Here is a 144,179-nt window from a genome sequence, read left to right on the forward strand (position 1 = left end):
TAGTTCTTAGTCGCTTAATAAATTTCTTAATAAATATTTCACTCACTTCATTAACAAATGCATTCTCCAAATGACTTCACAAGGTGGTATTAGATTAAAAAATAGCTTAGAAGTGCAGATTAACACTTTGAAGTTAATTCTAGTGTAAAATGTGGCTTTCACAAACTCTGAAGAAGAGCTTAATGTTAACTTTGCATGGAACAATACTTGAAGAATTTAATTTGAGAAAAAGTTGAAGAATTTAATTTGGGAAAAGGTTGAAGTGTACATTTCATTTATTAGTACCGACATGTATGTATAGAATATAAAAAGTATAAAAGGATAAAATGACAAAGGTTGTCAAATTGTGAAAGAATAACTATCCATTTGCATCGGTGTGTATATTTTGTATCTGACCTCTTTGTTTCCATCATCGCATTCTACTATTGATTACTTTAATGGTTGCCCTGAATCCCTGGTGGGATGTAATAGAGTTCTTGTAATTGCTCCTCACATTGCAAAACCATAGTGTCGTTTTCTACCAGATTAGATCATCATGAGCCACCAATCTAGGGTCATGCAGGAGATCCACACGGATATAATCTCCAGTTGCACCATAGTTTACATTTATGCAAAATCACTCAATCACAGTTAATGTCCACCAAACATTAAAATTAAAGGAAAATACTCACGAATAGTTAATGGTCATCAAGCATTCAAATTAAACATCAGAGTTTTTTTTTTTTTTTTTTTTTTTTTTTTTTGGGCCTATAAACCTATATACAAACCCTGCGAGTTGCAAAGGGCCATGGCTGTAGTATTGCTGTCTGGATGCGCATCGATACAATGTTCAAGAAATCTGATATTAAACATTCTCCAGGAATATGGCATGTATAATGTGGCGAACAACAAAAATTATCAGGGTGTGTTGTATCATGCTTCCAGGGATGTAATTTGGGAATAGCTTTCAAATTTCAACTGTCCTTTTGACATTTTCACGGTTAACTTGAAACGTATCTCATATGGAGAGTTAATGTTTCTGGCATGGTTATTTAATTTTGAATGGGAATTGCCCACCTGGTTATATCTGCAACATTAAATAAATAAAACTTTTATACTCCTTAAATAATTAAATACTTATATTCTGAAGTGCACCACCATGGAAGTATGTATGGATTCATTAAATACGATAGGGAACTTGGAAGCTCTTTTCCTACACGAAGAGGAAATCAGAGTTTTTAATATTAAAATTATAGGTATTTATATATAAATTTATTTTAGTTTATATATTTATTTATTTAAAATAAAATCAATAAAATAAATAAAATTCAATTACATGAATATTTTAATTTTTTTACAATGTTTTTAATATTAAAATTATAGTTATTTAGGTATAAATTTATTTTAATTTAAAACACTGCAAGTTTTTGATGAAGTGAGACAATTCAATATTGAAAAATAACCTTTTTCCACTTTTTCGGAATAGAGTTAAAAATCCTTTTGTGTTTATTTATAGGCCTCTACCTGGTCAAATACATAACCAAGTCTCGCATAATATCATGCTAAATAAAGGAAAGCTCGTGGTTCTACCATAGGGGTTCACCATGGTACCTCTCAATAGCGAATTAAAGTTTCTATGTCAACTAAAATAATTATTTAATCAATGCTCAACAAAAGATCCACTTCTCTAAGATTCATTTATTTGAAAGGATTGGACCTAGGCATTCAACCTACTCAATATCATGATATACTAAATAATCAAGACTCCTTAATTAATGGTCAACAAAATATCCACTTCTCTAATATCATATGTCATGATTCTTCTCATTTTATGCCTTACTGCGTTTCCTTTGCAACATTTAGTGCAAATGCTAGTATTATTTTTAGTTCGCTTCTTCCTTGGTTGAAAGTTCATACCAATTTTTTTTTGGGCTATTCTTGCCTAGATATATTAACTCTTCTTACCTTGTTTATATGAACTCATATTTTTTCCTTTTTAAAATCTGCTTATATAAATTTACTTTTCTCGCCTTGTTTATATGAACTCATATTTTTTCCATTTTAAAATCTACTTCTCTAATATCATATGTCATGATTCTTCTCATTTTATGCCTTACTGCGTTTCCTTTGCAACATTTAGTGCAAATGCTAGTATTATTTTTAGTTCGCTTCTTCCTTGGTTGAAAGTTCATACCAATTTTTTTTTGGGCTATTCTTGCCTAGATATATTAACTCTTCTTACCTTGTTTATATGAACTCATATTTTTTCCTTTTTAAAATCTGCTTATATAAATTTACTTTTCTCGCCTTGTTTATATGAACTCATATTTTTTCCATTTTAAAATCTGCTTATATAAATTTACATTCATCTGCTCATCATTCATCTACTCATCGTAGGTCCAAAATTTATAACCAAAAATGTGTCGTCCTTAAACTACTCTATAATTATTTATAGCATTATTTTACCAAAAAGAATGGACTTATCGAATTCCACACATAAGCCCCCGAATCGTATAATTTACGGAATACCCCCAATATTTACATACCGACGGTGACGTGAAAATTCCGGCAAATTCAGCTCTTGTCCAGCATTTTTAGCGAAGTTCTCTTCCAAATTGAACAGCAACAGGCCATCCATTATACCGCTGCGAATTCCCAATTTTATCTTCTCTGCCAATTTTTGTTCAGGGTAAATGGATTTTGTAGGGTCGAAGGCCAGGATTTGCTGAGTTTTTGGTGGGCGATCTTAAGATGAATACGAACGCGAAGGCGGGGCCTCCTACCTTCAAACTTGTGCTCTTGGGCGACGGTATGTATGAATGTTTCTTGATTTGGCTGTTGAAATTCATGCTATTAACCTTCAAAAATATTTAAAATTGTTCGTTTCAATGCAAAATTATGAAGGAAATCAGAATTGAATGGCTGTACCCTTTGGGCTTCAAACTCGTACTGAACAGGGTGAATTATAGCCAAACTATCTTCCTTTTGAAGAAAATCAAGCCAGAATGACTGGATCCTGTGAATTTTATGACGCCCATTACTTTCAACACCTGAATTTAATTCAAAATTCAAAGAGAACTAGTCTACAATGGCCACGTTCTTTTAAGATTAGGATACCCGTTATGGAACTATATTCGGACGAGTTTCCAAAGCTGGTTATTTTAACTGAAATCTCGGACATATTGGTCACATGGCCGATTTTAAGCCAAACTTAAAAAAATCTGTCTAGAATGGCTAAACCCTTTGAATTTTAGGAATCATGTTCTTTCTGTCACAACCTGAAATCCCAATAGCAGAGGATTGCACAAGCACATCTCAAATAGTTGGTGGGGATTAAGAGAATTCATTTCTTTGTTTTCCCGGGATATCTAGCTACGGTGTCAATTACCGGAGACCGCTACGTATTGCTCAAATTGCGAGTTTAACACTGCTCTTCGAGGAAACTGAGCCAAGTCATTTCTTCGGAATATGAGCTTGCAAGTCAAATGGTTAGATTGACTTGGCGAGTCAGGCTATTTTTTCTGTCTTAAAAAGTAGAAAAATACAAACCCACCGATGTTGCTTTTATCTTACACAATTTCATCGCAGACAACCATCAGATCTAACGACTGTCTACAACACATCGCATATTTTTCTATGTTGTATCAATTATATACTTTAAAACAAGTTATTATTGAAAATTTGCATTGTATGGACATTGTAAACTTTCATAATACCCATGGCAATGTTTTTTTAACATAAACTGGTAAATGTCATTGATAGAAAAGACTGGCAAATGCGCACAAGTGAGGTATATAGATAGATATTTCCTGAAAGACCAGGGTGCTTTAGAAGCTCATTCACCGGCATACATCCCTTAAGAAAACACCTTAATGACTTGTTGGAAGAAGGCAGACTGTCAGGAGATGCTTCCATAGCTGCTTTAGGCTGAAGTTTCATTAAAAAAGGAGTTTCCACTCCAAAACCAGAGAGTATTGAACCCACGCATAGGGAGGGCTGCGAAGCAGGCTGAACCGATTTGATATGCTTGTTGACCAACTGTTCAATGGAATCACTAGGGCACTTCAGGTGAAGGAGAATCTTCTTTAAAACCTCCATTCCAGAGCTTGAATTGGCCTTAAGCACAGAAAAACGATGTGTGACCACATCCAATTCCTTGCACAGGTCCATGATTGTCAATTCATGATGGTGGAATGAGTTGTGATATGCTCATAGTTCCCCATAATCCATGTTAATCACATCCACGCCTCTGATAAACAGAGCACCTGAGATTGTCTCCTCTGAATCCTGCAGAAAGAAATGAATCCTCTTTTCCAAGCCTTCTGACCGAAACAGTTCCAAATGAACACCCGCTGCACTAGAATCTAAATTCTCCAATGTAGGATAGGCCACGAACATGGGCTGATCCCATAAGCTCTGCATGAGAAGGGACCCAGGGGGAGGGGTTATTGCCTAGGGTGCCAATGATACAGTCCATAATGGTGATAGGTGGTAACTGGTAACTGAATGTCTTTACAGCCGTCTTTGTCTGGAGTTATAGCTGTTGGAGTACCCTTGTGGTTCCACAGTGACGTGATGCTTGGAGGATGATTAATGTTATGGGATGGGTTGGTTGACAAATAATCCATTCATTGAATACACCCCTTTTTTTCCTGGTTGGATGGCCAAATTTGCTTGTGAATTAGCCAATATATTATTCAGCCTTCTCACATGAAACCATTCTACCTTGGACTCCATGTTTTCCACCAGAGCTCGAATTCTGCTAAGTATTGCTTCGAGCCTGAGGTCTTTAGCCCTTGTTCCGTAATGCATGTGTCTCAAAATGACTAGGAAGTCCCCTAGGATGAGAAGGTGTCTTAGATGATAAGATCATGCAAAGATAATGCCTTGCAATAGAGCATATTCCATTGCTAGATTGTTGGAAAGTACTCCTAGTTTCCAGGCAAGCTGTCCTGCTATTGTTCCTCCAGGGTGAAAGACTGCATGTCACCCCCTGTATCTGCCTCCCCTGATACCCATGGCATTTTTGCTATGTTCTTGAAACAAGGTATTATTGAAAATTTGCATTATAGGGACATTGTAAACTTTCACACTGATGAACAATATATGTTTTCTTGAAACTAAGGTTTTTCTAAAACTTTTCCTAACTCATCTCCTGAGTTTTCTCCAAGTTTGATTCAACTACTCTTTGGCCTCTCTGAGTCATACAACAAGTCAAGCTAGTAATTTTGGAGAAAGGTCTAATTTGAACTACGTGCGGCAGAAGAACATTCATCTCACTAGCAGAAAATTGGGAGGGCACGTTGATAGCTTTGGGGGGTGGGAAATGCATTTTTGCAAATGATAGATTGATGCAGGAGCATCTTACCCCAGGTTAACAGCTAAATCAGGCCTCTTGAAAGCCTTGGATATTTTGCAAAGCACATGTTTTCTTTTCCTGGTTATTTTAATTTTAATTAATGTAAATAAAGATAGGGATTTGATTTCCTGAGTCTAAATAGAGATTTAATGAAGAAATAATTTCCTCATTGACATGTAATATAATATTTTAGGAGAATTGTTGAGGAGTTAGAGGTTTTAGGCTTAGATTTGATGAGTAGATCCATCCTTAGTGGATCTCAGTTTAGGATCTGAAACCAATTTTGGTTCAGAACCTCATGAAGTAGGAAGCCATAGTATAGAATCTAGACATTTGAATATCACGAAATTGATTCCTTAAAGCCATCTTCTGACCAATGTTGTTGACTGCATAACTCTACTAGGGCATCATATATTTTCTTTGAAGTCTTCAACTCATAAACAAATGGAATCAAATGATCCTTGATGGATTCTACAAGAATCCTCTTAGCCTTAGTTTCCATCTTCTTGTGCTTGGCATTTTCCTTATCATCCTCGGGTTCAGTAATCTTGTCTTCAACATATTCCATGACATCTTTCTCTTCAAGAATGAGAGCCATTCTAGTCCTCCAAGCCCTAAAATTTGTTGCACCTTCCAACGTATCCTCAGGTTTGATAGAGGGAGCCATCTGGTTAAAGATCAGATTGCAAAATAGGTATCATCAAGGGGTGATCTCAATGGCCTTTCTTCACCAAAGCTTTGATATCGTGTTGATTTTCGAGTGCTAATACGACAAGCACAATTTTCTGCAACTGATAATCACTTCCAGTGATATATGATATTACTTTAGCACATCCTAGACTATCAGTAAGCACTAACACCTAGAAAAATTCACGATCCGATGAAGACTCTAGCCTGCCAATCTGAAGTCCATCACATGAAGCCATCTTGATCAACCTGATCTCGTCCAAGCCAAAGAAACCTTCAAGCTGTCCCAACCATCCATGACAAATCAACAGAAGTCTATGATCAACAATCTTCCCTACAACAAACTGTTGTTCACCAGGTTGACCACCAATCCACTAGAACTCCCAGCCAATCTCGCTGCTAAGCCAGTGAAGACCACATTGCCATGTCTTTAGCTGAACCCTCTGCTCCATGATCTAGACACCCACAAATCCCTCTGAGTTGCTTCCCTGTGCACACTCTGATTCACTGACTTCCAAAGTAGCTCAAACCTCGCTCCGATACCATGTTGAATCACAACGATACTACTTTGCATAGTAGAATATAAACAATAGTAAATCTACTAGTTCACAAAATATGGACAACTTTTTACAATTTTCAACCCAACTTCGTTATAGTAATCAACATATAATGCAACAGTTTAGGGCTCCCGTACCAGGGATAATGGCCCTCATACATCCACTAGTGCAAGATACAAAACTGGGGCTTGGTGTCGGCCCATCGACAACCAATCTACCCTCAACAAGATACTCTGACCATCTGGTTGATGTAGTTGAATCTCTCAGCTCCCCTCGGTCGTACCCTATACTTGCCTAGTCCTTTGGCTCCTGATCTACAACTCCTGCCTCTATCAATGATCCAAGTCCATTTGACCATTGAACATCAGCTGTCAATATGCTCACTAGTTATGCCTTAGTCCATCAAGGGCACAACACATCGAGACTCCTGTCGAGTTGTTCACAACTCCACTTATGAACAACTCTTAACTGCCCACTGCTGCTCCTCAGCTACTCAGGGACTTTAGCCCACTATGGTCTTCCTGCGCTGCTCCAATGAAGACCAACATAGGGCATGGAGGTCTACCACCTATCACTGCAAGATGTCCATCTCCCACAATGAACACGGGCTAGGAGGACTGCCCATCATCTGTTGTAGAAGTCCACACACAAGTTTAGGGTTACACAAACCCATGAGCTCAAGATCCATGAGCTCAACAACTACCACTTTAGCAACCGCCTAAGTCCATGAAGATGGTGCACATCGGGCTCCAACTTGGGCACTATCACGCTATCCTCCAACAGACCATAAATGCCCAATCCACATCCACACTTGGTCCACTCTCACGCTGCCCTCCAACAGACCACGAGTGACCAATCCTCGCTGTAGAATTTGCGCCTAGTTAGGGCATCCAACCACCTAGTAAGCCCTTCCACATGGCTGCTCACAGACTTCTCCAATTATTCCTCTTCTAGGACACCTATTACTCCACTGCAAGATCTGCTCCTAGTTGGGGTTTCTTAACACCCAAGACAACCCCAACACATGGCTCCCACAGGCTGCAATATAACTCCCATCCAAACTGATCCAAAACACGGATCCAACACAAGGCAAACTTCACTCCAAGTCTGTTATCACGCTGCTGTCATTTACTGTTCTTGGTTAGGGCATTTGCATGCTGCAACAACCCTTATAACACCACCCAAATAGACCTAAAACAACTGCGACCTTCCCTTGGAAGACTCCTCACCTTCTTTGCTGCTATTCTACCTGCCCTACACACTTCTGTTATAGGTTGGTAAGGGCTGCGACTTACCCATAGTAGCCTTCTCAACGCTGCGACTACCTCTTCCAAGGGTTCTCCACCCACAAACGCCTTCAATACAGACCTGCATCTCTCCTCCTCATACTCGACTCTCCTGCAAGCATAAAACAGTCCCTCAACAGTCACAAGAAGCCTCCTACGCAGCCTCTTCTCCTTGCTGAGATAACCTTCTACCTGCAGCCCAAAAATAGAGGTCTCTCTCTCCTTGAACGAGCTAATCCACTCCTTCGCTGCCTTTGTTGCACCTTTGGATGTCTTCAAATGATCCTCACTGACCTCATATTTATACACAAACATGAGGGCTACATGTGGTGTCAACAAGTCTAATTTGGACACAAGCTGACTTGTTCTTTTCTCCCAAAATTCAAATCAATCCACAACCGCATATATTAACTTCAAAAATTCGTAACTCCATTTCTACAACTCGGAATCGGATGATCTTCATTGTGTCGGATTCGTCTCGATGAGAGCTATCATCCTCATCCATCACATGTCAAAATGTGCTCATGGTTTTGACCCAAATCATGATGGGTGCAAAACCCCAAGCTTGGGTTTCAAGCCCACAAGGCCATTTGTGGAACTCCTTCCTCCAAACCCTCGATCCACAAGGCTTAGAGTACCTCCCAAGTTACAAAAATCAACAATTACCTGGCTATAGGGGCCCACAATATTTGGTAGTAGGATGGATTAGTGGCAGTTGATGCAGTTAGTATCAGAGTGACAGTTGCAGACTAGTAGCAGTCAAATGCTAAGGAGCACAGTGCAGTGTTGACAACAAAGCAGGCGGCTCAGTGTAGAGTTAGTAGCAATGCAAATTCTTCAATGACAGTGCAAAGGCTAGTAGTAGTCAGGATTTAGGAGATAGATGCATCATACTGAACACAATTGATTCAATATTTAGGATGCTTCTCAGTTGCTGTTGTTGTAATTGCAACAACAACGGATAAGAGGGAGTTGCAGTGCAGAAGCAATGTTGGCAGCAGTATGGCAGTGTCAACAGCAGCACAGATGCAACATCATAGTTGCACAGTGGTTGGTGGGCAGTATGGCTAGACATCAACAACATGACAGGAGATGATGAAGAGATAGTGTTGTGACAGGGTGTGCAACACTAGAACACAATCCGGTTTTTGTAGCATCGGATGTGTTCTACCCATGAAATTTGGTGGAGAGGCTAGAATGCATGAGATCTCCAAAACCCATAAATCGTTTTTGGAAATTCCACCTAGAGATGACTTAATAAAATTATTAACTTATATTTTTAATGTTTCTTAAGTCTAAACTTAGGAAAACTGGTTAATTAATTAGAATTAATTAAGTCAAGTTGAGAATAGTCTAGAAACTCACACAGATCGACTTCAAGATGATCCTAGCCTTTGATTAAGTTTTAATCTTGGCCGTTGGTGCTCCAACAGAGGATTATAAGAAGAAGTCGATGGGCACTTGGAGAATACACCAGAGACACTTGAGCAGTTCGATTTCCTTGGCAGATTGATTTCCAGAGAGCAACAACAGTTGCCAGAGAGCCAGAGATCGAAGCAGAGACAGTGAGGGGCATGGACAGTGATCCAGATGAAGCTTTCTAGATCCAGAGAGGCAGCGATAAGTGACAGAAATGAACCACGCAGGAGCAACGCAGGGACTGCGCAGTAGCTGAAGTAAAGCAGTTCGATTTAGCTGGGGAGGAAGTCGATTCAGTTTCCAGAGGCCGAGAAAGTCTTCCAGAGGGCCGAAGAGTCACTTCCAGCAGCAGAGACAGGCTAGACGGCTTGCTCAGAGGCAAATTTGAGCCACATGTGTGAGAGGCAACACAAGGACTGCGTAGAGAGCCTATGTTGGGGTTTAGACGACCAATTTTTTTGAAGGAGTCAGTGCCGGGATTGCTTGTGGGGTAAGAGAATTTTTCTCTCTAATTATTTCTGTCAGATACTTGTTGATTGGATTGCCAGTTGGGCATCCATAGATTGTACTCAGAATTTCACTGCTGCATAATAATAATAACCCTCACTGCTACACCGGTTTTCCCACATTGGGTTTTTCCAGGGACATTTGTCCAAAAATAATGGTGTCATTTTTGTGTGTGTGCTAGAATTTTCTCAGTTTCTAGTGCTATTTTCTTCCGCAGTATTTGTTTGTGAAAATCACAGTGTGAATTATTTGGTATTTGCCATAGCAAATTGCAAATAAATTGTTAAATAATTTAACAATTAGGAAAATAATTTCCAGTTGCTGTGATAATTGAAATTTCATAGCTCATTGTCTTTTGATATTGTCATATCTTATTTGAGCATCTTTTTGAAGTAGACGTACAATTCCATTTACTTTGCAAGTTATATTTTTCTGCTCATATTTCAATATTGTATCATTTCTTGGTTTTTTGTATTAACACTTTTCTTGTAGCAATTGCTTATCATTATGTTATGAATATAATTTATATAAAATAAAATAAATACAAATAAATGTAAATAATAAATAATCAAAGTAATGATTATTTTAATAGTCATTAGTTAAATGAAAAGGCATGTCTAAATGACATGCCCAATCATGAAGAGGCACCTGCTTAGGTATATACGCGGGCCCTCATTGTAACATTCAACATCCTTGTACATTCATTTTACTAATAAAAAATACTATTTACAATACAATTGTGTATTTACATTTTAAAGTACAAGAAGCTACAATTTTGCCGCTATAGTGCTAGCAGAGCCACTCGACCCTGTGGATGTTATCCGTTGCATAATCTACCATTAAGCTTAGGCCTTGAAATCATGGAAATAAACGAATATCATAAATCTAAATTTGAATTGTTAAGTGAGATTGGAGAATTAGCAAATAAAAAGATCAGTTGCAAAATCAATGAAGTGTTTTGAAGCATATTCAACATCTATAATGGAAGAGGACATTAACATGAAAGAGACTAACAATAAAGAATGCTCTAACTGAGAAAATGATGTTGAACATGTTGAGTTAGGATCTCCTCAGGGTAACTTAAATAAGGCTGATAATCAAAGTGGATATATGACAATTGAAGATGAAGAAGCTAAAAATCAGTTTGCTGGCAAGAATATTGTTGAAAAAGATGATGTCTCGAGCTTACAAGTTTGTAATGTGAAACAATGAAAATTTGAACCTATAGAAAAAGGGGATGTAGAACAAAATGATGAAAAGGAAGTTGATGCAACAACCTCTCTTGCTGATTCAAGAGGAAGCAAAATAAAGGAAGCAACGTCTATGGATATACCCATATTGACTACAACTTTGACAAATTCAAGAGGAAAACAAGATAAAAAGACAAATAAAGCAACTACAATAGAAAAGGACTTTGAAATTTCTATTTGGGAAGAAGAAGACAAGTTGCATACTGATGATCTAGACATTGATGTTGTGATTACTCCACCTAAATGGTAGAATCTGCTAGAAAACGGTAGAATGTTGTGTAGATGGCCATGAAAATATTGAAGAGCCACACACAAGTATAGTCAACTCTACGCCAAATGACTTGTCAACGTTAAATGATGGTGAAATTCAATCTGCATTTACAATAGTTGATAAAGATTAAGAACGCGAAATTGCAGTATTGAAAAAAGTGAAGTATAGTCATACCTTGATTTGCGAAATGGAAGAGGTGAATGAGAGCCAATTGCTTGTTGCAGTTGCTGAGATGGTGAATGCATCCCCTGAGGGTTTGCAAATGGAAATCTTGGCGTGGCTGCCGATAGAATACGTGCACAAATATAGCATTTTCTACGAGCACTGGAAGACCATATTTTCATCCAACTACTTCATAACTAGAATGTGGGGTGAGACGCCTGTTAACAAGGGACCATTGCTTGTTCTGTGCGGTCAAAACCCCTAGGGGGAACCCTAGTATCACTTACTGCTTCTACACACGCTCCTAGAAACCCTACTTCTCCCTCTCTTTCATTACGGAGTATTCACTTTCATCAGGGCATCAAGTTGGCGGGGATGTCTTTTGGTTGGCGGGGATGTCTTTTGTAGGGTTTCGGCAGTGAGACTTTCGCTGCTAGATTTCCCTATCATGTCGATGAATCTGATGATGATGATGGTGATGGAGTCGTGTCAGTGAGTGTGTGCAATCCTTATACACGAACCATTGTCAGACGTCCCAAAATGTCAAGGATAACTACCTTCGTCGATGGATGCATCGTGGTGGACAAGCATGACGTCATTAACAAAAGTGTTCAACCGTCGTCTTACAAAGTGCTGGTGTTTGGATGGGGCTATGAGGGTAGAGTTATTGGTTATGTGGAAATTTATGATTCTAGTCGAAGAAGATGTAGGACAGCGGGATTCCTTCCCAACATGAGTGTAATTGAAATGACACAGGGAATCCTTCCCAACATGAGTGTAATTGAAATGACACAGGGATTCCTTCACAATATGGTTTACTGTGATGGTTTAACTCTGAAAGAAGTGCCTCATTCACAATATTTATGGACAAACCACTTCCTATTTTCCGCTGTAACGAATCATTGTATTTGCTCCTACCAAGCTGCCGTAAACTGACGCCTCAATTCCAGTCAGGTTGCGACTTTTTATGACCCGATCCACTTTAAATCGACACTGCTGTAACTTGTTCCTTGGCTGTCGTTACCCATACATACAAAAGGAATAGATCTTATAACTTAGGAATAAGTTTATAATATAGCTTATAATATAGTATAGTTAAAAAATTTATTAAAAATATCTATATATATATATATATATATATATATATCAAAAGAAGGCTAAAAAAGAAATATAAAAAAATTATAAAAAATATAGTACCACCGATGAATTCGACATACCGGCATGCCATAACAATGTAATGCAACATGGAGAAAATTATCAACAATAAAGCTTTGAGGACAAAGGTTTTTTTTTTGTTAAGCTTGGTAGATCCTTCTTTTTCATTATAATATATGCAAGCAGGTTACAACCACTTAGCTTGGTTAGGTGATCTCAACCTGCCTGTTGGGAAACCAGGTCTGTTGACCACCTAACCGCATTATACACCATCTAGTAGCAAAAAATAGTTAGTCTATCTATCCAAGCTATATATACTTGATTATCATGTCCACAACCATGAACTGTCTTTCTATATATATAAACTATTGCAAACTGAAAAGTAAATGCTATCCGCATATAAACTTAAGCAAAAAGAATATGACTTCATCCTTCTAGTTCTCATGATTAGTCGAGGTACCCGGGGCCGGGTCTTTCGCATTGGATTCGGGTAGCTTGGTCAGTAAGAACACACTGGAGAAGTTTTCCTCAATTCGGCCCAAACGACCATCCTATTTCTACAGCTGAGCTTGGATCTTTTGAAAGTCCTGCTTGTAGTCTAGAATGTCCTTAACAACGATCATCCAGATTTGTTCCATCGCCTTCCCTAGGAGGCATTTCAACAACCAGTACAAGTGTAGAGTTTGTTTATATTGTGTTTCTTTGCCACGAGTGTGTCCCAGATCAGGAACCAGGACCTTCCACTCTTCCACGTCCACTGCCCCCTTGTTCTCAAATCTGTTGATGTCCTCCTCCCACTCTGCGATGAGTCGTTGAATCTCCTCTCTAGTGCCACCCACATATGTAGCCACCGCTTCTTGGATCAGTCTGTCCACTGGTTTCCTTCCACGACGTTTTCCAACATTGGTCTCTTGTCTTTGCCCTTACCTTTCCCTTCTCGAGCCATTGTTGTGCTGTCCCGTGTCCTTCTAGCCTGTTGCTGACGATGGCCCGGAACTAGCTTCAACGCTTTCTTCCTCCAAGGGGAGTTACTTGCTTCGGGAATAAGCAACCAAGAATTCCAAACCATTATTTTCATAATTTTCGACAACCACTGGTTCTGTTCATCCAACATTTCTCCCCCCCATGTAACCTGTTCAAAGCCCCCAGCGCGCAAGACCCCCACCTAAGACGCCCCATACACCCTTGCATACCCCCTTTCCCGTGCCAATAATTTCCACGATTTTAGGGACAAATTGCATGGTCGCCCACAGGCTTAGAGACCCAGGAGCCCGGTCGAAAGGAGCCTTGCCCCTTCACCCCAGTGCCCCTTGTTCGTTGACCTCGTCCCTTGTCCCCCTGACTATGTCTTTGCCATTCTTTCCCCTTGACTATGTCTTTGCCATTCTTTCCTTTGCTCACCCTAACCTCTCGTCTTCTGAGCCCCTTCCTCGACCAAGTATCCCTCCCCTATTTTACGAACCATCCCCCGCTCCCACCGCCAGCCGAGGCCAGCGTGGCCGACTTTCCCAGCATACCAATTCCCTAGTTCCAGAGGACTCCTATCACAGACACCCTCCCCCTGCTGACTCCCCTCAGGGCCTTGTTGTCCGCCCCCATGGCCCCTGACGTCCACCGAGCCCTAGCCTTCGCGCCTCATTCTAGGACCCAGACTGAAATTACCTCTACAACAATTGCCGCTACCTTACCCTTTCCCCTTAGGTTTGCGAAGCAAACGAGCAGACAAGTTTCCTTCGGCCAACATCCTTCCCTCTTCGACCCTATGGTCCCCGTGCGCGAGAGGAGAATGCCAAAGCGGAGCAAAACCCCATGCACGAGAATGCGTTGCCTAAGTCGAGGAATATCCCTGCAGAGCTTCTGCAGCTACGATGAATCCTGTCACCCTTCACCTCCCATCTATTCCCACCACCCCAATTGCTCTCTCTCCCCAGCCCCTTGCCCTCATGCAATCCCAATTCAACAAACCAGACGTTGGGGAGCATAATGAAGTGCAGGCAAAGAACATACCTGTTAACCAGTGCTTGGGGTCGTTGTGTTTCTTCGCCTTTCGGAAAATGCTGCCACCTTCGCTGATGTCTCCTCTTCGTTATCTCCCTCCTTCCTGTTAACCCTCTTTGCTATCAACCCCCTCTTATGCATGCGTATGCCACCTTCCTTCTTCCGTCTTATCATAATCATGCTGATCGCCACCGTGCCCTGCGCTTTGAGCGTGTGGGAGGCGGTGGCATTACCTTTGTCCGTACTTGTCATAATAACCCCCTTAATGGATCTGTCATCCCAAGGACAAAGCTTTTGAAGAAAGGGGCAATGTTTCGAATATAATTTATATAAAATAAAATAAATACAAATAAATGTAAATAATAAAAAATCAAAGTAGTGATAATATTAATAGTCATTAGTTAAATGAAAAGACATGTCTAAAAGACATGCCCAGTCATGAAGAGGCACTTGCTTAGGTATATAGGTGGGCCCTCATTGTAACATTCAACATACTTGTACATTCATCTTACTAATAAAAATACTATTTACAATACAATTATTTATTTACATTTTAAAAGTACAACGAGCTACGGTTCTGCCGCTCACATTATGACTTGAAGCATCGCTCAATTTTGCAATTGTCACATCTTTATTGAGCATCAAGACATTGGTTTATCATTGTTATCTTGTTATTGTCATATAAATCTTAATCGAATTTATCTCTTACATTGCTCATTAATAATCTTCACACTTGTTATTCAATCTCTAAATCAAGTTACCTTGAGAAGTAATTGCCTTGCCCTTAGTCTCTTGTTGTTTTCAACAAGTTTTTCCTTTCTAATCATCCTTAGGGACTACCCCCGTTAGCTTGCCTAATAGAGAGCTTAAACAGAGTGAATAGGGAGTAGGTGACAACCACTGCTTTGAGCGTTGCGCCATAAAGATTATACCTTGTGGGGTTGGAAACTCTTCCCACACCTAGGTGTACATCTTAGGCGACAACAAGACGTAAAGGACTAGTACATTCAATGCCGAAGACGAATACAATTTCAAAATAATGGTAACTTACAGTGATTTTTTTTTGTAAGTTCACTTACCTTTTTTTGAAATTGAGTTGAATTTGCATTGTAAACAAGTTCATTTTCATTTGAAGCCAACACCCTTTATTTGCTAAGTTTGATTTGTTGACAAAATATCTCGAATTGTTGAGTTATTAGAGTTACTGAAGACTCTAATAGTCTTTACTATTGGCGATACTATCAAAATTGGAAAATCCACTCTCTCCAACATTCTAACCTGTTTACAAGATGCACATGACAAGATCGAGTTTCTTCAACTCGAGTCACAAATCCAACGAGATGAATTACAACAAAGAGTCAACATTTAGAACTACTTTTTGTTAAGAATAACTCTCTTTTTGAGTTTGAGAAAGAATACTGTCAGCAACCAACACATGATCAAACTTCAAGAGTAGATTCACATGAAGATGCAGAGATTCCACTTGCACTTCCCAAGCCCATCATTAGACCTCGGGAAGAAGTTATCAACAACAAGCACAAAACTGGTCTTGGATGTGAAAATGAAGTGACCTTTCACATTCTGGACTATTCCAAATGTGTCCGGTTTCAAAGTGTTGGGTTTCTTTAGGACAATTCATAATCACCTGCTCCACCTCCACACTAGATTATCAAATGCCAACATTGTGATCAAATTGGCCACATGAAAAATCAATGTTTTGATCTTTACTGTTGTGAGCATTGTGGAATACATGCTCATCATTCAAACAAATGTTCTAGACATAAGACTTCTGCAAGAGCAAACATTCATCTTGGATGGATTGCTTCTTGGCAATGGTCTTCAACAACCAAGAGGATATATCGGTCATACCGTAGAGTTCAGTTTGGAGTATGGACATATCTTGTAGTGGAGAGATTTTTATCTTCTCACCTTGTATCTAAGAAGGGGCGAATTGATGGTTAGCTAATAGTTTCAAAGTCATATCAAGCAAGCCTAAGCCTCAGCCAAAACTAGAGCTTGTGGCAAGAGCCTAGAGCTAGAGTCAGAGTTGTACCCGAAGGCAAACTCATGTTCCATGAGCACAATTTGGTTGGTGGCCGGACTTAAGCCACCACTAGTGGAAGACTTCGGCTTTTGCTACCCATTTCATCAATTTGTGGTTACCTTTAAACCATCATCAGGGAGCACTTCTATTTCGCAGAAGACTTAAGCTTCTAACCAGATTTAGAAATGTTCTATGAACTGGTTTGAGCGAAGTTCTAGAGTTGGTGGTTAGCCTTAAACCACCACCAGTATAAGACTTCGGTTTCTGATAACTCATTTGGTTTGTAGTCTTCCTTAAACCACCCGATTCAGAGAGCATATCCAACCATAGGCTGCTATATACCTCTCTATTTCAGCTCTCTTCTTGGACTCACATACACCTCTTCAGATTAAGTGGGGAATGTTGGAAACATAATCCTCTTGGGTTATGTAAATTTGGCTTATTCACTTGAAATGAAGGCAAAAAGCCTCAAGTGAACACCAACAGTCATGAGAATTGCAAGAGACCTCTTGGAATATCAAAACCAAGAGTCAATTTTTTTTTTGTATTTATATGTATATTGTGTTAGCAATATGAATCTTACGTTCATCTAATTACTGTGTTCCATTTATGTGAGTTAAACACATCCAAAACAGGCTTTATAGCCGTTTAAAAAATAACTAAAATAACTGTTTATAAAGACAGTTTTAGCTTTCAAGTAATCCTCTTCAGTATTCTGGATTGCCTCCTTGGAGCTACATGTCTTTTAGAAAATGGATGAACTGTCTTCTGAGAGAGATTCGTATTTCTGTCTCAAGTTTCAACTGTAACTACTGTGTGTTCCTGAAGGAGTACTACTTCCATTGAAAATTTATCCATTGATTCATTGAGTTCTCTCCAAACATGATCAAATGCTGTACTTTCAGAAGAACTTCTCTTTTCATTGATCTTCTCCATCACTGGAAGTAACAATGAATTTTGCAGGTTCATCTTGCCATTTGTGCAGTCAATGACGATTTCACTGTCTCCACTAACTGAATGTTTGCTGCTCCCATGTCAGCTGCCAATTTTAGTGGGATTCACAAAGCACACAATTCTGATTCATTGTTGGTTGCTTGAATCAAAGATGCTTTAAGGGCAATGGAATGATATTTAGACAGAGATAAGGTACCACCTGAGCCACATGCACCTGAGGAGATTTGGCTAGCACCATTGAAGAATCCTGAGGGTTTGGAAAAATCAATATCAGGCTGTTTGATCATTCTTTTGGTCTTCGCTTTCATGCAAACCCAAATACCACCATATGCATATTGTTGATTTTGTGTAGCATCGGGAGGTATTCCTGCCTTGCTAAAGGAAATCTCCAAGTCGGCCTAAGAGAAATTAAATAAAAAATATTATTTTTTATTTTGGAGCATCATGTAGGCTTAAAAGGACAAGTTGGCCCCACCATGAAAGGGTGTGTCCCTTGAGCAAATTCAGACCCATTCGATCAGTATATATACATGATGTGACACTTCATTTTGCTCAATTCATTCAACATCTTCTCTCTCTTAGAGCAGCTGCACGTGTGACAGAAAGAGGCCAAGTTGACTGGAGTTTGACCGAGTTGCAGGAGGGAAGTTTGACTGAGCTGCAGGAAGTCTGTTTTGGGCCGAGTTTGACGGCAGTTTACCAAGTTGCAGGAGGTCAAATTTGACTGCAGTCAACCACAGTTGACCGCAGTACTGCAGATCCGAGTTTGACCAGGCTGGTTTGACTGCAGATTTTGGGCAGTTTTAACAGTGTTGACTTCTGACGATTTTGGACAGTTTGACCAGATTTGTCTGGTATTTTGACTTGGGTATTGGCACAGATTTCTAGACAAATTATTGATTTGTAAACCTTGCTGAAGAATAATTTCTCCTAAGAAAAGTTGTTGGGTTTTCTCCCAAGTTTGGGTTTCCCAGGGTAAAAATACTGTCTCTATTGTGCATGGTTGTCTCTTTATGATCTTTACTGTTTCTGCTGCATTTACTGTTGAGATTTTCTGTGTATAATTGCTCAATGATATTAGTGGCATGAGATAAATTGTTTAAAGATCATTAAGTAGTAATTATCAGATTAGAATATTGGTTTCTACTTTGCATCTTGTAGAAAATTTCAACACATATCTTATCTGGAAGCAAACCTGAATGGGAATGATGTATTTACCTTGGAAAGTCATATCATTTCTAGCGATCCATATTGCCCAGGGTGCTGTACAGGCAACTGCTCTGTGCTCTATGACTATTCTCACACCAGCTCTTGAAGCATTCTAAGGTAGATTTTCCTTCCCATTACCCATCTTCATTGGCTAGCTTCAAAGCTTCTTTCCAAACTTCTCTTGAAAATGGATAGTGACTAACAAAAGGTCAACAGATAACTTCATTGTTTTTGCAAGGAATGCATCTGCTTGGGCTCTCACAGGATCTTTTTTTGCGGTTGTCCCATGCAAGGGATTTGTTGGAGATAGCTAACAGAGGAATCATATACATCTGTAGACTTTGGGTGCAAATGGGTATAATAATCTTATATTTATGCTTTTTACTTAGTCATTTCTTATGGAGGACCAATTTTTAGCTTAACTACTATTTTCTTACACAAGTGGTTGAAGAAATTTCAACCCCCACTCCGGTTATCAGTTTTCCTTATCACTCCATGCATTTAGTTTTAAATCCAAGCATGATAACAAATTCTAAACTCTAGAAATGACAATAGTTTCTGAAAACACAAATTTAGAGATATCACAACTGCTGAAATTGCAGAAATAAAACACAGCAAAATTATGACAGCCACACACAGAAAATAACCCTACAACTCTTAGGGAATTCTTTATTTCTGAAAATGCTTTCATAGAGAAACTGAAATACACAGTAAAAATTTCAGCAACCACAAATTACAACTTATCTCGATTTCCGTGCTTGAACTCCACCTCAAAAATCATGCCAATCAGCAAACAACCAAAACAGAAATTTTCCAGCAATAAAACAACATTAAATGCTGTATGGCCTGCCTCGAAAAACATGCCCAAAACTTGTTGTATGGACTGTATGGACCGTACGGATTTTAACAGTATGATTGCCTCAAAATTCGTGCCCAAATTTGCCTTGAAATTCATGCCCTTGTTGTTGCCCCTCTTTTTCAATTTCTGTGTTGTCCCTCTTCCTCGATATTTGTGCCTTTCTCCTGCTGTACTGTTTTGCCTTGGGATGCGTGCCAATAAACGCTGCTGCCCAGAGTTGCTGAAATGTCTTTTTGCTGCTCTCTTTCACTTCCTCACTGCTCAGAAATTTTCTCTTTGCTCTCTTTTCTCTTTCTCTCAAATGCTCATGAAAGAATGAATTTGATCTTTCTCTCCTCTTCTCCTTTTACTCTCTAAATGACCTTTTGGGTTACCCTAAGATCTAATGGCTGAGATTCATTTAGATCTAGGGATGAGAATAAATGTGCATTTAATTCTCATTTTTTATTTTTTAACTCACCCACTTAAATAAAGACCCACTTAGCCTTTTATTTCCATAGTCACTTTTTTACTTTCTAATTCTTCATTGACTTTAATAAAGTCACCTTTAAATTAGAATGTAACTTTACTACTTATAAAGTCACTTTAAGAGAAAAGTACAAATAAATTTGGACACTTTTCCCTAGGCCAAAGATCAAAGCCTTAGGGAACCACTTTTCCTCTGGTACCCAAATTTTAACACTCCCTCCTACCGAGGAAAGTGTTCCTCACCACTCCCATCTTGTCTCTGAAGTAGAGATGCTTGCCCCGTGGTAAGGCTTTAGTGAAAATGTCTGCTACCTGCTCATTTGTGGAAATGTACACAAGCTTGACAACTCCCTTTTGGACATAGTCTCTAATGAAGTGATACTTGATTTCAATATGCTTTGACCTGCCATGAAAAACTGGATTCTCCGTGAGTTTTATGCAACTTTGATTATCACAGTAAATTACTGAAGGTCTCAATTCCTGACCAAATAGACCAAACAACATCTTGCGAAACCATATGGCCTCACAACTAGCCAAACTAGCAGCCATATACTCTGCGTCAGTTGAGCTCAATGCAATTGACTGTTGTTTCCGGCTGATCAACGACACAACTGCCGAACCCAGCCCAACCCCAATCTGAATCCGTGTACCATGTCAGTCTCACTCCATCACCCTGTCTATAATCTAGACCAAAATCCACGGTCCTCTGCAAGTAACGAAGAATGTGTTTTCCAGCCACCCAGTGCATTCTCCTGGGCTCACACATGAACTGACTCATAGTGTTAACTACAAAACATATATCTGGTCGAGTGTTGACCAAATACATCAAACAACCAATCAGCTGTCTGTATAGAGTAGGATCCACCAACTCGGAATCAGAAGCGTGAAGCTTCTTCCAGTTAGTGATCATAGGTGTAGACATGGGTTTGCAATTCTCCATGTGAAATCTGCTAAGAATATCCATAATGTACTTCCCTTGTCCTAAGAAGAAATGCCCCTCCTCTTGCCACACCTCCAATCCCAGAAAATAATGCATCAAGCCGATATCCTTCATCTCAAACTCTGAAGCAAGATCTCTCTTGCAGCCCTCAATGAGTCTCTCTGCACCAGTGATGATCAAGTCATCAACATACAACACCAGAATGAGAGGCTCCTCACCCACCACAATGAAGTATAGGTTCGGATCAGCGTCACTCTTTGTGAAACCCAACTGCTGCAAGTATGTATCAATCCTCGAGTACCAAGCTCTAGGAGCTTGCTTCAGGCCATAGAGTGCCTTTTTCAATCTGCATACATGGGACTCCTTCCCATGCACCTCAAAGCCCTGCGATTGCTCAATTTAAACCTTCTCCTGAATGAAGCCATTGAGAAATGTGATATTCACATCCATCTGGTGGATCTTCCAACCCATCTTTGCTGCAATCGATATAATGGAGCGAATAGATGTATATTGAGCTACGGGAGCGAAGGTCTCCTCATAGTCAACTCCCTCTACCTGTGAGAACCCTCTCACCACAAATCGAGCTTTGAACTTCTCGATGCTACCATCTGCAACATGCTTTATCTTGTAGAGCCATCTGGAAGTAACAACTGATTTACCTTCAGGCTTCGGCACTACCTCCCAAACATCGGTCTTCATAATAGAAGAATACTCCTCCACCATGGCCTCTCTCTAGGCCTGCTGGTTGGCAGCCTCCTCATAACTAGAAGGCTTGGAGTCAACAATGCTTGTTACCAATGCCATGTAACTATAGAATCACTCAGGTGGTTTACTCCAATGTTGCACGAAGCAGGGACGAAGCAGGGATGTTTTTTGGAAGTGGGGACCCGGAAGCGTCATTTTCCAAAAATCTAGGAGACGAAGCGTCCACGGAAGCGTTTGCTATATATATATATATTTTTTTTTTTGCATTTATACTCAAAACAAACATCCCAAATACCAAATTAATTGTAGAAGACATGAAAACTTGCATATTTTTGCATAAATCAAGATAGATATGGCATCCATGATTCCATTGTAGTTACTAGTATGTACAACAATCATCTATATTCTAGCTATTACAAACATACATCAAATTTTTAAGCATATTATAAAACATTAAACATTTAAGCATATTATAAAACATAAAACATAGAGCATATTATGATTTATCTAGCAAGTGAGCAACTGTCAACATTTGTCATGTCCAAAATTCAAATAATAGTGTTAACTACAAAACATATATCTGGTCGAGTGTTGACCAAATACATCAAACAACCAATGAGCTGTCTGTATAGAGTAGGATCCACCAACTCGGAATCAGAAGCTTGAAGCTTCTTCCAGTTAGTGATCATAGGTGTAGACATGGGTTTGCAATTCTCCATGTGAAATCTGCTAAGAATATCCATAATGTACTTCACTTGTCCTAGGAAGAAATGCCCCTCCTCTTGCGACACCTCCAATCCCAGAAAATAATGCATCAAGCCGATATCCTTCATCTCAAACTCTGAAGCAAGATCTCTCTTGCAGCCCTCAATGAGTCTCTCTGCACCAGTGATGATCAAGTCATCAACATACAACACCAGAATGAGAGGCTCCTCACCCACCACAATGAAGTATAGGTTCGGATCAGCGTCACTCTTTGTGAAACCCAACTGCTGCAAGTATGTATCAATCCTCGAGTACCAAGCTCTAAGAGCTTGCTTCAGGCCATAGAGTGCTTTTTTCACTCTGCATACATGGGACTCCTTCCCATGCACCTCAAAGCCCTGCGATTGTTCAATTTAAACCTTCTCCTGAATGAAGCCATTGAGAAATGCGGTCTTCACATCCATCTGGTGGATCTTCCAACCCATCTTTGCTGCAATCGATATAATGGAGCGAATAGATGTATACTGAGCTACGGGAGCGAAGGTCTCCTCATAGTCAACTCCCTCTACCTGTGAGAACCCTCTCACCACAAATCGAGCTTTGAACTTCTCGATGCTACCATCTGCAACATGCTTTATCTTGTAGAGCCATCTGGAAGTAACAACTGATTTACCTTCAGGCCTCGGCACTACCTCCCAAACATCGTTCTTCATAATAGAAGAATACTCCTCCACCATGGCCTCTCTCTAGACCTGCTGGCTGGCAGCCTCCTCATAACTAGAAGGCTTGGAGTCAACAATGCTTGTTACCAATGCCATGTAACTATAGAATCACTCAGGTGGTTTACTCCAATGTTGCACGAAGCAGGGACGAAGCGGGGATGTTTTTTGGAAGTGGGGACGCGGAAGCGTCATTTTCCAAAAATCTAGGAGGCTAAGCGTCCACGGAAGCGTTTGCTATATATATATATATATATATATATATTTTTTTTTTTTTTTGCATTTATACTCAAAACAAACATCCCAAATACCAAATTAATTGTAGAAGACATGAAAACTTGCATATTTTTGCATAAATCAAGATAGATATGGCATCCATGATTCCATTGTAGTTACTAGTATGTACAACAATCATCTATATTCTAGCTATTACAAACATACATCAAATTTTTAAGCATATTATAAAACATTAAACATTTAAGCATATTATAAAACATAAAACATAGAGCATATTATGATTTATCTAGCAAGTGAGCAACTGTCAACATTTGTCATGTCCAAAATTCAAATAATAATGTTTACAAAATATGTCACTTGGTCACCGCCAAGCCAAAAAGGTTCAAAATTCAAATTCACAAGTCTACAAGTCTAATGAGTAATCTATGACAAAAAGAAGTAGATTGTGAATATATCTACTAATCTCTCCTCCTTCCACCACGAATAGAACGTGATGGCGGGCCTCCACGTGGTGGCAATGAAGAAGATGGTCCCTGTGTAAGTCGTGGCACTGGAACTGATGAAGAAGAACCCCCTGCCGTTGGTGTTGAACCATGGAACCTAGAAACCAAGGGACCAGATGGGGGTGGGGGTGGTGGCATATCAACACCCGTGTCATCATCCTAGAATCGCTCAAAAAATTCATGCAAAAAAAAAACACTAGTTAACAAAAAAATTAAAAACATGAATTAGAGAAATGCTTTATAAGGGAAAATTGGAAAATTCATACCACAATGGACATACCTGGATAAGAGAATCCTCTAATTGCTCTAGTCGCAACACTCCATCCTCCAAATTGGGCTCCTCTGGATTCTTGTCCCAAGTCAACAAGTCTTTATTAGACTTTGCATCTTCACAGTAATGGGACAACAATCGCAAGTTGTAATGAACATAAACCAAGCTCTCTGCCCGGTCTAAATTCAACCTGTTCCTTTTAACACTGTGGATGAAAGAATAAGAGCTCCAACACCTCTCTGCAGAAGAAGTGTTTACCATTTCGTGCCAATAGGGAGAGCGAAGCACATTGAATGGTACACCGCAAGCACAAAGAAAACAGACTATCTTTCCATCCACATCATCCCTCCCAGCAACATTAAGGAAATCCCCTATTGTTCTTCTACCTCCAGAGCTTGCAGAAGTACCATGAGGAGATGAACAGCTACCAAATTTAGAGGTTGCACTTGATTCAGAATGAGTTTTTTGTTTCTTGTTTTTTTGTTGTGCAGCCTCCTCTATTTGGATGTATTTTCTTCTTTCTTCAGTTGAAATGTTTGGGCAAATTTGTACCCCCATAGGACCCTTTTTTCCATCACTGTCCAACACCCCACAAAGATGCCTCCTCACACGGGTATATGAACCACAATATGGTTTTCCTCCATGACAACCATGAGGGCACACAAATTTGTAAGTTCCACCACCTTTTCCCCCTTCAAGTTTGGTCACATAGTTCCACAAGGGTGTTAATGCAACTTTCCCATCTAGTGTTTCAGTTTCCCCTTCAGGTTCATCCCCTTCCTCTTCAAACTCTTCCTCCTCATCATACATTGGGTCACTCATATTGGGACCACTGTCCTCTTGTGTTTCTTCGTTTCTATTCCTATTCCCCTTGGCCATCATTAAAACCAAGAGTGGAATGATACATAGAAGCCAAAAGAACATCATCTTGGAATATGGATATAGATGGTGGACAACCTGTAAGTAAAGGAGCAAGTAGAAACAATGGGAAAGAGTAGGAGAGGGAGGAGAAAAATACAAAAAAAATGTCAAAAAAATAAGGGAGTTTGGGGTTTGAACTTACTTCTTTAACTCTTGTAGATGAAGTCCTCCAAGCTCTTGCTCCAAGCTCCTCCTCCTTCACTCCTCTAAGCTCTCCTCTCTTCTCCTCTCCTTTCCTCTCTTCTCTTTTCCTCTCCTCTCTTCTCTTCTCCAACTCTCATAAACTCAAAGTGAGAAAATGAGGAATGAATGGGGGCTTTATTCCCTTCATTCCTCACCTTAACCTCACCCTAACCCACCCCCTTTATGCTAAGTCAACATAAATTAAAAAAAAATAAAAATAAAAACGAATTTTTGCCTTGTGCGCGGCCTTTTCCGGAAGCGTATGCTTCCTCCTCCAAAGTGCCGTACGAAGCGTGCTTCGGAGGCCTGGAAGTGGCGATTCCGACCCACGCTTCCGAAAAGTCCAGGAAGCGGCAAAAAAAATCGGAAGCGCGCTTCCGGCGAAGCTTCCTAGGCGCTTTTGCATGGGACGCGCTTCCGGGCTTGGAACCACCGGGGGGGGGGGGAAGCGCTTCGTGCAACATTGGTTTACTCTCTCTAACCTGTCCCTTTGGCCCAACAACTGTCTTGAAGCCACTTGGGCTTCCTCTTCCTTGAGCATACTTCTGCCACTGGAGTGAAAGAATCCTCATCATCATCAAAAGCCTAAACTCCTGAAGGCCTGCTAACTGACCTCATGCCTGAATCTGTGCCTGTAGATGTTGAAGTACCGTGCGAACTGTCCATTAGTGGACTACCCTGTGAACTGCTTTGCGGACTGCCCTACATGCTGCTCGAAGAACCACCCACCTGACTTTGAGAGCCACTGCTCATTGATGGACCTGACACTGTAATCGATGTACCTCCTGATCCCTAACCACTGGATCCCTGTGACTGACTCAACTGCTCTTGAGGGTCTAGTGACTCTGGATACTGTAACTCCCATGACCTCCTGAAAGTTCTCTCCTCCTCGAACTTCACATCCTGCCTGACAACCACTTTCCTCTGCGTAGGAATATAAATCCGATAAGATTTCGAGGTCTCGCTATAACCCACAAAGATGTCCTTGTCTGCAGTGGGCTCTAGCTTGGTCCTGTTCTCCTTGGGGACATAGGAATATGTAAGGCACCCAAAGATACGAAAGTGCCCAACATCAGGCTTCTTCCTAGAAAAAGCCTCCTTCGGAGTCACATTCCCCAAGGCACAATGTGGACTCCTGTTCTGCAAGTACACAACAGTGTTGCAGGCCTCTGCCCACAAAAATAAAGGTAACCCCTGATCATGAAGCATGGCTTTGGCAGCCTCTGCAATGGATCTGTTCTTCCTCTTTGCAACCCCATTTTGCTGGGGGTTGTAAGGAACTGTGAACTCCCTTCTAATGCCTGCCTCAGCACAAAAATCAACAAACTCACCAAGGGTATACTCCCCTCCATTGTCCGACTTGAGGACCTTGATCTTCCTACCTGTCTGGGTCTCCATAAGAGCTTTGAACTCTTGAGACCGCGTGAAGACCTCACTCTTGGTCTTCAAGAAATAAATCTAGGTCTTCCTGGAGTGGTCATCAATGAATAAAACATAGTACTCATAGCCACTCAAGGATACATGAGACATCCGACCACTCACATTGGTATGAATCAAGTCAAGGATCCCGGTTGCGCTGCTGTGAGTGCTGGGAAAAGGGGATTTGGCAAACTTCCCCATAGCACATCCTCTGCATAGATCAAGGTGATCAGAACTGAAATCTGACACACTAGTGGTGATCTCTCGCAATGTACTCAAGGCCCCATGATACATGTGCCCCATCCTGCGGTGCCAAATCTCACACAACTTTGAACTGCTAGATCTGCGGTCGGTCCTGTCTTGGGTGCCGCTACTCAATGCCATCAGGGGTTGGAATGAGAACTTGTACACCTTGGCATGGCGCACACTAATCTCTCTAGCTGAAGAAGCTGGAGTTCCCCTAGGATATATAAGCACCAACCCTCTCCTGAACAACACATCATACCCTTTGTCCTCAAGTGCTGAGACGGATATCAGGTTCTTTTTCATTCCAGGCACATATAGAACATCTGACACTTTCAAGGGAGGTTTGGGTCCCCTATCAAATGTCAATGTCCCCACACTGACTGCTCTAACAATGCCATCAACACCAAGTACTACCTCCATATCAGCGTCACCCTCTGAAAGCTCTGAGAAGTACTCTTTGACTCTTGTCATGTGGCGGGAAGCACCACTGTCAACATACCAAATGCTAGAAGATGCTCTGCTAGTAGCGGGGAATGCACACTCCCTCTGAACCTGTATGGTAGGTGATCCTGCACTAGTGGTCTCACAAGCAATGAACCCAAACTCCCGACCAAAGCTCTAAGCTCTCTATCTCTGCAAAAGCTGCCATGGGTTTGTCTTTCCCTTTCTTGTTCTTCTTCTCCGGACACACAACAACATAGTGTCCCAACTTTTGACAATTCCAACATTTGACTTTGGAATAGTCCTTCTCCTTGTTCTACTGCTTGCCTTTACCTTTGCCTTTGCCTCCACTGTTGGAAGCTTGCTTCTTTGCTCTGCCCTTCTTGCCTCTTGCTAACAATGCCACATTGTCATCCTCCTCCACCTGTTTGGCTGCCCCAAGATGGTTCTTTTTGATCTCATTTTGAATGCAATCATCCCACAACCTCTCCCAATCGGGAAGGTTTTCTCGTGCAACAATGCCATTCACAAAATTCTCCTAAGTCTTGGGAAGACCATTCAAAGCAATCCTCACCAACTCAGTGGGTGCAATGATCTCACCTACGGCTGCCAACTCATCTCACTGAAGTGATCTTTGTGAGGTATGCTGTAGCACTGTCAGTCGTATCCATTTTAATGGCCTTCAGTTTCTCCTTTAAGACCATTTTTCTGTTTTCATTTGAGCTCAGGTAAAGATTGGTCAAGGCTGTCCACATCTCATGTGCACAGGTCTTTCCTCTCACATGAGGAATGACATGATTTTTGATTTCTTCCAGAATCAATCTTTTTGTCTTAGCATTCTTTTTGTTAAACTCTACCAACTGTACAGGGTCAACAGGTACTGCTATTGGGTTCTGTGTGGTATTTACCATAATGCCCCAGACTTCTGTTTCCTCAAAGATGCTCTGGATTCTCTCCTTCCATGCACTGTAGTTGTTCTGCCCATCCAACTTGTCTTCAACTCTCAAACCCAAAGACATGTTTCACTGTCCTACCAAACTGAAATTTTCAAATCTGTGGTAAAGGTTTCTGTTTTCTATGTAAAAATCAGCTTGTTGTAATTTTCACTTTGCTGTCCCAAACTACACTTTTCAGCCAACCAAGCTCTGATACCATGAAGAAATTTCAACCCCCACTCTGGTTATCAGTTTTCCTTATCACTCCATGCATTTAGTTTTAAATCCAAGCATGATAAAAATTCTAAAATCTGGAAATGACAATATTTTCTGAAAACACAAATTTAGAGATTTCACAACTGCTGAAATTGCAGAAATAAAACACAACAAAATTATGACAGCCACACAGAGAAAATAACACAGTGATTTTTGGTCAATGTGACCCTGGAAAAACCCCTTACAACTCTTGGGGAAAACCAGTTTGAGAGCTCTTCTTTATTTCTGAAAATGCTTTTACAGAGAAATTGAAATACATAGTAAAAATTCCAGCAACCACAAATTACAACTTATCTCAATTTCCGTGCTTGAACTCCACCTCGAAAATTGTGTCAATCAGCAAATAGCCAAAACATAAATTTTCTAGCAATAAAACAACATTAAATGCTGTACGTCCTGCCTCGAGAAACGTGCCCAAAACTTCCTGTACGGATTGTATGGATTTCAACAGTACGATTGCCTTGAAATTCATGCCCTTGTTGCTGTCCCTCTTCCTCGATTTCTGTGCTGTCCCTCTTCATCGATATTTGTGCCTTTCTCCTGCTGTACGGTTTTGCCTTGGGATGCGTGCCAATAAATACTGCTGCCCAGATTTGCTGAAATGTCTTCTTGCTGCTTTCCTTCACTTCTTCACTGCTCAAAAATTTTCTCCTTGCTTTCTTTTCTCTTCTCCTTTTACTCTTTAAATGACCTTTTGGGTTACCCTAAGATCTAATGGTTGAGATTCATTTAGATCTAGGGATGAGAATAAATGTGCATTTAATTCTCACTTTCTATTTTTTAACTCACCCACTTAAATAAAGACCCACTTAGCTTTTTATTTCCATAGTCACTTTTTCACTTTCTAATTCTTCATTGACTCTAATAAAGTCACCTTTAAATTAGAATGTAACTTTACCACTTATAAAGTCACTTTTAAATTAGAATATAACTTTCCCACTTATAAAGTCACTTTTACCACTTATAAAGTCACTTTAGGAGAAAAGTACAAATAAATTTGGACACTTTTCCCTAGGCCAAAGATCAAAGCCTTAGGGAACCACCTGTCCTCTGGTACCCAAATTTTAACAGTGGTCTCTTACATTCACTTGAGTGATTACACCCTTCTTCCTGCCCTTTTTTAAATATAAAGATGTATGGGACGCTTAACCCAAAATCAATATGGCTTACTCATTGGTAGGCTTGTAAAGCCCAAAGACACCTTCAATTCCTCCAATGCTTCATTTTGTGCTGAGTCTCTGGCTCACAACTGGAAGATTGTTTGCAGTTATGAAAGTTTATAAGCTTGGTCAAATTGTAGCGAACAATTTTCTGATGACTAATACCTTTCTCTGTGTGACTTGAGCTGATGTTGAGCTGAGGAGGGTTTTCTGTCTTAACTCAGCAATCAAGCACTTTGAGGTTTTCATCGCTTATATATTATCTATGGGCACATGTGACATTGCTCTTTATAGCTGGTTCTCTTCTATACATAGGGTTTTCTTTTTGTTCTTCTAGCTCTAGGTTTTCTTTTGTATTCTGGAGAGATGACTTTTGCACTCCCCGATATCACCCATTTTGGTATGTTGTACTTTCAAGTCTCATTGAACTGCTTCAGTCATTATTGGACATGAATATAATTTCATTTCTTTTCTGCTTGACTTTCTTATTTTATTTAACAGATCTATACCTGCATCAAATCTTGGAGTGAATTTTTCTTGTTTTTTCATTTGTTCTATAACCTATACAGTCTTGGAGTTTTTCAGTTTTCAAGCTAGCATTCTCCATTTTATATTTGTGCTCTCTTTTCTTCATCTTCATGTTGGCTCTGATTTTTCAACTTCATCGGTTCTGGATATTTGTTTCCTTCATCTTAATTTCTTAGCAATTGCATACTCACTTCTATCTTTTATGTCTTCTTGAAATTTTCTTGCTTTCACGTAAGTATTTTTGGCATTTTTGTGTATTGCAGATATTCAATGGCCCGGATATATGGCTGTGTCCATTATACTGATTTCTTTCAGTTTGAATTGCTTTTAGCCTCTCACTGTCATTTCTAACTATTTGTATTCTTTTCCCAACCTCAAAGTGCCATTTTGTCACTGTTGCATTTGAGACATGTGAAAATGGTCATTTAGTTAGTAGTTCTATGGTGTATGCTTTTGGTACAAGTTGTTTAATAACGAGCTAAAAATCATGTTTTGCAGGTAGAGTTGGAAAAACGTCCCTTGTGTTGCGATATGTAAATAATGTCTTCTCTGACTCACAAACAGCAACAGTTCAAGCTTCCTACCTGACCAAGCGCCTCAATATCAATGGAGTAATAGTGACACTTGCCATTTGGGTGAGCTTTTGAAATACAAAATGAAAAACTTTGTGGCCTTGTTTGGTTGATTCTTGGTAAATGAAACTTGTACTGTAGTTTATACAGTCATTCTAGTTTTTTTCTGTGGGCATCTTTTCTAGACTGGATGAACAGTACACAAAAGTTACATAGTATGCACTTAAAATAGATAAGCACATCTGGCTATTGAAGATGGGATAATCACGGTTGAGTGATCAGGTTTAGGAACCCAGAACTTATGTTTAATTTTTTATGATATAAGTGTTCTTCAGTGTTGATTAGTCGTACTTAATACAATGGAACATGCATTTGGATCTTTCAGGACAGAAGTGGTTAAAAATTTGTTCTAAGAATTGTGTTTCTTATTCTTATATAGGATACAGCAGGACAAGAACGATTTCATGCTCTAGGCCCAATCTATTATCGAGATGCAGATGGTTTGTGTTTGTTCCCTGTTTTCTGTATCTGGGGTCTACTTATTTTGATATTATTTACAATTTATGAGTTAGGAAAAACTAGCAGAATGGTCCTGTTTTGTACATGATCTTGATTGATGATTTCTTTATTGTCTTCTCATTGTGGCACTTTATCCTTTGATCTGATCTATGCCATTTGCTTCATTATTACTTTTTATGATGGCAAGTGCAGCAGCATTATTGGTATACGATATCATGGACAAAGATAGCTTCACTCGAGTTAGGAATTGGGTGAAGGAACTTCGTCAAATGGCCTCTAAGGATATAGTATTAGCAATTGCTGCAAACAAGAGTGACTTGGTAAGGTCACAAAAGATTGATCTACAAGAGGCAGAAAGGTAATATGGCTGTACTTCTTTAGTCTCTTTTAGTTTCAAAGAAAAAAGTTAAAATGCTTGTATAAAAATTATGTTTTAGATAAAAACGCTGATGCAGTAACTTGGATCTGATGCACTGAATGTAAAAGAGAAATCCATGTTAGCTAATCTTAGTTTTTTCTAAGTCAAGGGGCAGAGTAGGGATCAAGAATAATATATAATTTTAGCAAGATTCTTTTCCTAATGGATTTATAGAAGCCAGTCTTTGGCCAATGGTTAAGTACAGCTTGAGTGGGTCTAATGGTTAAGAACACGTGTTTCTTCGTAAGAGGTCACTGGTTCAAATCCAGAGTGGAGTATGTACCCCTTGATATACTTTAACAATTAAATTACTGTGTGGAGTTGGGTCCCTTGTTTCACAAACAAGGGGGTCTCATACACCAATTTGGTGTCTGGCTTGGCAGTGAACTTAAAATTAGATGATTATTGTTAGTATTATGAAAAAACTAACTACAGAGACTGCATATCATCTCATCTGCATGTCCGTTTAGAGAGAAATGCGATTCTTAAAAGAAATCTCCTCATGCTATCTAAAAGAAGTCTCTTGTTGGAGCATCAGGATCAAGTAGGTTTTAGCATCTGAAGTTCTTGGTAATACAAGTTTCAACTGATGTGTATTGTTAATTATCAGGTATGTGAGCTTTATGCGGACCTTAATTTTCTGTTTTTGTATAGATTCAATAAGATTGTTCTGAGCTTTGTTGGGGACCATAGTTTATGCAGATTATACTTGGTCATGTGAAAAATCGGCGACCTGATTCCCTACTACAACAACTGATTAAATTTCTCCTACTTGTTAATTTCTGAATCTAGTTATTTACAGTGTTACACAGTAAACATCGAAATAAAATCTACTGCAGCCATCACAACATAAAATACTGCGGAAACAAAACACTGCATTGGAGAGAAATAAACACACACACAAATACACCGTTGTTTTTGGACCAATGTCCCCGGAAAAGCCCAACTTGGAAAACCGGTGCAGCAGTTGAGGGTTTTCTTATTATGCGCTAGTAATTTGAGTACAAATCATTGCATGCCCAGCTGGCCATCCGATACAAAGAATACACTAGCAAAGAGGTAGTGAGAAATATTCTCACACTGTCACCGGCGATTTGAATCTGATCCAGGCTCTAGATGGCTAGCCCCACGTAGCCTCTACGTCAACCTACTGGGAACTGTGTCACCCTTCTTGTTGATCATTTTGCTGACTGGAACTCTACTCTCTGGCTCTCCGGTCTCATGCCCCAGCTTCCGGCACTAGATCTGGACTGCTCCTAGCAAAATTACAGACTCCCTATGAAGCATTGCGCTGCCTCTGCGTGGCACTACGCTGCCTCTCTGAACCTCTTGTTGCCTTCTTTGTCTTGCACTCTCTGGAACTGGAAAAATCCCCTCCGGTCTACTATCTCTGCCCCTCACTGCAAGAAGATCACTCGATCTCTCTCCGGCAACTCAGCGCTGCTACTCTTGAGAAATTCGATCTCTAGATCTCACTATCTCGGTGTGTTCTCCAAGTGCCCATCAAGCTCCTTATAATCTCTCGTTGGAGCACCAACGACCAAGATTAAAACATAATCAAGGGCTAAGATTAACTGGGAGTTGATCTTTGTCTTCTTCTAGAAGATTCACACCAGATTTAATTAATACCCTTTAATTAATCACATTTCCTATGTTTAGACTTAGGAATACAGTGAAAATGATTAATTATATTCATTAAACCATCTCTAGGTGGAATTTTCCCAAACGATTTTTGGGTATTGGAGAATGCATGTGTCTTAGCCTCTCTGCAAAATATCGATGCTAGAGCACATTCGATAATACAAAAATCAACGTGTGGGCAATCCAACATAGATAGCATACTTGGAACATGAAAAATCAAAATCAATCCTTGTTCAGAAACATTTAATGGACCAATAGGAATTTTATGTGACTAATTTTTTTCTTCCCTCTTTTGGTGACTAGAGGAATCTGTCTCCCAAGAGAGACATTGCTTTGTAATAGATCCAAGTGCTCAAGAACGATCAACAAAATAGCCACTTCAAGCAAACAGGTTTTCCCTGTTGGGTTTCCTGAGAAAAATGTGTCAATTTGTGCATGTGTTTTTATTCCATTGCTTATAAGTTGTTAAGAAGCTTTGTATCTTGGTGAAAGTTAATTAGTTTCAATTATTCATCTAAGTAGTTCTAGAGTTTCATGGAAATTTAACATGGTATCAGAGCAGAGATCAGTATAAAGACCAACACCAGATTGACTAGTTAGTAGACAACGCAAATCAAGCAGAAGGCTTGCGCTAGAGTTTGAAGAGTAGAGCAGTTCCTTTGATAACAATATGGCGTTCTTAGGACTAAGGTTAGATCACAATTTAGAGGGAGCCTCGAATTTCTGTGCATGGAAGGAGCGAATATCAGTGGTGTTCAAAGATATTGGGGTGCTAGAGTTTGTGAAACAACAAATAGTGCCACCTATAGATGCCCAACAGTTGGCTTAACATGACAAGAATGACACCAAGGCGAGGGGGATTATTCTTGAGCGGATTAGAGACCGTATTATCCCTCATATCCATGAGTTGCTGCTACTAAGCTCCCTGACTTCTATTTGTGCTCTGATACCATGTCAAAATTCGGTGACCTTGAAACCTACTGCAACAACTGATAATGTTTCTTCTATTTGTTAAATTAATCAAACAAATTATTTGTAGTTTCCTACGACAAATATTGAAACATATACACTGCAGCCTTCACAAAATAAATATTGCGGAAGAAATAAAAACACTAGAAGAATAGATGCACACACACAATAATATACAATTATTTTTGGACCAATGTCCTCGAAAAAACCCAACTTGGGAAAACCGGTGCAACAACTAAGGGTTTTATTATTATGCAGTAGTAAATTTGAGTACAAATCTATGGAAGCTCAAATCTAGCTTTCCATACAGAGAAAATGACTGACAAAAGTCTAGTGAGAAAAATCTCACTTCCACTGGTGATCTGACACTGACCTTGGCTATAGATGACCTGCTACTTGCTGTCTCTGGGTGTGAAAATTCCTAGATCTAACAATCTCAGGAATCCTACTGCAACCAACTGAATCTACTTCACCTAGGTTGAAAATTACGTTACAAGCTTATTTCAAATTTCTTCTTGAAACATTGAAGTACTGAAGCAACCTACATCAAAATATGATTACGAAGCATAAAATTTGAGCAAGGAAAATAGAAACACATAGGACCCGTTATTTTTGGACAATAGTCCCCGGAAAAACCCAATGCGGGAAAACCGGTGCAGCAGCTCTGAGGGTTTATTATTATTAAGCAATAGCAAATTCTGAATACATCACTGAATACCTCACAGGGTTATTCAGTTACAAAGATAAATACTGACAGAAGCTTTGTGAGTTTTGCCTCACACAATCACTGAGAAAAAGTCTTGGTTGTTTCAGCTACTGGATGAGGTGCCCCTGGCAAGCCCTGCTCTAGCTCTGCGCTGCCTCTACGCTATCCAGTGTCAATCCTTGCAGGCACTGCTCATCCACCAAGGGATGTTCTAGCGTCAACCCTTGCAGGTACTGCGTCATCCGCCCAGGGATGTTCTAGCGTCAACCCTTGCAGGCACTGCGTCAGCCTGGGGTGGATAAGAGTGCATCCCTCTCAGCACTAACAACTTCCTACCTATCTGGGCCTGTAAACTCCATCTCAAGCTTTTAGTGCTGAGAGGGATGCACTCTTATCCACCCCTGGCAGTTTTCGCTTACAAGATGGAGGCAAATCTACGACATGGGGACATAGAGTGGACGATGGAGCTTAGGATTTCAGAGACAGGGGCTCTGACACGACTTGTGCATCCAGACATACTAGCCTTGTTGGAGAGGCACCAGGGGGTTTTTGGGGAGATCCCACCAGGCAGACCACCAGATCGTGGGTTTGAGCACACTATTGAGTTGGAGGAGGGGGTGCATGCGGTCATCACTACTTCGTATAGGCACCCCAAAGCCTATCGGGATGAGATAGAGAGGGCCATACAGGAGCTGCTGAGATTGGGGCACATCAGGCCTAGTTCGAGTCCCTTTGCTTCTTCCATGGTGCTGGTGAAGAAGAAGGATGGGACACTCCACATGTGCATTGACTACAAGGCCCTCAATAAGAAGACATTGAAGAACAGATACCCTATCCCGCACATTGATGAGTTGATGGACGAGCTTAGAGGAGTGAGATACTTCTCTAAGATAGATTTGCGCTCGGGGTATCACCAAATCCAGGTGAGGGAGCAGGACATCCCTAAGACTGCCTTTCGTTGCCACTATGGACACTTTGAGTTCTTGGTGATGCCCTTCGGGCTAACCAATGCTCCGACTACATTCCAGTCTTGTATGAACCACATGTTTCGTGGGCAGTTGCGACGCTTTGTCCTTGTCTTCTTTGACGACATACTCATCTATAGCCGGACTTGGGAGGAGCACCTTCAACACTTGGAGGTAGTACTTCACATATTAGAGGAGCAACAACTGTATGTGAAGATGTCCAAATGTGAGTTTGGACTGACAGAGATGTTGTACCTTGGGCATGTGATTGGGGAGGACAGAGTGAAGGTACACCAAGAGAAGATTAGGGCCATCTTGGATTGGCCAACACCCAGGAATGTGACTAAGTTGAGAGGGTTCCTGGGCATTTTCACTTACTACAGGAGGTTCGTGAGGGGATTCTCACAGCTTGCAGCACCCCTCACCGATTTGACAAAAAAGGGGGCTTTTGAGTGGACGTAGGTGGCACAGGAGGCCTTTGAGCGCCTCAAGAAGGTCATGAGCAACTGTCCTGTTTTGGCATTGTCGGATTTCACACGGCCATTTGTACTGGAGTGTGATGCTTCTGGTGAGGGAGTTGGGGCTGTGTTGACACAGGGAGGCCATCCTATTGCATTCGAGAGCAGAAAACTGCTACCCCACGAGCGGTTGTACTTTGTCTATGACAAAGAGATGTTGGCTGTGATGCATGCGCTAGCCAAGTTCAGGCAGTATCTGGTGGGCAACCGGTTCAAGGTGAAGACTGACCACAACAGTCTTCGATTTTTCTTAGAGCAACAGTCATTGCAGGAGAGGCAGCAAAAGTGGGTGAGTAAGCTCCAGGCTTATGATTTCGAGATTGAATATGTTAAGGGCAAGCACAACATAGTAGCAGATGCACTTTCCTGGAGGCCTGCAGTACTATCTTTTTTGGACGTTACTCACGATTGGAAGGCTCAACTTTTGGTTGAGTACTCCAAGGACAGGCAGACTTGTGAGATATTGGATGGCACACACAGGGATGGCAGGTTTAGGGTGATGGATGATGTAATATACTACAAGGACTGGATATACTTAGTGCCCAGATCTTAGCTCAAGGTAAAGATTATTCAGGCCGCTCATGACTCCCCTCTAGCAGGGCACTCAGGGTTCCTTGAGACATATCGTGCCATCCGAGAGCGGTTCTCTTGGTAGGGACTCAAAGGGGACGTATTGAGGCATGTGCAGGAGTGCGTTGTCTGTCAGAGGAACAAGGTAGAGTTATCGCACCCCGCAAGTTTACTAAAGTCGCTCCCCATTCTGGAGAGAAAGTGGGAGAGTGTGTCCATGGACTTCATCACAGAGCTCCCGATTGCGACTACACAGAGGCGAGATTGTATCTACGTGGTGGTCGACCGGTTGACCAAGTTTGTTCATTTCTTTGCCATCCCATCGAGATCTTTAGCCTCTCAGGTGGCCGAGTTGTTCTTTTGGGAGGTGTTCCGGCTACATTGTTGAAATTTCTAAGTCTGACACGTTAGAAATCCTATTGCATTATCTGGTTTATTTCACCTACTTGTTTATTCCTTAACAAGTTATTTAACCATATAAATACTGAAAATAAACACAAATGTAGTCTCAACTCACATATAGATCATTAACTGAAATAATAGACAAACACACAAGGGACACCGTTATTTTTGGACAATCATCCCCGCAAAACCCAATGCGGGAAAACCGATGCAGCAGTTTTGAGGGTTTTATTATTAAGCAGCTTTCTTGAGTACAACTAGGGTGCCAAACTGGCTCACCCAACAGAGATTTCTACACGGCAGTAATACCTCTTCTCGGAAGTAGATATTCAGCTTCTCAGCACTAGTCTGCCCCATGAAAATCCTTCCGACGCTTCTCCAAGGCTCTGCGTCAGCCCTGCTAGCCTCTGCGTAGCTCTGGAACCCCCTGCGTTAGCCCTCTGCCTCTCTGCGTCAGCTCTCTGGCCTTCTGTGTCACCCATGCAGGCCCCTCAGCCTCTGCGCAGTCTCTAGCTGCCTCTGCGTAGCCTCCTCAATCACTGCGCTGGCCCTCTGGCACTATCTCTGCCTCTTTGCTATGTACTCACTGCCAGTGTTTTAAAAATTGACCGGTTTTGTCCTAAACCGACCGGTTTATTGCTAGGGCAACTATAACGCCCACAAAATGCATTTTTGTGACTTTTGAAGTTGGTTTGAGGGAAATTTGGGGTTGTTTTCCTCCAAAAATAGTCCTTCCAAGAAAAACATGCCTACCCTCTCATTTCCCTGACACATCTCAACCCTAACAATGTTGGCAATTAATGGTAATGTTAAATTTTTAAAGTAAAAGTGACATTTCCTTTAATTTTCATTTTCATCCTTTTACTTAAATTTTTAACATTACCATGAAATGACTCAGGATGTTTGAGAGTGGTATCGACCTCGTTGGATTTCATATGCAGAAACTAGAATTTAGATTTCACTCAAAATTCAGCAGACTTAATGGCTTTAAGGATTTCATGGTTTGGGGGTTTGCAATGTTTCCATTTGATTCTATCATGTGTGAGGGTATGAAATTGGTATTGGATCAAGAGCATGAAGCCCTTTAAGAACCTTGATCGTGGTGGCATTGATTGTTGAACTTTGTTGATGTTGGTGGTACTGATTGTTGAACTCCTCTACCATGGCCTTAACAAGAATGCACCCTTCACCCAAAGGAAAACAAATGGTTAGGCATGCTAATATTTTTCTACCACATTATAAGGTTGAGGAGATGAACCCTTCACTCAAACCTTGGTTAGGCATGTTAAACCTTTTCAATTTCTATCATGTTATAAGGTTGAGCAATCCAAGTCTGAAGACCTTGAGCTAGATGATGTTCATGTATCTCTTGTTGATGATGTTTATGTATTTATAGTAGCGTTGAATCAATGATGAGTTTCATGAGTGACCATGTTGATCAGTGATTTGTAGTTTTGATGTCTATTTTTGCTACTACTAAAGTTGTAGAGGAGTTTTAGGAGTCCTCAAACTCGGAGGCATATTATTTATGTAGCTCATGTTGATGATCTCTTGTCTAGTAGTGGTGATGAGTTTGATCATGATAAGGAGTGATCATGTTGTTGATCACTGATATGTAGACTTGTAGTAGTTCAGTGACCCCATAGCTTAGAGCATTGTTTTCGGACTCTAGAGGCCATTTAGAGCCTCATTGATTATGTATTTTGTTGCGGATATGTATTGCACTCGATGCCATTTTGATATATTCACCTTTACATGGTATATAGATGAGCAAACCTTGCATATTTTGTTTCTATTGGCTTGGAATCATGGTTTTAAATGTTAAAAATAGTTTTTTTCATTAAAAATTAATTATTTAATGTATTTTTATAATCGGTTCGTTAGACTTGACCAGTCTCGGTTTGAAACCCAGTTCATTAGGTGGACCGGTCCGGTCACCGATTTCGGTTTTTAAAACATTGTTCACTGCCCCTCGCTGCAACTCAGATCACTTGTTCGAATTTTCTCAGCGAACCCCGCTCCAGAAAATCGAACTGACTGATCAATCTTGGTGTATCTCCAACTGACCCTTAAGCCTCCTCTTATACTTTTCCTGTTGAGTCTTCAACGATCGAGATTACGTCCCTAATCAATGACTAAAATTAGATTTGATTTGATCCATGTCATTTAGAACATTCTCATCCAGTTTTATATTAATACCCATTAATAATTTAATTTTCCTAAGTTTAGACTTAGGAACCCCATTAAAAATGTTAATTATTTTATTATCTCTCCAACTAGGTGGAATTCCCCCAAACCATTTATGGGTCTTGGAGATCTCATGTGCTTTAGCCTCTCCACCAATTTTCATGGCTAGAGCACATCCTATGCTACCACAAATCAGCAGTGGAATTCCAAAGAACATAGTCAGTGACAGGGATAGCAGGTTCATGGGGGCTTTCTGGCAGGAGGTTTTCCAGTTGATAGAGATTGAGCTCACATCCAGCCCCAGCTATCACGCATAGGCATATGAGCAAACTAAGAGTGTGAACTAGTGGCTATAGGGGTACCTACGCAACTATGTGACGGGACAACAGAGAGCATGGGTGAAGTGGCTTCATCTAAGGGAGTTCTGCTACAACACCACTTATCACATGTCGATTGGTATGCCCCCTTTCCGAGCACTCTATGGATATGATGCACTTTCTTTTTCTGACATGACATTTTGAGATAGCAGGGTCCCATGGAGAAGGATTGGGTTAAAGAGAGCCAGGAGATTCTTCGAACTCTCTAGAACAACTTGCAGTTAGCCCAAAATCAACAAAAGATGTATGCTGATAGGCAGAGGGTGGAGAGATAGTTTGAGGTGGGGGACATGGTCTACCTACACTTGCAGCCTTATCGACAATCTTCACTCAAGCAGAAGGGGGCAAAGAAGCTCAAACTACACTTCTATGGGCCATACAGGGTGACCAGGAGAGTCGGGGAGGTAGCTTACACGCTGGAGCTACCCACAAAGAGTCGAATTCACAATGTATTTCATGTCTCATGCTTGAGACATGAAACAACCATTGGGAGAGTGAGTAGATTTTACAACATCCAACTTTGTAGTTGCTTGGGGACAAGCAACATTTGGGAGTGGAGGACTGTAATGTCCCTTCCTAAATATTTTTGCTAGAAAAAGCACAATACTATCATTTTTGTCAATTTTGTTCCTAAGGCAGTTTTGGAGGAAAGCACTTAGGACAAGGGGGTCAAAATTATTCTCTTAGTGGAATGTGGGGGCCACTTCTCCATGAAATACACACCCCCTTGTTGGAGAAATTCGTATGGCTAAGGAAGGAGTTCGAATTGCCTAGTGAAGGGGCCCACATGAAGGAGGGGAGCGACAATTATAAATAGGAGGAAGGCAACATCATTTGCGGCTTTTCAATCATTTGACATTCTCATTGTTGCTCTAGTTGTTTAGTAGAGTTACAAGTGCTGTTGAGTACAAGAGTTTCCTAAGGAGGAAACTCATCCTTTTTTCAGTGGACTTCGAGTGCCACCCTAGGAAGTCATAACCATTGACTTGTGGAGGCAGGGAGAAGCATAGCACAGGGGCCACAAATTTCCTTAGCTCAACTTGGATGTAGAACCAGAGCCACGCAGTTCCTTGGAGAGTTGGTGTCAGGAATTAGGAGCCATACAAATTTGCTGGACATTCCTTATCCAATTTGTTGGAGGAGAGAAGGAAATTACAGGAGCAGAAAGAGCCAATCTCACTTGTAAGGATTTCTCTTGCAGGGCCTACGCAACACTGTGTTAGTCTTGCGTAGTTTTTGGGTGGCGCTGTTGTGGGCGGTCTTGGTTGAAGGGATTTGGAGCTGGTTTGTTGTGTGGAGGCTGGAAGGGTGCCTAGAGGGGATTTTCCACTATTTTGGAGGGTTGTAAAGACAAAATTTCCGGCAGGTCGAAAGTTTATGGCAGTGGAGAAGTGCTGGGAATTTGGGGTCAAATTTGGAGCGTCAAAACTAGAGGAAACCCTTTCTAGGTTTTTCTGGGTTTTTGGTGGGGAGCTCAGAATTAATTTGGCAGAATTTTTTGGGCAGATTTTGAAGGCCAAACAGTGGTTCCAAGTCAGCCAGCAGTGTAGAATTTCTAGGGCCAGCGCAATACCTTTTAGGAGGGGTCAAATTCCTTGTTTCCGGGCAGCATTTCATCACCTGGGATTGTCTAGCTTGCTTTGGCGAGCACAGGTGCACTTGTTCTAACTTCTTACATTGTACTCTCTCAATGAATTAATAAAAATGCTTGGTTTTCGAGCATTTCTGGCGTAATTCTTATGGATGTCTAATGGTTGTTTGAAATTTTCTGCATGCACTTGTATTTGCTTAATATCACTGTAAAATTTCCCATTAGGAATATTACAAAATTCCACATAACAAGCACGACGGTGTACAACGTAGAACACCTTCCTTACTAAGAGGGAGTGTTGGTTGATGTAGCTCGGACAAGTGTTCTAGCCTCAGGTGGTGTCAGTGAGGCTAGGAACACAAGAGTGGAAAATATCTCCAAGCCCAAGTTATTCTTTTGAATGTAAATGTCTTAATTAAATTAATTAATCAGTTTTAATTATTTTCCTAAGTTTTAACTTAGGGAAATAGATTAATTAATTAGTAATAATTGAGACATGGTTGATTTTCCTCTAGAGACTTCTAGAAAAGTTTCTAAGTGATCTTAGCCATTGATTAAATCATTTTAGATCTAGATCTTGGCTGTTGATCTCTCAACCAGAGATTATAAAGGAAATTGATGGGCACCCTTGGAGATCATGATAATGATCATTGGGATTTGACACCAGTGAGGGTTTCAACCACAGTTGAAGCAATGGATATTATCCAGGGTTTTCTTTCATTAGTATTCTTCCAGTTTCCGAGATTTGGAGGAGGAATTCTCCCAGAGTTCTTCTGCAGATTGGGAGGGTGAGTTAAGGAGGCCTTGAGGATTCCAGGAGGGTCGTACGAGTTGCCTGGAGGGCCGAAAGGCTGATTTTGTCCAGGTCGTGAACATCAGAGGGTCTAGGAGCTGCACGTGTGAGGCTGTTCTGGCTGTATTTGCTAGTGTGAGGTCGTGTCAGCTTGTAGAAGTGGGCCGTGAGCCTTCCAATGCTTAGATCGACTTGTGGAGGTGAAGAAATATTTTGCCGGAGCTTTGCCAGAGTTTGACAACCAGTATTGTAATATTCACCAATTGCAGAATTTGCTGAAGATTAATAAAACTCTCAGATTTGAAGAATTGGTTTTCTCTTCAGCTATATCACAAGGTTCGTCGAACTTCAGCCTCGAGGTTCGAATTTTGGTGAACCTTAAAATTTTTTTGAGGTTCGACGAACCTCATCGAACCTCATAGCTGTTGACCAAGTCGATAGATCAAAACTCATAACCTCATGTCACAACTCATGCTTATATCCTATCCTTGCAAAATTTCCCTGTTTGTGATAGCATTTTTATGTATATTGATGTTGATATCTTATTATTTTATTCTATATTTCATTTTAAAGTTAATATATGTATATATATTGAAAATGTATATAGATGAACCTAATGGTGAACCTCATCCTAACATCATCAAAAAATTCGAACTCGAACTGAACCTAATCATTGTCGAACTCGAACCCGAACCATGTGACTTAGCCCTTCAGGGTTTTTCTAGGGACGTGTTTGTCCAAAAATATTGTGTCCATTTTATGATTGGTTTTCTATCAAGTTTCCACAGTTTATTATTGTGAATATTGCAATCATGTTTTTATTTAGTATTTGCAGTATATTAATTTTGCTCAGAATTAAATACATTGGATAATTATCGGTTGATTGCAATAAACAATATTTTTATCCATTTTTTACACCATATGGCTCTAAATTTTAATGGTTGGCTTGTGTTATCATCCACAATATCCCAAGGCTGAGAAGGGAGATTGAAGGAGGTAACCTCAAACCACTAAGGGTTCAACAGCTAGCGCTGCTAAACTAGAGAGGGATCTCTCTATGAATTCACAACCAATGATGACTGGAATGGAAAAAGATGTTAGGCTAGATATTCTAGGCTCAGGTAGGTTTTGATTTGATTTTGATGCTGGATTTGGAATGAAAACCAGGTAGCTAGGTCAAAGGATCAAAGGGTTACAACAACAAATATATAGAGGAGCAAGGTAGCAATACTTTTGTGATGGCTTTAGGGTTTTGTCAGTCTAGTGTAGTGTTTGAAATAAAAAAAGGTCTTAATGAGCATGTCCACCATGAATTCATTAAGTAAGAAGGAAAATTACACAAAATGATATTCCCATCAAAACAGAGCTTTAATGAAAAGAATTCTGCTTATAACCTTTAAGGAAAATCACTGAAGAAATAAGATATGGAAAGGAGAGATGTATATCATTCATAAAAAACTATAACAGAGAAAATACATCATCACAAACTCACTGCACATGAATTCCTAGATAATAGCTGCAACTGCTCCTTTGATTTCCTGAATAAAGAGTTGAAGTACAAGCTACAAGTGTTCCCACCTCTGATGTCCAACCTGTTCTATGACTGAAAAATACATACATATAGACTAAAAACCATCTTCCCCTCTCTCAGGGTCGAATCCTTCAGTTTAGGAACTGATTACATGAGGTGTTCAACAAAACCCTAATGTCTAGGGAGGTTAAAACAAATCCTCCATTTAAACTTTGACTGAATTGCCCTCATAAATGAGGCCTAAATTTACATAAAAACAATTCTAACCATCTTATTTACCCTTCATTACATCATAATTACATTAAGGACAATTAATTACATCATAAAAACTCAAATCTAGCTGATAAAAGTGAGAAAAAGTAATTACAGGCAAAAGCGCAGCGAATTTGGGAGAATTGATTTTTGGAGGCCTTCCCGAGGTCCAAATCAGGATCTTGATGGCTCATTGGAAAGTTGTGGATGTCTGCTACATGATGGAATCTTCAAGAACTGAAAAAGGTTGCTCCTAGCCCTCCAAAACTTCATTCTCCCAGAGGTACTCCCAAAAGCACAACATGCTCTTCAAAAAGAGGGCAGAGAGGTGTTTTTTGAGTAGTTTTCAGCCTTTTCCACCTACCAGAACCTGCTGAAATTTTGCTCCCAAGGGCTAGAAGTGATGTACAAGTGATAAGGAATCCAAATATGCAAACCAAATGTCATTTGGAGCTCCCCATCAAAAGCGCAGCGTGGGGCACGCTGCATTTTTGACCTAGTGACTGTTTCAAAAATTGCCAAAAATTCTGGGTTTTCTGCAAAAATAGGTCTCAAAGATGGAGCCATATCTCTCTAACCATAAAACGTTTTACAAAACTGAGAGAGGTTTTTGTTCTTTGGTATGTTATGAACAAAAACCTCCTCCCATTTTCAAAAATACTTTCCCATTTGTTCAGAATCCAAGTTTGAAGTTGGTCACTCAAAAATTGCAGAAGCGCAGCGTGCTATCAGCAAAAATGCAACGAAAAGTTTGGAGAGTGATTTGGAGGCCTTCCCAGAGGAGTTTTGGGCTACAAGTGGTATGGTTGGAAAGCTAGGGATGTCTGCTACACAATAGAGTCATCAAGCACTGCAAACACCTGCTCCAAGACACCTAAAAATTCAATCTCCCAAGACTACTCCAGAAGTGCAGCAACTCTCTTGTAGCAACTGTATTTTGGGAATTTCTCCCCAATCATAATACCTGTGCATAAACTGAAGGAGGTTTTTGTTCCTTGGCCTATCATTGACAAAAACCTCTTTCACTTTTGTAAAATTCATCTCCATTTGGTCAGAAACATATTTTGAAGCAAAACTGTCCCTATGTGCAACAAATGATTTGTCAATGTCCCTTTGACCTAGTGGAGGAGATGGCTCACTCTCTTGCTCTTTCTGCCTCTTGAGACCTCTTGTCCTTGGCCTCCTTTATGCTTCCTCTGCTCAGTAGTCTCATAATCCATAGCAAACCCTAGCTCAATGGGAAGGGAAATTAGGGTTTGGTGTAGGGAAAAATAGGGGATTTGGGCAGTTTCTGAAATTGAGGGAGATGAAGGGGTTTTAGGGTCTCTAAATTCTTGGGAAAATTATTGGGGGTAGGGATAGATGTTAGGGAGTGTAGGGAGGTGAAATTTTAGGGAATGGGTGAGGGGAAAGGGTGCAAAAGTGGAAAAAACAGTCCTAGCCTAGGAAAGTGTCAAAAGTGTAGCAATAGGCTAGGGTTTGTGGGAAAGTAAAGGAAATGAGGGGAATGGGCATGGGAAAAGCTTAGGGGAGGATTTAGGAGGTAGTTAGATGTGTTGGGAGGCTTGATTTGATAGGTGACATCAAATGTACTTGATTAGAGTAACTTGTAACTGAAAAGTACTTGCAGCAATCTTACTTGAAGTGGAAAGTAAGATCTCAATGTGAACCGTTGCACTTTAACACTTTATTCCCTAAATTCACTAACTCCCATGATAGTGACAAGAATGATGACATGACTCTCATTGGATATGGATGACACAAGCAAATGATGAGACTAGGTGTACTCTTAACTACTTTATGAAACTTTGGACTTTTCAACCATACATGATTTCAAGACCACAATGATGACCTAGACCAACATTTAGACTTATGATAATAAATAATGACATGACCATGCTTAGGGTGGTGACTTTGCAGACCAAGGGAGTAGTGATGACCTAGACCAACACCAACCAGTGACCAAATTTTTATTTGAGGACTGACTTGAAAATATAAAAATTTGACCTAAGACTTTGTAAGAGCATTTTTGATCACTGGTGACTGGCAGGACTGACAGACACTAACAGCTCGTATGACCAATCTGTACAGTTGTGTACAATTCATTGGCAGCTGTGAATTCCTTTTTGTACAATGGTATAGTCGATTTGTACACTCATACGACTATTGCTGGTTGAAATTGGTGGCCCAATTCCTTGTGTACTTTCAGTGGCTCCAAGTCTTTCCTCTTCCTTTCTTCTCTTTCAGAACTTTAATCTGTAGGCTTTCGATTAGAAAAAATTGAACAATACTTGGTTTCAATTAATCGGAAATCCTTTTGGCTCATTGATGTATCTGCTGATGATCCCTCGATCTGTTTCTGTTTGCAGTAGTCCCTATGTCTTCGCGCTCACCCAGACTTTGTGGCACCTAGACTGTTGAAGTCATGAGGGTGGAAACCTTGTCTTTTAAAGGCTTGAGACTCTAGATACGATATCAAGAATGTTGGGTTTGATACCATATAATGATTAAATGGACACATAAATGAAACCAAGATTGCATTAATAATGAGAAAGTGAAAGCTGTCTTACATAGGGTTACAACTTACAAGCTAGTTGAGTCAATCCACTTTATGAATGTTGGATAGACTGAGAAACACACGAAAGTGCAATAAAGCCTCAAATAACCTAAATTCAAAGTGACTTTACTAATGCCTGTCTAATATCTAATTAACAATTAGAATCAGATATTTCCTTTAACAGCGCTTGGCCACTTCCTACCTCTCAAACAAGGTTGAACAAGGTAATGGTAGAGGACATTTCTAGACAATAAATTCAGAATCCAGATATCTGGATTTCCCCTCCCAGAGAACTCAGTCCTAAGATGCCTTTTGGTTTAGAGTTTGTTCATACTGGCATTTAGCTGAGAGTGACCACCACATCCTGAGATGAAAGAGGTTTTGTAGGGTTTGTCTCCTGTAGGAAATTGAGTTGGAGGACCACCTTATCTTTTGCTGTTGGTATATTTTGAGCTTAGAGGGAGGTTCTTTGCTTGTATAGGGATTCTGGAGGTTTCCTTACCCTTCACTACTTCCTTTAGGTACCTAGAATGGAAGTGCCTAGTTCTATCCTTGAGAGAGGTATTGGATTCAGGAGATAGATTTTATAGGGTCTTCTCAAAACTAACCTTGTTAGGTTGATTACCTCATTTACCCCCTTGATCTTGACAATAGTGGACCATAAGCAACCTGTAGGACCTAATACAAACCAACTTCTAGATCAATAAAACCCTGTACCTCATCTAGATCAACTCCTCGTAAATGAATTGCCAGTAGAGTTTCGTCTAGGCTTGTCGCATGACACAATTCTCAGACCAGATCCCACTAGGCCACCATTCCTAGTTCTATGAGATTGCAAGTCCAAACTCGTCCAATACAGAGTACTGCCCATCAGAATTCCATCACACTTTCTTTCAGATGACTGAGTTTTGGTTGATATTGAGGATCCACCAAAGATTCTGTCCCTTTTAAGTTTTCAATGATTGAGGGCGATAGAGGTTCCCCTGCCTTTGCCCCTCCATGTATCTCCATCTATATATGAACATTGAGTTATTCCTTGTTGTTATATCTATTATCTAGCCCTTGCTCATTCTTTTTCTTCCTTCTGACATCGCTTGATCTTGCTTTTCCATAATCTCCTCATGTATTAGTTAATTTATCTCATTTTATGCTTTCAGAGAAGCCTGAGGCAATCCCGCAAGTGTTTTCGTTGGTTGTATTTCTTTCTCCAGTCCCATTGACCAACCATTTTAGTCATTCCTTGGACAATATAATTTCCTTTTCTTATCTTTATATCATGGCATTTCTCTCATCTGACTGCAGCATATAAGAGGTGTTGGTGGCCAGTGAGTTGATCTCTGATCTATCTGACTGTCAGTCCTTTCATGTCAGAGTTAGGCTGTTGTAGTTGTGCTTGATAGATCAACAAGGTCACTGCTAGTGCACATTTCGCCGTCCAGCAGGAATTTCCACAGTGATAGTACTAGGGGTGGCCGTATCTGCAGGTTGCACTTTATACAATGTCTCTGTTCTTTATTTCCGAAGGCTTGTTTGGTGATACTCTATGAGGGAAACATGAGCAGATACGTTGAGCAAATAAACAGCAGAAGCATTTAGGAAAGTGATTATTATACTCCTAGAGATGAACCTGAAGAAGAAAAACTAGATGTTTAATATATATTAAGTGATTGAAACATGCGATCAGTGTAATGTTTATAATGTGTTTGTTTACTAATCACTGTTGTTAACCCAGGTCACTGCGTAATTAGTAACTAGCTCAATGGTAAAGTCAGTAACAGTGTAGATTTCAGAAAAGGTCAGTTCTCAATGCACTAAACAAAGCAATAATTAAAGCATCATGAATGTTGTATACTATTTCTAGTGTAATTAAAAGAATATACATATATATTTGCTCAAATGGAATAGGCACAGAACATGCAGGCTATGGATTTTTTATGTATAGTCAGCTGCAACTTAATAGGGGCATAGTGGTAAAACATTGTAGTTTTATCGCGTTTATATCTGTTTTCATAATTATATTGTTTTTCTGTATATTTTAAAATTTCCAGTTAATTTGAATGTTTTTGCCATTACACCTACACATTTTCATTTTTTTTTATATTAATTTAACAAATCTTGCATTATCACTGTTGTGAAACTGTATTGGAGCACTGCTTTATCATTTGTGTGATAATCTCATTGAAGGAGCACTTCTAAGTCTGGGGAGGCATGGACCATAAATGCAGGTATGCAACTTCAATTGGAGCGAAGCATTTTGTCACATCAGCAAAATTAAATACAGGAATTGAGCAAGTGTTTCTTGACATTACCAATAGTAAGTTCTGTTACTTTTGTTACCAAGCATTGTTTCCATAAAACACGAACTCTGAAAATATTTTTAAACATGCATTTTTGTGACTGAAAATTACTGAAATCCTTTTACTTACATTAGCCCCTAAGCATATGTGCATGCAGAGAAATGTTTTTGTTACATTGGAAAGTATTCACATACAATACGGTGAGATAGGTATCATAGAAATCATTGCCCATGTATGGTATCCAATCAATATCTATGACGGTAATTTACCAAGCAGAGAGGACAGCATATGGTTACTTGAGGCCTGTTACTGCTCAAACTAGCAGGGTTGCTAAGTTTCAACCAAGCTTGCTAAACAGTAAGCACTTTTAGGAATACACTCACTGTCGCCTCAGCGTATTCTTCTCACTTTAGTCCAACTCCTACAAAACATCAAGGGCGGTATCCTTACAAATAACACTCAATCAAAGTATAAATAGACCAGTGCCTAAGTAAAAGTATATGGAAGAGATAGGAGTTAATTTGATAATAAAATATGATCTGATTAAAGATATAACAACAGAGTTATATTAGAGATATTAGAGATCAGCAAATGAAGGTACTCGATATGTCAAGGAAATAAGCTTGAAAATGCTGCAAACTGGGTACTAGAACTTCTTACCACAATAGAAGATGAATTGGAGCTATTGTACCCATTCTACATGGTTGTAAGAAGGAAAGGGACTTGCTGTTCAGACGTGTAACTTTTGTATTTCTGAAGAGTGTACCAGGCTAACAAGCAGAAGGCCACTTTAGAGACCTGAAAATGACTTTTAGTGGACCTGAAACTAAAAGGACTTAATTGGATATGTTAATGCTGCAAAAGACCTTTCCAATGAGTGCAAGAGCACTAAATTTGGATAAGCACTTTGGGAGATGTTCAATTTGCTACTAACTACCCAGAAAATACACCACAATCATGAGGGCCGAAAATTGACTTAGCCCAAAAAGATGGTTATACCTGCAAATCGTTTTGGATAGCCAATATATGATCTAAAAATAATGAATAATCAATAAAATACCTCTTTTGATCAATTATAATGGATACAAGAGAATCAAGCTTGAATTTAATGTATCCCAAAGCAAGGGTATGCCTCTAATTACTTCCAATTGCTGTAAATAATTTCTGGAAACTGTAATCGACCTTAAAACACTTGGAAACAATGTTAGCATAGCAATATAGAGCAAAATAAAGAGGGACGTACAGCCTTAGGGCTTTTAGGGCTTCCCCAAAGTAGAATTTGTGGTGATTTATCCAATGAAATACTCAATAAATGCAATTTAAACCACAAGTTAGTGAAGAAATTTACTTTCGAAACAATTTTTGGATTTTTTTATAATATGTAATTTTAGATTTTTTGAAACATATAATTTCTAAAGGGTTTTTTGTATTTAGTGCTAAATAAAATAAATTTTGAGAGATAAATCTTGGAGAAAAATTGATTGTAAATTGTTGGAACAAGGATATGATCTTTCTTGCACAAGAGTCATGGATAGGGAATGATGTTCACTCTTGATTTGATATCTCAATGTTTGAGGTTTTCTAATGCTCGGTGGAACGCCAAGAATATGACACTAGCATCAAAAGTTAAAATAAGACAAGTAATAGAACCAAAATCCTACTAGGAGGGATTTCCAAGGAGCGAATACTCCAACCAAGAATTCGACAATTATATAAAATAATGTTATTTACCTCTAGAGGGGAGAGCAAATCACGTCCCAAAAGAGAACAATAATACTTTGTATGAATTAAGAGAAAGTGAGAGATAAACCCTAGACCTCATCTTCCAAGTCTTCTTGGATCAATTTGCTTAACCTTCTAGTAACTTTGTGCTGCTTCAAAATTTTTCTTTGAAATAAATTTGATGAACCAAGAAAAGAAAAGAGAATCACATGTAAACCCTTTTGTCTTGTGAAAAAAATCACATTGTATTAGATAGCTCAACAAGTTCACAATGATTTGCGAAGGAAGAGAAGGCCAATATTTATAGATGAGACTCTTCAAAATTTCCCCCTTGGTCTCCTACAAAATAAGTAACTTGCCATCCACAAAACACTTGAAGGCCAATTTTTTTTTTTTGGTTCTTTTTTTTCTTATAAATTTACATTGTGTAAACCCAAATAGAGGCAAAATACTACACAAATGTGGCCAAGAGGGGCCATTTTGATTTTAGATGACAAAACGTCCCACTTGTGATTGCATGGCAATGTTCCTTGAAATTTTTCCTTCTTTTGGTGCTCCAACAACTTGATTTGACCATGGATTGACCCTCCAATGACTAGGAGAAAGGTGGACAACTCCTCAAAAAATAGCTCCAATAAAGGCTCAAACAATGCTTATTATCCTTCAAAATATATGCCTTAAATGAAGGCCCATGCCTATACTATAAGTCAAGGCACTTCCATGAGGCATGGGAATGACTTTTCAAGCTCAAAAATTGGTCATAAAAGCCTCAATAAATAAAGTGACGACAAACACTGAAGAAATAAATTTGCCTTGAGGATGCAACATTCCTTGGATTCTGTCTTGATTTGGCTTGGAAATATTTGAAATAGCCCTTGGGGGTTCTCTTTCATGCATAAGTCTCTCTTTAAGTCTACTTGAAAAAAAGGCTTAATTCATAATTGTTAATTTTAGGCAACAATGGTATGTTCTATGCTTAAGAGCAATTTTACTTCAATTTCTTTATTAGCCTCGTATTAATACTCAGATTAGCAATCACATCAACATGATAGTAAAATGAAAATAGAACATAAACATAAATAGTAGAAGACAAGCCAAGACAAGAGGACACAAGATGTGGCACCAGCCAGGGACAAACCCCAATGTGGGGAAACCCTTGATACAATTTACAAATCTAACAATTTATAACATCAACAAAAGAGCCCTAACCAGAAAAGTCAACGCTGGTCAACACGGTAGATTTGACCCTGAGCAAATTGGTCAACTTCATTCAACTTCAGCCTCCAAACAACAAGATAAAACAACCCTCAAAACAATCAAATTTAGCTCAGTTGAAGTCTGGTTAAACAACCCACCTGCGGTCAGCCCTAGTTGCAGTCAATGCTAGTCAACAGTCAACGTTTAGCCTCGATTTATGTGCCCAGAAATGCGGCCTGCCCAAACAGAGATAGCCCTCACAAAAATGCAGTCAAAGGAGGTCAATGCATGTTGGTCAACGCTTGGTCAAACTGTCCAGAAATTCGGTCTCCTGAAATTTCGACCTCCTGAAATTTTGGCCTCCTGAAATTTCAGCGTCTTGAAATTTCGCTCTCCTGAAATTTCGGGCGTGTGGAGAGAGAAGCCCATAAATATGTACCCAATCAATGAGGAGAGAAAGAGAGAGGTGTGAAGATGAGTGTGTCCAAATGAGGCTAAGTTACCTTCTATTTATATGCAACGTTGAGGATGAATAGACGTGACTGTTGTGCTTTTGAGCCTACATAAGTTTGTTGGCCGACCTTGACAATTTGATCATAATCAAAATAAATTCATAACTTCATTTGTACATGTCAGAATCGGATGATCTTTAGATCAATCCTACACCTCTCGGAGAGAGGAATCCAAGAAAAATATCAGTTGTCATCTAAGTCACCTAACATGGGGATTCGTAGGATTTGGGATCCGTGGTGTCGGATTCGGACACGTTGACCCCCCGGAACAGGACACGTAGGATTCATTATATATTATTTTATTAAATATATATATATATATATATATATTTAAAATATATATATATATATATATATATATATATATATATATATATATATTAAAATTAGATATTTCTTACACAAATTTTAATTAATGATACAAATTTATTGATTTCAAATATAGATCTTCATCTATAGCTATTAGCATGCATAGTACATACAAAATTCAAATACATGTCAATCTATTATCTATTTCTTATTCTTGGCCCTCTTGCCACCACGAGAAATGTCTAATTTTTTAGTCTTGTTGGAAAATCAGGATCTTTGTCATTAATATCACCCTCTAAGCATTAATATCCAGAGGTATCTTTGTCATTACCTCTGTATCTGTATAGGGATCTTTGTCATTAATATCACCCTTTAAGCATTAACATAAGATAGAACAAGCATAACATGTCAAGTCAAGATTTTGTTTGAGTGATGCGTACATTTTTAGGAGGGTCATGATATAACATCAAGGTACATAGAGGGATTGGTGCTCTTGATTAAATACGAGTTCCATACCCTAATACATGACAACATTCAATGGAAACATTGCAATTCCCCAATCCTAAAATCCTGAAAAACTGATAAGTCTGCTGGATTTTGAATGAAATCTAAATTCTACTTTCTGCATATGAAATCCAATGAGGCCGAAACCACTCTCAAACATCCTGAGTCATTTCATGGTAATGTTAAAAATTTAAGTAAAAGTGACATTCTCCTTAATCTTCATTTTCATCCTTTTAAAGTGACATTCTCCTTAATCTTCATTTTCATCCTTTTACTTTAAGAATTTAACATTACCATGAATAGCATATCAATACTAGGGCCTAGACTTGATCATTAAGCTGCCAAAACGCTTGCCAAATGAAAATATGCGTGGCTGTAATGACCAAATGCGGCCTTTTCATACCCGTGCAGGTCACTTTTGCCGCCTAACGAGTCCTGGAAAACAGGACACGCTGCCAAAATCGTGACATGCAGTCGGATTCGACGTGTCAAAATAGGACACGACGTGTCATGGTTTTTGGACACGAATCTCGAGAGAATTGTGTCGGACACGATGGATTCGAGATTCGTGGGGCCTATAGGACGAATCCAGTTATCTAGGTTGTCATAAATAAGATGACCCATGTGGAGTTTGGCCCTAGTTGCCAATTTTAACACTCCCTCTCAACTAGGGAGAATTCCATCTGCTAATCCATCTGCCAATCTGTACTCTCTATCCCATCAATGCATTGCTCTGCGTTGCTGTGCTCTGCTCTGCTAAACTATGAAGAAGAAGAAGTGATCGAGAATGTATCATACCATTCTCTACTGGCCTGAAGTCAGTCCCAGATAAAAGAGAGTGTCTCATACCACTCTTACTGACCCGAAGTCAGTTCCAATCAAAAGAGAGTGTCTCATACCACTATTACTGACCCTCAACAAATCGGTCAACTTCAGTCTCCAAACAACAAGATAAAACAACCCTCAAAACAACCAAATTCAGCCCAGTCAAAGTCTGGTCAAACAACCCACCTGCGGTCAGCCCTAGCTGCAATCAATGCTGGTCAATAGTAACTGTTTAGCCTCGATTTTTGTGCCCAGAAATGCGGCCTGCCCAAACATAGATAGCCCTCACAAAAAGGCAGTTAAAGGAGGTCAACGCATGCTGGTCAGCGCATGGTCAAACTATCGATAAATTCAGTCTCCTGAAATTTCGGCCTCCTGAAATTTCAGATGTGTGGAGAGAGAGAAGCCCAGAAATCTGTACCCAATCAATGAGGAGAGAGAAAGAGAAGTGTGAAGACGTGTGGAGAGAGAGAGGCCCAAAAATCCGTACCCAATCAATGAGGAGAGAGAAAGAGAAGTGTGAAGATGAGTGTGTCCAAATGAGGCTAAGTCACCTTCTATTTATATGCAACGTTGAGGATGAATAGACGTGATTGTTGGGCTTCTAAGCCTACATAATTTTGTTGGCCGACCTTGACAGTTTGACCATAATCAAAATAAATTTATAACTTCATTTGTACATGTCAGAATTAAAGATCATCCGACACCTCTCGGAGAGAGGAATCCAAGAAAAATATCAATTGTCATAAATAAGATGACCTATGGAGTTTGGTCCTAGTTTCCAATTTTAACATTAATCTAGCGTAAGGACTGCTCGACCTCCTTCCTTGGTCCTCAATTTCCCAACGATCACCTTTCTTGAAATAAAACACTTGGTTTTAACTCTTAATTTGACATTACTTTGCTTGATTTAGCCCATGGGGCTAACTTCTTCACTTTATGCCTCTACTTCTACCTTGGAGGGGCTTCTTTTGCTTGCTTGAAGAATTCAACCTCGCTTTCTTCCTTGGAAGGCTTGCCGCTAGCGACTAGCTTGACTTGAAGCTTTTTGATCCTTTCTTAGAGTAATTTGGAGTTGATACTTCAATAATTAGCCCTTGAAGTTTGGGGGCTCTAATATGCACAATTAAGCTTCAACGTTTCATCATTTGTCCTCATATTTCTTCTTTACTCCATCCAATAGCCCCAAAGATGATGATGTCATGCCCACATGTGGAGTAAATGCTTGCAGAGCTTGACTTGATGTCACTTTGCTTGAGCATTGAGCTGATTTGGCTTGTAGATGATACTTGCTTGTCCTATCTTCTTTGTCCACTTCATCATTTTCCTTTAAATCTTGTTGCTTGCAATGCCACATGGAAAGCCCTCTTGCCCCAAAAGTGGGTCCACTGCTGTAACTAGAGATCTATGAGGGTGTTTTGACTGCTTCGAAAGACAAGTGGTTCATCTTGGCATAGAGAATCAAATGAACACCTTTTCCTCAAAATATGTAGGATGCCTTGGAAGACGCATATGCATTGGGAATTGTGAGTTTATTAGGATGCAAGGCTAAGGCCAAAGGGGAGTGAAAAATACACAAGACACATGGGACATGTGGGGTAGGGGGTTGCATCAAGATTAGAAGGGACAATGTCAGGGAAAAGTACATATGGTGATCACCCTTACAAGGTTTTATTGATGCAAGTGCTCCCTTAAACCATGAGTCCTAGTAATGCCTACTCCATGATACTCACACGCCATACCAGGGTATAATAATACCCATCAAGTGAGGGAGTTACCGCCCACCAGGTGGAAGTCAACAATGCCACAGAGGAATACATATCATCAAGCAAACAATACCGGGAGTAGCCATGGCCTTCCACACCAATGGAGATCTAAGAGTCACTTTCACCATTGAAGCTGTAACTAGTGTTGGTGTTCATAATGTAATGGAAAGCAATTATTTATGTATTTATTATATTCATTATTATATTTATTTTTCGGTCAAAGCATGTTCTTCATGCTTATAGAGTCAAAAAGACTCAATTTTTTATTATTATGAGTCAAAGAAAAATGTACTTGAGTCATGTCCCATTTGGACATTTGTAAGAAAAGGATTTTGATTTTTATGTTGAGTCTATAAGTCTACAAAATGTCAAGTCAGCTCTTGTTGGAACAAGTTAGCTTGGGCCTCCAAGAGCCACCTATTTGACCCTCCTGGACGACTATATATAAGAAGTAGTTCAACTCATCTGGGAGATCATACAATCACACAACAAGAAGCATGCCTGGACCTAATGAAGGAGAAGAGAAGGATGAATAAAAAGGAGATAGAAAGTCAAGCTAAAAAGACAAGAAAATTAATCCTTTTGTTGACCGAATACCTGATGTGACAGCTCACATGTGTGAACAAAATTTTGTGAAAAGGCCGAATTTTTCTATGCTATTACAGGCTCAAAATTTCAGGGGCTGAAATTGCAGGACCAAAATTCAGGAGTTAACTAGATTTGGGACAGTTTGACCATCGTTGACTTTGACATTGGAGGTAACTTGGAGGAGGGTTTTACTTGGCATTTTTGGTGGCAGTTGTGGGTCTTGGTCTTGGTCTTGGATATCTCATTTTGATCTGATTCTATAAGAGAAGGGTTGTTGGGTTTTACCCCTTGTGAGGTTTTGCCTTGGCTTGGAGCCTAATTTTTGTGTCTCGTCTCTTTACTTTTCTTGAAGACTGAACATTTGTATAATTGTTTGATGAAGAACACTTAAGAAGTAATAAGAAGACATTAAACATTCACAAGTAATTATCAAGACAGAGAAATCAAGCCCAACTCTACTACACTTGGTTTCTCAACATAGTATCAAAGCTATGGTTAAGACATGAGCACTAATGAAAAATGCCCTAAGCATCACTAAGTTAGATGTGTAAGAGGATCTAAGAAGCTAAGATCATTGCATGAAGGCTGCTGAGATCAATTTCTTAGTATCTCCTCATCTCTAAAGTCTGAACAAATTCTAAAAGCCTAAGGTCATGACAAAATGAATGAAGACCAAAGTATAAAAAAGGAGAAATTCATATGCTCTCGCTCCATCTAGAAAGAGAAGATTAAAAGAATAGTTCAAGCCTCTGTGACAATTCTCTATTGCATTCAAACTTACTATGGTAACATTTCTCTGAGGCACTGAGCTTACTGTAGCTTCATACCTCTGAAATCTCAATCGAATTCTGTGGCACTTCTCTAAGGATCACAACACTTAGTTAAAAAATCTGAAGCAATTCATATTATATCCAAGACAATGAAGAATAACGAAGAAGGACTATTGAAGGATGAAAAACATAAGTTATATTTGATCTCTGCTAGTCCTCGCTCAAGTCGATAAGAAGGCCGAAGTTTGCACTTGATATTCTCTGAGGTTCATACGAATCTTTTGTGACACCATATGCAAAGTATACAAAAAGACATCGTGGATTGTACTGTATCATATATCCTTATGGTTCTGAGGTATCCAAATCCGAAGTCTAAAATAAAAACCATATTAGGCCTCGTCTTTGTCCTAATGACATTCGATTTTAAAAGGAATTAGTCTGAGCATGGAAAGTAACAAGTTCGAGATCTTTGTGAAAAAGGAAAGCACCCAAATTTCTTGACAAACAACTTTAGAAGTAAGCTTTATTTTTTTGGAACTGTACGTAAGGGCATTCGCTTATGGAGAAAGATTATTTACTGTACACTTGCATTTCTCAATTGGAGCTCTACTCACCCAAGTAAATTTGAGATGCTAATTAAAATATAGGTTTGAGAGTGAAAATTATGAAGTCTGAAGGTAAAATCTATAAATCTTCTCTCTGTGAAGAATCTATGGAAAAGGACGAAATTACAAAAGTTAACATCTGATCACAAGAATCGTATCTTCTAAAGGAGAAGTTTAGTTATCAATATAATGTCAAGCCTAAAGATCTAGTGTTATAACTCCTTGTAGGAAGGATTGCGATATGAAGATATGTAAGGTTCACCTCTGTGACACAAATGTATGAGGCAACCATGCTATACATGAAAGAAGGATTAACTACAAATCCGACCATTCTGAAATAATGAAGGACTATGATAAGATATTTGAAAATTATGGAAAGACTAAAGCATTTTTTATAGACGATGCATGTGTTGAAAATTGGGGCAGCTATGGGATGAATTCCCCATGAAAAACCCTTCTGCCCCAAAGGAAAGCCCATCTTGCTCCAAGAAGGATGCAAATAAGACAAAAATGAAAATTCGAAATTGGTTAAGGGAATTTTTATTATTGTTGATATTTGATAGGACAAATTTATTTGGGCAAATAATTAGTTGGAAAATATATTTATGTCAAAAAGAAGTTAAAAGAGGTTTTTATTAAGTTGGTTTTTCAAATTATCAAAGGGTCGAATGAGTCAAATTCAGGTCGGCTCCTCAAATGAGTAAACCCATTTGGTTTACTTAAATGTCTATATATATAGCCAATTATGGTGGCTCAAGCATCTCGCATTTGTAAGGCTCATCATCTCTCTGGTTTGGATGACTCTGAGGCTCGTTACAGGGGCTCACATCTATTCTGTGATGGCTTGAATTATATTCAACAATGGTTCGTATGACTTGCATTTCATTTTTGTAACTCGCTCAATTCTAAGGCCCGCTTTGTTTATGTGTGACTCGCATTTGTATACACATGGCTCGTTCTATCGATTCACATTGTTACAATGGCTCGTTTTATTGATTCACATTGTTACAGTGGCTCGTTTTATTGGCTCACATATAATTAAAATGGGCCGTTCAATTAGTTCACACTAAAGTGGCCCACATCTGGAGTAGCTTGCTATTATTATACAATGGTTCACATTATCCCCTCTATGGCTCGTATTTTGTCACCACAACTTGTATTATCTCATAGTAGTACGCATTGACATGGCTCGCATTCTATCACATAGGTACACACTGATATGGCTCACATTCTATTCCATAGGTATGCATTGATATGGCTCACATTCTTTCACATAGTGACATCGCTCTTGGCATCATTGCACAATGGCATCATTATACTCTGTAGCATCGTATTGTAATGGCATGGCTCACATAACTGTACAATGGCTTGCAATATTTTGGTGGCCTGCATCTTTGGTTAGCACTATGGCTCGCTTAGGCTGTATCTTGATAACAATGTTTGATACTCTTGACAACAATAATGCATATGTATATGGCTGTGAAATATGGTAGTAGTAAGGCAATATTTTGACAATGATCTATAACAATGATCTTCATGGACAATGATCTATATGACAGTGCACTTGGCATAACTGAGACCTTGATGACAGTGACCTTGCTCTTATATGATGGTAGTGACCTTGCTCTTATATGATGGTAGTGACCTTGCTTTTATATTGTGACAATGGCCTTGCTCTTATATTGTGACAATGACCTTGCTCTTATATGGTGACAATGACCATGTTTATGCTACATGATGACAATGACCTTTGATGGCAGTATATCATTGATGATGACACTTGACAATGATGGCACCGGTTCTTATGACTCTTGACAGAGATGATTCTTGATAACAATTGATGACATTTGACAATTTTGATTCATGACAGTGATGATGTCCCTAGACAGTGATGGCCTCTAATAGTGATGACACTTATTCCTATGACATGGATGTTATGGCAGTAGCTCTCTTGAGATTAGATCGTTCAGTTTGCAAACATAGTTGTAAATTGACTTGGATTGGCCTGGGAGGCCTGATGTATTGAATGTTGAAAGATGTGTCTCATTCTTATTGTACTCTGTATCCCAACTGAACTATTGATGAATATCTAATAGAAGAAGACTCTGGTTGGGTTTTCCCCCTTGTGGGGTTTTACCTTGGCCTCTGACCTAAATCTTGGTGTCTCTATTGTGTATGCTTTTTTTTTGTTGTTCCTTATTGTTCTGCTGCATTGTTGATGTTTATTGTTCTGTCTACCTAATTGCTAATGATGAAATGATGTTATGGGGTGAATGTTATATGAAAATGTTGAAAAAGTTTGAAAAATGTATTTATCTATAGCAGAGAACAATCTAGCCCTAAAAATTAACAGTATGTAGAACAATGGTTAGCATCCTAGTTTGATAATTGAAGGTTTGAAGGAAAATGATACATGTCAATTGAAGAAAAAGTCAAAGGATCAAATATTTGCAAGGATGGATAAGGTAAGATTGAAAGAGGTATGTATATGTGAGTTTCTGTAGCATCAGATGTGTTCTAGCCAAGAAATTTGGTGGAGAGGCTAGAATATATGAGATCTCCAAAACCCAGAAATTGTTTCTGGAAATTCCACTTAGAGATGACTTAATCAAATAATTAACCAATTTTTTAATGTTTCCTAAGTCTAAACTTAGGAAAACTGGTTAATTAATAAGAATTAATTAAGGTGAGAATTCTCTAGAAACTCACACGGATCGATTTAGAAATGATCTGAGCCATCGATTAAGATTTAATCTTGGCTGTTGGAGTCCCAACAAGAAGATATAAGAAGGGATCGATGTGGTGATGGAGAACACACTAGAGACATTTGGAGAATTCAATTTTTCAGAGTAGCAGTAGTCAATTGCCGGAGAGTTTGAGCTTCAGCGAGGAAACAGAGACACTGAGGGGCAAAGACAGTGATCCGAGGGAAGTTTTCTAGATCTGGAGAGGCAACAACAAGGAGGCCGAGTTATTCCCAGTGAGGCAGCGCAAAGGACTGCGCATTTGCTTTAGAAAAGCAATTCGATTTAGTTGGAGGAAAAATTGATTAAGCTTCCAAAGGCCGGGAAAGTCTTCCAGAGGGCCAGAGAATCAGTTTCCTCAGCAGAGATAGGCATAACGACTTCATCAAAGACAGTTATGGGCTTAAACGTCTAAGGGTTTGCACAAGTATTGCGCAAAGGCTGACGCAAAGGGTTCAGGAGGGCGAGTTTTTTTGAAGGAAAGTTGCACTAGGGTTGCTTGTGGAAGAAGGGTAATTCCCTTAAATAATTTTGGCCAGATTTTCTTGCAGTTTGGATTGCTAGTTGGGCATTGATAGATTGTACTTAGATTTCACTGCTGCATAATAAAACTATCATCTGTTGCACCGGTTTTCCCAAGTTGTGTTTTTTCGGGGACATTTGTCCAAAAATAATGGTGTCATTTTTATGTGTGTGTGTGCTAGTATTTTCTCAGATTCCAGAGCTATTTATTTTCTGCAATATTTATTTGTGAAAATCACAATGTGAATTATTTGGTATTTGTCGTAGCAAACTTCAAATATATTATTAAATAAATTCACAATTAGGAAAATAATTTCCAGTTGTTGTGATAGATTGAAATTTTCACAGTGTAATCTTTGTTTAATTACAAATAATGATCTCTATCAATTATAATGCATATAATACTAAGATGATTATCTAATGCTCTCTTGGAAGAAAGTAATGCATCATAAAAAGGGTCTATGTAGATATACTTTAGAGATCATTGATATGTTAGCATTTGAAATCTCTTCTTACATGCAAAAACCAGGTTTCTGAAATCAAGGAATGAAATGAATCCCATCTCACATATAGAGAGCTTGCTAATGACATTTCTAGGGTTTTTCAACTAATTAAGTATGCATGTAGAATTTGCGATTCTTAAATGGTAGGTCTTGAAGACTTTAAAGAATTTACGGTTTATAAATCCTAGCAAAGGTTTGAATTAGAAAACCCTAGGAACAAAACCCTAACTAATCATTTCCATTTTAAGATCTAGCTCTTGAAGATGACAAAAATGACATCATGCTAATGTGGGAACAAGGTTAGTGAACAGGTCCAATATTAAGAGAGAGCTAACCTTCCTCAAAAGATAAGTACTCTACATCTCCTTTCTTTGACTAATATTGTTGTTATTTTTTCTATACACTTTGCCTTTTTTTCTTTATTAGTCTTCTAATAAAGTTTGCAGGCCAAAACAAGAACCATCTAAGCTTTATTAGCAGATGGAAGAATTGAAAGAACGTAGCAAAGCATGAAGATTTTTCTGAATCTTAATAGACGTAAATGGAGAATGAGAAAGTAGTTTGAAGTATGCATCAAAGAAGTCAATTAGAAGGCAACATGAAAGCAAGACTTATTAAAAGAAGTTCACTTACCTCAGATAGAAAGAAAGAGGTGCAAGATCTTAGATGGATACAACACTATTTGAAGTTTGGAAGAGAAGCTTGTGATAAAAAAGGATAGATCAAAAGGGATAGTATTGATGTTGATAAAGGTACTACTAATGGTTGTGAACTGGTATGATTTCTTGGAAGAGCATGAAGCATAATCTTGTTGCAATGTGAAGGAAGAAGATGTGAAGGCTTGTTGGATTTGATTATGGTATTGATCAAAGTTGCATGAAGATTGTTAGAGAACCAGGAAGGTCAAAGTGCTTCATGATTCGAGAGTATGATGCAGATAGGAGCTGAGAATATAACGAATCTCCACAAAAGAACAAGTAGTCGATGCATTGAGGGGGAGTGAGGGTGGACACCTTGTTCTCCATGTGTCACGTACTATGGCCAAGACTAACAACCGTAAGCCTAGTGCATGAACACTGGTAGGGAGAATGGTGGATTGGATAAGCATCAGGGATTGATATTCTTTGTAGATTTGTACTGTGACTAGGACTAGCCGTCGTAAGTCAAGTACATTGCTTTAAGATAAGAATAGTCACGAGGATCGACATTTCCTTGTGTCAAGTATTGTGACAATGAATTAGGAAATGGTCTTGTGAGGAGATACCTTGGTGAACACCTAGGTGGGGTATGTGCCTTGGAGAGGCGATGGTGTCCAAATTTATGCCTCCCAGCATTGTGCTTTGATCTAGTGGAGAGATAGAGCTTACTTGTCAAGGCCTTGCTAGTTTGACAATGTTAGCTATGATGTTGTAATCATCATTGATGCTGATCAATCTGAATCCTTTTTTATATGAATATTTCAGCTTGAGAATATCTTGTTGAGTCATTATGAATACCTCCCTAGTTAAGAGGGAGTGTTGAAGTTGTAACTAGTGTCGGTCTTCATAATGTAATGTAAAACAATCATTGATGTATTTATTATATTTATTTTTTGGTCGAAGCATGTTTATCATGCTTAGAGAGTAAAAAAGAATAAAAAAGAATTTATTGAGTCAAAGAAAAATGTACTTGAGTCATGTCCCATTTGGACATTTGTAAGAAAAGAATTTTGTTTTTTATGTTGAGTCTATAAGCCCACAAAATGTCAAGTCGGCCCTCCTTGGAAGAAGTCGGCTTGGGCCTTCAAGAGCCACCTATTCGACCCTGCTGGACAACTATATATAGGAGGTAGTTCGACTCATCTGAGAGATCATCCAATTACACAACAAGAAGCATGTTTGAACCTAAGGAAGGAGAAGAGAAGAATGAGTAGGAATTCTAGTGATGTACTGACTATAGCTTTTCACAATTGATAACTACTCCTATTGATATGAATTGTTCCTTCTTTATACTTAAGTCAACAAGTAGTTAACTATACATGAAAAACTTCAACCATTAATTCTTTAACAAGAACAGTAAATAGAGATCACAGTAGACAATGAACAATAGAAAATAAGCAAGAGATAAGAGACACCAAGATTAGGCTCACAACCAGGGCAAAACCCACAAGGGGAAAACCCAAAATTCTTTCCTTATGAGAGAGAGATTTTTTCCATCAATAGTACATTAGAATGTTCCAACAAATCCAAATTAGTCATCAATCAAAGTTTGCTCATAGAAGGAGAGATAAACCACTTTTGTCTAATAAATAAGGTTTGCATAAAGAGGTCGAAACTTAGGCATGTAGCTATTGTGATAGAAGGCTGAAATTCTCATTATAGTTAACACAAAAGATGCCAATGAAATGTCCAAAAATTCAGCCCAAGATTACTATCAAAACCCTCGGTCAACTTCAGGTAAGTTTCACATCAAAAGAGCGAGCTACCAATCAGATTCTTCCGTAGATTTCGACCTCAAAAGATGAATAGAACAGATACCAAAAGATGTTGAAATTTCCCAAGTCAAGAGTAGTCAACAAAAGGAGTCAATGCAACTGAAATCAAAATCCCTTATTTGACATTCGCATGTGTAGACAAGTTCTGAGACTGCAGACCGGATTGTTGTGATTGGTGGTGGACCATATGAGGATCAACGAGCTCTAATATATAGGTTGTGAGGGCTAATTAGCCCTAATGGAGCCGACATGTAAACCTTCTTGGAACCGACTTGTGGGGCTTAGTTGAGTCGACTTGTAGGTGTCAAAAACTCATTTCTTCTCCATGCTTACAATGAAAATTCCAACCATAGCGACATTATTTTTTAACACTCCCTCTTAGCTAGGGAGGTAGTTTTTCATTCTCTCTCAAGGTCAATCTTCCCGACCAATCCATAGGTCTCATGGCCTACAGCCTAAGGAACAAAACACAATCCATGTTTCTCTTTCTCAAACTCATCATAAGGAAAGATACATAGCATCCATCTCAAAGCATCTCCCCAACCACGAGGTCTCATGGCACACAACTTAAGGGAGGAACCAACAAAGCATCTCCCGGACCACAAGGTCTCACGACACACAACCTACAGGAGGAATCATCAATACATCTCCTAGACAACAATGTATCATGGCACACAACCTACAGGAGGAATCATTAATACATCTCCCGGACAACAATGTCTCACGGCACACAGCCTACGAGAGGAATCATCAGTACATCTTCTGGACAACAATGCCTAACGACACACAACCTACGGCAGGAATCATCAATACATCTCCCAGACAACAATGTCTCACGACACACAACCTATAGGAGTAATCATCAACACATCTCTCGTAAAAGAATGTCTCACTACACACAACCTACGAGAGGAATCATCAATACATATCTTGGACAACAATGCTTCACGGCACACAACCTACGGGAGGAATCATCAATACATCTCCTGGACAACATGTTGGAAATACTGAGAGGGGGGGTGAATCAGTATTTCTTTTTCAACTATTATTTTACCAGTTAAAAACATATATATTCAGAACACAAGATGAACAACAAGTATCAATGCTTTTATTAATATAATCTTTGCAATGAAATAGATACAATATATAAATGGTTGCAATCAGTTGCCAAGCACCAACTTGGACTTTTGTGAGGTTCCAACCTCTAGAGCTCCAACTCTGTTTCGCCAAGGTAACAATATTGGACTTAGGAGCACCAACTCCCAAGGACTTCAATCCTTCTTACTTTTGAGGCATCAACCCCAAAGACTCCAATTCTTCTTACTTCTGAGGTACCAACCCCAAGGGTACTGACCCAATCTTGTCAAGGCATGTATGATAGAAATGTTCTGCTCTTAGAACTCTTCTTTACTGAGTTCTGTCTGTTTATAGCTTCACTGTAGTCTCCATGCTACAGCATCAATGACAACCAGTCTTCTTATGAAGGAGTCTTTGCAGCGCTTCATACTGTCCACACAGAGTCTCCAATAGCCTTCATGATCTCTGATAATGTCTCCACATAGCTCTTAGTGAGTCTACTATTAGCTGCACTAAGCTCTGCATAAGAACCAGATTTCTGTTCAAGCATATGTTCTTACTGTCATAGTGAATACTTCAACATGACTGCTTCCCAGCTGATTACTTCTGCCCTTCGACTATTTCCTGTCATGTCCTTCGGCCCTTTTTCTGTTCTGCTAGATCTTACCGCTGCCTTTGTTTCCTCCAGCCCTTTCAACAACGTTCAACCCTCCTTGTTCTCTGTTTTTCTTGTTTTATACATTCATGATGCCTCTGACTGTTAGTTTCCTCTTTTTCGCTGGCTCTTTGGCTTCCTCCTCGGTCTCTGTAGTTTCCTCTGCCTCGCTTGATCCTTCGGCTTCCCTCCTTGGTCGCTGTGGCTTCCTCTGTCTCTTCGTGCTCACCAACACTCCTGGGACACGTTGATTCAACGGTGAGGACCAAATACACAGAGAAAAACTGCTGCATATTAAAACTGTAACAGAGCCCCCTTTTTCAATGATAATAGGCATACACAGAGAGACTGTACCAATCAGGACGGCCCCTGCCTGCCACGTCACCATCGCAATCGCACTCGGCATCGTTCAGGCCTCCTGAACTATTGGGAGCGTTTCTTAATGCATTTTTGCCTTCAAACCCCGTGCAATGCAAATATTCAAATACACAAGAATATACGAGAAAAACCGGCCGAAACGCTAAAGGGCGGACTTCAAAAACATTACACCCGCATCTATTCCTGTATCGGGTCCGCTACATATATCGCAATCGGCAGTCGCAGCTTCCCGATGGCTGATGGCTGACTCACCTGCGGATGCGATATGATATTAAAACAAAACGCAATGTTGCATCGGGTCTGCAACATACATCGCAATCGGCGCTTGGAGGAGTGACAAGGCTTTACAATATATGCGATACATGACTCCCGATATGACGGACGCGATATTATTATAGGTTGTTTTTAATGCCTCCGTCGGGTCCATACATATATATCGCAATCGGTGATTCGGGGGTGACAACCCTTTATACATTGCGATATGAGAGTCCTGATAGGCAGACGCGATGTTATATAGGGTTGTTGCTATAACCCGTTCGGGTCTGTGTATATACTCCTCCGCTCTTTGACTTAACCCATAACTTGATTTCCGCCAATATTATGTGACATCACATTGTAATGGTCCGTGGGTCCATATATATATATATCGCAATCAGGGGTTTTGGGTAGTGGCACATAACCGAACCCGCGATTATACTGTCGCCAATCAATATATATATATATATATATATATGCCGCCTCTATACTCCAATATATACATATTTCTCCGCTCCGATAGTGTATTTAGATACAACTATGATTTCCGCCTCTGATAGTGTAAATGCATATATATATGAGTCTTCTGCCTCCGATAGTGTATTTGCATACTTATATGAGTTTTCTGCCTCCGATAGTGTATTTGCATACTTATATGAGTTTTCTACCTCCGATAGTGTAAATGCATATATATATATATATATATATATATATATATATATATATGAGTCTGCGCCTCCGATAGTGTATTTGCATGTATATACACTATATTGTTCCTGATATCTCCCGATAGTGTATTCTTTGGCATTCTTTGCCATACTTAGCTCCGATAGTGTATTTCGCATATACATATATTATATATAGCTCCGCTCCCTTTAACTCTTCCACTCTTCTTTATGCTCCGCTCCTTTAACTCTTCCGCATATATGTATTTCGCTCTTCTTTCGCTGGCATACATTATTCCCGATAAGACTCTTTGGCATGTATTACTCCCGATAAGACTCCTCCTGAGCTCTGATAGCTCTGTTTTCTCCTCTGATGGCTCTGTCTGCTCTTTGCTCCTCCGATATGTTCTTCTTTGGCATATATATATGACATATATATATGGCTCATCCTGTAGCTCCGATAGCTCTGTTTGCTCCTCTCTTTTGCTCTGTTTTGCCTCCTCTGGCTTGGCAGTGTCTTTCAAAGACCTCCTTTGATACCTTCATACTTTGATGGCTTCGGCCTTTTCCGATATGCCTCTCTTGCTCTGATATTTTGCAATATGCTTTGATATGCCTCCTTTGTTAACTCCTCCATTAACAGACTCTTGCGTATGGCTTGGCTATCCTGATGGCCATGCTCCTGTCTCTTTATGGATCTGCTCTGCTTCCCCTTGGCTTCATATCATCATCTAGTATCTAGAATATTGCCATATTGACATCAATGACAACCTAGGTCAACACAACAATGTCTAATGGCACACAGCCTACAGGCGATGGTCCATAATATGATGATATGTAATCAATGTTCCCTCTTTAAGGGGATTCTTAGTCATTCCAGTTTCTTCCAATAAACATTCGCAACCAGTTCAACATCAAAAATGTAGCCGTGGTGGATCTCAAACACAACAACATTCAATTGTTCATTCATCTTCAACCAGGACTTCTCTCATAAGTAGGCATCAACAACTATCAACAGACAATAGTAGACCTTAGCAGTGGCTTCTCATAGAAGCAATCATTGGAAAACATAGTATAGTGCAATAGACAATAAGCGGCTTCTCACAGAAGCAAGCGTCAATAGCCATAGTAGAATCCAACATACCATAATCAAATCCAACAGATAAAAATAGACTTCAGCAAATAAATCAACGAACCGATTAGTGAATCAACCAAGTCAACATCAGAGTCTTGCAACTTCTTCAAATCATTCATCAGATGTAGTACATTGTGCCAAAGATATCATTAGGCTCATGCCTCAAAAGCAATTCCCTATTACACAAAAGTCTTCTACTTAGAAAAATCACGGGCTTATCTTTATCATATTTAGATCAACATCAATCTTCAATACTTCTAGCCATCTTCATGGAAACATGCTTCAATCAGGTTGATCTTGTCTACTCCCTCTGAGTACAGAGCCTATCACGAGTCTTCTTGTCACATTGTTCTTCTGTCATTTCCAACGATTGCCACATCTTGGTAGTCTCCATTATGTACTTGAAATCCTCACTTGGAGGCTATCGAAGAACAAGAACAACCAAGCAAGCCAAGAGACTCATAGTGAAATAATCAATAGAAATAAGCAAGATAATACTTATCTTTTGAGAGTGTGTTAGCTCCCTCTTGATCTTAGCCTCTTCAGATCGAGTCAATTTCATCACATCGTCATCATCAAAGAGTTCACATCATTAAGGAGTCCACATTATCAAGGAGTCCAAGTTATCAAGGAATCCACATCATCATCAAAGAGTTCACATCATCATTAAGGAGTTCTCATCATCAACAAAGAGTTCACAGAGTCCAAGTCATCAAGGAGTCCATATCATCATCATAATCATCAAGGAGTATACATCAACAATGAGTCTACATCATCATCATCATCAAGGAGTCTACATTATCATCGAGTCCATATCTTCATCATCATCAAGTAGTCTACATTTTTAAGGAACCATCATCAAGTAATCTACTTTGTTAAGGAATCATCATCATCATATCATCACGAAATCCATGTCATTATCTAGAAGTTGACCATATCATCACCATTTCATCATCAATAAGTTCATTGTCAAGGAGTTCATGATATCAAGGAGTCCACATCATCAACGAGTCAACATCATCAATGAGTCAACATCATCAACGAGTCCACATTATCAACAAGGAGTTCGCATCATTATCAAGGAGTCCATATCATGAACAAGTCCAGACTCCACACCAAGGAGTCTACATTATCATCGAGTCTATATCTAGTCCAATTCATCATCAATGAGTTCATGTCATTAACTATTCCATGTCATTAACAGGTCCATATCATCAACGGTTCCATGTGTTAATTGTAGGTAACAATAGTATGTTCTATGCTTAAAAGCAATTTACATCAATTTCTTTATTAGCCCAATATCAATATCCAGTTTAGCAATCACATCAACATGATAGTAAAATGCAGATAGAACATAAACATAAACAGTGGAAGACAAGCCAAGACAAGAGGACACAAGATGTGGCACCAGCCAGAGACAAAACCCTAATGTGGGGAAACCCTTGATCAATTCTTCTTATAGTTTTCAATAGTTCAGCAGAGAGTACAATTTACAAATCTGATAATTTATGACAACAGCAAAAAGCCCTAACCATAAAAGTCAACACTGGTCAAACAGGATAGAATTCTTCCTCTAATCAGCTCGGTCAAACCCAGTCAACTTCGACCTCCAATAGCAAACCTAATCAACCCAAAATAGTCCGAAAAAGTCTAGTCAAAAAGTGGTCAATGCTTGAGGTCAACGCAATCAAATAACAATCCTGCAACTCGGTCAATGCTGGTCAATGCAGTCAACAAAATTTGTCCTTCTTCCTTCGCACATGTGAGAGACAGCTGCCCAGATTTGCGTACCCCAATCACAAGAGGAGAGAGAGAGATGATGCAATGAGATGATGATAAAATGACTTGAGGTCTGTCTCTTTTTATATGCAACGTTGAGGATGAGTTGGGGGTTTGAATGCCTGTTTTGCTTGGTGGCCGACCTTGACAATTTGTCCATAATATAAACAATGTTCCACGGGGACGCGTCCCCAGGGTCGGGTGCGCGCACCCCTCGCACCCCACGCACCTAGGACGGGGGGATGTCTGGGGAAACGTTTCCCCACGTCCCCCTTTTGGGGAGACACGGGAGACGCAAGGGGGGACGTTTCCCTAGTGTGGGGGACGCGACTCCCCAAAAAGGGGATGCCTGGGCGTCCCCCCTCAAAATGGGCTATGCATCCCCCCTTAAATTTGGTTTTAAACAATGATTTATGACAGGGAAAACATAGTATTTGACTATATTTCCCTACTAATGCTATGCTATTCATGGTAATGTTAAATTCTTAAAGTAAAAGGATGAAAATGAAAGATAAATTCTCCTTTATCTTTCATTTTCATCCTTTTACTTAAATTTTTAACATTACCATGAAATGACTCAGGATGTTTGAGAGTGGTTCTGACCTCATTGGATTTCATATGGAGAAAGTAGAATTTTAGATCTCACTCAAAATCTAGCGGACTTAACAGTTTTTCAGGAATTCAGGATTCGATGGAGTGCAATGTTTCCATTGCATTTTGTCATGTACAAGGGTATGGAATTAGTATTTAATCAAGAGCACCAAGCCCTCTATGTACTTTAGAGTGACTTTTAAACTCATCACTCCATTGTTTTTGAGTTTTAGTTATATCAATTTACTATTCCTGTCTTTAGATCAGTTTTTCAGGAATTCATGATTCGATGGACTGCAATGTTTCCATTGCATTTTGTCATGTACAAGAGTATGGAATTAGTATTTAATCAAGAGCACCAAGCCCTCTGTATACTTTAGAGTGACTTTTTGACTCATCACTCCATTGTTTTTGAGTTTTAGTTATATCAATTTACTATTCCAGTCTTTAGATTTCAGTATCTATTATAGTCTATTTTTTTTAGTACTAATTAGATTCTAGAATGATAAATGATGAATTTTAATTTTAAATCAATTTAGAATCTAGAATGATGAATGATGAATTTAATTTTTAAATCAATGTAGATTCGAGAATGGTGAATAATGAATACTGAATATGGATCAGAGTATTTCATTATTGAATCTCGTGGTTTATGGATGAATCATGTATGTATTAGTAAGGATGATGAGTATGGATCAATGTAATTCATTATTTAATTCAATTATGCATGTATCATTCTATTTATGCTTTCATTATTGAATATGAATTTGAAATATCTATATATATATATATATATTAAAAAGGAAAAAAAATTATATACCCACACATCCCCCCGTCCCCCCTAAATTTCCCTAAAATTTGAGGGTACTCCCACACATCCCCCTTGTGCGTCTCCCCGTACCCGCGTATCCCCGTCTCGAAGTCTTGGTGGAACATTGAATATAAATAAATTCATATCTTCATTTGTACATGTCAGAATCGGATGATCTTTAGATCAATCCTACACCTCTCGGAGAGAGGAATCCAAGAAAAATATCAGCTTTCATAAATAAGAGGACCCATGTGGAGTTTGGCCCTAGTTGCCAATTTTAACACTCCCTCTCAACTTGGGAAACTCCATCTGCCAATCTGTACTATCTATGCCATCAATGCACTGCTTTGCACTATTGTGCTCTGCTCTGCTGAACTATGAAGAAGAAGAAGTGATTGAGAATGCATCATACCATTCTCTACTGACCTGTAGTCAGTCCCAGATAAAAGAGAGTGTCTCATACCACTCTTACTGACTCGAAGTCAGTTCCAATCAAAAGAGAGTGTCTCATACCACTCTTACTGACCCGAAGTCAGTTCCAATTGATCCCAGATCAATATCGGTCATCCTAGCATAGGGAGTATGGTAGTACACGATGTATCCATTGGTAGTACTATGGTCCCTGTTCTCATTTTCCTACCCATTAGCCAGATGAGAGGTACTTCCCATGAGTCCCAGACTGCATGGGTAGGATGTCTCAGCAGGAGAAGGATGAACCACTCATCCTGCCTACATGTTGCCATGGGGTATCATAGGGGAAGGTTGAACCACTCACCCTGTACACAACAAACCACTAGGGGAAGGCTGAACCACTCACCCTATGGTTGCTCATCGCTCCAAGAAGTACCCCAAGCCCCTCAGAGCTCCCAGAGCTCAATGTCCATATCATATAGGACCCTCATAAGAGGGTCTCTCCACGACTCCAAGTCGTTCTCGGAAGGCCAAGAACTTGACCTTCCCTAGGGGATTTGTCAGAATATCTACGATCTGCTCATTAGTACCAATGTGATGGAGCCTTATAGCTCCTCGTTGTACCATATCCCGGATAAAGTGGTACCTGATATCTATATGCTTGGAGCGATCATGAAACAATGTATTCTCTGATAATTGGATCCCACTCTGGTGTCATAGAGGATCACGGTGTTATCAAGCACATGTCCAAACAACTCACTGAAGAGCTTCCTCAACCAGACATCTTTAGAGGAGGCCATACTAGCAGCTATGTATGCGGCCTCGACAGTGCTCAAGGAAATAGATTTCTGCTTCTTGCTCATCCAAGATAGCGAAGCAGAACCTAAAGAAAAACAACATCCACGGACCAGAAGTGCTCTTGTGGTCCACCACACTGCCAGCCCAATTAGCATCAGAATAACCATGCAGCCTCACATCTCCGATAGTGTATCTCAGTTCATGAGTGATTGTGCCCCGAAGATATCTCAGAAGATTCTTAGCACCGATCCAATGTATACGATGAGGCTCAACCATATATTGGCTCAGCGTGTTAACTGCATAACATATGTCTGAACGGGATTTCACCAAGAACATCAGTTCTCCTATGAGTTGACGATACTCAGAAGCATTTCCCAATTCAGGTCCGACAGCACTACCACACATCTTCTTAAAGTTAAGTTCCATCGGGGAAGTCACAGGCTTGCAGTCTACCATCCCAAATCTTTCCAATATCTTCATTACGTATTTTCCTTGAGATAGGAAAATTTCACCTGGATTTTGCCAAACCTCTAACCCTAGGAAGTAGTGCATCAATCCTAGGTCCTTCATCTCAAATTTAGAGGCTAACTCCCTCTTACATTTGTGAATGAGAGGGTCTGCACCTGTCAGAAAGAGGTCGTCCACATAAAATACCAGTATGAGAGGTTTATCATTTTCAACCTTAAAGTAAAGGTTCGGATCGACTTCACTTCTAGTGAATCTCAGCTTCATCAAATAGCTATCAATCCTCTCATACCAAGCCCGGGGTGCTTGCTTCAAGCCATAGAGAGCTTTCTTCAACTTGCATACATGAGATTCCTGGTCATGAACCTCAAACCCCTCGGGTTGTTCCACATAGACTTCCTCTTTGATCGAACCATGCAAGAAAGCAGTCTTGACATCCATCTGATGTAGGTTCCATCCTTGCGAGGCAGCAAGGGCTATGATTGAGTGGATGGTGGTGTATCAAGCAACAGGTGCAAATATCTCATCGTAATCTACACCTTCCTTTTGAAAGAAGCCTCAAGCAACAAAGCGAGCCTTGAACTTTTCCGCACTTCCATCAGCTCCATGCATGATTTTGTAAAGCCGTTTAGAGGTGACAACTGATTTGTCCTGGGGTCTAGGAACCACATCCCAGACATCATTCTTCATGATTAACTCGTATTTTTCATTCATACCATCCTTCCATACTTGATACAAAGTGTCAACCCTGAACCCAAGAGTAAAAGCATCTTTAAAATTTCTTTTCCAAACATGTACCTTTCCATCGATGAATGCCACCTTGTAGCCTTTGTCTTCCATTGCCGAAATCGACACCAAGTTCTTCTTGAGATCAGGTACATATAATACTTCTTGTAAATGAATAGTGTTACCTTGATTCAATTGAAGGGTAACATTCCCTACTCCCTTCATGGGATAGGTGGCATCGTCTCCAAGGATAATCTCCAAGTTTGTCTCCTTCTCTATTAGATTAGAGAGAGCTTCCTTGTATCCGGTGAAGTGCCTTGAGGCACCACTATCAATTAGCCAATTCCCCAAAGTGTCTGGAGGAGAGGTAGTGGAGAGGGCCGATATAAGATAGTACTCCTTTTGCTTATTGTTAACAACATTTGATTCTTCATACCTGGAGTTCCTTGCTTTCTTGGAGGGTTGACCATTTCCTTGGTGTCCTGCATTCCTTTTTCCTTTGCAATTTGTTAAATTGGAAACTAGGGACAAACTCCATGTGGGTCATCTTATTTATGGCAGCTGATATTTTTCTTGGATCCCTCTCATCGAGAGGTGTAGGATTGATCTAAAGATCATCCGATTCCGATAAGTATTCATGGAGATATGAATTTATTTGTGTTATAAGACAATTCGTCAAGGTCGGCCAGCAACCAAATAAACCCCACAAGTGCTCAACGTTTTAGTATAAAAGGAGATGACTTGAGACTCATTTCACACACACACTTCTATCTTGATTTCTCTCCACTTGTCTTGGGTTTTAGTGGAAGGGAAATCTAGGAGTGGAAGCCCTAGACGTTGGAGGAAAGAAGACTAAGGGAGCTGCCCTAGAGGAGATGCCCTAGCCCTAGACGCTGTCAAAGAAGAAGTCAAAAACGCTGTCAAGGAAGCATGCCCTAGCCACAGTCTTGGAGGAATCTTATCACAGCTAAGAGAGGCCCTAATGCTGTCCAAAAGGTAGCCCTAGATGCAGTCTAAGAGAGGCCCTAACATTGTCCAAAAGGTAGCCCTAGATGTAGTCTAAGAGCAGCCCTAAACGCTGTCCAAAATGCAGCCCTAGAAGCAGTCTAAGAGCAGCCCTAAATGCAGTCTAAAGGGCAGTCCTAAACGCAGTCTAAAGGCAACCCTAACGCAGTCTAAAGGGAGCCCTAACGCTAACCTACGGTGCCCTAGATGCAAGCCTAATACGGCTGAAAAGGTGGGTTGTAGGTGACCCTCAAAACAGGGACAACATGAGAGTTTGAGGACTCAAACATGCCCAGGACAACAATGCTAATAATTGGGACAGTAGCAAGACATGGTGCTGCACTAGCAATTGGGATAGTAATGACAGTGATGGGACAACAACATACTATGATGGGACAACAATGACATAATTAGGACAGCAACAAGACATGGTGCTGCAATAGCAATTGGGACAGTAATGACAGTGATGGGACAACAACATACTATGATGGGACAACAACATACTATGATGGGACAACAACAAAAACAATGGAATAAGAAGCTAACATGGAATGGCTATGTCACTAATAGTGGGACAACAATATGCAACATAGGACAATAGTGGCTAGCATGGTGCAACAATGGCACATGGGACAACAGTGCAACATAAGGTGCAGCAGTATGATGTGTACAACATGGTCATGAGGTCCAGCATTGTGATGATGGGTGCAGCATGGTGCAACACGGTGAGGTGCAGCATGATGACGAGATGCAACACAATGATAGGTGAAGGAGTCACCTTGGAGAATCAGTTGAAGCAGCATGTCTTCAACTGATCTCATGTATCATCTTCTTAGAGATGATCTATGTTCTTATCTAGATAAGTCAAATTTAGAGAGGCCCTGGAGATTGAGAAAAGGCCGAACAATCTTAATAGGGATGATGGCTGGAAGATTAGCAGTTGCTGGGTCCCAGCCTTGTCTTCCTAGCCTCCTCATTCCTTTTTTAGGTCTTAGGGTTTCTGTTTTCCCCCTCCTTTATTTTTTCTTTTGGCAGATTTGTCCTATTATTATGGGGTGTTTGGGTCTTTAATAAGTTATGTATTGGTTTCGGGCTAATTATTGTATCAACCTTACCTGTTTATGACACTATTGGGCATATGATAATTAGATTTGATTTTCTCCATAATTTCATTATTTATACATTTATAAATTTTTTTCTATATTAACCTTAGAATTAAGTTTCCCTTTATCTAATGTCTAAAAAAAGACCCGTTTTAAACCTTATAAATAATAATGGCATAGTTAACTTTAATATTTTTGGAATAAATAAATATTGAATAAATATTGATTATTATTAGAAATTTGACCATTGAGTTTAAAGGATAAATTATGGTATATCAACCCTAAATTATGATATTCATCTTGTAAGTATTAATATATTTACCTAAGGTCTTAGTTACCTTTAATAATTTATTGGAATAAAAAAATATTGGTCTAATATTGATTATTTGACCTTAGGTTTAAAGGAGTAGTTATGATATTAGTTATACTATTATTAATAGACCTAGCTTTAACAACCCTAGATTATGGATTTACCTAATGTAACTAAATTCTAGGAATAATAATAGTTGAACAATTTGTTTGGTATTATTAATTATTAGTAGGTATAGATTATTTAATAAACAGATATTATTTTATATAACTTATCATTTTAATGGACCATTACATTTAAATAATAAATATGATATATTCTAAAGAACAAGTTCTAACTTACCAAGGACCATTAAATAATTATTACACAATTACCTAGTATAACTAAATTCTAAAAATAATAGTAATTGATTACCTTACTTGTATTTTATAATTAAATATAGATGAATTAATATATATTATTAATGACCATTATAATTAAAATATTATTATTATACTATGATTTTTCTTATTATTTGGGATAATAATAATAATATACCCATTTATTTTTAATTGACATATGAATTCCTTTATTTACCTAATTTAGCTTTTTCGAGAAATATTAGTTAACTATTTTAGTAGTTTGACCAGGATCATTAGGTCAAAATTAGCCGTTAGCATTATAGCTGTTGGAGTCTCTGCACACTCTATTTAATCACGCTAAGCCGGATTGGTTCTTCAACTTGTCCTGACGATGAACCACACTGGTTGGTTCGAAACGCGTCGACAAAAGATTGGTTATGTGATTTTGCCGAAGATTATCTAAACAATATACTCTCTCTCTCTCTTTGACGAACTATTGAAGAACATATAAGAAGAATTGATCAAGGGTTTCCCCACATTGGGGTTTGTCCCTGGCTAGCGCCACATCTTGTGTCCTCTTGTCTTGGCTTGTCTTCTGCGATTTATGTTTATGTTCTATCTGCAGTTTACTTTAATGTTGATGTGATTGCTAATTTGGAGTAGATATTGAGCTAACTGTGAAAATTGAAATAAATTGCTCTAAGCATAGAACATACCTAAAATTAACACCATTGAACCTGCCATTCCTTTGATTGTGATCATCATCATGCGATGTGTCCCTTCTATTTGGACACTCCCTTGCATAGTGGCCAAACTTATTGCAAACAAAGCACCTGCCCTTCCTTCCTCCCTTAGATCCAGGATTTCCATGTAAATGACCTTTAGACCTTGCATTATTTCTCCTTTTGGCATGAGCGGAGAATGTAGTGGGGTTGCTTCTGTTAGAAGGCATTTCTTTCTCCACCATTCTTGTTTCTTCTTGAATGCATCTCGACATTGTTATGAACATACATTATGTAAAAATAGATAATAAATAATAATCATAATAATATAAATATAATAATAAATAATAAGTGAATTAACTAATGGTATGTTAGTTAATAATGAAAAGGCATGTCTTAGAGACATGCCTGTTCGTGAAAAGGTACTTACCTGGCTATATATACAATACCCTCATTCTCAATTGTACTCATCTTTCATCAATTCTTTTATACAATATACAATTTACAATTACTATCCTATAATGGATGTCTTTGTTTACGAAGTATTTTAAATATTTCTGCTGCGTATACGACTTTTGGTTGTTACATTGGTATCAAAGTTGTTCGATCCTCTAGTTGTTCAACTGCTGCATAGAGCTGTGTTCTCTGATCTAGGTATTTGACCGTCAAATTCATCAACATTGTTGTCATTGAAGCATTTCGCTACAAGAATTTGGAGTTTCTCCATTTCATTATCAAGCATTTGGCCATTCAATAGTAATAATAATAATAATAAAAAAATAATATATATATGGAGATAAAATAAAAAGTCAAAAAAAAGATTGAAAAAAAATATAGAAACCCATCCATGGTAATAGCTGCGTACAAGCCTGTGGTTTTAGAAACCCATGGTATTTTAAAAGTAAAAAAAAACAAAAGGAATACAAAATCTCTTTATGTGAATGGTAAGTTTTACTTTTACGTGGAGAACATTAATCGAGGTTTTAGAAACCCATTCATGGTAATTGCCCATGGTATTTTGAAAGTAAAAGAAAAACAAAGGGAATACAAAATCTCTTTATGTGAATGGTAAGCTTTACTTTTTACGTGGAGAACATTAACCGAGTCAAAAGTACATAAGTGAACATATATTTTATATTATACGCCAAATAGGTGAATAGCCACGTTTCAGTGGGGTTGTAACTTTTCAAAAAGAAAAAGAAATAAAATATATATAAAGAGAAGTAATATATTATAAAGGGGTATTTAAAGAAAAATTCAAGTCATAAATTATTAAAAATATATATAAGTATAAGCGGGTATTATTATAAAAGGTTACATAAGGAGAAAATATGATATTATAAATAAAAGATATATAAAGAAAAGTACTATATTATAAAGGGGTATTTAAAGAAAAGTTCAAGCCATAAAATTATTGAAAATATATATAAGCACAAGCCGGTATTATTATAAAAGGTTACATAAGGAGAAAATATCAGTTAAGAGTTTATGTTAAAGTGAAGTTGAATTAAAGTTTAAAGAGTTATATGAAATTTAAAAAATAAATACAAAGGACAATAAGATATTTAAAAGAAGCCAAACAATATTTAAATATTCTTTTTAAAGTACAAAAGGAAAAAAAGCATAAGTAGAAATATATAAAAAGAATACAAAGGAGTTTTGAAATATTAAGGATAATAGGAAATTGGATTAGAAGAGTTTTGAAGAATTATAGAAAAAAAATATATTAAAAAGGCACTTTTAAAGGAGGCTTGAAGTACAAAGTCCAAAGGAACTTTAAATATATACCTAAAGTCATCTCGACAAAACAAAATGGGATCAATCATTGAAAAAAATGATGGAGCTCAATTCTAAAATGACGAAGGAAGAAAGGTTTTCCTATAATGGTCTTTCAGTTACAGATCACAGAGTAATTACATTAAAATGAAGTATCCAAGGAAGAGAAGTTAATGTCGCCATCAACCCAAGCAACGATAAAATTATATCAACATCAACTTGGCAAATCAACTATTAATTCCAGAGCTAAGCATTGGTGTAAAGAAAAATATTTTTGACCAAAAAGAGTATAAAATTAGTGATCTACAAGTGACAATAGGTCATTATGAGTACATATCTCAATTTCATGTTGTAAGGACGGATAAAAAGACTGACATCATACTCGGTCAACCCTGGTTTAAGGAGTTGGGTACATTCATGTTAAACATAGAGAAACAAGTTTTGATGTTTCCTTATAAAGGGAAGATGGTCACATTTCGAGACATAAAAAATCTTCAGTAGAAGACCTTAAGGATATCTCAAACTTGATGCAAGAACGTCCTCCTCGAGCTATAGTTCTGGATACTCCCTCTTAGCGAGGAAAGAATTCTGCACTAATCCAAGTTTGTCTCTGAATACACCAAACTTTCTTTTTTTTATAAGGGCTTGGTCAGAGTATTGGCTACTTGTTGACCGATGGGAATATACTGGAGCTTCACTGCTCCCTTCTGAATCTTGCCTCGACTGAAGTGATATCTGATCTCTATGTGCTTGGACTTGTCATGAAACACTGAATTCTCAGAGAGTTTGATACAATTTTGATTATTATGGTAGATCATTATGGGATCCAACTCTTGATCAAAGAAACTTTGGGATCCCTGTATAGTTTGAAGATTTCATTAATTTCACTATGACTCCATCGCCTAATGGTGCTTCTTTTTTCCCATACTCCAACCAAGATCAACAACTTTTACATTAATCTGGCCATAGAGCGTTTAACAGACCTGCCACTGTTGTGAACTAGGGTAGTTGAGTTTGAGGAGAGATCTCCTTCCAGATTGAGGGTCCAACTTCAATCCCAAAGCGGTTAGAGGTTAGCTTAGAGTTTTTCCCCCACAACTAGGGTTTTCTTTGAGTGATAACATTTTGGCGCCGTTGTTGGGGAACGAAGGATACATTTTCCCCGAATGACTTGATTCCTTAAATTAGATCTCTGAGAGCAAGCAGGGATCTGAACATTAGTTTTGGTTGCAAGATTTTGCTATAGCGACTCCATTTTTGAAATTTAAGGTGATCCCACTGGGGAAGTTCTGGCTCATAGGGGAATCTACACACAGAGGAACGCTGATCCCAATCAACCAGAGATTTTATCAAGTTCAGAAAGGTTGTTCAGAAGAAGAAGAAGATCTCCAGAAAAATTAGGTACTTTTCATTTAGGGAGGTTGTGTTCATTACCTAAAAAAGTTCAATTTGTTGATGATATACAGTTTGATATTAAATTCGAGCAAACTCTATTTAGGTCTAAGTCTAAAAGCAACCTCTCAGATACTATGTTTGATGAGACCAAATTTAAAACTTTTATTCCTAGTTTTGCTAGTCAAGAATCAAATTTATTACCACAAGATCAAGAAATTTGGCTTCAGTTTGAAAAGTTGGAAAAGTTAGTTCATGAACTTCAGATAGCTGCATCCAGTTCCCAACTTTCCCATTTTCCATTCCATCATTCTCTGCCTCAATTGGTCCTCTGGTTTCCGTGGGATTTCATATTCCTATTTCATCAACTTTCACAACAACTAATTCATTTCCGTTGTCATCTGCATTCTAGATCCCTAGTGTTAGTTCAACTTCATTTCACATAACCATGGCTGCTAAATATGCCCCTTTCAATCTCCCAATTCCACTACATGACCTTCCTTTGAACTATGGACAACGTTTACTTCAGTTTGATGGTACTAGACACCTTACAACTTAGCAACATGTAGATAAGCTGAATGATTTCATTGATCTAGAGGAGGTAGATCATGAAGATGTTAAGCTTAGACTTTTTGCACAAAGTCTCTCAAGGGAGGTTAAGAAATGGTTTACCAGCAGCAAGCATTGCTAATTTTCAACAATTTGAACAACTCTTCCTTGCTAGGTGGGAAGTGAAGAAAAATCCTCTGCAAATATTGGCCGAATATGAGAATCTAAAAAGAAACCCAAGGGAGACAGTTCAAGAGTTTTCAACAAGGTTCAATAGGGTTTACAATTCAATCCCTACTGATATTAAGCCGCCCCTTGGTTTAGCCCTGCTTCACTATCCCGATGGTTTTGATGCTGAGCTAGCTTATCAACTCAGAGAGAGGAAACCTGCTACCTGTTGAAATTTGGTACCGGAAGATAGGTGGTTCCCTTAGGCTTTGATCTTTGGCCTATGGAAAAGTGTCCAAAAGAATTTAATTTTTCTCCTAAAGTAACTTTATAATTTTTATAAAGTTAAATCTAATTTAAAAGTGACTTTAAGTGATAAAGTTACTAAGTCTAATTTTAAAGTGACTTTTATAAAGTCAATGAAAAATTAGAAAGGAAAAGTGACTTTGGAAATAAATGACTAAGTGGGTCTTTATTAAAGTGGGGTGAATTAAAAAATAGAAAGTGAGATTTAAATGAGCATTTAATCTCAGCCATTGATCTAAATCTATTTCAGCCATTGGATTTAGGGATCACCCAAAAGTCACTTAGGGTTGGGTTAAGGGAGGAAAAGGAGGAAAAAGATCATTCATTCTTTCATGAGCAGATTGAGAGAAGGAGAGCAAGAGAGCAAGGGAGATTTCTGGACAGCTGAAAGCGGAGTTTCAGCAAAGCGGAGTTTCAGCAGCTGAAAGCGGAGTTTCAGCAAAGCGGAGTTTCAGCAGCTGAAAGCGGAGTTTCAGCAGCTGAAAGTGGAGTTGCAGCAGAGCGGAGTTTCAGCAGCCGAAAGCGGTGTAACAGCGACAACCGCGGTGTAACAACAACAACTGCGGAGTATCAGCAGTGGTGTATCAGCAACGTTGAGTTTCAGCAAGGCTGAGATAAGTTGGAAAAGTCTGTTTGTTGATTTTTGCTGAACATTTCTCTCATTGTAAAAAGGCATTTTCCAGAAATAAAGAAGAGCTCTCAAACTGGTTTTCCCCAAGAGTTGTAGGGGGTTTTTTCAGGGTCAAGTTGACTGAAAATCTCAGTGTTTAAATGTGTTTTAATGGCTGTTTATTACTGCTGATTTTTATTTCTGCAATTTCCAGCATTCTGTAAAATTTTCAGAATTTGTGTTTTCAGCAATATTTATTTTTTTCAGCTTGTTAAATGTATGGTTATGGGAAAGGGCATTTAACTACATGGGAGAAATAAGGTGAAACTGAAAACCGGGGTGGGAAAACAGAAATTTCTACATGGTATCAGAGCTTGAGTGCTGAAGGGCAGTTTGGGACAGCAAAAGAAAAAAATTACCGCTGCTGATTTTTCACTCAGAAAATTCCAGCAAGTTGATTTTTTTATAGACAGCAGTTTTATCTTTACCACAGCAGTGCTATTTTTCAGTTTTAGGACAACAGGATGTCATTGGGATTGAGGGTGGAGGATAGGTTGGATGGGCATACAAATCACAGCGTTTGGAAGGAGAGAATGCAGAGTATCTTTGAGGAGGCAGAAGTCTGGGATATCATGGTGCATACCACACAGCACCCTGTTGTTGTGCCTACTGATGCAACTCAGTTGACAGCTTATAATAAAAATAACAAGGGTAAGAGGCTGATTCTAGACGGAATCAAAGACCATTGCATTCCTCATGTGAGAGGAAAGAGTAATGCCCATGAGATGTGGACAACATTGTCCAATCTCTACCAGAGTACCAATGAGAACCGGAAGATGGTCCTGAAGGAGAAGCTGAAGAACATTAAGATGGGTAATGATAGTGCAGCTGGATATCTCACAAAGATTACCAATGTGAGAGATGAGTTGGCAGCGATTGGAGAGGCCATTCCACCCACTGAGTTGGTGCGGATTGCAGTGAATGGCCTCCCCCGTTCATGGTTGAACTTTGCTGATGGGGTGTGTGCACGTGAGACCCTTCCCACATGGGAGAGGTTTTGGGATGATTGCATTCAGACAGAGATCAGGAAAGGACAGCTTGGGGCAGTCAAGCCAGTTGAGCAGGATGAGGACGTAGCACTGGTGGCAGGAGGCAAGAAAGGCAAAGGGAAGAAGCAGGCTTCCACAAGCGGTGGTGGGGGCAAAGGCAAAGGTAAAGGTAAAGGTAAACAGTGGAACACACAGAAGGACTATTCCAAGGTGAAGTGTTGGAATTGTCAAAAGATGGGACACTATGCAGTTGTGTGTCCGGAGAAGAAGAAGAAGAAGGGGAAGAACCAGGACGTGGCAGCTTCAGCAGAGATTGAGGACTTTGCAGGTCGTTTTGACCGGGAGTTTGCGTTCACTACATGTGAGTCCTCTAGTGCAGGATCACCTGCCACACAGGTTCAGAGGGAGCATGCTTTTCCCTCGATTAGCGGAGCATCTACAGGTATCTGGTATGTGGACAGTGGGGCTTCATGTCACATGACAGGAGTCCGTGAGTACTTCTCAGAGCTTTCAGAGAGTGGCACTGATATTGAGGTAGTACTCGGTGATGACAGAGTTGTTAAAGCAGTCGGGGTGGGGACAGTGACATTTCAGAGGGAGTCCAAACCTCCCTTGAAGGTGTCAGAGGTTCTTCATGTGCCAGGGATGAGGAAGAACCTCATATCCGTCTCAGCTTTGGAGGACAGAGGATATGAGGTACTGTTCAGGAGAGGACAGGTGTTGATGTATCCCAGGGGCGCTCCAGCTGATTCAGCTAGAGTGATAGGTGTATGCCATGCAAAGGTGTACAAGTTTGCATTCCAGCCCCTTTTGGCATTGAGCAGTAGTACCGACAGCAGAGCTAGCAGTTCTGAGCTGTGTGAGATTTGGCACCGCAGGATGGGACATATGTATCATGGAGCCTTGAGGACATTGCGGGAGATCACTACAGGTGTGCCAGATTTCAGTACTGATCACTTTGATACTTGCAGAGGTTGTGTGATGGGCAAGTTTGCCAAATCCCCTTTTCCCAACAGTGACAGCAGAGCGACGGGGATACTTGATTTGATTCATTCTGATGTGAGCGGTCGGATGTCTCATGTTTCCTTGAGTGGATATGAGTACTATGTTTTATTCATTGATGATCACTCCAAGAGGACCTGGATTTATTTTTTGAAGACCAAGAGTGAGGTCTTCAAGCGGTTTCAGGAGTTTAGAGCTCTTGTGGAGACACAGACAGGTCGGAAGATCAAGTCCCTGAGGTCGGACAATGGAGGAGAGTACACCCTTGGAGAGTTTGTTGACTATTGTGCGGAGGCAGGCATTAGGAGGGAGTTCACTGTTCCTTACAACCCCCAGCAGAACGGGGTTGCGGAGAGGAAGAACAGATCCATCATAGGGGCTGCCAAAGCCATGTTACATGATCAGGGGTTGCCATTGTTCTTGTGGGTAGAGGCCTGCAACACAGCTGTTTATTTGCAGAATAGGAGTCCGCATCGTGCCTTGGGGCACATGACTCCGGAGGAGGCTTTCTCTGGGAAGAAGCCTGATCTTGGTCATCTTCATATCTTTGGATGCATTGCATACTCCTATATACCCAAGGAGAAGAGGACCAAACTAGAGCCCATCTCAGAGAAGGGTATCTTTGTGGGCTACAGTGAGACCTCAAAGGCCTTTCGGATTTACATTCCTGCACAGAGGAGAGTTGTTGTCAGACGGGATGTGAAGTTCGAGGAGGACAGGGCCTTTAGGAGGTCACGGGAGTTAGAGTATCTGGATCAGCCAGACCCTCAGCAGCAGTTGAGTCAGTCGCAGGGATCCAGTGGGCAGGGATCAGGAGGATCCGGAGGTACATCTATGAGGATGTCAGGTCCATCAGTGAGCAGTGGCTCGCCGAGCCAGAGGGGTGGTGCTCCGGGCAGCATGCAGAGCAGTTCACAAAGCAGTTCACTAGGGAGTCCACTGATGGACAGTTCACATGGTACCTCAGCTTCTACAGGTTCAGGTGCAGGCAGGAGGACAACAGACAGACAGTTAGGAGTTCAGGCTACTGATGGTGATGAGGAGGAGGAGTTTCATTCTCCTATGGGAGAAGCATGCTCAGAGAAGAGGAAGCCCAAGTGGCTTCAGGACATCTTGAGAGATGCCACATCTGTTGCTGAGCCGAAGAGGCCGGTCAGAGAGAGTAGACCACCTGAGAGGTTTTGTAGTTATATGGCGATGGTTACCAACATCCTTGACTCTGAGCCTTCTAGCTATGAGGAGACAGCTAGCCAGTAGGTCTGGAGAGAGGCCATGCAGGGGGAGTATTCTTCTATCATGAAGAATGATGTTTGGGAGGTGGTGCCGAGGCCTGAGGGCAAATCCGTGGTTACTTCCAGATGGCTTTACAAGGTAAAGCATGCTGCAGATGGCAGCATTGAGAAATTCAAAGCAAGGTTTGTGGCTAGAGGGTTCTCCCAGGTAGAGGGAGTTGATTATGAGGAGACCTTCGCTCCCGTGGCTCGATATACTTCGATACGCTCCATTATATCGATAGCAGCAGAGATGGGTTGGAAGATCCACCAGATGGATGTGAAGACCGCATTTCTCAATGGCTTCATACAGGAGGAGGTGTACATTGAGCAGCCACAGGGCTTTGAGGTGCATGGGAAGGAGTCCCATGTGTGCAGACTGAAGAAGGCCCTTTATGGCCTGAAGCAAGCTCCCAGAGCTTGGTACTCCAGGATAGATACATATTTGCAGGGGATGGGTTTCACAAAGAGTGAGGCAGATCTGAACCTTTACTTTATTGTGATTGGTGAGGAGCCTCTCATTCTGGTGCTGTATGTGGATGACTTGGTCATTACAGGTGCAGAGAGACTCATAGAGCACTGCAAGAGAGATCTTGCGGCGGAGTTTGAGATGAAGGACATTGACTTGATGCATTACTTTTTGGGTTTGGAGGTGTGGCAGGAGGAGGGGCATTTCTTCCTGGGGCAGGGGAAGTATATTGTGGACATCCTTAGCAGATTCCACATGGAGGATTGTAGACCCATGTCGACACCGATGATCACCAACTGGAAGAAGCTTCATGCTTCGGATTTCGAGTTGGTGGATCCCACATTGTACAAGCAGCTGATTGGTTCCTTGATGTATTTGGTCAACACTAGACCAAATATCTGTTTTGCAGTCAACACGATGAGTCAGTTTATGTGTGAGCCTAGGAAGGTTCACTGGGTGGCTGCAAAACACATTTTGCGGTACTTGCAGGGGACAGTGGATTATGGTCTGGACTACAGGCAGGGAGATGGAGTGAGATTGGCAGGATACACTGATTCTGATTGGGCAGGTTGTGCTTCTGATAGGAAGAGCACTTCAGGGTGCTGTTTTGGGTTGGGTTCAGCAGTAGTGTCATGGTTCAGCCGGAAGCAGCAGTCAGTAGCACTGAGTTCAGCGGAAGCAGAGTATATGGCAGCCAGTCTAGCTAGTTGTGAGGCCATCTGGCTTCGCAAGATGTTGTTTGGCTTATTTGGTCAGCCGTTGAGACTTTCAGTGATTTACTGTGATAATAAGAGTTGCATTAAACTCACGGAGAATCCAGTATTTCATGACAGGTCAAAGCATATCGGGATCAGATATCATTTCATCAGAGACTATGTTTAGAAGGGAGCTGTGAAGCTTGAGTATATTTCCACTGATGAGCAGGTTGCAGACATTCTTACCAAAGCCTTACCACGGGGCAAGCATGTCTATTTCAGAGACAAGATGGGTGTGGTGAGGAACACCTTCCTCGGTAAGAGGGAGTGTTGAAATTTGGTACCGGAGGACAGGTGGTTCCCTTAGGCTTTGATCTTTGGCCTAGGGAAAAGTGTCCAAAAGAATTTAATTTTTCTCCTAGAGTAACTTTATAATTTTTATAAAGTTAAATCTAATTTAAAAGTGACTTTAAGTGATAAAGTTACTAAGTCTAATTTTAAAGTGACTTTTATAAAGTCAATGAAAAATTAGAAATGAAAAGTGACTTTGGAAATAAATGACTAAGTGGGTCTTTATTAAAGTGGGGTGAATTAAAAAATAGAAAGTGAGATTTAAATGAGCATTTAATCTCAGCCATTGATCTAAATCTATTTCAGCCATTGGATTTAGGGATCACCCAAAAGTCACTTATGGTTGGGTTAAGGGAGGAAAAGGAGGAAAAAGATCATTCATTCTTTCATGAGTAAATTGAGAGAAGGAGAGCAAGAGAGCAAGGGAGATTTCTGGACAGCTGAAAGCGGAGTTTCAGCAAAGCGGAGTTTCAGCAAAGCGGAGTTTCAACAGCTGAAAGCGGAGTTTCAGCAAAGCGGAGTTTCAGCAGCTGAAAGCGGAGTTTCAGCAAAGCGGAGTTTCAGCAGCTGAAAGTGGAGTTTCAGCAGAGCGGAGTTTCAGCGGCCGAAAGCGGTGTAACGGCAACAGCCGCGGTGTAACAGCAACAACTGCGGAGTATCAGCAGTGGTGTATCAGCAACGCTGAGTTTCAGCAAGGCTGAGATAAGTTGTAAAAGTCTGTTTGTTGATTTTTGCTGAACATTTCTCTCACTGTAAAAAGGCATTTTCCAGAAATAAAGAAGAGCTCTCAAACTGGTTTTCCCCAAGAGTTGTAGGGGGTTTTTCCAGGGTCAAGTTGACCGAAAATCTCAGTGTTTAAATGTGTTTTAATGGCTGTTTATTACTGGTGATTTTTATCTCTGCAATTTCCAGTATTCTGTAAAATTTCCAGAATTTGTGTTTTCAGCAATATTTATTTTTTTCAGCTTGTTAAATGTATGGTTATGGGAAAGGGCATTTAACTACATGGGAGAAATAAGGTGAAACTGAAAACCGGGGTGGGAAAACAGAAATTTCTACACTACCTTGGAGGATATGCAAAACAATGCTATAGGAGTGGAAGCAAATATGCTGGCTAAAAAAGCAAAGATGAAGACTGAGAGAAGAGTAGTATTTAAGGAGGAACCATCTTCTTCATCGGACACTAAATTTGATGTTATGTGAAAGACAATTGAGAAATTGGTTGACAAGTTAACCCCTCCCAGAAGTGAGCTTCAATCTCAAGTGTGGAACCCGAATTTCAGGAGACCTCAAGGCCCTCAAAAACGTTAAAGACAACAAAAAGGCCCTGAAGATCAGCAAGCTGTTAGGTCTCCTTTTTTGGAAAGTTTTGTTGATGAAGATTCCACTGTAGAAACGGACCATCAGATAGGTTGCTTCGATGATAAGGAAACTCAGGTTTTTGCGACTAAAGAAGAGCATGATAATTCTGCTAAGCTTTCAGGAGAGAAAGACAACCTTCAAATGTTTGATTCAGAATTTTACTAGCAAGGTTACAATTACGCACTGGCAGATTTTCAGAAGCAGTATAATCTCAGGGGCCAAATTGTACTAGCTAGAACTTCACCACAAAAACCAGCAGCATGAGAACAACAAGGTGAGCTAAGAAAGGATATACTTAAAATACCCGAGGAGCCTAAAAAAGATGTTCCAAAAAGTGCAGAGGAAGCTAAGAAGGATGCGAAAGAAGTGGAGAAAATGCAGACATCATTCAACTTGGAGAGTGAAATTGGTAGATTGAAATTCCTATCCCTTTTTTTGAACTATTGAAATATGAGCAGTATAGGAAATGAATTTTGTCAATGGTTAAAAGCTCAAAAAATGATCAAATAAATATCAAGTCACAAGATTCTCTCAATTTGGATGATGTTGATTTTTTATGTACCTTGGACAAGTGGTTTCCCATGGGTTAGTCTCTACCTAGGGAAAAGTGTCCAAAATAATTCTTTTCCTAAGTGTGGCTTTATAAAGTGAAAGTGACTTTATAAGTGGTAAAGTCAATGTTAAATTATAAAGTGAAAAGTGACTTTAGACAAAGTACAATGTGGGTACTTTATTTAATGGGCGAGTCACGTAATATATCCATGTCTTCCTTGAGAAATAATAGATGAAGGTTAAGTAGTAGAGATGACCACCAAGTGAATGTATGAGCATCGAACCACATATGTCAGAATGAATGAGTTGTAGGACGTCGTTAGTCTTATTCTTGCTAAAGGGGAATTTTCCCCTCAGTGTTCTTTCCACTAAGACATCTTGGACATACTCCATCATGTTGAGCTTGAACATCAGGGATCCTAGAGAACAACTTCTTCAATTTCAGAAGAACTCCATAATGTAGATGAGCCAATCTTCAGTGCCACAACTCGCTTTGATGATTAGTATCATGGACCATTGCTAGAAGTGGTCTTCCAGTGACTATGGATTCCTTCAAATCTAGATCCCAATGTGAAAGCATCTCTCATATAGGATCCCATAGGCCAAGTAAGTACTTTTCCCCAATGTTTTAAAACTCCGACTCCGACTCCGACTCGGCTAAGGGTCGGCTCCGACTCCGACTCCGACTCGGTATCGACTTGGCTGGCTCGATTTCAATGACTCGGTCGTTGTAAAAAATACATTAAATATTTATTTTTTATAAAAACACATAATTTTAAAGATTTTCATTCATGTTTCCAAACACACAGCATTAGAATATAGATAGAAGACAACATATGATCAAAGTAGGCTCATGAATATATCCATTATATCAAAATGGCACCCAATGCATTGTCCAATACATACACGATGATGATATATAGATCAAAACAAAAACACATAACCAAGGAGGCTATAAATGGCCTCTACAACAAAAGTCTGTGACCAGTACTACTGGCTACTGCTAGAGTTTCCAACATCATCTGGCTCAGTGTTACTTGGAAGTTGGGAGCAGGAGCGAAAGTGGGGAGCGAGAGCGAAAACGAGAGCGGGAGCGATATTTTCAGAAGCTCCTGGTTTGGGAGCGAATCCCAGAGGAGTTCGACAACCAATGTCACTAACATCAAGGTACATAGAGGGATTGGTGCTCTTGATTAAATACGAGTTCCATACCCTAATACATGACAAAATTCAATGGAAACATTGCAATCCTCCAATCCTGAAATCCTGAAAAATTGATAAGTCTGCTGGATCTTGAATGAAATCTAAAATTCTACTTTCTCCATATGAAATCCAATGAGGCCGAAACCACTCTCAAACATCCAGAGTCATTTCATGGTAATGTTAAAAATTTAAGTAAAATGATGAAAATGAAGATTAAGGAGAATGTCATTTTTACTTTAAGAATTTAACATTACCATGAAATTTGAATAGCATATCAATAGTAGAGAGCATTTGAGTGTGTTAAATAGGGTTTGGGAGGGGGAAATGGACCCCAAATAACATTTAACTAATTCATAAAACACATTGGAGTCCAAACCAATCAACAAACACTTCAAAATTTCATTAAAAAAATGTCAAATCGCTGTTTTGATGGGGTTATAGGCCACTGGTTATGACTCGACCGAGTCAATATGGAAACGGTCGAGTTGGCCGAGTCAGCGATGACTCGGCCTACTGAACCATTTCCTCCACCGAGTCACATTTCTGGGCAATGAAACGGATCAACTCGGCCGTTTCCATTTCGAATCGGCCGAATTTTAAAACTATGCTTTTCCCTTTATGAAGACGACTTATTCCTTTGTCCTCCAAAGCAGATATAGATACCAAATTCTTCTTCAATCCCGACACATACATCACATCATGGAGTAAAACAGATTCACTAGAGTCCAAATGAAATTTAATAGAACCAAAGCCCTTAATGGGATGAGTGGAGTTGTCTCCAAGAATAATCTTTAAATTGGACTCTCTCTCCAACAAGTTAGAGAGAACCTCCTTATACCTAGAGAAATGATGAGAGGCCCCACTATCAACCAACCAACTATCCCAAGTATCCAGGGGAGAGGAACTAGAAAGGGCAGAAATAAGGATATATTTAGATTGAGTAGTAGCAACATTACTTTCATACCTGAAATTTCTTGACTTCTTTTGAGGGCCATTAAGATCATTCAGAGCATCTCTTCTTCTCCTCCAATCTCTTCCATTACGATCATTCCTTTGATTATCTCTCCCTCTTTGATTATTGAACCTGCTATTGTTGCTTCTAGTGTTGTATCTTGGAGCATTGTTCTTCTCAGGGAAATCTCGAGCCTAGTGACCCTTCTTGTCACAATTGTAGCATTAAATGTGCAATGATTCCTTGTCTCCTCCATTCCTCCTATTTGAATTTCGGGGAGCAGGGTTCCTTGATTCTGATGAACATCCTTTTCCTTTCTTTTTCTTGTTCTGAGCAGTGAAAGCAACAGGCTCTGCTTCTTCAAGATTTTGTATCCTGCCTCTTGAGATCATCCTGGATTCTTCTTGAGTGAGTTTTCCAACGAGCTCATCAAATGACGAGAACTATTGTTGTTGCTTATGGTGGTAATGAAGGTTTCCAAAATAGGAGGGAGACCTCTAAGAGTTACCAATACCAACACCCTATTTGACTCAATTTCCCCAACTCTCTGCAATTGATCTTTAAGACGAGATATCCTCATGATATAGGATTGCATAGATTCTCCTTTATTCATCTTCATATCTTTGAGTTGATCTTTCAAGGAGATGATTTCATTCAAATTGGTAACTTCATACATGCCAGCTAGCTTATCATACATATCCTTAGACTTCTTCAAATTTCCAACATAGGTAAGTAAATGATCTTGTAAACCATCAACTATAATTTTCTTTGCTTTTAACTCACCTTTCTTGTACTTGTTCTTGGCAGCAGCGGGAGCATTTTCTGGAGGCTCAGGAACTTTTCCTTGTATGTACTCCAAGACATCATTGTCATCTGATATGATTTCCAACCTGATCTTCCAAGCAACAAAGTTAGATGAGTCACCCAACTTCTCGTTTTCCTTGAAGAAAGAGGTAGACATCTTGACTTGATTAGATAGGCTCCTTCAACTTTTCCAAAGATGATTGCTCTAGCTCTTGTCTTCTTTGGGCTTTTCCTTTACCTTAGCTTTGATACCATGTTAATTTTCCATTTCTCTATGCTATATCAATTACTTTAGCCCAATTTAATTCTTCAATAAGCAATTTTAGTAACAATTAATTCTTTCAATTCAATTCAGTAATTGAAGATAGAACAATAAATGCAATGACAACAGGAGACAATCAACACATAACCAAGAGACGTTGATTTGGTCAAAGTCTAGGGAAAAACCCCACAAGGGGGGAAACCCTTTGAAATTCTTCTTCTATTAGATTGTCTTCTAATGTTCAATAGAGAGTACAATGGTCCAAAATTCATCAACACGAGTCAAAGTTCAACTTTTGACTTATACAACAATACTACCAACCAAAATCCAAAAACATGAGCCAATAGTCAAATCTTCTAAAATTCAACGCCGATCAAAGTCAACAGCAACAACTATAGCAAGTTGTCAATAGTCAATGGTCAATAGTCCTCCAAATGGACTTCTTCAACAGTCAAAAAATAAGCTTGATTAGCTAGTCAAAGTGCCTCAAAAATAGTGCCAAAAATCTCCTTTAAACTTGGTCAAAGCAAAGTCGAAGGCAACATAAACCCTAGTTGCAGATTTAAAGTCAACCACAGTCAATGTGTCCAAAAATTCTCAATTTTTGTGCCAAGAAATTTGACCCTCCAAAACAGTGCAAAATCCAAGTCAAAATTGGTCATACCATGCCGAATATCCAAAAGTTAACCTTAATCAAAGTGTTGGTCAAAACAGAATTCGGCCTCCTACAATTTTCCTTTCCTCTTGTTCGCATGTGTGAAGAAGATCCCTACAATTTCAAAAGTATTGAACCCAAGAAGAGAAGAATGAATGATGTGATAATGATGTCTCAAATGATGCTCCTTGACTTGTATTTATAGGCGTTGGAGGAGGGCTTAATTAGCCTCTAGGCTGACTTGATCAAATGTGACATTGTGGGATTTATTTTAAAAATACACTTTCCCTTGTCTGAATCCAGTGCTTCAAAGGTCAATTTTGGTCCTCTCGAAAAGAGGAATTTTAGTCCAATGATTGCAACTTGTCACTGAGCTGCCAAGTTAACAGTGATGAATACAATGTGAGCAATCTCTACCTCTCAATGATGACCATGTCCTCTCATGACTAGGACAACTAGAAAAGGGTATGAAAATTAAAGGACTTGAGCAAAAGGACTCCATATTCATGTTGATGAAGAGGGTGGCATCAATGACAAAGATGATCATTGAATATCTAAAAGATAGCCTATAAGGTGGGTATCTGGTCGGGAAGAGCTTTTGAAGGGTGTTGAGGAGTGAAGTTTCTTATGCTTTGCTGCCATTAGAGAAATTTTGAGGTCTAAAATGGGCCTCCTAAGGAATATTATAAAATAATAGTGGAAATAATAAAACAAGATTAGATTACATCATCAAATTTTAGAGGGAAAAAAGAAAAAAACTACTTTTTCAACTTATCTCTCTACATTTTTACTCAAATTTTGAGCAGGAGCACTCGTTGGATGCAAAATTTAATTTCTCATCCAAGGAGTATCCATGTTGCATATTTTCGATGGAACTTACACGAAAAATGAGAAATACATGAAAAAAGTGATTCCAATCACATTTTTTCATGTATTTCTCATTTTTCATGTAGCAAGGTCCATTGAAAGTATGCAACATGGGTACTCCTTGGATGAGGAATTAAATTCCACATCTAACAAGTGCTCCCACTCGAAATTTGAGTAAAACCATAAGAAGATAAGTTGAAAATACAAGTTAAAAAATAGTTTTTTTAGATTTTAATATTTTTACTTTTTAACTCCAAAAATGGTGAATCATCCCCCATGGTTGATGTCATCATTTTGAATCTTATTGGTTCTTTTAGTTTTTAATATTTTTACTTTTAACTCCAAAAATGGTGAATCATCCCCCATGGTTGATGTCATCATCTTGAATCCTATTGGTTCTTATAAAGTTGATTTTGGTTGTACATTTTTGTTTTGAGACCCATTTTAGACCTCAAAATTTCTCTAATGCAACTTCCTCGAATCGCATTGCGCTCATGAGATAATGGGACTAGGCCCGAGGTTTAATGCCCATAATTAAATCACAACTATATGCGGTATATTTGTACAATAAAGCAAAGGAAAACTGTTTTCAACAATGAAATAAGCGGAAAAGAGACAATATTAACAATCATATACAGTGCATAAAGTAAATAAATTGGAAGTTATAAAATCTGATATAAATCAATTGACAATTTCAGCCACTAATATCATCAAATTTGTTTCAGATAATTAACAACATAAAATAAAATTACTGGAGGGATATGCCAAAAAATATAGGGTTTCAACTGCTGATTTTATTGTTAAATGTATGAGTACAACATACTGTTTTGGCTGATTCCTACGAGAATCAGAACCAAAAATCAACTTTAAATTTTGAAATGTCTAAGATGTAAAAAGGCTCATACATAGACACTTGGAATGCCAAATAATAAGCAAGACAATATGTTGGGCAACTTGGACTCTTTTGATAAGATTGGATTAGCAATGTTTTATGCAAAAAGTGCACCAGTTAGCACTGATATGATGAATATTAGACCTTTTAACAACACTAGTTAATGTAAACAATAAACAACAGTCTTAATAAAAGAACCAGAAATTTGATGAGCTAACTTTCTCCTTGTCAGTCCTTGAAGAATTTCTGCTGTCACCAAAACTGTAAGCTCTAGTACTCTAAAATAAATGAATGAAAGGAAAAATGAGAACTTTCAAAATGAATCTCCTCACTAGTATTTTCCATCCTCCCTTTTGTGGCGTCTGTTTAGTTTTATGCTCTCCTTGGGTAGTTGAAGGACTAAATTGTCTCATAACTAATGCTTGTGTTGTGTTAACTATTTTTTCTTTTTAATTCGGGAGAATGCATTTAGGAGTCTTTAATTAATTAGTTTTATATTAGTAGGCGGGGTCCTTGACTATGCCCATAAATTATTTCCATTAATCTGGTAACTCCCTTGTAACAAAATATAAATAAATATGACATCATCGAGAATACCTTCACCATAAGAAATCACTTGTATGACGCAAACCAATGTCCATGAACATGTATAAACAAGCATGTGGAACCACCTTGTGTCTCCCATCAGCCATAACGTCATCAAAATAAGTACCATAGTAAAAATATAAAGTGTTGTCCCAAAAACATGACAATATCATAATCTGAAATAAGTCCAAGTGAAATAAAGCAAAAAATTCAACTGGAGAGGCCTGCTAGGGCCAGCCATGTAGGATGGTCTCTCCTCCTCCTTCCTCCCTCCTTGTACCTTCAAATGTATGTCTTGGAAGGAGATTTCTCTCCTCCCCTCTCCTTCAGCTGTGCGAATGTCAAACTATGTATGAGATAAAGTAGCCTCAGAGGGAGAATGTGTAGGCATAGCTGATATATGAAATTTTCCCAATGCAAGATGTGTAGAGGAACTAGGGGGCTGTTGAGCATGCAAAGAAGTGGCACGAGACAAAGTAGAAGGTATCTGAGGAGGGATGATCACAGGATGAACAAGGTGATGGGAAATAGTAAGCCAATGTGCAAAGTCGGATGCAGGCTTGACAGGGTTGGTTTCCCAACCATCATTTTGAGCTGCCTGCTATTGGGATGCATGAGGTTTTGGAATTTCAATTATACTAGGATATGGAAGAGGTACGTTCTGTGAAGCATGTGGGGTAGGAGCAGGGGGTGGAGGACCTCCAAGGTATAAGTGACCAGTTTGGGTCAACTAGTTGAACTCCTCAGAGTCTGCATCAAAGTGAATAGAAAATATGATCCTTTTATTCCTATTTTCCTTTCATCACATATTGGTTCTTTTGTTTTTCCATCTCTTGTTTCTCCATGAACCTCTGCTAAAGGAACTCATACTGTACTGTGATTAAGAAAATTTTTCATGCAACCATTAATTTCCTAAGCATGGATATATAATCAACAAAAAAACACTGTTTGAAGTCATGTTTCGCATAAGTGCAGGAATATTTTGCATATACACAAGGGAAAACATGTAACATGGGGAAGGGAATTGTCTGTGCATGCGACTAAGACAAGTGTAATACGAACATGTATGCTGATATGATAAATATGACAAGAGAAATGAGAGCAAATAGCGATATATATGGTGCTATAGTGTGCTGGCAAAGACAATAGAAGGAATGAAACATTTTTATGCCCATATGAATTATTGATCAAACATCACAGAGCTGCTATAGTGTGCTGGCAAAGACAATAGAAGGAATGAAACATTTTTATGCCCATATGAATTATTGATCAAACATCACAGAGCTGTGTGCAAGAGCAATATTTGAGACAATCAGTTTTGAGATGTTCCCCCTTGATTATGTCACAAATCAAAGTACGTGTATCATATATACCTTTCAGAATGTGGTGAAAATATATAAAATTTTTGCAGCTGTGTAAAGGTCAAGCCAATATTCAGAGTTTCTCTTTTGATTCATAATGATGGCCATAGAATTTAACATGGAAGGGCACTTTTATACATGGCATTATGATTGAAATTACTAATCTGTTTTAAAATAATACTTTAACCCAGAAGATTTGGTGACCCATGGGTGAAGTGAGGGTTGGGCTTCACATCTTTTTGCGCAAACTGATTTTCAAGCTATAAATAAGCTTCATAATCTGGCCAGATTTTTATTTTGAGTATGGTTATGGAAATGGTTGAAGATAGGGTATGTTGTCTCAGCGTGGGAAGCGGTAAATGATAGGTATGACATGATGTGAGCTTGCTATTTACAAACGGTCATCTAATTTCTCTGATTGACGAATTCTATATTGATTGAGATATATATAAGAAAAAGAGCTGGGGGAGCAAGCCCCACATTGTTTTTAAGCATGACTGGGGCTTTGAACATTGTCCTTAATCAAATAAATTTGGAACTGTGGGATGTCACTTTTTTTTTATAAGCTTGCATGGCGTGTTGCTAGAATGAGTCATGATGCACATTGAGAAGAGAATACACTGAAGAAAAATATAACTTTGCATACATATAATAAAATAGGAACATGCCCATTATTGAAAACACAAGCTGGGGGGCGCTACAATACAAGAAAATTGTAAATGACGAGTCACGGAGCAAATGCTGCCCAACTTATGTATGAGACAAAGGATTATAGGCTTGCCTGCGTAAAATTAGAACATTGACTATGACAGGTTGAGGGGGAGGCTTGATGTGGTTTGCATTCGTATTTTGAATCTGAACAACACAAGTTCTGGTGCAATATATGAGACGAAAAATAGGCGGGGATAGATTGTTAGGATTTGCCCCTTTTTTATCGTCGTGGCCAGGGTTTTATGTGCCTTGTGTAAGACAAAAAGGAAAACCCTTTCTAACTTATCCAGTAGGTTGCCAAGATGGCCGAGTATGGACAGCACTTTTGAAGTGTATAAAGACAAATTTATGGCCACTTGTTGAGGTAAAATTTGGCCGGGAGGAGGATATAATTTTATGGAATTTACATTGCCAATTTTCTTTTGCCACAGGTCGGGCTTGTCATTTTGCACATGGCTGTGGTCTGTGTACAAAGTTCAGGCATGAAAAACATCATATGGATAGGGGGAGAAGTAAGGCCAGATATATTTTTTTTAAAACACGGTTGAGGGCTATATATTAGGCCCCAATCAATGAAATATGAAGCTACCGACCTTTCTAACTTGTATATTGTGCTGCCGAGACAGTGGGGTGTGGGATGGTAAGGGCAGAGCTCGAAGAGGCACAAAACTAGTGTAGAGCTTGTATATTCTCCATCTACCCATCGACTTCTTATAATCCTCTGTTGGTCCTCCAACGACCAAGATTAAAACTTAGTCAAGGGCCAAGATCATATCGGAGTCGATCCATGTGAGTTTCTAGATGATTCACACCTTATCTCAATTAATACTGATTAATTAAACAGATTTCCTATGTTTAGACTTAGGAAATATAAAAAAAAGGTTAATAATCTAATTGAGACACTTTTAGGTGGAATTTCCAGAAACGATTTCTGGGTTATGGAGATCTCATGTGTTTTAGCCTCTCCACAAAGTTTCGAGGCTAGAACACCTCTGATGCTACAAAAACTAATAAATATTAGAGGTAGTCATGGAATGAGTTTGCGGGTTGGATTGAATGCCGTGAAAGATGATGGAGATCATTTCAATGCAACCTTGCACATCATTAGGAAAAGTGGAGATGAAGCAAATTTCTATTCCTGTATTTGTCAGCCATGCTTTTCTAAATTTAGACAATAATGATATGATTTATAGTGTAGGAGATCTAGTAATGAGCATAAATTGAGATATTGTCTGAACTAGTCCAAAGAGGAGAGAAGTTGAATATATTTGGAGGATTTTGGACCTTGCTAGTTATGGAAAAGTATTGCATATATGCCATCCTTGGATCTGCCAACAGCACATTGGCTGTATGATTTTGTAAGCCAGTATGACCTTGGAATGGAACCTAGAAAATATCTTTCAGCGCATCATATTTTTTTTAGCAACAAAGTTCTGTATATGTTCCTCCAGAATCTTTTAAGAATCATCAGCAGGTAAAGAATCAGAGACTTTGGGATGGAAGAGATGTACAAATCCATAGGTTGAAGGATGGGCATAGGAAACTAAGGATGGTTGAACTTGTGAAAATCCAAGGGAGAATAAAGGCATTAATGAAAAACTAGATTTGACTGAAATTCAGCCTGTAGGCATTAAGGGAGGAAAAACCTTGAGGCCAACAACTTGGAGTCCTCGGCAGAAAGGATCAAAAGAAATCGGAGTGAAAAAAACTTTCTTGGAAACTATTGACGGCCATCAGGAAATCTTATATAATAAGAGAAACTACGAAATATGTGTACAGTGGAGTCAAGAAAGAAAAATGATATTCTTGAGTTTGAGGGTCATGGCGAGGCAGTGGTGGCCACTCCCTTATAGGCTCCAGTTCTGGAGAAACACGAGAACATCTGTATGACGGGTTACTAAGGGATGATGACAACTTTCCAATGGTAGCAAGTCACATGAATGAGACGTGTAATAAAACTCTTTGATCTAGGAAATAAATATGATAAATTCTAAAAGTAGCTATTACTATAGTTATACTAGTTGACATATTATTTTCAGTGAGCACATAATTATTCCTGTTTTTCATTGTACTATGTTTGTGAGAGGATCTTTGTTTAACAAATCAAGAGTGTCTCTTTTTCTGATTCCAATAAATTATCTTCTGCAGGAGCCTTTGAGAAAAGGAAAAGTAGCATGGAGGAGTTCTCCTCTATTCAAAAAAGAAAAGGCATGGTTATTGTGGATGAGCAACCAGAGTCTCCACCTCAATCAAAATGCTGTTCTTGAAAAGTAAGAAAAATGCAAAGCATTGATACAGAAAAACAAATGATATGGGGAGCAATATGAAACACTTGGCATAGGTGCCACTATTGATGAACATCTTAATATTACAGGGGGCTACTTGATTTTTTTAATTTACCACACAATTATCCTCTTCATCTTTTGTGCACAATATTTTTCCCAATTCTTATGAAATATCAGCGTCTGCAGAATTTTTGGGGTAATGGAAAAACATCTACTTCACTATGATAAGACACCAGTAATCTGGAATAACAACTTAGGCTGTAACCTACACAAACTGGCAGTTCTTGATGTGAAGTCAGACAAGTTTTTCCTTAACCTCACTGTTTTGTACTTTTACAGATCAGTTGGCAAGAGGGTGTGATACAGAAGTTTTGCATCCTTGTAACTGCAAAGCAAATGATTATTGCCCCATTTCTTTCGTTACCAAGTGAATTGTATAGGTTCTGTAATGTGAAATATCCCTTAATAAACAATGGCTTATTGCTTTTTCGTTTTTTATATGTATTCTTTATACCATGATTCTATCTTCTGACAAGGAGGAACTTTCCCTGTGATTTGATTTTGTTATTATAAATGACAATTTGTTCTCTAATGATTTAAATTTTATAGTGTAACAGACTTTCTGGAAATGTTGACTTTGCTGGCAGTTAATGTACTTTACAAGAAGAGTTTTATCTCATGGTATTTACTATTTAGTGATAATTTTATTGGGCTTATATTCACTATATTATTTGATGCTTTGTAGCATGCCAATGCCTGTATTGCAAATCTAATGACATTTTTCTTTCCTTCCAAGCAATGGACAATGGAGAAACAAGATAGAAACATGGAAAGTCTGAAGTGGCACGAGACCAACGCCACATATACTTGACTATGTTAAAAAATTCCTTTGGTGATATTTCCCTTTTATAAGCTTAAGTTGGCCTTCAGATTATTGAAAGCTCTCAACATAGTGCAGTGTAGGCATTTAGAAAACAAGATAAGGAGAAAGAGCACGGGGTTTTGATCAGAATATTTGGACCCCAACCCTTGATTCTGAATAAAATTTTACAGGTTCAATGAGATCTTGCAATATCCATTCATCAGAAATGATCCACAAATTTGTAGAATTCGGGAATGCAAGAATGCAACTAGGCAATGCTCCACAGCAAGGAAACCACATGAAAACGAGAAATCAAAATTGTGTATCTTTTTAAATTTTTCAAAGATAAAGTTTCTATCCTAATTAATACTACAAGTATGGAATCTTCCCACAATGTCAACATATTATAAGCAAAATATGTCTCAGTTGTATGGTGGAAAAATAACCTGGGATTGACAATGACAAGAGCAAATCATAACTTTATCTATAAATCGAATGGGAATGATATATAGTCCAAATTTCTTCAAACTTCTAAAAAGGGACAAACGTTTGGTAGTTCTCTCCTCCATGAACCCTTCAGCGCATCAACGACACAATCTAAAGCTTAACATGAAGCTCAGATCTAATTTAAACATTTGCAAGAACACAACTCCTACTTGACACTGACTGTCTAATTTGCCTTTGACTTCAACATTTTCAAGTACATCATGAGTTTTTAATTCCGTTGGAGTCCTTCATGCCTGGTTTTATTGCATCACTACCAAGTGTAAATACTCTACCATGATGTATTCTAAATTGTCAATTTAGAACATTGAGTGATGTAGGTGAAAACTAAGAGTTGCATTATATTTGACAGCAAACCTTGATAATTCACATTGGTCGCCACATTTAAAGCTTGTGTACAAACAACTCTAGCTAGGCATGGTTTCCTTGGATGCTTTCTTTGAAGTTGCTATACATTTGATCAAGTTTGAAGGGGTGAATCTTGGCTCTTGAATGCGAGTGACCTATTCAAATCTGTGCATCAGAAGACTGAGCTGAGGAATAATGGAGTGCGATGTTGCACAAGCTTGTAAACAGATCTGAGAAGATTAAGGTGAGGAATAATGGAATACTATGTTGCAGAAGCTTGTTAACAGATAACAATATGACGCATACGTGATATTGTCTGATCATTCTAGAGAAAGATGATGAATAGTAACGTAGTAATTTTCTAATTTTCTTTTTAACTTAGGTACATCATCATGAGTTTTTAAGTTCCCTGGGAGTCCTTCATTTCTGGTTTCATTTCATCCCAAAAAATTAAAAATACTTTATCATGATGTATTCTAAACTCTAATTTAGAGGAACATAAATGGACAAACATGAAAATTAACAGATGCATTGAATTGAAAATTTATCTTAATAACTCACATTGGTCACCAGATTTAAGCAAGGCGTGGTTGCCTTGGATGTTTTCTTTTTAGTTGCTATATATTTGATCAAGCTTCAAGAGAGAATACTAACCTTTGAAAGACTGTGACCTATTCAAATCTATTTATGTATCGTAAACAGGTCTGAGAAGATTGAAGTGAGGAATAATGGAATGCGATGTTGCAGAAACTTATTAAGAGATAACAATATGATGTGGAGCAGCAGAAGTGATATTGTCTGGTCATTTGAGAGAGATGATGCACGGTAACATTGTAACGAATAAGGCAATAGTGCACAGTTTACTTTAGAGAGATAACTGGATTAAGATATATTGTGTTTGCATATAATGAATAGAAACAACATATCACCAAATGACATGGTAACACATAAGAGGTTATCAATTTTATGTGTAGTGTTAATTAGGTGTGTGACTATGCAAAAAGAAACCTAAAATATCCTAAAACATGCCAAAAAGTGAGCAAGACAGATTTGGAAACCAACGACATCCATGCTCCTAAAGAAGTGTAAAAACAAGACATGAGATTGTACACATTTATGGTCGATGTATTGTTTACAAACACGAGTTTTGTGACTCTAGTTACAGAACATATAACCATATCGGTAAAAAGGATATAAATGTGAATCCAGTCCACTAATCTGGTTGCCCAGAGGTGTTTTAGAAATGAATATGATACAATAGTTACATAAGACTAATTGATCATGTTTTGTCCAAGGTAGTCCCTAATGGTGAATGTAAATGATTAGTGCTTCATCCAATGTGGTCCTTAATGTTGAATGTAAATGATTAGTGCTTCATCCAATGTGGTCCTTAATGCTGAATGTTGGTGCACAATGGATGAAATTATACATGCTTAATCTAAAGGTGGTCCTTGATGCTGAAGGGCTTGTGCAAGGGCTTGTGAATAACTGATATGGTGCAACTAAGTTTTGCCCCTTGTCACAATTTCGATTATAGCACTATGATAGAGAGAGTAAAATTGCATTGGGGTGTTAGAAAATAAAAAAGGCAGAAATATTTTCTTATTATTGATAATTACTTGTGATGTTTCTTATTATTACGATTCTTTATATCTTCCTTCTTTTAGTTCATCAAGCAATTACCAAAGTAGCAACACATAAGACAATAGACACTAGATATAGGAACTATGCCAGGGCAAAACCCCTCTCGAGGGGAAAACCTAGTCAAGAAATTCTTCCTTTCAATAGTATTCTTTGAGACTCTTCACCCTACACTAAGACCAAAGCTTGCCTCCACACCAAGTTGGTCTCCGATAATTTCGACCCCTTTCCAGCGACTTCAACTAGGTAGCAACTTCCGACAACTGGTAGCTTCCGGCGACAATGAAACTTGGAATACTTCAATCTCCCAATCTTGAGCACAAAACAGAGAAAGAGGCACCAAAATTTCGATTTTTCCTTTCTCCTTAGACTTCCCCAAACTTGCATTCACTTCGGCTTCCCGGCAATAGAGTTCACACTTTTCCCACCTACAAGAGATATCGAACTTCTTGTGAGAGAGATGCTCCAAATGAATTCAACTAGCTTGTATTTATAGGCTTCTTGTGATCGAATAAGTGTCCTTAGGCCGGCTTGATCTTCTTCTAGGTCGACTTAGCGTGGAGGATATATAAATCATATTTGACTCAATACTTAACCTGTTTACATGATTCAAAATCCCAAGAAAGGTCTCTTTAAAAGTACAATGATTTTATTGACTCAGAATAAATCCCAGAATTCCTCAATGAGGACTTTGACCTAAAAAAAGGTGACCCAAGCATGAAACCCATGCTTTAATAACTCAAAATAATAATAATAATAAAAATTATTTTTGTTATTCTTTTGACAAGTACATTACATGATGACTCAAATACATTAAATGAAGACTGAAACTAGTTACATTTTCCAACACTCCCTCTTAACTAGGGAAGTACTCATAATGTACAAAAACAGTGGAAGATCTCATATTATATGAACCATGAAGAACTTTAGGCAATGTCGTGGACTAGATTCCTGACCAGGGCAATCTACCCATTGATCTCTCAACAGTTGAAGCACCGTAATGCCATGGACTAGATTCCTGACTAAGGCAATCTATCTAGGTGGGACTAAGATGGAATCAAGCTTTCAACTTCTCTAGGTACCATTGCTAACCATCAACCCAAAAATCCAAGTGTGTGTTAGAGCTCAATGACTAAGCCCACCTTTCCAACTTCGGGTCCTAGACATCAACACAAAGTGCCAACCAGATGTTTTCCCAAGCAATGCTTCACTCACAAAGCCTCAACACCCCTTGATCCAGCAGATCAAGGACCACAAATCTCTCCCGATCAAACTGATCAGTAACCAACATGCTATCAAAAACCTTCGAGAGATTTACCTGTACAAACACAACCCCAATCAATAATATACTTTCATATGTACATAATCAAATACAAACCTCTGGGGTCGTTCTAGATGTTGCTCCTCAACTCAGTAGGACTATCAACCGAATCTTTGACAAAAGATTCCTCAATTATATACTTTCCTTTCCTACTTCTCATGCAACAACATATCCTCCGAAATTCATTAATCAAAACCAAGTTATGCCCTCCCTCTCAACCAAGAAGCATCTCTTCATCTGGACTCCCTCTTAATCTTAGAGAGATCTCTTCTATGTAGGCTTCCTCAGGGAGATCATCTTCTTCTTTTCATTCATAAGAGAATCTTCGTGGCTTCCAACCATTTCATCAGAGTTGTTATCATCCTCATCATGGTTGTCACATCAAGCATCTTCACCAAGTTGAAGATTGTGTACCTGCACAACTTAGATAGCAAGTACAACCAAAACTATAGAAGCATGAAGTTAGGCATATTAGAATCACGGAAGGATTTAAGCATTATACAAATTAGATACCTAGAGTTTTAAACAAGAGACGAACTCTTCAACATCTTGCTAAGGACTTTGTCATAAACCCTAAACCACTTCATAACAACATTCATTCCATCTAGGGTTTCAATGTTTCTTCCAAAGGTATGACATACCTTACTTAAACATATAGCAAACCCTAGAAACAATTCAAACAAATATAGATCTACAAAGCATCTAACAAATTTTCAAAATTCATATGTTAGACTTCTCACTAGGGTTTTATACAAATCCTAGATTTCATACAAAAGAGTCAATCAAAACCAATCACAACTTAGTCATTAACATAACCAACTTCCACTAGGGTTAGTTGCAAGCCCTAGATTTTCAGTCAAGCATCAATCTCAACCAAAACTCAGATACAAATATCAAATTATCATATTGTCATCATACATTAGAGATTTTCACTTCTACTAAGGTTTAATTCCTAAACCTCATAGTTCCATTTCCACAATCTCAACAATCTTTATACAAAACAAGATATTTAAAGCTACAAGCAAATGACTTAGTAGTGTAAGTCCCTAATATCAGATTCTTTGGGCTTGGCTTTCTTTGAGCCTCCTTCCTCAGCAAAGTTAGCATGATCTCTATCTCTTTTCTTATTCTTTGGATTGTTAGGACAATCACTCTTGTAGCGACCCTTCTTATCGCATTGATAACATTCTATCTTGGACATGTCAACCTTCTTCCTTGGTCCTTTCGATTTCTTTCATTTATGTTGAGCAATGTAGGGATTTGATACTCCTTCAGGATTGACAACTAATGAGATCCTTAATTTTTCCTGACTGCAAACAATCCATAGTTCTTCAAAAGTTGGAGATACCTTCTAACTATTAAGTCCTGCAGCGAATGCACCCCAAGTAGGTGGTAATCCTAATAGGGCAATGATCACGAGTTCTTTGTCTGGAACAATTTCATCAATGGCCAAAAGATCATCCTTGATTTTTGCTATCTTCACAAAAAAAATTGTGGTCCTCAGCTCATTTTTCAAACTTGGTACTTGACCAATGTTCTTAATAGTGAATAACTTTGACAAGGCTTCATACATTTCCTGAGCATGATCGATGTTAGCCATGAATGGGACAAGGCTGTCCTTTATTCCCTCTACCATTAGAGTCATGGTCACTAATTCTAGTGCCCTAAATTTCACTTTGTCAGCGTCACTGGAATCCTCTGTAGGCTTCTTTACTTTTCCTTTGACCAAGTCTAGAACCTTGTTCTTTACAAGGATGAGGTCAATCCCCTTCTTCCAAGACAAGTAGTTTGAGGCCCGTTCAAGTTTGTTCTCTTCCATGATTGTGTTAGACATCTTCCTTGAATATAGTAGACTCCTTCCCTGAGATAATCCTTTTGAATGGTTCCTTGATCAAGTGCTTGAGACTGCCTTTTTCTTCCATCTTCACCAAAGCTCTAAAAGCATGTTAGAAAATCAGAAAGGCAGACATATTTTATTATTCTTGATAATTACTTGTGATGTTTATTATTATTACGATTCTTTATATCTTCTTTCTTTTAGTTCATCAAACAATTACCAAAGCAACAACACATAAAACAATAGACAATAGATGAAGGCACTATGCCAGGTAAAAACCCCCCTCGAGGGGAAAACCCAGTCAATAAATTCTTCCTTTCAATAGTATTCTTTGAGACTCTTCACCTTCAACCAAGACCAGACCTTCCCTCCACACCAAGTCAGCCTCCCAGAATTTCGACCCCTTTCCAGCAACTTTGACTAGGCAACAACTTCCAGCAACTGGCAGCTTCTGGCAACAATGAAACTTGGAAGACTTCGATTTCCCAATCCAGAGCATGAAACAGAGATAGAGAGGCACCAAATTTTCTGTTTTTCCTTTCTCCTTAGACTTCCCCAAATTCGCATTCACTTCGGCTTTTTGGCAACAAACTTCGCACTTTTCCTAGCTACAAGAGATATCGAACTTCTTGTGAGAGAGTGATGCTCCAATTGAATTCAACTAGCTTGTATTTATAGGGTTCTTGTGGGTCGAATAAGTGTCCTTACGTTGACTTGATCTTCTTCTAGGCTGACTTTGTATGGAGGATACAAAAATCATATTTGACTCAATACTTAACCTTTTTACATGATTCAAAAGCCCAAGAAGGGTCTCTTTAAAAGTACAATGACTCTATTGACTAAGAATAAATCTTAGAAGTTCTCAATGGGGAATTTGACCTAAAACAAGGTGACCCAAGCATGAAACCCATGCTTTAATAAGTCACAATAATAATAATAATAAAAATTATTTTCTTTATTCTTTTGACAAGTACATTACATGGTGACTCAAATACATTAAATGAAGACCGAACCTAGTTACATTTTGCAACACAAGGTGGGTATCATATGCGTCGCTCCCAAACTTGATTGGCAATGATCCTCATTGCTTGTGTTGGCTTCTTATAAAAATAAAGTCTCATTGCATTCTCAAGCAATAAAGAAAACTTTTGGTGCACTTTAGCTAGAGTGAAGTGCTCTACTAGTGCGGGGTGCTACCTTACCTAAATATTTTTGGCAATGGAGGATCTTTTTTGTGGTGTAATGAATGTGCTCCATAGGAAGCACTTTTTGTTTCAACTATCTTGGTGGACTTGGTATGAATGAATGGTAAGATGATGATAAATATTGTACAATAATTGTTGATTTTTCAAGTGCAATATAGACTAGCACTTATTTTTGAACACTGATAATTACTTTTGATGATTATATGTCTTTTTTTAGCATTTACAACTTCTTCATCAAGCAATTATATTTCAGAAATTCAACCATATAAGAATAAGAAAAAGTAAAAATCACAATCCACAAAATCAACACAATATTTACCTTAGGAAAACCCACTTGGGGTAAAAACCCAACAATTCTTTCATTAGAGAATCAATTAAACAAGAGATATCAAAGTCAAGACTATGGATACACTAACCAGCAAGGACGTCCACCAAGAGTCCAAGTCAAGCCCTCCTCGATCTGTCTGCAACAGAGGTCGATATTCCACAAAAGTTCAGACTTGATCACAAAGATAACATAGAGAATTAAACCTCCTTTCTATGGAGTATATTCCATAGAACCTCGACTCCTTTATAAAGAGATAAACCATATAATATTCGACCCTTTCCATAGGGATAAGCCACAAGAATTTTGGCTCTATCCATAGGGATAAACCAAAGGTATCTCGACCTTGTACACAGAGATAAACCACATGAATCTTGACTTGTACACAAAGATAAACCTTAAGAATCTTAGCCCTATACACAAAGATAACCGTAAGGAATTTTGACCCTGTACACAGAGATAAACCTTAAGAATCTTAGCCCTATACACAAAGATAACCGTCAAGAATTTTGACCCTGTACACAGAGATAAATCTCAAGAATCTCGGCCCTGTATGCAAAAATAAATCTCAGGAATCTCGGCCCTGTATGCAAAACCTATACACAGAGATAAATGCCACAGAGAATTCGGCCCATTCCACAGAGATAAACCATAAAACCTTCGACTTGTTTACAAGGATTAGACTTGTCGTCAATTTGCTTCTTATCTTTTGCGTTATGCTTCTTGAACTCCTTCGTATTTCTAGTTGATATTATGTTTATATGATGAGATCGAATGGTTGGGGAGAAGAAGACGAGTGCTTCTTATATATAGTGATGCCTTGGATAACTGGGCTGACTTGGATATCTTGTGGTGTTAAAAATTCAAAATTTAAATTTATACATGAATAACTTAATTTTCTTATGAGCTTGAAAAACATGCTTCTACGTAAACAAGTACATCAACGATAAATACATTAATTAAATACATAGTAATTCTCACACGTGATTTTTATTGAAATATTTTCAATATTCACGATATGTATCACAAAAGCCTAAATTCAGAGATAAACACATTAATATGAAGATCAACCATAGCCACACAATTCAACACTCCCTCTTACCTAGGGAGGTATTCATAGTGACTATTAAGATGATCTCAATATGACAAATTCACAAAGAAACATCAAGATTAAGATAAGCATCATCATCAATATCATAATCACTAGCATCAACATAATCATGGTTCACCATCAAACAAATATAGAGATAGTCTAGGTGAAACCCAAAGGCCTCATCAATGATAAACAAGCTCACTCTAGAAAGAGATCCGAGCATGATGCCGGGAGGCTCCTACTCATCTGAGCGACCTTTATGACTATTCTCCAACCAAGTTCAAATTAACACAAGGAGAATATCCTTTGCCAAACCATTCTTCAAACCAAGGTCAAAGTGACACAGGAAGAATGCTAGTCCACTGGACCATTCTTCAACAAAGGTCATAAAAACATAAGAAGAATGTCAGGCCATGATGCTATCTAAATTGTCAAACCATTCTCCAACAAAGGTCATAATGACACAGGGAGAACTTCTCCAACCAAGGTCATAATGACACAGGGAAAATTCCCATTCATAATGGTGTCTCATTAGCTCTCCTTCTCAATAAGAGAGGTATTCTCCACGATCCCAAGCTTGTCCCAAAAGTACACAAATTCCCTCTAGAAAGAGGCTTTGTAAGAATATCAACAATATGCTCATCAATGGAGATGTACTGGAGCTTTTCAATGCCCTTCAACACCATATCTCGAATGAAGTGGTATTTGATCTCAATGTGCTTCGACTTATCATCATGATCATCACCAACACTTGGTCTTGATAATCCTACAAGTAACCTTTGAATTCATACTTCTTCTCAACTTGCCAATCCAACTAAAATGTACTCGACCTCTGCCATATTGAGTGCTACAAATCACTGCTTCATGCTCATCCAAGAAATTATAACAAATTCCAAATTGAAGCAACATCTTGATTAATTCTTTTTGTCTTCAACATTCTCTACTAAATCTGCAGATGTACTTCTCAAATCATCTATGACCAACTGTACCATGCTAGTAATCCAACATATCTAAGCTCAACCATAAACTAATATGCTCCCTTCACTGGATCACATATGCTTTTCAGTCACCCAGACTGGGTGCTCCCTCTTACACTGATACATATCCTGTTGTGGTAACACATGCTACTCCCTCTGCCACTGTTATCTTTCAGTATATCAATGATCAATGATAGTCCATCATCATGAACTCAAAGGTTAGCTTCCTCTGAAGTTAAAAACAAGGTACTTGAGGAAGTCTTGACTACTCCCTCTAAAGTAACGAGCTCTTCTAGTTTCTCCAGAAAACAAATCATATAGGATCAACCTTGATTCACCAATCCAAGTGTATCAAATATGAGGAGCTTGTACAAAGCCTTCTTTTTGCTTACAAGTATAAGACTTCTTCATGTACCTCACAAGCTTGAGGTAACTCATATGTACACTTCTTTCATCGAGGAAGACGATCTTTACATACGATAGAAATCATAGAAATAAATTTTAACAGAAGTGTACTTGACTTCATAATCTTCTCCCTCTTACTGAGATAATCATTTATTTTGTGCTTCTTGTCATCTATTCATACTTGACTTGGAAGTCATCATCGAATTCTTTTCGACAGAGATCAAGGGCATACTTCAAGCTTTGCTAATTTGTCTGCTCCCTTTGAGACCGGATTTCATTTTAATATAATATCCATCAACATAAACCATTGTTTTGGGAAAGTCCTCTTGTCACATTCTTTGCTTCATTCTTCCATTTCTTCCATCTCCTGCCAAAACATTGGAAACCTTCAACATGTACCTTCAATCCTCACTAGGAGGCCATAGAAATGTTAATCTAGGTTGTCATTGATGTCAATATAACAGTGTTTGTGATGGCAAATTCTTTGATACATGATTGCCATTGATGTCCATTGATCATAATGCTCATAGTGATGAAAGTTCGATATATGATGATATGATGAGATGGAGGACAATTGAACATCAATTGAACAATTGAACAACAAATGACGCAGGAGGTCAATTGAACAACAATTGAACAACAATTGACACAGGAGGTCAATTGAATAGCAATTGAACAACGAATGACACAAGAGGTCAATTGAACAACAATTGAATAGCAGGGTGTCAATTGAACAACAACTGACACGGTAGATCCATTAGAGCAACAATGATAACATAGGAGTAAAGAAGAAAAACTATAGGAAAAGCGGAAGAGTGAAGAGAAGTCATAGGAGCAACAACTATCGGAAGAGCAGGGGTAGGAAAGTACAGACTTCCTTGATCGTGGCTGAAGTCCCGCACTCAATCCTAGCCGTCGATCTCATAGTCAACCCTTAGATCATGGTCAACTGCGGGGGTTAAGGCCGTTTTTAATCCATGTGCCAGTCGAAGTCCCGCAAACTGTCGATTGCGATAAGGTTGTGGATCCGACGGACTTATTAACAACTGTTTATTGAAATATCGCATCCACTGCATCACGAGTCTTGAAGCCTTGTTGTTACACTGAAATCCTCAGATTGCGATATGTAATACGAAGGAAGTAATAAACCATGGGAACCCTTTCGACAATATATAACATCGGCAGAAATCATATCAACAGTTCTATTTTATGCCACCACTCAAAACCTCCGATTGCAATATGTAATACGGACCCAATAGTTCCATTACATACACCTTAATATGATATCGCGTCCACCACATCGCAAGTCTCTTTAAAGCCTTGCCACATTGAAATCCGCCGATTGCGATATGTATGCGAACCTGCTGCACCATTATAATACGTCTTAAGGAAATATTGCATGTTAAGAGTTGCGATTGCGATTGATGACGTGGATGTGGGACCTCATTGGCATCTATTGTAATTCGGCCTCTCTTCCAAATGAACGTGTCTTTGAGTATTGGTGACCTTGAAGAGATAGAGGAAGCCGAAGGTCGAGCGAGTGAAGAAGGAAGCCGAAAGGTCGAGTGAGCGCAGAAGGAAGCTGAAAGGTCGAGTGAGCGCAGAGGAAGCCGAAGATCAAGCGATTGAAGAAGGAAGCCGAAAGGTCCAGTGGAAGAAGAAAGGAAGCCAAAGCGCGAGCGAAGAAGGAAGCCGAAGGGTCCAGTGGAAGAAGAAGGAAACTGAACGTCAAACATTCTGTTGACTGGGTTATTTATTGAAAAGCTCAAACCTGTGTTTGGAAGTGATTTCAGATAACAGTTCAAAAGGACGCTCTGTGGATCGAAGAAGATTATCTGAGTATGAACATGGCAGGGTTGTTTCTTAATTGAACGCACAATATGAAACTGCGAAAATCACTCCTCTGAAGAAGTCATTCTTGAAGCAGTTACTCCTGAAGCCTCACTCCCGAAGCAGTTACTGTGACAGTAAGAATAGAGGGTCGAAACAGAGTTGTTTTGAAAAGACATTGAGGCCTAGCGCAGATATCTTGTTGATAAGTATCAACAGATCTTGGAGACATTATTGGAGATCATGATGGCTAATTGAAATCATCATGAGGTAACTTTGCAGACCCTGTGTGGGCAATATGAAGAGTTGTGAAGACTCCTTCATATGAAGACAGGTTGTCATTGATGATGTAGCATGGAGACTACAGTGAAGCTGTAGATTGACAGAATTCAATGAAGAAGATTTTGGGAGCAGAGAATTACTACCAAACATATCCAGACAATATATAGTAGAGGGTTGGAGCCCTTGGGTTTGGTGCCTCAGAATTGGAAGGATTGGTGTCCTTGGAGTTGGTGCTCCTAAATCCAAGGTTGGTGCCTTGACAAGATAGGGTTGGTGCCTTGGAGGTTGGAGCCTCACAAGAAGTCCAAGTTGGTGCTTGGTAACATGTTGGAGACTTATATATATTGTATCTGGTTTATTGTAAAGATTATATTAATAAAAGCATTTATTCCTATTGTTCATTTTGTGTTCTAAATATAAATAATTTAACTGGTAAAAATAACAATTGAAAAGGAATACTGATTCACCCCCCACCTCTCAGTATTCCAACAATTGGTATCAGAGCCAGTACCTTCACTCAAAAGCCTAACAGCTTGAAGGTTGATCATTAGAACACAAATGGCGAAGCCAAGGAAGAAAGTCTCCAATCCTCCTAAAGATGTGTCTCCCTCTACCACTGAAATAGAAGTCAATCAATTTGTGGAGGCTCCATGGTTCAATGGAAACTTTGATATATGGGAAGCAAGAATGAGGAATTTATTAAAGACTCAAGGCATTGAAGTATGGGAATCAGTAATTACTGATAACATGATGAATAGAGAATCCAAGGAGTACAATGCAAAAGCAATGAAGGCAATCTTGAATGGGCTACCAGATTCTATAAAGAACAATTTAGGAAAATGTTCGTTAGCAAAGGGTATATGGGACAAACTTCATGACCTTCACTCAAAAGGAGCATTGACCATGACCACCAGTCAAGAAGATGATGGAAACCAAGAAGGAAATCCAGAACCCATCATAGAAGCTGAAGATAAGATTGATGACATCAAGGCTAAAGAAGACCTAGAAAATGAAGAGAATGAAAAATACTTTGTAGAAGATCTCCTCACTAAACTTATGGCTGCCATGGAAGAGATTATCAATTTGAAAAAGGAAAATGAGGAACTTAATAAGAAAGCACTAGCTGGTGACCAAGACCAAACAAGGAAGAAAGTTGACCTTGTCAAGCTTCAAGTACAAGAAAGGGATGAAGAGCTTGCCAAGCTTAAGAAGGAATTTCATCAAAGCAAAAGAAAGCATCATGAAGAAGTCATATCCATGACAAATCAATTAGATAAAGCAAAGAAATAGGAAGATACCTTGTCAAGTCAACTTGAACAAAGGCACAAGAGCTTGAACAAACTTGAAGAAGCGATTGGTTAGTACAAGGTAGAGGTCTCCTCTCTCAAATCTCAACTACAAGAAGCAAGAAAGCTAACACAAGGAGCTGAGAAGACAATGGAAGCATTGGAAATCATAGAAGGACAGGTTGATGAAGCAGAAAAGGAGAGAAACACCATGATATGTCAACTAAAAGCAAAGGATGGAGAAATCTTCAAATTAAAATCTAACATCAACCTTCTCAAGGCCGAAACATGTAAAGCTACAAGGATCAAGGAAGAAATGGAGAGAAGTCTAGCAAAGGAAAATGAAGAAATCTTCAAAATGAAGTCAAATATCATCTCCCTTAAATTAGAAGCAAATGAAGCAATATGTATTAAGGAAGAGATTGAGAAACAACTTGCTAAGAAGAATAATGATTGCAAAAAATTGGAAGAAGAGATTGTCTCCCTCAAGAAAAAGGTTGAAGGGATGGACAAAACCTTGAAGAGCTCTCAAGCCTTGGATGACATGCTCAGCCATCAAAGATGTCCATTTGATAAATCAGGTCTCGGGTATGCAGGTGAATCCTCAAGCAAGAATGATAATGCTTCAAACAAAAAGGATGTGAGGAAGCCAGAAAGAAATGTTGATGCTCCCAGTTCCAGCAAAGGCAAGGAGAAGAGTCAAGGCAACAATGGAAGAAATCCCGCTCCAAGAAGAAATGTAGATGTTGTCAAGGATGCGAGAAGCAATAATTATCATCAAAGGATCTCAAGGCAGAAAGGCTTCAGAAGTACATCAAGGAAATCTCCATCTCCTAGGTACCAAAGTTTATTTCTTGGTTATTGTTATTCTTGTACAAACTTTGGACACATGGCAAAAGATTGTAGGGATTATAATGATCCTCGTCAATCTCCGAGAAGCAATTTCACAAGAAGAAGTCATGAATTCTTATTCATGAACAACATAGAATGCTTCAAGTGTCATAACATTGGTCATATGGCACATAATTGTAACTTGATTTGGGCACCTTCTCAAGCTAGAACCATGCCAGAAAAGAAAGTTACACAAGTATGGAGAAGAAAGAAAATACAATATGAAAATCTTTTGAACCCTCTAGCCAACAACACATGTTGTTGACTTGATGAAGATATTCTTGATATTTCGAGTATTTGATGATGGGATTTTGCCAAAAAGAGACCATGCATACCGTTAGGGGGAGCTTGTGATTCTTGATCATTATTGCAGAAGCTATTCATGAAAGAGTCCTTATGAATCCTTGTTGAGCTATATTAACAATCATCCTTTGATAAAGATCATTTCTCAGGAGCACTACATTGAAGAACGTGATCTTGTAACCATTTTTTGGATTGTTGTTGAAGATGTTTTCCACTTGATCACTAAGCAGAAATTGGAGCAGTAGAGAAGGCCATCCAATGCTAGAGAGAAAATAACTATGTTGTTGGTATTACAGAAGTTGAATGTCTCGACTCAGGGATATAATGTGAGAATAGGTAAATCAAGGAAAGTAATAGAGGCAACCTTCAAACAAACAAACACATCTGCGAATGGAGCTTGAAGCAAGAGTAGTTGGAAGAATAGAGCATAATTGAAGCATTGCAAAAGTTGTCAACCAGTAAAAGAATTTAAAAGACAGTCACAGATTGGATATCAAAATCTGCTAGTGGAGATAACTTGCAGGTTTTGGTCTAACGACAATCGTGATTTCCAACATTGATCTCCGCATATTTTGAATCTTGTTGAAACAAGATAAGATCTAATTGACCTGCGGACCTGTTGTACTAAAATAATTTGAATATCAAAATGAAATTATGAAATGCGGTGACCTAAGCATAAAGGTGAAGTATGATGTTTTGAGCATGAAAGTTTGCGGACCTGTGTGTACAGTGCCAATTTCTCACAATAACCATATCGGCATAAGTCTCATGACTACAGTAACAGGGTTATTCTAGTGCAAAGAATTTCCAGTGATAAGGCTACTCCAAGACATGACATTGTTTTGAATATTTATATATACATATACCCTCAGTTCAGTACCTACCAAAAGAAAAGCCGACCTGAGCAAATTCTCTATAAAACGTTGGCTACATCATTATTGTTGCAACAATCAGAAAGGGTGATTTGTAGCAACATCAAGGTACGTTTTGCAACTTGTAATTCTCGTAACCACAGTGGATTAGTCTTGGTTGAAGATCTCATAAATGAACCCTAAAGATTGGAGCCATGTATGAGTAACATTTTTTGTAGTAGCCCATAGTCACTGTATTGTATTATTCCAAAGAAAACAGTAAGAATTTTGGGTCTTCTTGTAATCCACAAGTCAGAAGTAGATTGAAGTTTGGGCTTGTACAAACCCTTATGATCGTTGGCTCAATTTGGAAGTGAGAATTCACTGTCAGCAAGTTGAAGTTGTTGATCTTTGCTATCACAACTTTGTAGCAAGGATTCCATATCATTTTGGCATATCATTGCACAATAATAAGGGATTCCTTCAATCACCATCATTGCAGAGACTTGCAAGAACACAAAAAAAAGGGGGGGCTCATCAAAAGGACTGTAGCAAGGAGAATGTTGTGTAGTCAAATATAACTCAAGTTGATACTAGTCACTTAGAAAAATAGCAACAGTGAGGCACAACCTCTCACCATTTCATCCAAATGCAATGATGTTGAAATGTTGGATGGTTGTGACTTAAGGAGAAGCACAAAGACACAAAGGAACTCGGATCTGAAGAAAGATAGCAAGAAAGACAATTTCAGTGGCATTTTCTCTTGATTCGGACTATGAAGGCCTCTTAATTCTGACTATGGAGACAACAAAATATGGATTGAAGCATAAAAACTTGGACTTGAACATTTGGTGTGTGGCTATTTGCAATCTATTTGGAAGCATTGAAGAGGAGCATCTTTAAGCATTGTTGAAGCCATGATAAAGTAGTTTTTTTTTGAGACATGAAGAAGGGATAATGTGCTAGTTGATGATGAGGCAACAATCCTTCTATCTTGAGTAAAAAGAAGAGCACCACGTCAGGGGGAGTAACATACCCATAAAAATATACTATTCATAAAGAACAGAAGCAGTTCGACAGGGGGAGTTCTTGTGCACTCCTTTTCCATTGATATCAAAGGGGGAGAGAAGAAAATATTGCCATCAGTGACAAAGGCGGGTTAATCTAGGTTGTCATTGATGTCAATATAGTAGTGTTTGTGATGGAAAATTCTTTGATACATGATTTCCCATTGATCATAATGCTCATAGTGATGAAAGTTCAATAAATGATGATATGATGAGATGGAGGACAATTGAACAACAATTGAACATCAATTGAAGAATGATTGAACAATTGAACAACAAATGATGCAGGAGGTCAATTGAACAACAAATGACGCAGGAGGTCAATTGAATAACAATTGAACAACAAATGACGCAGGAGGTCAATTGAACATCAATTGAACAACAATTGAACATCAAATGACGCAGGAGGTCAATTGAAAAACAAATGACACAGGAGGTCAATTGAACAACAATTGAATAGTAGGAGGTCAATTGAACAACAAATGACGCAGCAAATCCAGTAGAGCAACAACGATAACAAAGGAATAAAGAAGAAAAACTATCGGAAGAGCGAAAGAGTGAAGAGAAGTCACATGAGCAACAACTATTGGAAGAGTGGGGGTAGGAAAGTATGGAATTCCTTGATTGTGGTTGAAGTTCCACACTCAATCCTAGCTGTCAATCTCATAGTCAACCCTTAGATCACGGTCAAATGCGGGGGTTAAGGCCGTTTTTAATCAATGTGCCAGTTGAAGTCTCGCAAACCGTCAATTGCGATAAGGCTATGGATCCAACGGACTTATTAACAAATGTTTATTGAATATAACATCCACCACATCACGAGTCTTGAAGCCTTCTTGTTACACTGAAAACCTCAAATTGCGATATGTAATACGGAGGAAGTAATAAACCATGGGAACCCTTTCGACAGTATATAACGTCGGCAAAAATCATATCGGCAGTTCTATTTTATGCCACCACTCAAAACCTCTGATTGCAATATGTAATACGGACCCAATAGTTCCATTACATACGCCTTAAGATGATATCGTGTCCGCCACATCGCAAGTCTCTTTAAAGCCTTGCCACATTGAAATCTGCCGATTGTGACATGTATGCGGACCTGCTGCACCATTATAATACGTCCTAAAGAAATATCACATGTTAAGAGTTGCGATTGCGAGACATCCGAAAGTTGCGCTTGCGATTGATGACATGGATGTGGGACCTCATTGGCATCTATTGTAATTCGGCCTCTCTTCCAAATGAATGTGTCTTTTGAGTATTGGTGAACTCGAAGAGACAGAGGAAGTCGAAGATCAGGAAGCCGAAGGTTGAGCGAGCGAAGAAGGAAGCTGAAAGGTCGAGTGAGCGCCGAAGGAAGATGAAAGGTCGAGTGAGCGCAGAGGAAGCCGAAGATCGAGCGAGCGAAGAAGATCGAGTGAGCGAAGAGGAAGCCGAAGATCAAGAGATTGAAGAAGGAAGCCGAAAGGTCCAGCGGAAGAAGAAAGGAAGCCAAAGTGTGAGCGAAGAAGGAAGCTGAAGGGTCCAGTGGAAGAAGAAGGAAACTGAACGTCAAACATTCTGTTGACTGGGTTATTTATTGAAAAGCTCGGACCTATGTTTTGAAGTGATTTCAGATAACGGTTCAAAAGGACGCTATGCGGATTGAAGAAGATTATCTGAGTATGAACAAGGCAGGGTTGTTTCTTAATTGAATGCACAATATGAAACTGCGAAAATCACTCCTCTGAAGAAGTCATTCTTGAAGCAGTTACTCTTGAAGCCTCACTCCTGAAGTAGTTACTGTGACAGTAAGAACACAGGGTCGAAACATAGTTGTTTTGAAAAGAGATTGAGGCCTAGCGTAGATATCTTGTTGATAAGTATCAACAGATCTTGGAGACATTATTGGAGATCATGATGGCTAATTGAAATCATCATGAGGTAACTTTGCAGACCCTGTGTTGGCAATATGAAGAGTTGTGAAAACTCCTTCATATGAAGACAGGTTGTCATTGATGATGTAGCATGGAGACTACAGTGAAGCTGTAGATTGACAGAATTTAGTGAAGAAGATTTTGGGAGCAGAGAATTACTACCAAACATATCCAGACAATATATAAAAGAGGGCTGGAGCCCTTGGGGTTGGTGCCTCAGAATTGGAAGGATTGGTGTCCTTGGAGTTGGTGCTCCTAAATCCAAGGTTGGTGCCTTGACAAGGCAGGGTTGGTGCCCCGGAGGTTGGAGCCTCACAAAAAGTCCAAGTTGGTGCTTGGTAACATGTTGGAGCCTTATATATATTGTTTCTGATTCATTGTAAAGAATATATTAATAAAAGAATTTATTCCTATTGTTAATTTTGTGTTCTAAATATAAATGATTTCCCATTGATCATAATGCTCATAGTGATGAAAATTCAATATATGATGATTTGATGAGATGGAGGACAATTGAACAACAATTGAACATCAATTGAAGAATGATTGAACAATTGAACAACAAATGATGCAGGAGGTCAATTGAACAACAATTGAACAACAAATGACGCAGGAGGTCAATTGAATAACAATTGAACAACAAATGACGTAGGAGGTCAATTGAACATCAATTGAACATCAAATGACGCAGGAGGTCAATTGAACAACAAATGACACAGGAGGTCAATTGAACAACAATTGAATAGCAGGAGGTCAATTGAACAACAAATGACGCAACAAATCCAGTAAAGCAACAACGATAACAAAGGAATAAAGAAGAAAAACTATCGGAAGAGCGAAAGAGTGAAGAGAAGTCACAGGAGCAACAACTATTGGAAGAGTGGGGGTAGGAAAGTATGGAATTACTTGATTGTGGTTGAAGTCCCACACTCAATCCTAGCCGTCAATCTCATAGTCAACCCTTAGATCACGGTCAAATGCGGGGGTTAAGGCCGTTTTTAATCAATGTGCCAGTTGAAGTCTCGCAAACCGTCAATTGCGATAAGGCTGTGGATCCGATGGACTTATTAACAAATGTTTATTGAAATATCACATCCACCACATCACAAGTCTTGAAGCCTTGTTGTTACACTGAAAACCTCAAATTGTGATATGTAATACGGAGGAAGTAATAGACCATGGGAACCCTTTCGACAGTATATAACATCGGCAGAAATCATATCGGCAGTTCTATTTTATGCCACCACTCAAAACCTCTGATTGCAATATGTAATATGGACCCAATAGTTCCATTACATACGCCTTAAGATGATATCGTGTCCGCCACATCGCAAGTCTCTTTAAAGCCTTGCCACATTGAAATCCACCGATTGTGACATGTATGCGGACCTGCTGCACCATTATAATACGTCCTAAAGAAATATCGCATGTTAAGAGTTGCGATTGCGAGACATCCGAAAGTTGCGCTTGCGATTGATGACATGGATGTGGGACCTCATTGGCATCTATTGTAATTCGGCCTTTCTTCCAAATGAATGTGTCTTTTGAGTATTGGTGAACTCGAAGAGACAGAGGAAGTCGAAGATCGGGAAGCCGAAGGTCGAGCGAGCGAAGAAGGAAGCCGAAAGGTTGAGTGAGCGGCGAAGGAAGCTGAAAGGTCGAGTGAGCGCAGAGGAAGCCGAAGATCAAGTGAGCGAAGAAGGTCGAGTGAGCGCAGAGGAAGCCGAAGATCAAGAGATTGAAGAAGGAAGCCGAAAGGTCCAGCGGAAGAAGAAAGGAAGCCAAAGTGTGAGCGAAGAAGGAAGCTGAAGGGTCCAGCGGAAGAAGAAGGAAACTGAACGTCAAACATTCTGTTGACTGGGTTATTTATTGAAAATCTCGGACCTATGTTTGGAAGTGATTTCAGATAACGGTTCAAAAGGACGCTATGCGGATTGAAGAAGATTATCTGAATATGAACAGGGCAGGGTTGTTTCTTAATTGAATGCACAATATGAAACTGCGAAAATCACTCCTCTGAAGAAGTCATTCTTGAAGCAGTTACTCTTGAAGCCTCACTCCCGAAGTAGTTACTGTGACAGTAAGAACACAGGGTCGAAACATAGTTGTTTTGAAAAGAGATTGAGGCCTAGCGTAAATATCTTGTTGATAAGTATCAAGAGATCTTGGAGACATTATTGGAGATCATGATGGCTAATTGAAATCATCATGGGGTAACTTTGCAGACCCTGTGTTGGCAATATGAAGAGTTGTGTAGACTCCTTCATATGAAGACATGTTGTCATTGATGATGTAGCATGGAGACTACAGTCAAGCTGTAGATTGACAAAATTTAGTGAAGAAGATTTTGGGAGCAGAGAATTACTACCAAACATATCGAGGAAATATATAAAAGAGGGTTGGAGCCCTTGGGGTTGGTGCCTCAGAATTGGAAGGATTGGTGTCCTTGGAGTTGGTGCTCCTAAATCCAAGGTTGGTGCCTTGACAAGACAGGGTTGGTGCCCCGGAGGTTGGAGCCTCACAAAAAGTCCAAGTTGGTGCTTGGTAACATGTTGGAGCCTTATATATATTGTATCTGATTTATTGTAAAGACTATATTAATAAAAGCATTTATTCCTATTGTTAATTTTGTGTTCTAAATATAAATGATTTCCCATTGATCATAATGCTCATAGTGATGAAATTTCAATATATGATGATTTGATGAGATGGAGGACAATTGAACAACAATTGAACATCAATTGAAGAATGATTGAACAATTGAACAACAAATGATGCAGGAGGTCAATTGAACAACAATTGAACAACAAATGATGCAGGAGGTCAATTGAATAACAATTGAACAACAAATGATGCAAGAGGTCAATTGAACAACAATTGAACATCAAATGACGCAGGAGGTCAATTGAACAACAAATGACACAGGAGGTCAATTGAACAACAATTGAATAGCAGGAGGTCAATTGAACAACAAATGACGCAACAAATCCAGTAGAGCAACAACGATAACAAAGGAATAAAGAAGAAAAACTATCGAAAGAGCGAAAGAATGAAGAGAAGTCATAGGAGCAACAACTATTGGAAGAGTGGGGGTAGGAAAGTATGGAATTCCTTGATTGTGGTTGAAGTCCCACACTCAATCCTAGCCGTCAATCTCATAGTCAACCCTTAGATCACGGTCAAATGCGGGGGTTAAGGCTGTTTTTAATCAATGTGCCAGTTGCAGTCTCGCAAACCGTCAATTGCGATAAGGCTGTGGATCCGACGGATTTATTAACAACTGTTTATTGAAATATCGCATCCACCACATCACGAGTCTTGAAGCCTTGTTGTTACACTGAAATCCTCCGATTGCGATATGTAATACGGAGGAAGTAATAAACCATGGGAACCCTTTCGACAGTATATAATATCGGCAGAAATCATATCGGCAGTTCTATTTTATGCCACCACTCAAAACCTCTGATTGCGATATGTAATACGGACCCGATAGTTCCATTACATACGCCTTAAGATGATATCGCGTCCGCCACATCGCAAGTCTCTTTAAAGCCTTGCCACATTGAAATCCACCGATTGTGATATGTATGCGGACCTGCTACACCATTATAATACGTCCTAAAGAAATATCGCATGTTAAGAGTTTCGATTGCGAGACATCCGAAAGTTGCGCTTGCGATTGATGACATGGATGTGGGACCTCATTGGCATCTATTGTAATTCGGCCTCTCTTCCAAATGAATGTGTCTTTTGAGTATTGGTGAACTCAAAGAGACAGAGGAAGCCGAAGATCGGGAAGCCGAAGGTCGAGCGAGTGAAGAAGGAAGCCGAAAGGTCGAGTGAGCGCCGAAGGAAGCTGAAAGATCGAGTGACCCCAGAGGAAGCCGAAGATCGAGCGAGCGAAGAAGGTCGAGTGAGCGAAGAGGAAGCCGAAGTTCAAGAGATTGAAGAAGGAAGCCGAAAGGTCCAGCGGAAGAAGAAAGGAAGCCAAAGTGTGAGCGAAGAAGGAAGCTGAAGGGTCCAGCGGAAGAAGAAGGAAATTGAACATCAAACATTCTGTTTACTGGGTTATTTATTGAAAAGCTCCGACCTATGTTTGGAAGTGATTTCAGATAACGGTTCAAAAGGACGCTATGCGGATTGAAGAAGATTATCTGAGTATGAACAGGGCAGGGTTGTTTCTTAATTGAATGCACAATATGAAACTGCAAAAATCACTCCTCTGAAGAAGTCATTCTTGAAGCAGTTACTCCTGAAGCCTCACTCCCGAGGTAGTTACCGTGACAGTAAGAACACAGGGTCGCAAACATAGTTGTTTTGAAAAGAGATTGAGGCCTAGCGTAGATATCTTGTTGATAAGTATCAACAGATCTTGGAGACATTATTGGAGATCATGATGGCTAATTGAAATCATCATGATGTAACTTTGCAGACCCTGTGTTGGCAATATGAAGAGTTGTGAAGACTCCTTCATATGAAGACAGGTTGTCATTGATGATGTAGCATGGAGACTACAATGAAGTTGTAGATTGACAGAATTCAGTGAAGAAGATTTTGGGAGCAGAGAATTACTACCAAACATATCCAGGCAATAGATAAAAGAGGGCTGGAGCCCTTGGGGTTGGTGCCTCAAAATTGGAAGGATTGGTGTCCTTGGAGTTGGTGCTCCTAAATCCAAGGTTGGTGCCTTGACAAGACAGGGTTGGTGCCCCGGAGGTTGGAGCCTCACAAAAAGTCCAAGTTGGTGCTTGGTAACATGTTGGAACCTTATATATATTGTATTTGATTTATTGTAAAGACTATATTAATAAAAGCATTTATTCCTATTGTTAATTTTGTGTTCTAAATATAAATGATTTAACTGGTAAAAATAACAATTGAAAAGGAATACTGATTCACCCCCCCCAGTATTTCCAATAGGAAAAACATTTATAACCACACAAAAGATACAAAGACAAGAGATTACCTACGAGTAAAAAAAATCAAAGAAGAAATATATAAAAATACATATCTTTTGAGAAAAATTCCAACTCCCTCTTGATCTAATCCTTCTTGCAACTAGGTCCTTATGATGCCATTCCTTCCTTTCACAAACTAGGGTTCTTTCAACATAAACACTGATCTAGGTATAGTTCTAGGGTTTTACAAATCCTAGGGCTTTCTTATCAACAAATCTAGATTTCTAGCATTTACAAATCAAATCTAAGAAGGGCTCATAGCATAAGAGTTATGAGTTCTCTTTTTATGTGAGAGACCCCTTCATCTCCCTCATGCTCCTAGCCTATTTGCAACAATTCTAGTAAAAGAAGTCCTTATTATTATCTACTAAATATTTTGAAGTATCATTCTTGGATTTCTTCTGATGATAATCCTCATCATCATAATTTCCCTTTCTCTTCATATTGTTCGATGCTTTAGGACAATTATTTCTATAATATCCAAATTTGTGACATCCAAAACATTGGACTTTTGACAAGTCTCTCTTTCCTTGTGAATTGGGTCTTCTACCTGAATTTTTATTTTGAGAGCCAAACTTATTCCTTCCATTATTCTTTCTAGATCTTGTAGTAAAAGCTTGAGATTCTCCTTCATCAGAACTTTGGATATTTCATTTAGCTATAAGCCTAGATTCTTTTGAAGAATCTAGGGCAAGTGAAGCTAATGAGATTCTTCTAGCATGCTAACTATTTGTGAGGTGTTTTAACTTTTTCTTCTTATTCCAATCTTCACTTGTTATTATTAGAGTGTGTCTTCTTTAGTTCATCAAATAGCTACCAAAACAAAGAGACAAAAATACAAGATGTTGGCTTTCTGCCAGGGCCAAAGCCTCTCCCTCTTGGAGAGGAAAACCCACACAAATTTCTTCTTATAGAGATTCCAATTGACGAAAACCAAGACCACAACCCTTGACCTATTAGGCCACTCCAAGACCAAGACACCAATCCTCTTCTTCATTACTGCTAACATCATCATCATTGTTGCACCATTGAGGCCATCACTGAGATCTTCATTTTTGTTGCACCATGACTGCTCCTTCATTGAGATCTTCATCACTGCCGCACCAATGCTACACCTTCACTGAGGTCTTCATCATGGTCTTGTCCTTGTCTTCATTAGGATCATGACTGATATCATGATTACAGGGATGCTGAGGACATGACTGTGTCTAGGATATATGCTACATCGAGATTCTTCTTCTAACATGTATGGCGAGACTTATGACTATGTCTTCTTCTGCACTGTGATCTTCACCAAGACTGTGACTACGTTTTCTTTGCATCGAGATCTTCTACTGGTATGTCGAGACTGTATCACTGTGACCCTTTAACTAGGCTGATACTTTAGAGATGGATGTGAAGATATCGCTGTAATTGTCATTGAGATTTCAGAGGTATGCCAAGATTCATTCCTCATGCGAAGTTGCAGAGGCTTGTTCAAAGCTCTGTCTCTCTGTGGTGACCCTAGCCGCATATTTATAGTTGTTTGTCCATGTATTCAAGCCTACATGAATCAATGAACCGTTGTGTCTCCATATGTGATCCAACTTGATATTGATATACATCTTGAGGTCGACATAACTGCTTTCTTCATTGTTTTGCTTGTTGCCTTCTTCAAGAGGATTGTGCTCGTCTTGGAGGGCTAATTCAGACACTAGGTTGACTCATATGCATTACATATATTCTCAAGAAGAGCTCTTTAACATTTTCTTTGACTCTTTGAATTTCCTATAGCACTTTAACGTGTGATGGACCTATGTAATGAGCAAGAAACTCATTTTATAATTTACAAAAATAATATTTATTTTCTTTTACAAGTACAAAGATCAAAATTACATTTATGAAGATTGAACCTAGTTACTTTTTCTTCAACACTCCCTCTTAACTAGGGAGGTATTCATAATGGTACTTGGTCATTCTCAATCTGAAGAATTTCTCATAAGAAGAATCATATTGGTAACCCATCTATATAGCATCATAGTAACCAACATTGTTTCCACAACAAGGAATTGCCTGACAGATCTATCTCTCATTAGATCAGAGCTCAATGTTGGCGAGACCAATAACTATAGACACCTTCATCATTGTCTCTCAAGGTACATATCCACCTGGGTGTTCACTAAGTATGACCTTCTAGGACTATTCTTATCTTGGGTTCTCAACCCTCAAAGAATATCTATCCTCTTGCCTACTCTTATCTTGGATTCCCTACACATCCTCAAAGAGCATTAGATGCCAAATGATTACTCATTCCTCCATTATTTCTTCCAAAGTGAAGACAAGAATGTTTGTCTATCTCTCCCTCTCCACTGGGGAAGATATGCCCATTCCTTGAAGGAATGTACCCAAGTCTCTCTGATCAGGAACTTGCCCAAGCTCCCTTTTAATCGGGAACTTGTCAGAACTCCCTCTTAGCTAGGGATTCTTCTACACTTCATCAACTTCATCTTCATGGGTCCTTTAGTTGCTTGATCAACTTCTCTTCTTGATGTCATGAAATTCAGTTGAGCTTGTTCCTTGTAGGGAAATAGCCATCGATCACTTTCCTCCTTAGTTCGTCATGTCATTCCTTTCTTCATGAAAAGTGGCCTTCTTCATATGAAAACTTCTTTCTCATCATGCTTCTTCCATCCACCACATGAATGCTAGTTGTACTTGTAAGTAGCCCTGCATGAACTTATCTAGATATTATTCAAGAAATCAAAACATAATATTAAATCGAATCATCCCTTATGAGATGGCTCTTCATCATGACATCTTTCTATAGGTATCAACATCCTGCATATATGTTGACACATCTCCCAAAGCTATCCATTGTCAATGGTCTTCATCTTTTTCCATCAGAATCTTCATATCTTTTCGGGAGATTTCGTAGTTAAGTCTTCTTGGTCTTTTGGATGTTTATCACCTTTATCAGGGTTACGGTCTCTTCCTTCCTCACACATTCCATTCTCAGGAGTTTCCAATCAGAGTTTCTTAATTGTAGTCAACCACCTCATACTTCATATGAGGACATATTATGTTGATTTCATCTAGTGTGACTTATGCCTTCCTACATCCTTTCAGGGGAGGTGATCTTGTTTCTCTTGATCATGCTTCTTAAGATAGAAGTAATTATCCTGTTTACTTGCAACCATATGACATGACATTATAATATTAAACACAAGCATACATACCTTATTTTAACTTTAGGTCATCTATGCTTCTTTCAACAACTTCCTTGATTGAAGTGTCTTAAATCCCTTGATCTGCTTATTTTCTTGTGTCATCATCATCCATGAATTCCACAAGTTGGAGTTTTTGATGAAACACTTTCTTCCCTTCTAGATTAGTGAACCGTTCGATGAGGATTCCATTAGAGAAGCTTGAGGATCTTGTATATCCCCATTTGGAAGATGTTTCCTTTTTTACTTGATGTATGATGAGCCTTGTCATGGATGACTCCTTCCTTTCCTTTAATGTCCACTGAGGTTTTGAAGAGCTATATCCTTCATGTTTGTTTGCCATGGATTTTTTCCTTCATGATTCCCATGGTTATGTCACGAGCTCCTGTTTCTAATGCTTTCATGATGCCACGATGTATCTTATTAGCTTGGTAATATCTATAACACAAGATTTAGGAGCTTATGATAGGATCCTTTTGTGAGGGATACCATCTTACTCATAGTAGATATTTGTTACTCCCTCTTTCCTTGGCCCCTTGTTAAAATTGGCAACCAGGGCAAAAATTCATGTGGGTCATCTTATTCATGGATGATAATATTTTTATTAGATTCCTCTCGTCGAGAGGTGTAGGATTGATATAAAGATCATCCGATTCCGATAAGTATTCATGGAGATATGAATTTATTTTGATTATGGAATTATTATCAAGCCGACCTACAACTCATGTAGGCTCAGAAGCCCAACAGTCGCATCTATTCACCCACCAACGTTGTGTATAAATATAAGAGGACTTTTCCTCATTTGGACTCACTCATCTCATCACATCTCTTTCTCTCTACTACGCAGAAATGAGTCTCTTCTCTACTACGCAGAAATGGGTCTCTCTCTCACACAAGTGAAGCCGGAAACTGCTGAAACTGAAGCTGCAACTGCAGAAGTAAAGTTTGACTTGCGTGGCCTAGAAGATCTCCTCTTTGGAACTGCGCTATAGGTTCATATGAACCTCCTCTGAAAGCCGCAACTTTTGGTGGTGGAATGAAGTCAATCCGACGAACAGTTTGCAAGATATCGACTGCCCTAGTTTGAAGTCAGAAACTGCTGAAACTGAAGCTGCAATTGCAGAAGTAAGATTGACCTGCGTGGCCTAGAAGATCTCCTCATCTGAACTACGCTGTAGGTTCATTTGAACCTCCTCTGGAAGCTGAAACTTTTGGTGGTGGAATGAAGTCAATCCGACGGTCGGTTTGTGAGATATGGTCTGCCCTAGTTTGATAATGAAGCCACTAATGCTGATGTTGCTGATCTAGGGTTTGCTACTGCTGATATGAATCAGATTTATTGTACTATTTCTCTCTGCTGAATTATTGAAGATAAAAGAAGATTTGATCAAAGGGTTTCCCCACACATTGTGGGGTTTGTCCCTGGCTAGCCGCCACATCTTGTGTCTCTTGTCTTGGCTTGTTTTCTGTCGATCGTTTAATGTTCTATCTGCACTTTACTTTATGTACATGTGATTGCTAATCGGTGGAATATAATAAGAAAAAGAAGTAAACTGTTATAAGCATAGAACATACCATAATTTAACACCCCTTCTCTTCAGCTTCCTCCATCTTTCCAGTGATATGAGCTTATTTCTATAATCTTTCCATAACATTGAATCTTAGCCATACTTATTCTATTTTGCTTGAGGAACAATCTTGCCTTTCCTTTTTGCACATGTTTGAGTTCTTTTGACCTTCAATACTTTTTCCATCAACTTGTCTTTCTCTATTTAGCATAGATACCATAAGTTGTCGAATGAGTAACTTTATTATCCAATGGATATTTGTTACCTTGATTATCTATTAGTGCATTATGAATCAATGATGATTATCTTCCTTCCTAGATCTTATAGATGGGACCTTATGAAGATATAGTACATCCTTCGATACCCTTAATTTCATGTAGATCAGATTTCATGTAACCTTCTTTATTGCACCTTCAGAGAATGAGTTTATCATATACATATCTTTGATGTCTCCAATATTGCTATATGAGGGGATATTTCATAAGTATCCCTTTCCATGAAGTTAGAGGAGATCTTTTGATATGTTCAATGACTTCAGCTACTTAGAGGGCTATGTCTATCCTCCTTCTTTATGAAAGGAATATTGATGACCCAACTGATTTATAGATCTCCTTGCAAACACGAAGTCATTTAACCAAATTTGATTATAGAATGAAAATATACTTACTTGACATGTGAAGATGAAATCTTCACCTTGATTGCTTTGATGATGGTTGAAGATGTATTAGTACTTCTTCTTGGATGACCTTCTTTTGAATGAGAGAATATTTCCTCAATAGAAAAGGTTACTCCTTTTGATGAGGATGATTTGCTGCTTCTTCGGACGATCTTCTTCTAGGGCAAGGAGATGATCCTTTCTTGAAGATGATCACACCTTATTTCCTTCAATATGATTTGCCTTCTTTTGTAGTGAAGATCAGGATTGCTTCTCGAGTTTCAACCTGTTCCAGGATGAGGTGATCTTTGATTTTGAGGTACTTTGAGTTACCTTGCTTTGTAAACACCTTGATGAGGGTCTTGGTGGCCTTTTTGATGATGACTGTGGAGATAGAAGCCCTTGCTGTTGTAGACTGTCGCCTTGATTATGTAGCCAAAAACCCTTGCTGTTGTAGACTAATCCTTCAATCTTGACAAATCCCTTCAACTTTCTTTGATTCCCTTCTTGAAAATTGATACTTGTATGACTCTTTTTGTTGCCCTTCCTTTGAATTCAACACCTTAGCTTTGATACCATGTTGAAGAATCTAGTGCAAGTGAAGTTAATGCGATTCTTCTAGCATGATAACTATTTGTGAGGTGTTTTAAATTTTTATTCTTATTCCAATCTTCACTTGTTATTATTAGAGCGTGTCTTCTTTAGTTCATCAAATAGCTACCAAAACAAAGAGACAGAGACACAAGATGTTGGCTTTCTTCTAGGGCCAAAGCCTCTCCCTCTTGGAGAGGAAAACCCACACAAAATTCTTCTTATAGAGATTCCAATTGACGAATACCAAGACCATGACCCTTGACCTATTAGGCCACTCCAAGACCAAGACACCAATCCTCTTCTTCATTACTGCTGAGATCATCATCATTGCTGCACCATTGAGGCCATCACTCGGATCTTCATTCTTGCTACACCACGACTGCTCCATCGAGATCTTCATCACTGCTGCACCTTCACTGAGGTCTTCATCATGATCTTGTCCTTGTCTTCATTAGGATCATCACTGATATCATGATTACAATGATGCCAAGGAAATGACTGTGTCTAGGATATATGCTACACTGAGATTCTTCCTCTAACATGTATGCCGAGACTTATGACTGTGTATTCTTCTTCATTGTGATCTTCATCAAGACTGTGACTATGTTTTCCTTGCATCGAGATCTTCTACTGGTATGCCACATCATTGTGACCCTTTAACTAGGCCGAGACTTCAGATATGTATGCGAAGATATCACTATAATTGTCATCGAGATTTCATAGGCATGCCGAGATTCTGTCCTAATCCGAAGTTGCAGAGTCTTGTTTGAAGTTTTGTCTCTCTACGGTTACTCTAGCCACATATTTATAGTTGTTTGTCCATGTATTCAAGCTGTCATGAATCAATGAACCGTTGTGTCTCCATATGTGATCCGACTTGATATTTATATGCATTTTGAGGCTGATGTAACTGCTTTCTTCATCGTTTTGCTTGCTGCCTTATTCAACAGGATTGTGCTCATCTTGGAGGGATGATCTAGACACTAGGTTGACATATACATTACATATATGCTCAAGAAGATATCTTTAACATTTTCTTTGACTCTTTGACTTTCCTATAACACTTCAACATGTGCTAGACCTATGTAATGAGAAAGAAACTCATTTTATAATTTACAAGCAAAAAGATCCAATTTTCATTTATGAAGACCGAACCTAGTTACATTTTCTTCAACGGATTCCTCTAGAGTGCAAGAGGTCCACAACTCTTCAAATCTTGGAGTATCCTTTCTAGCACAGTTTCCAACGAGAAATGCATCCCATAAATCTGGTAGACCATTTATTGCTCTTGTGATTAATTCAGATTCAGAAATGACTTCACCAATGCTTTGGAGTTGATCTCTTATGTGTGCAGTCTTCATGAAGTAGGAGGCCATAGGTTCTGTTATCACCCCAATCGATGTTATCACCCCAATAAACTCTCCTAGGTTGTAGCTCGGAGATGCTCGGGACATCACAAACTCAACTCAATGTTGGAAATGGATGAATGGAAGGAATGATGCATATTCAAGCCAGATAACCACTTCTACTTTGCTTGACTCCAGACATGCGTGAACACCCCCAAACTACAAGGCTTTAGACCACCAACTCACAGTTTAAGGATTGTGTGAATATGGAGAATACTGACCACACCAGCAGATGCACAGTACCCTGTGATGGCTGGTTGCAACCAGTAAAGAGGTCTGCAAATCTAATTCCCTAGTGCACAGACAGGATGACAGCTCTCTATCACTAAGTGAAAAGAAACCTGATTGACAGATTCACTAATACATACAAGATTATAACACAGAGGTGGGATGACAGCCCCTCTAATGCAACACATCAAGAGTTCAGAAAAAATGCAGATCAAAAACAGCCTAGAACATAAAAGAGGTGGAAAGTGAGCAATTAACAACAAAAGAAGCTTGTATTAGCTGAAAATTCCGACGAGACGCTGCAAGTATCAAAGCAGTTACAGTCTCCAAAAGTTGAACCTTACATCAAAAAACAACCATCAACCTCCATTACCTCTGTTTTCTAGGTATATCTAGAGGTTGATTACAAAATGCTCTACTGTTCTAGGCGTGGAGGGGTCATAATTGACCACCAACCGCTTTAACTATCTGATGGAGTCTCTGGTGCTATCTGCTTACTTCAATGAATGAATTTGATGTTCTCTGGTACTCTGTTTTCCTTCTCGAGCAGGTAGAGTGTTGTATGAGATAAAATGCCATGCTTGTTAAATAAATTTATCTACTCGACGTTGGTCCTTTTCTCTCCAGGCCATATTGTTTGTTGAAGATGATGGTTGAGGATTAACTGCACAGAGTAATGAACACTAGCCATCTTTGTCCTTCGGATGCATGGGACAGGTCAAGGACAAGAGGATTGCATGACGGACGAATGGAGAAGGAAGATCTGGTCGTTGGATCGTGCAGATTGACGGCGGGGATGTTTTTGCAGGAGGAATTGGGAGATATGGGATCGGGATGGACACAGGCCGTTGGATCTCAGGCAAGCAGATCCAATGGTTATCAGGCGTCGAAGGTGCATGAAAGATAACGAGTGGGAAAAACGGTTTGGGTGGCAAGTGGTATTTCCCACACCGCTTTTGGAGGATGGGCGGTAAAGGTACGTGGGCACGTGATCCCATTCAACGCGCGACACGTGGATGACGGGACGTGGCAGAAACCACCTTTATCGCGAGTTAAAGTGCGGGCAGCTCGCGGGTGCGGGAGGAGCGGATGCCGTTGGATCCGGGTGGTAGGTGATTGAATGACGGGGAACAAACGGCAAGTTACGGGGTAAGGGAACGTTGGATCCGGGTGGGGCGATCAACGGTTGTGATCAACAGACGACGATGGGTTACGATGAAGGTTTTATGGAGGCGTATAGAAGTGTGAGCGCGGGTTATATGTGGTCCTAAACTTATCGCTTGGGGCTTAAGAGTAAAGGCTTTTATATGATTTTTTATAGCTAGCCCCAGGAAATGAAAGTGAAAGGAGGACAAATGAGGCAGAGGGGAAGGTGAGAGCTACCAGTAAGGGTCTCCTTTGAGCAAAACCAAGAACCAAACCCACCTCAGCTTCCTTGAACTGTAGCAGAGCTAACACTGGCTCCTTCTGGGGATGAGATCCTCCCTGTGAGGTCTCAAGAACCTGCAGATCAATGCCTTTCTGGTGAAAACCAATTAACAAAATTTCCTACTGTTCCATTGGGCATGGAGTCTGACTGAACCTACACCAAGAACTGATAAAATAATATATTTACAACTTTAAGGCCAAGGCCTTAAATAACATAGATTTTCAAAAACCGCCCATTAACTGGGCCATCAAAAATTGTCTCCCCTCCCATGCTTTGCAACATGAAAGTATTGTTCCCTTGGATTTGAGAAATAATAAAAGACCCCTTCCAAAAAGCATCAAACTTCCCATGGTTTCCCTTTTTCTCTTTTAGTGTATCCCACTTCAGGACCAAGTCTCCCACCTAAAAGTTGTCTGATTTGGCCTTTATGTCAAAATATTCCTTGATCTTCTTTTGATGGGCTACCGACTTTTCCACTAGCTGTTCTCTGATCTGATGTATCTTTGCTAAATCAATGATCCTTTTTTCCATGTCCCCTTCCTTGTTCTGCTCTTCTTGAAGGAATTTTGCCACAGGGAGAGTTAACTGAATGGGGAATACAGCCTCAGTGCCGTATACCAGCTTGAAAGGAGAATTCCCTATGGATTTCTTGATGGTTACTCTGCCAGCCCACAGCGCATTTCTGAGCTTAGAATCCCAATTCTTTTTATTGTCTTCCAACAGCTTTTTAATTATCCTTATCAGGCTTTTGTTGGAAGACTCTGCTAGGCCATTGCCTTGAGGGTAATATGAGGTGGAATGAACCAGTTTAATGCCCATTGAATCACACATATCCACCAACTCTTTTGCCCTGAAGGCTGCTGCATTATCTGTGATTATTTTATGTGGACACCCAAATCTGGTGAAGATATTCTCTGTTAAAAACTTGATGACCACATTATGATCAGCCTTTCTGGTAGGGATTGCTTCAATCCACTTAGTGAAGTAATCAGTGGCTACTAAGATCCATCTGTGTTGGCCACTAGAATGTGGATTGATCTCTCCAATGAAGTCTAAGCCCCACTGCTGAAAAGGTCCATTTACATGTATTGGTTTCAAGGGCAGGGACTTCAATTGCTGCTTTCCTTCAAATCTTTGGCACCTGTCACAAGATTTAACAAATGAAAAGACATTAGAAAACAAGGTGGGCCAATAGTACCCAGCTCTGAGAATTTTGTGGGCTGTAGTTTTCCAATAATGATGCCCTCCACACATGTTGGAATGAAATTGCTGCATAGCCTCCATTGATTGTTCTTTATCCAGACACCTTAGCAGGATTCCAGAAGGATCCCTCCAATAAAGCAAACTTTCATGAATGCAATACTTTGTTGCCCTAAGTTTAACGGTTTTGGCTTGACTTTGAGTAAAGCCTGGAGGGATTTCTAGCTTCAGCAAGAATTTAGCTATTGCAGAGTACCAATCACAAGAAGCTAGATTTTCGGCCAATGTCTGATTCTTTTCTGGTTCAACTGTTTCTTCTTCTTCTGCCTGACCATTTTCTGAGATTATGCCCATGAAATGTATGTCCAATGTTCTGCAATTTTCTTCAGCCATTAACTTTGCCAGGCCCTGACCTCTGACCAGCTTGGTGGGCTTCAATTCTATATTAAATTCAATTAACTTTGCAATCCATTTAGCCCTTCTTCCATCAGCATCAAGCTGTGTTAAGACATCTTTTATTGAAGCAAAGGGTACATATGCGATTATCTTGGAATGCAGAATATAAACTCTGAAAGCTTTAAAAGACTTGACAAGAGCATATGCTTGTTTCTCCATAATATCATACCTTAGCTGAACATCCCTTAATGTTTTGTTGAAAAATGCCACTGGATGCTCTGAACCTTCTTCATCTGCTTGCAATAAGACTGCTGCCAGGGTATCTTCAGAGGCAAATGAAAATATGTGAAACTCCTTGCTATAATTTGGACTGATTAATGTAGGAGCTTCCATAATAGCTTTCTTAATGGACTCAAAGGATTTTCTTGTTGAATCAGTCCACTTAATCTCTAACCCTTTTTTAAGAATGGAGGTAATGTGCTTTACAAGTTCTGCAAAATTTTGGATAAACCTCCTTACAAAATTTATTTTGCCCAGAAAGTACTGGATGTCTTTCTTTGATCTTGGGACAGACAAAGTTCGTATTGCTTTTACTCTTTCTGGGTCAATTCGGACACTTGCGGCAGAAACAACATGTCCTAACAGCTTGCCCTCCTCTAAAGCAAACTGTGACTTTTTAGGATTGACTGAAATCCCAAACTTCCTTCACTTCAGGAACACTTTCTTTAAATGCTGCAAATGGTCTTGATGGCTACTAGAGTATACTGTTATATCATCAAGGTAAATAAGGACAAACTTATCCTTCTCTCCCACAAATGCTATATCCATAGCTCTCTGAAAGGTGGCTCCAACATTCATCAATCCAAAAGGCATCTTGGAATACATAAAAGTGCCCCAAGGAGTGGTGAATGCAGTCTTCTCTTGGTCGTCTGGATGTACAACAATCTGGTTATAGCCTGAAAATCCATCCAGGAAAGACATCACCTTGGCTCCTGAGACCTTCTGCAGCAAATGCTCCATCTTTGGTAGAGGATAGTTGTCTTTCTTAGAGCATTTGTTTAAGTTTATGAAATCAACACAGAGTCTAATTTCTCCACTTTTCTTCCTTACTACCACTAAGTTGGCTACCCATTTTGAATATCTGAGAGGAACTATGATTTTGGCAGCCAACAAATTTTTTATTTCTTTTTCAATCAAAGGAAGGAGCAAAGGATTTATTGGTCTTAGCTTCTGCTTGAAAGGGATGGTGTCTTTCTCTAAAGGGATTTTATGCTGGATAATCTTTTTGTCATATGTTTTCAGGTCACTATATTCCCAGGCAAAGACATCAGCAAATTGCTTCATTAAATTGCAGTATTCAGCACTTTGGGCAGCAGACAGATGGGTGGACAGATTTATATATCTAGGCTGGTCTGGACTCCCTATATTATGTTTACAGACTGCAGATTGGTCTTCTTTCTGGGCAGCCTTATAAGGCACATCATTCTGGTCAAACAACTTTTCTAACGGAATTAGACCCTTGGGTATATGATTGTTGGGCAGTTGAACAATGCTATCTTTGCCAATTCTGTTTCTAAGCTGGGATTGGGGACCTTCTTCCAAGGTTTCATTTTCTTGGTCAATTTGCATTTCAGAAAATTCATCAATGACTTGCAGGAACCTATTTACTTCATCGTCATCTTCAAAGACTTTCCAATGCTGGACATTATCAGGCAAGGATGGTCTATATTTCATCTGGACTTCATAAACTAGTATGGGAGGCATGGGAGGAATAAACATGTTAGCAGACACAGCAAGGGAATCGACAAGTTGGTTTTTGGCTCTAGGGATGTATGAGATACAGAAATTATCAAAAGAATCTTTGAGTCTCCATACCTCATCTCTGTACGCTTTCAGCCTTGGGTGCTTTGCTTGAAATGTTCTGTTTACTTGCTGAATGATAAGATCAACATCTCCAAACACCTTTATGTTCCTGATTCCTCTGTCTTTAGCTGCATTAAGGCCCAATAGCAGAGCCTCATACTCTGCTATATTGTTTGTTACTTGAAAAGCCAGCTTAAAAGACAGATGTGTGCTTTCTTGTTTTGGAGATATCAACACCACCCCTGCTCCTGCAGTCTCCCTGGAACATGCTCCATCAAAGAACATCTCCCAAACCTGACTTCCTTGCTCTCCCTCGGTCTGATTGACTGGTTTCTTGATCTGCATTGCGGCCTTCTAGGATTCTTCTATTTGGAGGATACATGCTCCAAAATCAGTGTCCACAGCATAAATGGGATGATTAGTAGGATTCTTCTCATCACTGATGATGTATGCCAACTGTGCTTCCTTGTAAAATCTCTTGCTTTCTCCTCCAAAGACTGGGACAGTGGCATAAGATAAGTCATTCTGTAATGTCCCACCTAGTCTCTTAATCCATCCTCTAGACAACAACATGCCAAACTTAGGAGGGACATCTGCTACCACAATATCCATCATCATACTCTTCATGGGCAGCTGAGTTAAGGTAATGGCCAGGTCTTTGATTAATCCTAGGCATTTCACTTTCCTTGAATCAAAAGAGAATAAATCATGATATGGTCTAGTGATATCAAGGCCTAACTCTTCCATGACAGCTTTAGGCATCAGATTGTGGCTGGCCCCTGTGTCTAGCAGGCAATTGTGGAGGATTTTGTCATGAATGGTCAAGGAGACATAAAATGATGGAGAATTATTATCAGTAGGTTCGATCATAGGGCTAAGCACAACTGCAGGCTTGTCATCTTGCAAATTGACATAGTCAGTGGAGGTTTGTGTGGCTTTCAGCTCAAGAGCATCAAGGATAGGCTTTCTAAAAACTTCACTCTTTACAAGTTCTAACAGAGGCACATATATCTTTAACTTCTAGACTTCTGACTCAAAACTAAAAGGGGAAGGGGACTTATCAGGACCTCTTACCTCTTGAGCTGGGGCTTTGAGGATGACTGGATCAGCTGCTGGCTTCTTCTGTCTGATATTCTATGACTCTGTCTGGACAACAGCTCTTTGGGCAGGACTCTCCTTGACATTGTTTGCTTTTGACCTCAGATTATATCTTTGTTGTTCACCAGTCTGCAAAATAGCCTCTCTGTCCCACTCCTGACTATTTTGGTCTAGTAGTAATGCTTCTTCATATGCAGCCAATGTCAAAAAGGTAGCACTACCTTTGTCTTCCATGCAACAAATTTCATCCTCCTCTTCAAACTGCTCCTCCTCCATGACTACATTCTAGAAAGGGGCCTTGACTTTCTGTTCTTCATTTGCTTCTTTACCCCTTTGAATGACTTGTAATTGTTCATTTTCCCTTCTGAATGGATTTGGATTTTTTGGAACAAATGTGTTTTGAAACCTTGCTTTCCCAGAACTCTGCTCAACTTTCAGCTTGGATATCTCAGCAGCCAATGACTCTATCATCTTAGTCATTTTATCTAGTTTAGGTTCTGAAGATGAAGCAGAGGAAGAAGAAGCCTCACCTCTCTGCCTTCTTCTATCAGCATGCCTTTTTAGCTTTTTTGCAGCCATGATATTTTATTCCACCTCTAGTGCTGCATCCTGCATGTCAGTTAGAGTGGCACATCTTCTTTCTCTCAAAAGTAAGCAGAAATCCGAGTCAAAAGCATTGGCATAAGTGAGTTTGGCAGAGGTGGGGGTGGGCTTTATTTCAGCTGGTATCTTACTATACATACGGTTAAATATTTTATTAAAATTAGGTAAAGATTCCCCATTCTCCCTCTTTAGGTTTCCAAACTCTGTATGGTAGTAGAGCAGGTATTTTCTATCTCCCCATTGTTTTAGGAATGCATCATCCAATGCCTCAATGTCTGTTATGGACCTATGGGGCAATTCTCTGAACCACTTTCTAGCCTCTCCATCAAGGCTCTGAACAAAAACTCTCATCCACACATCATCTTCACTGATATCTAAGTTATCAACATAACTATAAAAAGATTCAAGGTGTTCTTCAACTATTACTCCCTCTGTACCAGTGAATTTGGGCATATATTTATGATATTCTCCTGCAGGCATGGCATTCAAAGGAGTAGGCAAGACTAGGGGCCCATACCTAGCAGCTATAATTCTTTCCATCTTCATAGGAGCTTGCTGGCCTGCCATGACTGGGATAGGTGGAAGGCTATTGGTAGATTGAATGGTAGGAAGTAATGAAATAGATGACAAAAATGAGGGAAATTGATGGACTGTATGGGAGGCTTTCTTTGGACTGAGATCCAAAGGGGAACTGACCGAACAAGGAGCTCTATTAATCTCTGAAGGAATTTCTTTACTAACAGTGCTGGGCTCTAAATCTTCAAATTGTATATCCTCAGCTATAAATTTCTCTTTCAGAGATGCAAAGGATTTCTTGGGCTTACCTGATCCTGATGCTCCTTTCTGTGATGTTTTCTTCTGCTTAGCAATCTTCTCAGGGTCAGGCACTGGGTCAGCTGGTGATTTCTGAGGATTTCTCCGGGTATGCCTCACAAATTGAGCCAGAACTGAAACATGGAGTCGCCACCAGGTAGGTTCTCTAGTAGAGTTGCCAGATAGATGATTACAACCAGAAATGTGTCCAAACATTGTCTATCATCAAAGCATGGAACTGTGTCATTCTCCCAGGGAAGCTGAGCTTCAATCTCCTCTCCCCTGCAGCGGCGCCAATCGATGTTATCACCCCAAGAAAATCTCCTAGGTTGTAGCTCGGAGATGCTCGGGACATCACAAACTCTACTCAATGTTGGAAATGGATGAATGGAAGGAATGATGCATATTCAAGCCAGATAACCACTTCTACTTTGCTTGACTCCAGACATGCGTGAACACCCCTAGACTACAAGGCTTTAGACCACCAGTTACTCATAGTTTAAGGATTGGGTGAATATGGAGAATACTGACCACACTAGCAGATGCACAGGACCTTGTGATGGCTGGCTGCAACCAGTAAAGAGGTCTGCAAATCTAATTTTCCTAGTGCACAGACAAGATGACAACTCTCTGTCACTAAGTGAAAAGAAACCTGATTGACAGATTCACTGATACATACAAGCTTATAACACAGAGGTGGGACGACAACCCCTCTAATGCAACACATCAAGTGTTCAGAAAAAATGTAGATCAAGCACAACCTAGAATAGAAAAGAGGTGGAAAGTGAGCAATTAACAGCAAAAGAAGCTTGTATTAGCTGAAAATGCTGATGAGACACTGCAAGTATCAAAGCAGTTACAGTCTCCAGAAGTTGAACCTTACATCAAAAAACAACCATCAACCCCCATTACCTCTGTTTTCTAGGTATATCTAGAGGTTGATTACAAAAATGCTCTGCTGTTCTAGGTGTGGAGGGGTCATAATTGACCACCAACCGCTTTAACTATCTGATGGAGTCTCTGGTGCTATCTGCTTACTTCAATTAATGAATTTGATGTTCTATGGTACTCTGTTGTCCTTCTCGAGTAGGTAGAGTTTTGTATGAGATAAAATTCCATTCTTGTTAAATACATTTATCTGCTTGACGCTAGTCCTTTTATCTCTAGGCCATATTGTTTGTTGAAGATGGTGGTTGAGGAGTAACTGCACAGAGTACTGAACACTAGCCATCTTCGTCCTTCAGATGCATGGGATAGGTCAAGGACAAGAGGACTGCATGATGGACGAATGGAGAAGGAAGATCTGGCCGTTGGATCGTGCAGATGGACGGCGGGGATCGTTTTGCAGGAGGAATAAGGAGATATGGGATCGGGATGGACACAGGCCGTTCGATCTCAGGCAAGCAGATCCAACAGTTATCGGGGGTCGAAGGTGCACGAGAGATAATGAGCGGGAAAAACGGTTTGGGCGGCAAGTGGTATTTCCCGCACCGCTTTTGGAGGATGGGCGGTAAAGGTACGCGGGCGCGTGATCCCATTCAACGCGCAACACATGGATGACGGGACGTGGCGGAAACCACCTTTATCACGAGTTAAAGCGTGGGCAGCTCGCGGGTGTGGGAGGAGTGGATGCCGTTGGATCTGGGTGGTAGGTGATCAGATGACGGGGAACAAACAGGCAAGTTACGCGGTAAGGGACCGTTGGATCCGGGTGGGGCGATCAACGGTTGTGATCAACAGACGATGATGGGTTACGATGAAGTTTTTATGGAGGCGTATAGAAGTGTGAGCGTGGGTTATATGTGGTCTTAAACTTATCGCTTTGGGCTTAAGAGTAAAGGTATTTATATGATTTTTGATAGCTAGCCCCAGGAAATGGAAGTGAAAGGAGGACAAATGAGGTGGAGGGGAAGGTGAGAGCTACCAGTAAGGGTCTTCTTTGAGCAAAACCAAGAACCAAACCCACCTCAACTTCCTTGAACTGTAGTAGAGCTAACAGGTTCATCCATTAACATATTTGCATAATGAAGTTGATTCCTTAAAGACATGTTTTGACCAATGTTTTTGATTGAATACAAATTAACAAGAGTATCATATAATTCCTTTGACGTAGCCAATTTTGAAAGAAATGGGATTAAATTGTCCCTAAGAGATTCAAATAGAATTCTTAGAGTCTTGACCTCAGGCTTCCTAAAGTTCAATTTCTCTTCATCATCATCTTTATTTGGTTGGTACTTTTCTCGGACATATTACAAAACTTCATGTTCTTCTAGGACGAGCAATCCTTATCTTCCATGCCTTGAAGTTAGATGCTCCTTCAAGTTTGTTGCCTTCCTTGCAAGTGGAGCCATTTGTTCAAAAATATTGGACATAGAGATAAAATACTTCTTCCTTGAGAGAGAAATAAATTTAACAAGGTGTGATTTTCAACTTTCTTTCTTCACCAAACCATTGATACCATGTTGATTTTTCAAGTGAAATATAGACTAGCACTTAATTTTGAACATGGATAATTACTTCCGATGATTATATGTCTCCTTTTAGCATTTACAACTTCTTCATCAAGCAATTATGCTTCAAAAATTCAACCATATAAGAATAAGAAAAAGTAGAGATCACAATGCATAGAATCAACACAATGTTTACCCTGGGAAAACCCACTTGGGGTAAAAACCCAACAATTCTTTCCTTAGAGAATCAATTCAACAAGAGATATCGAAGTTAAGACTATGGACACACTAACCAGAAAGGACATCCACCAAGAGTCCAACTCAAGCCCTCCTCAATCTGTCTGCAATAGAGGTCTATCTTCCATAAAATTTCAGACTTGATCACAAAGATAACACAAATAATTCAACTCCCTTTTCATAGAGTATATTCCAGAAAACCTTGGCTCCTTTACAAAGATATAAGCAATAAAATATTCACCCCTTTCCATAGGAATATCTATCCCATCCACATAGATAAACCACATGAATATCAGGGATGTACATAGAGATAAACCACATGAATCTCATCCCTATACACAGACAATCCTCAAGAATCTTGACCTTGTACATAGAGATAAACCTCAAGAATTTCAACCCTGTACATGGAGATAAACCTCAAGAATCTCGACGCTGTACACAAAGATAAATCTCAGGAATATCGAGCATGTACACATAAATAAATCTCAAGAATCTCGGCCTTGTACACAGACATAAATGCCACAAAGAATTTGACAGTTTCCATAGAGATAAACCACAAAACCTTCGACTTCTTTACAATAATTTGTCTTCAATTTGCTTCTTGATCTTCTTTGTTTTGCTCATTTTTATGGCTAGATGATATTATGTTTTTATGATGAGATTGAATAGCTAGAGAGAAAAGAACAAGTGCCTCTTATATACAGTGATAATATGTCAAATATGTACCTTGGATAACTGGGTTGACTTGGACATCTTGTGGTATCAAAAATTCAAAATTTAAATTTGTACCTGAATAATTTATTTTTCTTATAAGCATGAAAAACATACTTCTACCTGAACAAGTACATCAATGATAAAATATATTAATATGAAAACCAAACATAACTGCAAAATTCAAGAATAATAACAAAAGATTTAATTAGCAATTTAAAAGATACCAATGCTACCTTTAAAATACCATTGTGCACTTCACTATTGGAGTTTACAATACTAACAACTTGGGTGGCCCAGTCAGGTCACACACAATTCTTATCTTTTCGGAATATTGAAATTATTTGACTAATTCTTTTGATCAGATCACACAAAATTATTATCTTTCAGGAACATTGAAATTATTTGAGAATTTCATTGTCTTTACGCCAAGATAGAGCTAATTTCATAAAGTGGAATTAAAATAAGAGCATCTTTTGAAATCATTAGTGCATCAAATAAATAATTAAATATGAGAATTATAACTTACCTAATTATTTTGTTCTTGTTGAATGCCAATAGTGTATATGCTTGAGCAGGGAGGAAACGATAATCACAAACTATCATAATGCCACTTTGCTAATAAACTTGGCTAGGTATATTTAGAATTCTCACACTGTCTCCAGTGGCATGTTGCCTCTCCATGTGAATAGCTCAAAATGAAACAATATGCACATTTGTAATTAGAACCAACCATGCATATAAGAGGTTTACTCAATGCCCTTAATTGTTCCATGTGTAGCCTTGTATCTCTCTTTTCTCATTCTCTCAATATTTTATTTGTTATAGCATTTTGAGCATTGGTGATTCATATATATATATATATATATTAAAATTTCATTGTAAAAGTGTCAATGAAATTTCGTTAAATCAAATTATTTTTAATTCAAATATTCAATTAATTTTACAATTGAGACATATTGTTTTTTTATGCGTAGTTTAAAAAACCCATAAAATAGCTCATAAATTCCGGTAAGATTATAAAAAATTATGGCAGAAATTTTTGAAAATCTGAAAATCTTGGTTACGAGTGTCAAATTTCAAGATTTTGGGTGCCCTAGGGGTTCTTGATGGTGCTGAATCCATTTACACCATAAAAAAATGATTCAAACACTCCAACTACCTGATTTTTTGAAAATTTTTATATCGGATTCCAACAAAAAACTGTCGTCCAGGCTATTTTGTTGCGTCGGTAGACAACTCCATTTTTTTCACTCTTAATAAAAGCAATACTCAACAGGTTGGGACAGTGGTTGAGAATTATTGTATAACAAGTTTGTCTCATAATGAAAAATATCAATTGAAATAATAAAGCGACAAGTTTATTATATATTTCTTTATTTTAATTGCAAATTTCTCACCTAAATGTTATGATTCTAATTTATTATGTTAGCAAAGGTAGAGATTGTTGATTTTTCAAGTGCAATAAATACAAGCACTAACTTTTGAAATAATGATAATTATTTCTAATGACGTGGATATTCTTTTAGCACTTTCAATTTATCATTAAGAAATTACATTTCAAAAATTCAACCATAAATGCACAAGGATAATAGAGATCAAAATCCTCAAAGAAAACACACGATTTACCTTGGGAAAAACCATTTGGGGGGAAAACCCAACCACCTTTTCCTCAGAGAAATTATTTAGTTCAAAAAGAGATACACCTAATGCTGCTAGTCAATATGATGGTCAAATTGACCTACAATGCTATGGTCAAACCCGATCAAACAACCCTCTTGTCAAGTCAATCTTCTACCCAAAAAACTCGATCCTCTTTGTTCTTCCTAGGCCGAAATTCAGCGTCCTAGAATTTGCCCAGAAACTTGGATTTGTTGCCCAAAATACTCTGTCTAGAATTTCGGCCTTGCTACCCTGAAACTACTACCTAGAAGTTTGACTTGCTGCCCAAAATATGCCCAGAAATTCACATGTGCGAAGTTAAAGAGGGAGAGAGAAATGCTAGAGATGAATTTTTCCTTCTTCGTCCTTCTTCTTCTTCTCTTGGATGCCCAAAATATATCTTGTCTTGTGGGAGGTCGAAGTGTGTCTTCTGGAGGAGGCCAAATTCCTTATTTATAGTGTTTTGCCTGGCATCAATGGGTGTCTCTTCACTAGGGCTAACTTGACAAGTTTGGAGCCAAAAATTCAAAAATTTTCTCTTTTA

At 39.1% G+C, this 144,179-nt stretch overlaps 1 protein-coding gene across 5 annotated transcripts; it reads left to right on the forward strand.

Moving 5' to 3' along the window:
* The first annotated feature begins 2,487 nt into the window (after nucleotides 1–2,487).
* LOC149162784 (uncharacterized) lies at nucleotides 2,488–102,184 on the forward strand. Of its 5 annotated transcripts, none has more exons than XM_089437395.1 (7): nucleotides 18,882–18,954; nucleotides 19,054–19,192; nucleotides 30,852–30,988; nucleotides 31,365–31,425; nucleotides 31,637–31,802; nucleotides 49,147–49,235; nucleotides 99,478–100,112. In XM_089437395.1, the coding sequence occupies exons 2-7, from the start codon at nucleotides 19,078–19,080 to the stop codon at nucleotides 99,594–99,596; spliced, it is 687 nt and encodes a 228-aa protein (XP_089293521.1). In that variant the 5' UTR covers nucleotides 18,882–18,954; nucleotides 19,054–19,077; the 3' UTR covers nucleotides 99,597–100,112. The 5 variants fall into 5 exon arrangements, with proteins under 5 accessions (XP_089293524.1, XP_089293521.1, XP_089293525.1 ...); XM_089437397.1 differs by lacking the exon at nucleotides 18,882–18,954 and having other exon boundaries at nucleotides 19,058–19,192; nucleotides 99,478–99,599; nucleotides 99,954–100,112; XM_089437398.1 differs by lacking the exons at nucleotides 18,882–18,954; nucleotides 19,054–19,192 and adding an exon at nucleotides 2,488–2,788.
* Nucleotides 102,185–144,179: the final 41,995 nt, after the last annotated feature.

This window comes from Pinus tabuliformis, chromosome 5_2 (genome assembly GCF_031772625.1).
Source record: "Pinus tabuliformis cultivar Carrire ecotype Pingquan chromosome 5_2, CPIR1, whole genome shotgun sequence".
Lineage (NCBI taxonomy): Eukaryota > Viridiplantae > Streptophyta > Pinopsida > Pinales > Pinaceae > Pinus > Pinus tabuliformis.

What these genes read in the sequence shown, in the direction of transcription:
- LOC149162784 (XM_089437395.1), top strand. Translation starts at nt 19,078, where the DNA reads ATGCATCTGCTTGGGCTCTCACAGGATCTTTTTTTGCGGTTGTCCCAT. An exon ending in TAGTGACACTTGCCATTTGG is followed by an intron (nt 30,989 to 31,364) that starts GTGAGCTTTTGA and finishes ATTCTTATATAG; the next exon opens with GATACAGCAGGACAAGAACG. An exon ending in GTTTCTTGACATTACCAATA is followed by an intron (nt 49,236 to 99,477) that starts GTAAGTTCTGTT and finishes TATCTTCTGCAG; the next exon opens with GAGCCTTTGAGAAAAGGAAA.